General features: G+C 38.3%; 5 protein-coding genes, 1 long non-coding RNA gene and 2 pseudogenes across 18 annotated transcripts; 4 read left to right on the plus strand and 4 right to left on the minus strand.

The window, feature by feature from the left end:
• The first annotated feature begins 9890 nt into the window (after nucleotides 1–9890).
• Nucleotides 9891–13955, plus strand: LOC104597121 (LOB domain-containing protein 29-like). 2 transcript variants are annotated; one of them, XM_088897268.1, is made up of 3 exons: nucleotides 9891–10167; nucleotides 12425–12716; nucleotides 12831–13954. In XM_088897268.1, the coding sequence occupies exons 2-3, from the start codon at nucleotides 12429–12431 to the stop codon at nucleotides 13284–13286; spliced, it is 744 nt and encodes a 247-aa protein (XP_088753394.1). In that variant the 5' UTR covers nucleotides 9891–10167; nucleotides 12425–12428; the 3' UTR covers nucleotides 13287–13954. The 2 variants fall into 2 exon arrangements, with proteins under 2 accessions (XP_088753394.1, XP_010256834.1); XM_010258532.3 differs by lacking the exon at nucleotides 9891–10167 and having other exon boundaries at nucleotides 11023–12716; nucleotides 12831–13955.
• A 57-nt stretch (nucleotides 13956–14012) lies between these two features.
• LOC104597340 (putative receptor-like protein kinase At3g47110) lies at nucleotides 14013–17193 on the minus strand. 2 transcript variants are annotated; one of them, XM_088897267.1, is made up of 3 exons: nucleotides 16617–16756; nucleotides 14454–16494; nucleotides 14013–14362 (listed from the first exon to the last, which is right to left on the minus strand). In XM_088897267.1, the coding sequence occupies exons 2-3, from the start codon at nucleotides 16375–16377 to the stop codon at nucleotides 14016–14018; spliced, it is 2271 nt and encodes a 756-aa protein (XP_088753393.1). In that variant the 5' UTR covers nucleotides 16378–16494; nucleotides 16617–16756; the 3' UTR covers nucleotides 14013–14015. The 2 variants fall into 2 exon arrangements, with proteins under 2 accessions (XP_088753393.1, XP_010257114.1); XM_010258812.3 differs by having other exon boundaries at nucleotides 14454–17193.
• Nucleotides 17194–29343: 12150 nt separating this feature from the next.
• Nucleotides 29344–32891, plus strand: LOC148801938 (syntaxin-111 pseudogene; annotated as a pseudogene). Its single transcript, XR_016082614.1, has one exon. The product of XR_016082614.1 is annotated as a syntaxin-111 pseudogene (transcript).
• On the minus strand, nucleotides 31271–32830 carry LOC104597338 (protein PSK SIMULATOR 1-like). The gene has a single exon (XM_010258811.1). The coding sequence runs from the start codon at nucleotides 32828–32830 to the stop codon at nucleotides 31271–31273; it is 1560 nt and encodes a 519-aa protein (XP_010257113.1).
• Nucleotides 32892–50318: 17427 nt separating the features above from the next.
• On the plus strand, nucleotides 50319–60375 carry LOC104597120 (uncharacterized). 9 transcript variants are annotated; one of them, XM_088897274.1, is made up of 19 exons: nucleotides 50319–50524; nucleotides 50676–50765; nucleotides 50987–51109; nucleotides 51224–51391; nucleotides 51480–51566; nucleotides 51709–51848; nucleotides 53626–53673; nucleotides 53801–53857; nucleotides 54062–54637; nucleotides 54716–54838; nucleotides 54955–55197; nucleotides 55302–55442; nucleotides 55543–55743; nucleotides 55853–56846; nucleotides 57154–57227; nucleotides 57361–57477; nucleotides 58140–58185; nucleotides 58801–58950; nucleotides 59508–60375. In XM_088897274.1, the coding sequence occupies exons 1-14, from the start codon at nucleotides 50504–50506 to the stop codon at nucleotides 56610–56612; spliced, it is 2778 nt and encodes a 925-aa protein (XP_088753400.1). In that variant the 5' UTR covers nucleotides 50319–50503; the 3' UTR covers nucleotides 56613–56846; nucleotides 57154–57227; nucleotides 57361–57477; nucleotides 58140–58185; nucleotides 58801–58950; nucleotides 59508–60375. The 9 variants fall into 9 exon arrangements, with proteins under 9 accessions (XP_088753400.1, XP_088753401.1, XP_088753402.1 ...); XM_088897275.1 differs by having other exon boundaries at nucleotides 58823–58950; XM_088897276.1 differs by lacking the exon at nucleotides 58140–58185 and having other exon boundaries at nucleotides 57361–57483; nucleotides 58823–58950.
• A 5073-nt stretch (nucleotides 60376–65448) lies between these two features.
• Nucleotides 65449–68233, plus strand: PTAC16 (plastid transcriptionally active 16). The gene is made up of 5 exons (XM_010258528.3): nucleotides 65449–66219; nucleotides 66627–67082; nucleotides 67207–67275; nucleotides 67397–67455; nucleotides 67560–68233. Exons 1-5 carry the CDS (start codon nucleotides 65761–65763, stop codon nucleotides 68119–68121), a joined length of 1605 nt encoding a protein of 534 aa, XP_010256830.1. The 5' UTR covers nucleotides 65449–65760; the 3' UTR covers nucleotides 68122–68233.
• Nucleotides 66533–71730, minus strand: LOC148801939 (uncharacterized). The gene is made up of 2 exons (XR_016082223.1): nucleotides 69770–71730; nucleotides 66533–66950 (listed from the first exon to the last, which is right to left on the minus strand). It is a non-coding gene; the product is annotated as an uncharacterized LOC148801939 (long non-coding RNA).
• Nucleotides 71731–80382: 8652 nt separating this feature from the next.
• On the minus strand, nucleotides 80383–82839 carry LOC104597337 (AT-hook motif nuclear-localized protein 20 pseudogene; annotated as a pseudogene). Its single transcript, XR_016081984.1, has one exon. The product of XR_016081984.1 is annotated as an AT-hook motif nuclear-localized protein 20 pseudogene (transcript).
• Nucleotides 82840–103472: the final 20633 nt, after the last annotated feature.

Raw genomic sequence — 103472 nt, forward strand, 5'->3', positions numbered from 1 at the left:
TGTTAGAACATGAACAGATTAGGAATCCTGATAAACACTCAATGACCAATTGCATTGAGGCTTTAAAGGAAGTAGAAGGGATCAACTTGCATGATATTATTAGGGTAACCAAGTTGTTCACTGATGAGACTTGGAGAAAGCTTTTATGGCATTGCCTAAATTTGATATGAAGGATTGGTTGATTGAAACCCTTTGTGGAGATATCTTAACTTTATATGACTTGAATTCATGGAACTACTATCACTTTTGAACTATATTAGGAAGGATTAATAGAACTTCTATAGCAATTCCACCTACTATAGAACTTTTACCCGTTAATGTTAAATGATATTGATGCTTTTATAATTTTCATTGAATGTTATGCATCAAGTTTTTTCTCTCATTTGACATTATCTGGGTTTATCATAGCTGAAATTGTTTGATACTGAGTATTATAATTGGGTATGGCTCACATGAACCCATCTTCAGATGATGAAGAAATGCATGTAATGGAACTTATCAATGTGGCAGCAATTGATGAAGATGCAAGGTACATACAAAGACCTATCCGTTCATCAAGAGGTGCCCTTAAAATGGCTAACAACTTATCAATCAAGTACTATATGTTAGTTTGTGAGAAAGTGAAGAGACAAGAGGAAGAACAATAGTCCATATTTGTTAGGATTAATCAATCTGATTGAACCAACCCAAAAAGAGAGTATTTATATTAAAGAAATATGAATGGACAAATTTGTCCTTACAAAAGAATTAAATAAGTTGTACACTAATGTACATGCCTACTAAAATACAAGAAAGAAAGATAAAATTACATAACTACCACCCTCCATCTTCTCTACACTCCCCCTTAAACTGATGTTGGGGATAAGCATCAGGTTGTCTATAAGAAAATTATGTGGGGCTTTGGTCATAGCTTTGGTGAAGAGGTCTGCAAGCTGTAAGCTCGATGAGACATGTGGGAGAGAGATATGACCGATAAGGAGAAGATCACGAATGAAGTAGAAATCCACATCAATATGTTTAGTGCGCTCATGAAATACTAGGCTGGATACAATCTTGATTGCACTCTTGTTGTCAACAAACAGGGGGATGGCAGTTGAGTGATTAATGTCCAAGTCATGAAGTAGAGCTTTGAGCTAGACTATTTCACTGCATATTGAGGACATTGCTCTATACTCTACTTTTGTAGATGACTTGGAAACAGTTTGTTGTTTCTTGTATTTCCAATAAATCAAAATGACTAAGAAATATACACCAGACAGTAGTGGAATGACGAGTGTCAGGACAACCTGTCCAATCTACATCTGCATAAGCTCAAAGCTGAGTAGAGGATGAAGATGAGAAAAAAAAGCCATCATATAGGGTGCCCTTGACATAACAGATGATTCAGAGAACAACAGAGAAATGGGGCTGGCGTGGAGCAGATACAAACTAATTGACAAGCTAGACCACATAGGAAATGTCCAGTCTAGTCATAGTTAGGTAGATAAGATTACCTACAAGTTGCCAATATAGGGTAGCATCAGGGAAAAGCTCACCCTCATCCTTGCTTAGCTTACAGTTAAGCTCCAAATGTGTATCCATATGTTTAGAATCAATCAAGCGAGCAAGTGTCACCAAATCATAGGCATATTTTTGTTGGTTAACAAAATAATCTTGAAGACATCGCTGAATTTCAGGCTTAAGAAAATAGGCGATAGGCCCAAGATCCTTCATTTTGAAGGAGTTTTTGAGAAGGAGCTTCAAATTGTTAATGCCATCCACATCATCTCCAGTGATGTATATCGTCAACATATACCAAGAGAAGAGTCAACTCCTATGCTTGCTTAAGAGTGAAAAGAGAGTAATCCGAAGCACTTTGCTGAAAGCTAGCCTCTAACACCACTGTACGGAAGCGGTCAAACCAAGCTCATGGAGCTTGTTTAAGACCATATAAGGATTTCTTCAATTTACACACCATATGAGGATCACCGCAGTAGCCAAGAGGTGGTTTCATGTAAACTGTTTCTTGTACATGCCCATTGAGAAAGGCATTCTTGACATCCATCTGATGAACTATAAATTGTCTAATAGAAATAATGGCAAGAGTAAACAAACTATTGTCATTTTGGCCACTAGAGCAAAGGTCTCATCATAGTCAATTCCATATTCTTGTTTGTAGCCTTGAGTAACCAACCGAGCTTTATATCTATCTAGAGTACCATCTGATTTTAAGTTTCACTATGTAAACCCATCGGCTACCAATGATGGAGGCATCTGGAGGAGGGGTGACCAACTCCCAGGTATCATTCTCCAATAAAGCTTGAACCTCAAAGTCCAAAGCATCTTTCCAATGTTTACCTGCTACAGCCTAGTTATAAGACTTAGGAATATCTATAGATGACAAAACAGCTGAGAAGGAGCTATAGCTAGAAAAAAAGCCATAGTGGTCAAGTGGACAAGAAACACGAGATGATCGATGTAAAGGAACGGATGAAGGCAAATCAACAAGATGGGAAGAGGAACTTACAGCAGTGATGGGTGGAGAGGAATCACCAGTCACTAGTGTTGGAGGTGGAGGCATAGGCAGTGGGCGAGCTGGATGCTTCCAAAAATAAACTTGAAGTGGTAGAGATGTGGAAGCAGTATCACCTGTAGAGCCAAAATGTTGTAGAATAAAAAGGATGGTGCAGGCAATTTAATAATATGTGCAAAGAATGAAAGGTTCTCAAGAAAAATGACATTACGAGAAATGCACAGTCTTAGGACTTCGGGATCATAATAGAGAAATCCCGTGTGTTCCATACCCCATGAATGCGCACATAGTTGATTAAGTTGTTAGCTTAGTGTGTTCATGAGGGAGGAAGATGAATAAAACAGATCCACAACCAAAGACACGAAGCATGGATAGATTAGGGGGACAATGAAATAAGGATTGATGGGGGGAAGAATTTTTAAGGATAACAGTAGGAAGAATGTTTATGAGATGAATAATAGTGTGGGTCGCCTTCACATAGAAGGTAATGGGAACATGGGAGTCTTGTAACAAGGATCTCACCAAACGATTCTTGCGCTCAAATACCCCATTCTGTTGAGGTGTACCTGAGCAAGATCTCTGTGATTGAATGCCATGTTGTTTGAGGTAGGTTTGAAACTCACATTCTCTCCATCAAAGTACTCTCCCCCTGAATCTGACCTCAAAATGTTTATAGTGTTTTTAAACTAGGCCATAATCATACCATGGAAATTCTTAAAAATGGGAAAGACCTCTGATTTCTTTCGAAAGAAGTAAACCCACATATATCGAGTACACTCATCAATAAGCAATACAAAATACTTATAAAAACCCAAACATGAAATAACTGGAGACGATCACACATCACTGTGAATAAGATAAAAATGTCTATAAGCATGTTCAGTAGAAGATGGAAAAGGAAAAACATGGCTTTTACTATAGCAGCAAGTTAAACAAGATTTATCAACATTCTTAAAAGAAGTAGCAATCATAAGCAAATAACCAAAATAAAATAAATAATCCAAGCTTTTAGCATGAGTGTGATCCAAATGTTTATGCCATAAGTGCCACACATTATTACAAGAGGTAGGAGAAAAACTAGAAGTAGTAGATAGCAAACAAGAATCTGGTGAAGCTTTCTTATTCTCAAATTCTAAAGCAAACTGTCTTCCAAGCCTATGCCCCTTCCCCTTCAGTTCTACAGTGTGTTGGTCCTAGATAAAACAACCATCACAAGTAAACAAAACATTATTACCATCATCAACAAGTTGTCCAACAGAAATAAGGCTAGTAGTCAACTTAGGCACAAAAAAGGTTTTAGGAAGATGAAAGGGTGTAGACTTTGAAGTGGACAAAAATAAATCATCACTCACATATAGGAAGAGAATCACCATTAGCAGTAAAAATGTGGTTGACAGAGGCGTAAGGTTTAGAAGACTGACCAAAGGAGGCCCTGAAGTCAATGATCCACATGTGTGAAGGAGAAGAACACAAATAAATAGACTTACCAGCCAGTCCAATAGTAGAAAAAGTAGAGGAAATAGCTGAGGACATGAGCTCACGAATCTTATCTTCAGTCAAATTTCCCTGTGCATCTGGTTTGTGAGCTGACGAGGATGATGCAGTATTAGTTGGAGCTGTTTCAGTTGATAAATCTTATTTTGTCCTTTATCAGGGGACCAGACTAGGCATTCCATAATAATGTGTCCTTGCTGTTTGCAATAGGTGCAGGAATTTTTCTTCTTGTAGTGGGATGCCACATGTCCATATTCATTGCATTCATAACATTGCATCTATGAGAAATCCTTCTTCCCCTTCTGTTTGGTGGCCAAGAACAAGGTTCTAAATATCGACATGGGCCGATACGCTGGTGTATCAGCCTATGTTAGTACTTTTTTTTATGTTTTACTTTTTTTTTCCGAAATCGGTTCAGAGGGGCCGGTTTAAGGCCCGACTACCCTCTGAACTAGTGGATGACCTAATTCAACCCCTGTAGGGGCGTATCAGGAAGCCACTGGCACGATACGTGTCGATACTTTGAACCTTGGCCAAGAAGATAGTATATATTCCATGTTCCTTATTCTGATCAAGTGCAGACTGAGTGAGGATACGAGTTTCCTCTCTTAATAACTCACCAAGTATAATATCAAGATCTGGTACAGGCTCTCTACTGAGTATACTAGAGCGTAGGGTTTCATAATCAGATCTAAGATGCATAAAAAAATGCATAGTCTTTCTCTTACTAAGATGTTTCTTCATAGTTCTCACACAACAGTCCATAGAGAGATCCCCAAAGTGAGCCAATTCATATTCAGTCCAAAGGTTCACAAACCCAGCATAGTATTCTTGAATCCGCTCCTCCCCTTGAACATTAGAGAAAATATCAACTTCAATCTGATATTGCCTAGACATATTCGATTGCTGATAAACCTTTTCAAGGTATTCGAACATGTCATGGGCAAATTTGAGTCCCCTCATCGGAATACTAGCATCCATAGTAACAGAACCGAGAATCCACGAAACAACCTGTGCATTCTCAGTTTTCCACTGTTTCAGCCCTTTGATATCATCGGCATCGGGAATGGATGTGGAACCGTCAATATAACCCCACATACCCTTCCCTTCAACAAAATACTGAAAGTGAAACTTCCAAAGAGCATAATTGCTTCCATCAAACTTAACAAAAATAATCCCATTCTTTTCCAAACCCATGTCGAGTAAGGACACAAAGCAAAAAAGCAATCAAAGCAAGGAATATAAGTAGAAAACCAATTCAAGATAGTCAAAACCAAGAGAAGAAATTTCTTACAGTCGAAAGAAAGTGTCCAAGATACAACAATAGTTGAAAACTGAGAACACAAACCAAAAAAGGAAAGACGGGCTGCTGCCACCTATAAGAGATGTATAGATCTCTCTCAATACTTCTCTAATCTCGATGAAACTTTCAGGGAATGAAGAAGATGACAAGGTGACACTTCCTTTTAATTTTCACTGCAAGTGGATGTCTTCTGAGAGAAATCCAATGAAATCTCTCTTGTTGGATGCACAAAACACAGAATATTGGTCCTGGAATGATCAAAACAGTTCAGAACTCAATCAACGATGAAGATAGCTCTCAAACAGATTAGAAGAACAAGTAATGGATCAGAGAACAGCCTGCTCTGATACCATGTTAGTTTGTGAGAAAGTGAAGAGACAAGAGGAAAAACAATAGTCCAGATCTGTTAGGGTTGATCAATCTGATCGAACCAACCCAAAAAGAGAGTATCTATATTAAAGAAATATGAATGGACAAATTTGTCCTTACAAAAGAATTAAAGAATTTGTACACGCCTACTAAAATACAAGAAAGAAAGATAAAATTACATAACTACCCTCCATCTTCTCTATACTATATTATGTTGCATTATTGTTGGGTTACTTTTTTTTTTTTCTTTTGAAGGACTGCACAACGGGGGTAGCCCATCCCCCAACCCAGGTGCAGGCAGGATTCGATCCCAAGTCTCCGCTACGACCAGCAGGAGACCTTACCAACCAGCTGGTTGGCACCTTGCTTTATTGTTGGATTACTAATTTGCATAGTATTCCTATTGCTTCTTACAATGATTAATTGTAAATTAATTCTCCCCACTCCCATAGACACCACCCAAGTGAACAAGCACAAAAGAAAATAAATGAATAATAATATCCATAAGAGAGCTTATCCTTGGATAATTGTACTTTTGGAGATGAAAGAGGTACTCATAACAGAGTTTTTCCTTGGATACTTGTAATCCCCTCCCATTTTAGTTATAGTAATTCCTCAAACATTTTATATATGGTTATTTCCACCACTCTGACTAGTTTTGAGATTGCACAGTTGTTACATTTATCCGTTTCAGATCAGATATTGTTACCTAAGCACTTTCTATCAGGAGGATCAGTGAAATTTGATGCAAAAAACTAAGTACAGGGGTTGTTTGGATAGGCTTTTATGTATTTTATACCCAAAGGCCAAAGCACAACTAAATAACAGCAAGTGCTTTTTTTAAGACCTAGGAGATAAGCACAGAAGAGTAGCACAATAATGTTGTTTTTTTTTTTCCCGAAAAACTCATGACTGAACTTACATGCCTGATCATAGAACTTTGACCTGGAAGAGTTTTAAAAATTTTGTCATTGTTAATTTAAGCTGGTTTCAATGGATCAGACTAAGTTGGTTTCAGATTGAATTTGGGCTGGGTTGAAGGTTGTGGCTGCTCAGCACAAGACTACCACTTGTTAAGCAGGTTGAAATGTTGAACTTACCTTGAACATATTGGATGGACCCACTTAGGGATTCTTTGGTAAATGGCTTCTTAATGTCCTTTCAATATACATAACAAATATATTGAGGAAATCATGTCCATCCAATCAGAGGGACTTCTTTAATTATTTAGTGATGAAAATGGATTGAATTCAAATTTGATCCATTATTAATTTAATATTCAGATTTGAATTGGGATCATATCCATCAGATTCAGATTGGATTTGGACATTGTGTATTATTAATAATCAAATATTATTTTTATTAAAAGAATGACTAGAAATGAGTTTAGTATTGTAATATCATGGATGAGATAAACTTAAAAAATTAACTGCTATGAGATGATCTGCCCACGGGTTTTTGGGTGCAGCATTAGAAGATGACATTGCTAGTTGATTTGACTCTAGCAGCAAAGTTGGGTAAAAAGGAGATCATTATTGCTTCAGATTGTGAGATTTTAATTAAGTGTTTCAGTGACCAATCTATCTGTATACCTAGCGACATCTGGTCGGTCTATTCTGATATTTTGGCCGAGCAAAAGAATTTCTTAGGGATTAAATACGTCCATGTGAGGAGAGATGTCAATGACTCAATTCGGTTGCCAGTGTCCTAGCCATTAAGATGTGTCCTAAGGGAGAATGGTTTGTTAGTCCGCCTCTTTAGCCTGAAAATGTATTAAAGACTTTGTTGTAATGGCCAATGGCCCTTGAGCTTGATTAATTAAATGTCCCTTTTTTACCCACCCCCCCCCCCCCAAAAAAAAAAAGCGACAATGATGATTGCATTGGTACCTGTGGGGGCTACCCATCAAGATGAATCTGAATCATCCAATCAGGGTTAAGAAATGTTTCAAGCTATTTGATATGTCACCATTCTTGCATTCAAGAGCCCCATCCTGAAAAAACAAAAACAAACCAGATGTACGCACATTTATAAAAGTTTGTAAAGATATCCTACATATAAAGTAGTTTTGTGGACATATTTCCTCCAAAGAAAAGTACGACATGATCCAAGAATAGATTCGCACGCATGCAGTGCGAGTTCCTTTTGGTGGTTGTGTGGTGAGGTTAAAGAGTTGGATACCTCTAAACCTGCTTTTTTTAGTTGGTCCGTGCTTGCAGTCCTTTTTCAGTTCAGTTCCAGAATCTTCTGTTTTTCTTTCCTCTTCTTTTCCCCTTGTTTTTAGTAGCCCTGGCCCCAAAAATAAATAATGTTTATACACAAACGTACAGTCATGGCAACTCCTTCCTTGGCATGAGAAAGGACATTGAACCCTCAGGAAACAAATGCGTGCGGATGGAAGTATGGAACCCATCGAATTAACAACCTAAGAATTTATAAATGGTGAAGGACAAAGAGAGTAGAATTGCATCCAAACAGAATATCAGTCCCCAGTCCCCAGTCTCCACTCTCCAGTCCCACAATTCAAGAAGGTGGCTCTTGGGTGATGGGATCTGCCCCTCACAAATGGGCGCCTCACAGGCACATCCACCATGTATTGGGAATATCTTCTCCTGTAAATTATAACTAATAAGTACGGGAGATGTTCCCAATGCATGATAGGATGTGCGTGTGAGGCGCCAGGTGTGAGGAGCAGATCCGGCCCTGGCTCTTAGTGGTTCTGCAGAATGTATGTATCGACATTACCCGCGATGGGACAGTGCCATCATTTCTTGGCAAGCCCACTCACAGAACCAATTTGATACCCTACTCGTTTCTTCACACATTAATTAATGCCCCCAATCCCAAGTTGGGATTACAACTCGCCCTCAGCTGAAATTACACCACCTCCTAGTCTACTAGTAGCCCGCCTATAAACCACATCCTGTATGTGGATTTGGTATCAATCCATAATTAGGATTCAGTTTACCCCTAAAAATCTTAGTTCCACCCTAGGGGTGGACTAAACAATTAAAACCCCTTTTTAGTTCTGCCTCATCACTCAACCTTGTTGCACCATAATGACTGAATCCTTGCTGAAAATGAAGATTAATTTAAGGGATTATAGCAGTTAAGGGCAACTTTTGGCCCTTAATATCAATAAAAGTAATATATTTAAAAAAATGGTTAATTTTTTAAAAATAATATCAGTTAAGGGCAAAAATACTGTTCATCTTCTTCTTCTTGCAATCCATTCATAGGCGCCTCCTCCTATTTCCGCCCCCTCCGGCAACGTTGCCGAAGGTGGGTGGAGGCAGAGGCGGCAGCGGCGGCGCTGGTGATCATTCCTCTGCCCAATGCCGCCACCTCCGCCTTCGTCTCCGATAATGTTGCCGGAGGTGAGAGGAGACAGAGGCGGCGGCGGCAGCACTGGTGGTCATTCCTCTACCCTACGCCGCCACCTCCACCCACCAACACCACTGCCACCTTTGCCACTGCCCACCTCCGGCAACGTTGCCGAAGGTGACGGCAAGCAGCGGTTGGCAACGACGGACGGCGGCGATGAATGGATTGCAAGAAGAAGATGATGAACGGTATTTTTGCCCTTAACTGATATTATTTTTAAAAAGTTAATCCATTTGTTTAAATATATTACTTTTATTGATATTAAGTGCCAAAAGTTGCCTTTAACTGCTATAATCCCTTAATTTAATTTGCATGGGTTAAGTTGATTTTTTTTATTAATTTCTTTATTTATATGAACACCCCATTTTTCAGAAAAAAAAAGCCATCTATTTATACTCTGTTTGGTTCGATCCACATAGGTTAATGGCTAAAAAGACAAGCTTGAACAATCAATTTCCTCAAAATGCATAAGCACTTAATGCGTGCAAATGTTAATAATAAATGATCCATTACACCTTACGAGGGAGTGATGATTCAATTAACACGCTCCCATTCACTAGTTACAAGATTGAAACAAGAACAAATATGAACTTGCTTTATTTTCAGTTCAGCACTGAATGAATTACACCTAAGGGTATGAAATGAGACAGTCCGGATTTCCTATTAACTCAATTCTACAATCTTCTCTACTAACCCAATAAAACAATGCCACCTGTCTCTAAACATTTTTAGAATCCTAACTTGTGCAAATAGTTAACAGGTGTTATTGTCCTTCTGTTAGACATCTTTTCTTAAAAAATTCTTTTTTTTCCTTGTGCACAATTTCTTTGTAATTCCTCACCCTCTCCTTTCTGATGTTCCGGAATTTGTTACATTCACCGGACAACAAATTTTTGTCACCTAACGTCACAATTTTTCTCACTACAATCATCTCATTATATATATGCTAATTATGACGATCCCATCTCATATGCCTTCTGAACCTCTCAAAACCCTTCAAATATAAGTCAATCTCTTATTCAATATGTATGGAAATCCCAGCTCCAATTTATGTTGAATCTGCATCAATCTTGTTAACAACTTGTTTTTGAACAGGTTAGAAAAGGTAGGCATCCCCTTATTTTTCTTGCTTTTACTTCCATTTTCATCCTCTTTGCTTTTGCAACTCAATCGAGTATAGACACTATTGCTCTGTTTTCTGCAACTGAAACAAGGCAAAATAGTTCATTACCGGTCATCCCAAACTTCACTCCTCCTATGAATGGAAATCTACCACTGTATATGGAGGCTAGTAGACAACTAATTCCAAGCCTAGAATCCAAACCATAACAGTTCTATTATGAAACTCGTTCTGCTCACTTTCAGACCAGAACCTCCCTTAATCGATCTTTGATGGTGATTTGCCTTTCCATTGAGTAAATCTTGGAATTCCTTTGTGATTCCACTGAGCTCACAATTAGGTCAAGGACGCCCATCTTCACTTCAGTTTTATCTTTGTAGGCATTCCATGGGCCGAAGATAACATCGAGCAGAGAAGAGAGAGGCAAAATCATGCATATTATTTTAAGGAATACATGTCTAACGGAGGGGTAATAACACCGTCCATGTTATTTGCAAAGTTAAAGACTCAAAAGAGGTTTAGGTACTGGTAGCATTGTTTTATTGGGTTAGTAGAGAGGATTGTAGAATTGAGTTTGTAGGAAATACATGCGCTATTAGAGTTCAAGAAAGGACCTTTTTCTTTTTGCACTCTTGTAATATTTGAAGGAATGATGAAGAATGACATTTTCATCGTTAAACTCGAAAGGATCCCATCCTCCCAAAACTCTATATCTACATGCTTTTCAAGTCAATATAAAAGCCTTTCTGAAATGACAGAAAGAAAGAAGTCTAATTAGTGAAATGAAACTTTAAGCTTCTTGTTCACTCCTTTTCCTGTCTTCTTCTCCGTTATTCTGCAGTGAATTTATGCTCCAAAGAATTCAAGTGAATGTGCAATCCTCTGGGTACCCAGAAGCCATAAACTGTTGTTAATGGCCATGGAGAACTCTCTCCTCTTCCTTCCGGATGAATTGAATAAGCCTTCTTTTCCTGGACACAGGAGGGGGTGGGGTCCATGACCATGACCATCAACCCCATATTGTTAATTAATGTCCAACAGCTCCACCCTATTAAACTATGAGTAGAAGTGCAAAATTATGGGGATTGGACATATTCCTAGACAAATAGACATTATGAACCAAACCCTCTTCTTCCTCTATCCGATCCCTAAACTTAGAAACTTGCGCAAAGCAGTAGAAAGGTTTGTTATTTGTTAGCTAAAAGAGCAGGATTCGGCATGTTCATTTGACTTGAATAATTGCACAATAAACCAATGTTGTCATTCTGGGACCAGACAATAAACAACCATTTTGGTGACTGGGTGACAGATTAAAATGGTCCTAAGTCATCTTTCAAAGCTATTTCATGTACATCAAAGTAAGCTTGGAACAATAAATATCAGGGGGTATAACACATTAACACATACAGATGTCAGCCCCCAATTCTATCAATCTAACCATTTGGTCCAGTCCCAAGTATGACAGAATTGCAACATACGTATCAATCTAACCATTTGGTCGGTGTATGTAATATGTAAGCTCTTGTACATAATTTTTCTGTAGTACTCTATCAAACCTTCAGTTGTTGATAGTCACTTTTTTTGGAAGGGATTGTTAATTGTCATTGTATACTTAAATTCTCCAGACATTAATGAACTCATGATCTTACTTAAGGGGGAGGATGAACTTGAATCGTCTTCAAAACTCAATTAGAATAGCTTTGATTTGCTAGCTAGCTAACATTCTAATCTCTGATCATCAGCTATATGTGTTTCATACTTTTTCAATTCATTGCACTCTATATTGCTATAGGGGCATGAGCTCTGTTATAATTACCAAATAAAGGGAAAAGGAGCCCTGTACTTTCCTAGGCGATGACAATGCTGATGATTTAAGGCGTGGAGAGTTTAAAATACTAGTCCGGAGCAATAATTTCTCGTTTTGAGTACTTCTTGCTTGAATGTTGCATCCAGTTCTCTTGTTTGGTTGTGAGGAATCTCAATGAATAAAAATCCCTTTTTAGGCATGAATCAGGAAAGGTTACCTGTTTTGAGAATGACCCATGTAGGCCACCAAGGAGACCCACCGGGAGTAGAACTAACTTTTTGGCTAAAGCAGTAATATAATGCTCCTTCTTCTATAAAAAAGGAAAAGGAAATTTTAGCATTAAAATCAGGCACTTCTAGCTCTAGCCTCTAGGGATGGTATATATAAAGATACAACTCTAGTAGGCAATAAGCATTTTTCTAATCAAAGGTCCAGGACAATGGCAGGAGTTGGATCATCATCATCATCATGTGGAGCATGCAAGTTCTTGAGGAGAAAATGCAGCAGTGGATGTGTGTTCGCTCCTTACTTCTGTTACGAACAGGGAGCTAATCATTTTGCCGCGGTTCACAAGGTGTTTGGAGCGAGCAATGTCTCCAAGCTACTGTCGCACCTCCCAGTGCACAACCGAAGTGAAGCGGCCCTCACCATCTCCTATGAAGCACTAGCTCGTATGGGAGATCCTATATATGGTTGTGTTGCACATATCCTAGCGCTCCAGCAGCAGGTTATTTTGCTCTCATCTTCTTTCTTACGCTTACATTAATTACAATCAAAATGATATCTCTGGACATGTATATATACAAGCTTCATCAGTTGTTTATACTTCAATTATTTGCAGGTGGCTCATCTTAAGGAGGAGATAGAATTTCTGGGGAATCAAGTAGCATGCCTTGCTAATGATGCCACGCCTGTTAGTCGTCCAAGTTGTCAAGCTCAAACAACTACTGAAACGGCCAACTGGTTCCAAGTTTCTTCACAACGAGACACCATGGATGTACAGTATGGTCTCAACCACCAGCCTCTGTTCGATCATAATCTGTCACATGCAGTGAAAGCCAGTACTACTACTGGCACTGTAGAGATCATCAATAGTGAAATGAATGCTCAGCTTCCTCCTTTGTATATGCTAGATAACCAAAACTTGTACTGCCACACTACTACAATTTCGCCAAATGGCTTGGAGAGACTGTCGATAATGGGGGTGCAGCAAGAGATATTGCCGAGTGTGACAGTCCCACTTATGCAGAATACTAGAACTAGAGCACCGTTCAACCAACCGCCACTGGGTTCGTAGCATTGGAGATGCACTATCAGCGAGATATCTTAGTTCTTAGGAGTTGAGTATCGGAAGGATATTAAAAGAAAATAGTCTGTTGGCCTTGAGTTTACAGAGTTAATTAGTCTTGTAAATTAAATGTAAAAAGATGATCCATCGAGCATGGAGTTTGGTATGGTTCCAGAGAACCAATACTGGTGATCCTTGTGCTCCTGAGAAGTAACAATGAAATTTTAAGTTTGAATACACGAGAATCACTACAGTTACTTCTTATTGAGCAAAAAAACAAGTAACGAAAGCAAGCAAATTTACTTTCAGCTCAAAACTCGTCCTAGTACTCATTCGCTCTGGGGAGAAGAACTTGTACCGAAGAATATTGTGGATGTAACCCTGCAGTTACAGTCTGAACTTGTTGGGTCAACCCGGCGGGAACATTGAAGTCATTATGACTGTATTTCAAATTGAACTCGCTTTCTTGCATCCATCAGTTTGTTAAATTGCATATTGTCTGTATTTTTCAGTTGAGTTTTGATCATCTTACGTAAATTATCGGTTAATGATTCGTGAGTTACTTGCCGAATCACCAATGCGATGACTTCGTTGATGCATATGCAACGCAGAACATTTCCAGTAGCGCGCGGAAGAAAATCTGAAAATGACTTGCAATCCAAGGATTAATTACAAGAATTGATCTCATACTCTCGAGTCATATCTTTCTGACCCATTTGAAGAAGTGAGTTTACATAATTAAATTTTATTATTAGAATTAGTAAGCAAGTTCCTAGTTCTTTTGATCATTGCAGACACATCTCTCATGTTTGGTCGCTCTTCAGGGATTTCACTTGCACATGATAAACCAATGTTGATGACTGAAACCAAGCAGTCCTTGTTCCACAGATTACAATCTTCCACCAATTCAACGTCTAAGATTTCCACTACCTGTTCAGGAAATGCTGTCCTAACCCATTCTTGAAATTTCAGTCCCCCACTGAACATCTCGTTCGTTGGTCTCTTCCCAGTGAACAATTCAAGCAGAAGCATCCCATAACTGTAAACATCACCTTTGGTTGACACTGTTCCTCCCAAACCATACTCTGCAACTCAAGATGACAGTACGGTATGATAACCACAAGTGACCCTTGATGAATGAAAAAACAAATAAATAACTCAATTATAAACAAGTACCTGGTGCAATGTAGCCAATTGATCCTCTCAACCCAATAGTGCTGCTGCTTTGTTGATGATTTGAGGCAGTCCCATGAAGCATTTTTGCAAGTCCGAAGTCCCCAACATGAGCAGTCATGTTTTCATTCATGAGGACATTACTTGGTTTGAGATCACAATGCACCACAGGAACTTCACAATCGTGATGCAAATACTCCATTGCAGCTGCAACTTCTATGGCAATTTCCAACCTCTGTTGTATATTTAGGGACCTCCTTTCAATCCCCCACCCTCTTGTATGATGAAGCCACTCCTCCAAGCTTCCACTTGACATTAATTGCAGAACCAATGCCTTGAAGTCATTAGTTGAACATGCACTCATGATCCTTACAAGGTTGCGGTGCCTAACGTTCCGCAGAGCTTCACACTCAGCAAGAAAGCTCTTGGAGGCTCCATGCTGATCCATGTTAAAAACCTTGATAGCAACCGGAGTTCCATCACTAAGAACTCCCTTGTAAACAGACCCAAAACTCCCTTCTCCGATTAGGTTCTCTGAATCGAAATTACTGGTTGCAGCTCTGAGATCGTAATATGTATATAATCTGTGGGGATCCTCAAAAGAAATGATCTCAGCATCTGTAGACTTGAGTTCTGGCTTCCTCTTCCTGTATAACAGCAAGAAGAAACCCAAGGCCATGAGTATGAAAAGCCCCGCAGAACCCATTGCAAGTCCTACGACCAGCTTTGTTTTCCATCTATTAGAATGCATTTCAGTGACAACACAATCAGGTAGCCCTAGTATAGGAGCACCACCACAGAGCTCAGAATTTCCGGTGGTAGATATGGCAGTTGAATTCAAGAAGATACCTCTTGTGGGTACCTTTCCTTGAAGATGATTGCCAGAGAGGTTCAAGTTCTGAAGGAACTGGAGGGAAGCTAGAGACAATGGAATGGAGCCAGATAGATTATTGGATGATAGGTCCAAATACTCTATACCTTTTAAGTTGGCCATTGAATCGGGAATTGAACCTAGGAAAGAATTGTTGGACAGATCAAGATACAAGAGATTAGAACACTGCCCGATTGTAGTTGGAATTGTCCCTGATAGCTTATTCTTGGAGATGTCAATACCTTGTACCATTTTCAAATTTCCAATTTCTGAAGGCAAAGAACCAGTAAGAGAATTCCATGATAGATTAAGAAGAAACCCTAAACTTGGATATCCAAAGATCTCCTTAGGTATTTCTCCCTTTAGCTCATTGTGAGAGAGATCCAAAGTCTGAAGATGCTGGCAATTTGAAAGGCTTGAAGGGATTCTGCCTGTTAATTTGTTTCTACTCAAACCTAATTCATACAGCCCTGTCAGGTTTTGCAGAGATTCAGGTATGGGCCCCGACAAACTGTTCATCTCCAAGAAAAGTTGCTGCAGATTTTGCAAATTTCCAATTGTAGAAGGAATGTTCCCGGTTAAGGAATTCGATTCTGTAGACAACATTATGAGACTATGTAGATTCCCAATTTCTTTTGGTATATTTCCTTGAAGATGATTTTCACCCATTACTAGCAGAGAAAGCTGAGTTGAGAGATTACCTATCGAGGAGGGAATAGGACCAGTGAGTTGGTTTGTAGCAACAGAAAAAACTTGTAGAAGGGTGGAATTTTGCAATGAGGTGATGAAATCCAATCCGTTTTCACCGTTGCTTACCAAACCATTGATCTCAAGATTCAGAATTAAAAGATTTGGAAGATTCCAGAGCAGGGGAACCTGTCCTGTGAATTGGTTGGATGAGAGATCAAGTCGTTTCAGGCTTGAAGCATTGGAGAGAGATGCGGGGATTGGTCCTTGTAGCAAGTTGCCACCCACAAACAAGGTATCTAGATTGGGTAAAGTAGAGAACAAATTGGATGACAAATGACCTGAAAACCTGTTCTTGGCCAAACTCATGATTATTAAAGATGAAAGGTTGTATAGAGAGGTAGGAATCTCACCTGAGAGATTGTTATCAGCTAAGCTTAATTGTAACAAGAAACGGAGCTGACCTAATTCATTTGGAATGAATCCCTGTAGATTGTTTGAGAGAAAGATGAGGTTGTTAAGAGAGGAAAGGTTTCCAAAGGAAGAAGGGATTGAACCCGTAAGGTTATTCTTTGCAAAACTCAAATCTCGAAGGTTGGATAGCATACCTAATTCTGGTGGGATTGACCCGTGAAACTGATTATCAGACAAATCAAGAAGCCGAAGCTTAGAACAGAGGCTAAGCGAGGAGGGTATGGTTCCATGGATGACATTGGAAGCTAGGACGAGCGTCTCTAGCCGAAAGAGCTTGCCCAAGTCTGTTGGAAGGTAACCGCTGAAGCTATTGTTCTGCAAGTCGATTAGGCGGAGGAAAGAGAGATTGGTGATGAGAGGGGTGATTGTTCCGGCAAGAGTGAGATTCCCGAGGGCGAGACCAGTAACTCGTTGCTTGCTGGGATTGCATAGAACTCCTTCCCAGTTGCAGAACGAGGTGTTTGGGTTCCAGGTGTGGAGAATGCCGTAGGGATCATGAGTTATGTGGGATTTGAAAGAGAGGAGAGCATCAAAATCCGTAGAGTTGTTGAGCCGAGGTCCAGTTAGAGCTTGAGAATGGTTAAGAGAGTCATACAAGAATAGAGCAAGTAGTATGGCAATGGATGCTTTCATGGTGTTGCCACTTGCCACCTTCAGTATTCGGTATTCGTTTCTAGGTCTCTCTCTCCCTCTCTCTCAGTGATGATGTCTCTGTAGCTATAAAACCAGAAGCAATGGAAGAATTTGACTTCAACCATACTCAAAAGTCAAACATTTCATACTTTTTTTGTAAGTAGTAACCCGCCAAAGCCAAGAACAGTACTGTTACACTGTTGAGTGGTGAGGGGCCTGAAATGTTTGGTAAAGGACATATTTATAATTATGCAAAATATATTAAATTTCGATATTAATATATTATTGCTGCTTCAGCTTGTGTTCCATTTTCAACGGGTTTGGGTGGCACCGAAAGACAGAAAGAGTAAAGACCCAGCAGCGAGCGTCTCAAATCAATGGTCAAATACAGTATCTACACTCTGGTCCTTGTATGGTAAGGATGTTGATTGATGAATGAAGGTGATGCGTGAATGCCTATAAAAATCAGTCTCTACTCTCAATTATCAAACACAATTGACGGAGGAGATGGTCTTTAGTGTACACTTTAAGCATTAGGATTGGTCAATTTGGTCAATTGACAATTTGGCATTCTCCCACTCACCGCCACCTGCACCAACCCAACGCCCTATTGTCATTTGTTTATTTGTTTCCTTGTTCGTTTTTTTCAAAAGCCGCATATTATGTCTGCCTTCCAAATTTCCAATAAATATATTAAAAAAAAAAAAAGATCAGGTTAATAGGTTTATGCTTTTCTAAATTTCTACCTCCTTACCCCTTTTCCCAAATTACTGATTGTGAGATTTGTTTCCACGTTAAGATTGGAACAAACCAGCCAATACACCGGCGAGCGAGCTTAGCTGGGGGAATTCAGATCTCCACAAGAATCCTATTCACACCTACCTACCTACTCAAATATCGAAAATGTTAATAAGACATTAGTAGGTGTGGGTCAGGTCTTGTGGGTAGAAGATGAATTTTGGTTAAGGGGCTTTTTCATTGAATAACGAAATGCCCGCAATCCAATACTTGGGGGCTGTTTAGTGTTTCATAACAACTGTAAATGCTGAAACGAAAAGCTTATAGCTTCGTCAAGGATGTTTTGAGTTTCTTAATGGCTAAAACTGATGTTGGATAGATCATTATATCCTTTAATTATTTTAATAGCTAAAAGACAAAGCAATATTTCATGTTTGACAAACTATCATCTAAATTTAGACGAACATTTTGACAAACTTTTATGTTTGATAACCGTTGCCCAAAAGGTATCCATAGCCTTCGGATAACTATGTTTTCTGGCGTAAGGCCCCGTTTGGTGCATGAGTGCATCTTTTTGCACAGTCTGTCGGCCATTTATAAGTCTGGAAGACTGTGATTTGGTATTTTTCTATTTGGTTTGCGGCAGATTTAGCCGCCAATAGTCGATATGCCAAAAAGACGTGAAAAGCCCAAATCGGGCAATTTTCGGGAAGCTCCAAATGGAACTTTTGCAATTTTTTTCTATTCGTCTTTGGATGGAAAGATGCACGGAAAGACATGCCTTAAACCGAGTCTGGATCTACTGACCATGTTTGTATGACCACATAGCTGACCACCGCATGAGAAGATAACACCTGTCCATACACGCGCAAAACACTTTGACATGTGTGGGGAACTAACGGAGGGGTGTTAAGCCCCATCGTTGGCTCCCAAAGAAATTTCAAACTCAATTTCAAAAATAGTTTTCTCTCTTCTTCGTCTCTGAACCCTGTCTTTGTCTTCAAATATTGTTCATCTCTGAAATCCCAATCACCATCTCCTCATTTCTCCTTCATTCTTGTCTAAACCTCATTCTTTCTCTACGTCTATGAACTTCTCTCTCTTTATCTCTAAACACTGTTCACCGTTTAAAAATTTAAAACCCTAATCACTTCTCTGAACCTTATCTTCCCAACTTGTAATCCGATTATTTCCAACATTCACAACTACCATCGTATTGCTCTCATTGAAGCTACTATAGGTGAGTCTTTTAATGAAAAAGATTTTCTGCTCTCTAAAAAAATGTTTTATTTTAAATCACTTGGGGGTTTCGTATTGATTTCATCGAACTGCTCTCTAACTCTGCATTTTGGAATATATTCTGAACCTTATTCTCTCTCTGCATCTCTGAACTTTTCTCTCTTTATCTTTGAACACTAGTCGCCGTTTAAAAATTTGAAACCATAATCACTTCTCTAAACCTTACCTTCCCAACTTGTAATCCGATTTTCAACTTATTGGAATCCGATTATCCCCGACATTTGCAACTACCATCATTCTACTCTCGTTGGTGCTATTACATGTAAGTCTTTCAAAACTTCTCTAAGTTCTCCGTTTAATTTATACTTATACCTTATTCCCCCTATTTGTTTCTAGTTGAAAGCATAGGGTACTAGTAAGCCAATTTCCCTAAGTTTATTTTGTTGGATTTTAGACGTCTCTTGTTGTTATTTCTTTAATGGATAACACTCATTTCGCTTATTTCTTCTTTTTTAATTCTAAATGGAAATGCTAGACTGGTTAATTGGATGGCTCACAAACCGACCAACACCAATATCTGCATTGAAACATATGCCCAAGATTTACATTAATCTCAACCCAGAGAACAACAGATCCACTAGTTAGGTGTATATTTCCAATCGATTGAGAGCTCTCATACAATGACTTTATTTACCCAAGTGCTCTGAGAAACATTGCACTAGAAGAGGAGATAGGGACTTTTAATCATAGTGTTCTGAGAAACATTTACTTCCTATCCATCCAACATCATGTTCAAAAAGTTTTGTGCCAAGAAGAAAATAATGTATGAGTATATAATATAGGCAAAACTATTGTTTATTAGTTACTAGATCTGTTAGTATACCCATGGTTGCTTTATCTAATCCAACTAAAACTTGAACAAGTTGAACTAGAAATAAACAACAATGCATATGCTAGTTTGATATGTGGCATTTGTAGAAGATATTCATATTTAAAATTTAAGTTGTATCTTATTCTTTTTTATTTTGCATAACAGGTAAGAATATTTGTAAGTGGTGCTTACAAGTCAGATTTCTTCAAGTTCTGAAGCATGTGTGCTGAAATATGTGAACCATCATTGCAATTGTCCACACAAGCCAAATGTTACACCAAAGATATCCAATAAAAGTGATAATAAAAGACAAAATGTACTTCATCTATGCAAGTAGAAAATATAACTATTTTGGATGGGATATCCCTTATAATTTTGATTAGGTGTTTGAATTGGCACATGCAACAAATAGATGGATAAATGAACCCAGTATAAGAAAGTGGATTGAAGAAAGAGGTTCTAAAACAATTTGAGAAGGAAATATCAGTATTAGAGAACAACTTTATGAAAGCGGTTTGGGAAGCATATAGTTTTTGTCATAATGGTAGTGGTTTTAAAGTAGTAGATTTTCAAATATATGCTCATAAAGTATGGCAGTTAATTTATATTACCAATGTAGTTAAGGTGACTTTAGATCACTAAGTTGGAATGGAATCATATTGACTATCCATTTTGTGAGCTTTGAGTGATATTAGTTTTGATTGTTAAAGTATACTTACTTATTACAAGTTGCTTTAATTATGAAAAAACTCCAAAGGTGTGTTAGAAACAAACTACTAGCATGGTTTATTGCTCTAATGGAATGAATGTTTTGAGTGATTGTTCTTTTTCAACACTAACACTTTTACCAAGCCACCACTCCAAATTCATCCTAATATATTTTCTCAATGAGAATAGGTTTTATACCAATTTCTAGATCTAAATTGAGATCCTCATTCCTTAGGCTCCATTTGGAAGGAGTACAAATACAAATATGTAGAGTGCAAAATCTTGTATTTTGTATGATTTTTTTATGTATTTGTACGGTACATTTTTGCATTTGAACTCTTTCCAAATTGGGCCTTAGATACTATAATGGTTTCAAATTTTTAAATTAACCATTATGAGAGCACATGGAAAGTTGATTCATTCATCGCCTAGGCTAACCCACTACGTGACTAATTGTGCAAAGTAACATACCGTTTGTTCCAAAATTATGTAATTTCTCATAGAATTAATCAAGTTTCTACTTGTTCAAAATTCCAAATAAATGACTCTAATGCTACTAAAAATAATAAATCAAAGTAGGAGCTAGAACACTTCTTAACAGTAATCAATAAATTAGAATTACTGCATTACCACAATTTAAATACAAAAGTGGATCAACTAAGAGAAATAACTTTTTGTTTTGATATGTAAAGTTAGAGAGCAGTTCGATGAAATCAATATGAAACCATCAAGTGATATAAAATATTAACTTAAAAAATAGAACATTTTTTAGAGAGCATAAAATCTTTTTCATTAAAAGACTCACCTGTAGTAGCTTCAATGAGAGCAATACGATGGTAGTTGTGAATGCTGGAAATAATCGGATTACAAGTTGGGAAGATAAGGTTCAGAGAAGTGATTAGGGTTTTAAATTTTTAAACGGTGAGCAGTGCTCAAAGAAAAAGAGAGAGAAGCTCAGAGACGTAGAGAGAGAATGAGGTTCAAACAAAAATGAAGGATAAATGAGGAGATGGTGATTAAGATTTCAGAGATGAATAGTATTTGAAGACAAAGACGGGGTTCAAGGACGAAGAAGAGAGAAAACTATTTTTGAAATTGAGTTTGAAATTTTTTTGGGAGCTAACGGTGGGGCTTAACACCCCTCCGTTAGTTCCCCACACATGCCAAAGTGTTTTGCGTGTATGGACATGTGCTATCTTCTCATATGGTGGTCAGCTATGTGGTCATACAAGCGTGGTCAGCAGATCCAGACTCGCCTTAACCAAATAGGCTTTAGGCTGCTCAGATCTTAATGCAAAAGCTCAATGCATCTTTTGACTGTCAAAGCTACAAGAAGATCTTCCCAAAAAGACAAGCCGAACGACCTCTAAGTTTCGAAAATTAAGTAAAAGCACCAAAGTCAATATTCTTGACTTTGTGCTTTTTAAAAGTGTTTCACTTTGGGATTACTTGAGGATCATGTAACACCTAGAAGTGTCAATTGGACAGATTTGGTCCAACCCAATCTAGTTCAATGTGAGTCCACTCATAAATGGACTGGACCCAATCCAGTCCAAATCTAATATATACAAACCAAATCCAATCCAATCCATTAAAATGTAAATGGATTGGATTGGATCCAATCCAAACTGAATGAAATATCAAAAATTATATAAAAGCACTTTTGTAAAAGTACTTTTATAAAATCACTTTTTAAAAAGTACTTCCATAGACTTTCATAAAAGTGCCTTCGTAAATGTACTTTTATAAAAGCACTTCTAATAAAGTGTTTTCATAAAAGCACTTCTGTAAAAGTTTTTTTTGTAAAAGTGATTTCATAAAAGTGCTTTTATGTAAAAGTACGTTTGTAAAAGTGCTTTCATAAAAGTACTTCTATAAAAGTGCTTTCATAAAAGTACTTCCGTAAAAGTTTTTTTGTAAAAGTGATTTCATAAAAGTGCTTTCGTGTAAAAGTATTTTTACAAAAGTGCTTTCATAAAAGTACTTTTATAAAAATTTTATTAAAGTGATTTTGCAAAAGTGTTTTTATAAAACTACTTCTGTAAAAGTGCTTTCATAAAAGTACTTTTATAAAAATAATTTTCATAAAAGTACTTTTATAAAAGTGCTTTTATAAAATGTTTTCGTAAAAGTACTTTCATAAAAGTGATTTTATGCTATTTTCAATTTTGATCAATTTCAAATTGGACAAGGGTTTGGCCTCATGATTGGATTATTGGAAATTTGGTTTAGGTCTAATTCAAACCAATAAGAATATGCACCAATTTATTTTGGATTGGCCCAATCCAATAATTATAATAGACCGTCCAAATCCGATTTGATAAGGTTTGGATCAAATTGGATCCAAACCAAAACGATCGATTAGCACCCCTAGTAACACCCTTTTACGATTAATAGAAATATAATTAAATACTAAAATAAATCATTACAAAAACAATAAATCATTAAATTAATAGTAAATAATTAGCCAACTAATAAACTCATTAAATAATTACCAATAATAATATTAAATAAAAAATAAAGTAACATATTAGAAAATTTATTAAATAATTAATAAAATTATAAATGATAAAAAAATTATTGAAATAATTAAGAAAAATAACATATGTCATATAAAATGTTGAATTAATAGTAAAAATAATTAAACAACTAATAAAATGATTAAATAATTAAAATATCATCAAAATGTATGAAAATGCATAAATATTTAATCATTTTTTAATTAAATGTAAAAATAGTTAGCCTACTAATAAAATGATTAAATAATTAATAAAATATAACAAAACAATCGATATAAAGAAAATGATTAAATAATTAATGAAAAATTAAGGCGGCGTTTGGAAAGTCTTTCCGCACATTCTTCTAGGCTTCAACAAACTCAAAAGATCAAAACTCAGTTTTTTTCCATTTGATAATCAAAAGCTGGAAAGATAAGAAGGCGTTTGGGTAGAAAGACCCAAAAAGACCAAAAACGCCAAATTTTGTGAAGCTTGAAATGAAGATTTCTGGTCTTTTGCATGATACATAACCTCTAAACACGTTTTTAAAAGCCCAGCAAACTGAGTTGCTTACCAAATGATCTTTGTCTTTAAAGACAATACCCCAAAAGATCAATATATCTTTTGGCCATCTGGGCTGCTAGAAGATCTTTCTAAAAAGATTTACCAAACAACACCTAAATAAAATAATGAAATACTTAAATAATTAACAAAAAATATTAAATTGTTTTCTATAATAAATAAATAATTATAAAAATAATAAAATATGCCACATAGCAAAATTATGATATGATCCATGTGGCACTTTGTTCGTTTCAATACTTTAATACCATTTAAGCTTTGTTTGTTTCACTATGATAACCCTTTCTATCCATTTAAGCTTTGTTTGTTTAATGCCCCGTTTGGGGGAAAATAACCACCCTTTGTAAGTTGTATCAAAACCCTTGTGTGATGATCGTATGGAGGGAATTCCAAAATGGATGGTAAACATTATATTCATGTTTTTAGCGATTAGAATTCCAAAAAAAAAAAAAAACTTTTGTCTTTTTTTCTATCATTTATAGAATTACAACAATCTTATTTTCTCTGTCATATTATCTTCTCATCTGAGTTTGTTTTATGTTTTGTTTATTTTAGCAATCATAAAAAAATATAGAATCAAAATATATTTCTTACTAAATTTTCTTTACATAAATAAACAAATTAAAATATTATATAAAAAAGTTTAATGATCGATACAAATGGAACTTTTTTTAGGCTCTATTTGTTGGCAGTGCAAATATGAACCAGATACAAATTTTGCAATTAATTAGTTTAGTTTTATATTTGCTTTCTTGTAACTATGATTTGTGCTCCTATCTAATACAAAATGTGTTTTTTATTATTATTTTTTTGTCTCACTCGCTGAAAATATAGGTTTTGCATCTCAGAAACCGATACAAAATTTGCACCACCTTCATCCTACCTCAATTCCCTCTCATATAAAGTGGTGATCCCACCATCTTTCTTCCTACCTTATCCCCAGCAATTAACCATCCTCTTACTCCCATTCTCTTTCATATAAGGTGGGACCATGCCATTTACTTCTTATTATTTTCACAAACAAATAAGATAAAGTCAAAAGCAAAAATAAATCAAAATTTGCATTCAACCTTTTTGCACACGCATGCTTTTAAAGCGGTGAAAATGAAATGTGTCAAACAAGTTAAGCTAAGGAAAAATCTGCAAACATTGATTTACATCTAATATTATTAAAAAATAACAATGAACAAATCAGAAATAAACATTAGTATTTGAAACATGACTACAATCAGAAACATCATTTTATGTAACCTGATTTTGAGTTTAAGCGTCAATTTTCTAATAAGAATGATTTTATTAGATAGTAAACATAAATTTTATAAGAGATAATGAAGACCCATGCAGATTTTAATGAATTAATTTAAAATAAATATATACATGTGTAAGAAAGAAGAGGAGGTCTCTCTCTCTTTCTGAAAAGGAGTAAGATGGGTATGGATAAATCAGAGATCATGATTCATGAATCCACAATCTTTGCTATCGTCTATGGTTTTGAGCTTGGCGAATCAAACCCTTTCTCCCTCTCAAGCTCCATTTTTCCTTTAATCCCCATTCCTTTCCCAGTGTCATTTTGTTTATTTGTTTTAGTAATTTTTGGGTTCGAGCTACCTACGTTTTGGGTAGTTCCTCCTAGCATTACCAAAAAAAAAACTTTTAAAAAATAATGAAAGTCAAAATAGAATCATTTTCACATTTATGTAAGTTGATAACAATGATCCTATTTTGTCTATGTTCATTTTTCGATAAGTTATTTATTGAGTAAATGCAGTTACCTGGGTAATTTTTTTCTGGAAAACACTTACCTGGGTAAGTGCATTTACCCATGTTCTTTAATTTCTCATGTAAATAAGGTAATGACTATTTTAGTCATAAAAATCCATTATTAAAAGGGGCATTTTTGTCCCATTCAAGTGTTGGCAACTTCCCCCTAGGCGGGAAGGTTATTTATCCATCTAGGAGATGGGCATCACTTACTCGGGTAAGTGGTACCCATGAAAATAAAAAGAACATGGGATTCTTGGTCAATGGGAAATAAAATCCCATTGACCAACTTTCCCCCCTCTCAAAATCCAAAAAAAAACACCCCCTTCTAGAAAATTGATATATAGTTGTTCTCTATGTATTCGTTAGATATCAATTTGTATTTGGATCTATTGGATTTTGGAGTAGATTTGGATAAGCCCCAATCCAAATCCAATCTGATATATTTGCAGTCTAGTTTTATTTCTCAATATTATACTTAAAATTTAAAAAAGAAAAAATATATATTAGGAAAAATTCCACTTTATTACCCTAAACTTTGTGGATAGTGTCAAGTTAGTACCCAAACTTTAAAAAAAGTGTTAAGTTGGTCTCTATCGTTAATTGACCACCAATTATCTGTTGAAAATGTCGAAACTACCCTTCAAAAAAAGACAATATTCATGTCTTTTACTTTGAGACTGAACAGGTTATCTTCAAAGAAAATAGAGAAAAAACATAAAATATGATAGAGGGAAACAATAATCGAAAGCAAAGAACTAACTAGACAATAATATCTTTCAGATCTAAAGGTAGAAGACAATGACTTCATTAGTCTAGAATCTCAAACACCTCTATCAATCTAGTCTCAAGATAGAAGGCAATAAACAATGTAGTCTTTTGAAGGGTAGTTTTGATAATTTCAACAAATAACTAACGGTCAGTTAATGGTAAAGACCAACTTGACACTTTTTGAAAGTTTAGGTACTACAGTGACACCTTTAAAAATTTGGATACTAACTTGACACTACCCTCAAAGTTCAAGGTACTAAAGTGAAAATTTCCCTATATATTAATTGCTCTTCTTTTCTATCCATTAATTCAACTTCTTATTGTTTCTAAATATAGACATAATATAGGTATGAAATGAAATGAGACTACAAAGGGTATGCTCACATATTTGTGTATATTTTAAAGGGAAAATTCCCGATAGGTACCCTATATTTTAGGCTGAGTGCCAATTTAGTACCTGAAAATTTTAAAACCCAACAATATAGTACCCAAACTTTCATTTTGTGACAATCTAATACCTACCGTTAATGGACCACCATTTATGTATATTACGCGACTTCATATGGGATTTAAGACTTTCAAAAATATCAAAATTACCCTTAGATACTGTTCATCATCTTCTTTCTCTAAAAAACGAAAGAAATGCAAACAGCTGCTTCAAGTTCTAGCAAACCTCCAAACACCGGAAAGCAAGCAATTTCCACTGGCTTCTCTAATCCAACGTGCACCAACCCGCCAAGAACATCCAAGCAAAACCCTAGTTTCAGCGCGTTGATCGGGCATATCGGACTGATTGAAGGTGAAGGATTTTTAGTTCTCCGAACGGGACCCGTTGCAACCTTTTAAAGAAACTTTATCGCCGTCTCTCTCTAATAAATGGAATGATTACATCTGTTCTTTCGATCCAATCAAGACCCAGTTCTTACTTCTTAGTCGGTTTGCTATTTCTGGACTTGTATTTATCGGCGTACCAGGGATCGATCTCCATCCTTCACTGGTGTTGGTTCTTAACTGGGGTTTTCGATCGGAAAGTTTGTAAGCAGTTGTTGAGGCTGGAGGGTCTAACTAGTTCGTCTCTATGGGTCTTGAAGCCTGAGCTTCTACGAAAGCATGCCATAATCTTCTTCGGTTGCTTAACCTGAATCTTCAGCAGACGCAGAGGGTTCTTGATAAATTAGACGAAGTGGGTTTGGAATTGGATGAAATAGGGATTCGGGAACAATGCGAACTCTGAGGTTGGAAATTGGATATCGGAATTTAACCAAAGTTTGTAACTTTGTCTACGATGGAGGTGGAAAAATTGGAAATTGTTGGGATTATTCCATTCCAAAATGTAACAGCTTTGGATTCGACGAGGTGTGATAAGGTAACGGACTTTTGGATCTGCGATTTAATTGCAGGTTCTGGATTACCAATTGGTGCTTGGCTTCATTGGCCACATGGACTTGATCGAGAACCTGAAGGAAATCATGGATTGTGGAGTGTCACTGTTGCAGCAAATGTACTTCCAGAATTGGACTTGGTTCCGGAGTCATTGATGTAGGATCAGGAAGCGTAGTCATTGCCACTATCCGCACTTCTAGAGCTACTGGTTGTGACAGGTTATGAAAATGCAGACAATACAGCCTTTTGTGGTGTTTTAAGTCGGTCAGCTCTCAGATTTACATTTCTCAGCCAATTGATCCAAGACAATTGTTTTGAGTTACTACTGACTTGTTCTTCAGTCACAATGTAGACATGAGAATTGAGAGATGCTTCAAATCCTGTGGGTGGCTAAGATTTCAGGAATCAAGACCCACTGGAATGCAAGAGTAGCAAGAAGTTACTTCAAATCCTGTGGTTTTGAGTAACTTCTTGTTCTTCAGTCACAAGAAGTTATTTTTGAGAAAGAAGCATTGGGTTTAATAGACTTATGAACTCCTATAATATGTCCTCTCTGTTGTTTGGCAGAGAAGGGGACAATGATAAAAGGACAACAGAAGAGATTCAGAGACTCATTTGAAACAAAATCTATAAGGTGACAGACTCACAGCCAAATAGGACCTAGTTCAGAAAACCCACTACAACACTCATGGGTTGCTGAGCAAAATAACTGAAAGAACAAAGAGTGAAACCCTGTATCCAAACCAAAACCAGAAATTATCTTTCTCCTTGAAGAGATAGCATGAGAAAACTGCTCTGAAAATACAAGCTTTTTCAAATCCATAACCGAGGAAAATAATAACCCCCAAAAGAACAGCAATGAGAATACGAGAGTAAAGTGAAACCCCACTAGACTAACAAAGAATAGAGAGAGAGAAAGAGAAGCAGATAGAGTTTTCTTCTGTTTTCAGAAGAGCAGAAGAACAACAACAAAAAGGTAATGGTAAGTGAGAAGAAGCAAGCAGAAGTGCTTGGAAAGGTTTCTCCGTCGAAGAGAAGAGGCAAGACGATGAATAGGCAGCATTGTCAGTCTGGTTTTACCGGACGGTTGATAAAGAAAATTAGATGGCACTTGAAAAGTATTTTTGTCTTTTTGCATGCCACTTAACGGTTGGTTAACGCCGGATACTAAATCGTCGCAGAATGAAAGTTTAGGTACTAGATTGTCGCATTTTAAAGTTTGGGTACAATTGGCACTCAGCCAATTAGGTGTTATTCATCAAAATTCATGGGTGGATTTTGATTGATCAAAACTCTTCCCATACCATATCTTTTCCGCATCATAGATTTTCCCTTTAAAAAAATGTTCACAAAAATTATGAAAAAAAAAATAGAAAAACTATTTCAACAGTCGTATTTCAAATGAGAAATTAATTAAATTTGTCCTTTTTAAAAAAAAATTGAAGTGCGAGTTGAGAATAAAAAATAGGGTAAAATACAAAAACCTCCCCCCACGTTTTTTATAATCATAAAAACCTCTCCAATAGTTTCACTTTAGTAAAAACCTCCCCTAAATTTTTAAAGAATTCGACAAAAACCTCCCTTCCAGCAGTGACCCAAATGGAAAACGTCAGACCGGTACATCAATTTTGTTCCAAATTCCCATTTTACCCTTTTACAAATTAGTTTGCATACATTTTTACTGAAATACCCCTATCGACCTATTATCCTCTTTACCTCTCCCGTCAACCTCTTTTATCCTCTGTCCTATCCCTGAATTCTTTCGTCTAAAGAGGAGGAAAGCTACAGCTCTTTTAATCTTTCGTCCAAACCCAAACGGAGCACAGCTCTTTCCTTTTCTCCCTGAACTTTCTTTGTTGATTTCTTCCTCCTCTTTTAATCTCCCAAGAATTTGCAATTTTGTGCTCAGTTATGTTTCTCCTGTTTATTGCCCTACTTGACTTAGAAAAAAAATCTATTTATTGAAGCATAAAATTTTAATGTATTTTGGAGGTATGGACCTGTTGAATGATATAGAGTATTTTTCTTATAAAAAATCTTCAAACCAGCGATTGTTTGTGCTAATGGAATGTTGTTTACAGGACAAAATTAATTAACGCACAATTCATTGGCTTGGCCGCCTGGCATTGATAGCTCCAAGGTGATGCAAGATACTTATGGTGAGGAATAGGATGATATTGATCATCCGTATGAGGTTCCTATAGCCAACCATCCTCCATTACCAGTCAAGAAAGCTAATGGGAACGAGGGCTCATTCTCATGAGTTTTTTGTACACGGGTTTCCAAATCATAAAGCACACAGTGTGTTGTATATTTTCAGCCCCATAATTTTTATATACAGGTTTTCAAATCATTCTTTGGTATAAATGCATCACTATAAGTCATTTGTATATAGATTTCACTTCTAGGAAGGAAATTATTTCCAAAATCGGGTCCTTTAAATCAAAAAACATATCATATAGCCCTAATCTACTCTTGCAGGTGAAGCGTTCTCTCTTCCAAAGTTCTGTGATTCCAAGTTTCAACTAAGATAGATAAAACAGAGCAAGATGAACGATTTGATAACAAAACCCTTCCTCAGCTATGTGGATCTGAAGAAAGAAGTTCTGGAAACTGGCAACGTCGACCTAGAGATGGTAGTGACGATGACGCAAAATCAAATAGACCATAGGAGGCCGAGATGGTGAAAGAGATTAGTTTCACCAGAGACATCCTTGGCCAACTGCAGCAAGCCAACGAAGAAAGCAAATGCCTCCACAAGTCGGAGGCCCTAAAAGCCCTGCACACACAGACCAATGCCGACATCGTGACCGTGCTTAAAAGGTGAGAAGCATAAAGTCTCAACTTGAGGATATGGACTGCGCCAACGCTGCCAATAGGAGGCTCTCTAGATACAGAGAAGGGACGCCGGTGGACCGCACAAGGACTTTGGTCACCATCATGCTGCAAAAGAAGCTAGAGGAGTTGACGGACTTCCAGGAGTTGAGGCAGCGGATGATGGTGGAGTATAAAAAAACGGTGGGTTGTCGATATTTCACAGTAACAAGGGAGTACCTAGAGGAAGAGGTGATAGAGAAGATTATATCAAGTGGGGCAAGAACGGGAGGGGAGGAGCTACTGCAGAGGGCGGTGCAGGAGCACGGGAGGGAGGGGAAGGTTCTTGAGACGGTGTTGGAGATACAAGACAGGCATGGCGCGGTGAAGGAGATTGAGGGCAAATATGGTATATTATAAATTAATTGAATGACGCTTCAGGTTAATTTTGTAAATGTTGACATTTTTCGTTTGGTCATTGACCGAAAGGGAGACTTTTGCCGAATTCTTTAAAAATCCAGGGGAGGTTTTTGCTAAAATGAAACTATAGGGAAGATTTTTATGATTGTCAGAAACTTCAAACGAGGTTTTTATATTTTACCCTAAAAAATAAATAATGTACACTATCCTAACGAATTGAAAAAAACAGTATCGATCCTAACGAATTGTTAAGCGGTGCCTATAAAAAATCCCCAAAAAAAATGAAGAAATTAAGACAAAAAATCTACTGTATTTATTTCAACCAAACGATTGGAAAACAAAAAACCACCACTCACACTAGTTACTAGTATTACTTGTGGGGTACATTACCCGAACCCTTACCCGAACGTTCATTTTCATACCGACATATACAACTCAACCCCACCAAGACCTCCGAGATGGCTGCCTCCGTCTTCTCCCTATCTGAAAAATGCAACGTCTGCAACAACAATATGGTTGGCTTTGCGTCGAAGTTCTGCTTCTCGAAATTCCTCTCGGTTTGCCACTTGACGGTATCATGCGCCATGGGCGCAAGCCACCCCAGAATCTCCTTCAGCGCCTCCCTCCATCCCTCTGCCAGCGATTCATCTATAAACAACTTGGACGAGTTCTTCTCCCTACTCCAAGTGTTCTTCAACTTGGCCTTCACCGACATCTTTAGACTGGCCGGTAACATCTGGTACAGTTGCTCTCGCGTGTCGTTTCCTATGGAACACGGCGAGTCGACATACTTCTCTACCTGAATTATAACGTTTGCATACCGCAACGCCAGACCCGAACCACCCAGCGTCGATGGTGGCGCCACCTGTAGTAACTTATTCCTTTTCCCAACCCCTCCAAACAGATAATAATGGTTCTCCTTGAACCCAATTCCAAAACCCACACTCATACCGATTTGCATGTCTTCCTCCGGGTTCGACTCTCGACTCCAAAACCGGATCAAACCCCGCTTGGGATTGTTAGAGCCTGGTAGAGGCCCCGATTTTGAGCATGCCGATATTTCTTTTACCGATCTGTCGCGAATCGGGTACAGTGGGTAATCAAACTGGTGCGAAGTGGAACGTGAGTGACGGTTTGGAACCTGAGGTAGAACTGAAATGTAGGGCCCAAAAACGGTGCATATGCGGGCGTAGATGATGCAGATGGTTCGAGCCATCAGACCGACGCTCTTGTCGAAGGGCTGACTCCAGAGGGAGACGTCCCTGTAGTGTCGAACCTGTTGCCTCTGCCACGCCAGTTTCTGGTCGAACAAATCGGAGTTCGTTTTCTGTGCTTGTAGCTGACCGGGGTGTCTCTTCCATTGCTTTAATTTCCGTTCCGATACCTCCAACTCAGCTACAGCCTCAAGTGCGGAGTACAAAGCAGAGGTGGAGGAGATGTACTTCTCCATCTTGTCAGTGATCTTCTCTATCTCCCTGGACCCGAAATCCAGTTTCGTTAAATCGATGAGCCCGAGCTTGAGGTCGGAGTATATTTGTTCGAACCCATTCAATCCAGGGTCAAAGCATTTCCTCCCTAACCGAGCGACGACAATGGCAGCGCGATCAAGCTCCTCAATCCTCTCTGCGCAGGCGAGGTTAAGAAGGAAAGCTTCATCTGTGGAATTGAGATAAGCGACGCCTGGGGATCGCATGACCTCCTTGCGGAGCTTGAAGATCTCGTTGTCGGAGAGGGATTTGTAGAGAGAGACAATGCGAGACATGGCCTTGGCAGTCTCGAACGCGAGGATACCGAGAACGGGAGACTTGTCTTGACGGAATCCGAATGGGTGGTTATTGTTCTTCTTGGGATCAGAGGACGCAAAGGAGCGCTTAAGGCCGGTGCCGAAGCGGCTCCCCATCTCGGAGAGCCAGATCATGGTGGCAACCATGGCCGGTGGCTCTCCCTGCGTCTCTGATCCCCGTTGTTGGAAACTGCGACCAGATCGTCGTAGGTGTTGTGTGAGAAAATGTCGGGTATTTGTATGGGAAGGTTTGGAGAATAATGACAACTTCCCACCTTCTTCATGGGACGCGCTTGGACAGTTAGGTCACAGAGGAAGAAACGGAGAGGACAGACAAATCAGTTTCCATTTGGGAAAGAGAGAGAATGGCATCAACGTCATCACCATTCACCGTTCACCATTCACGCCTTCACGGGAACGAATGTCTATGTTTGGGATGACAGTTTAGTTAGTGCCACATCTCGACATTCCGGTTAAATCGGTTAGAGAGAAGAGACTCATCTTGATATGAATCTGAATGTAATATGCTTGACTCGAATGATTATTCTTCGTCCATGAGTTGGAATTTGAATTTGGTCAAGCATTCTTATGATTATCTCCGGAACGCGGTTCTGTTGCTTCCAACCATCAACCAACAAGCTTCCTATTTCCTATTCTTAGGTGCTACTTGTCTCTCTTGCTCCAATGTAATCCCGTTCACGGGTCGAACCGGTTTGCCTCTTTATTAACTAACTAAATGTCCAGGTTCTGGCCTGAGCCCGGCGGTCCTAAACTCCTTATATAAAGCACGAAACCCAATTTATACATAAAAAGTCATATTTATGGTATGATTTAATAAATTAATTCTTATAATTATAAATTTGTATTCGAAAATAATCTAATAAAATTATTAATTTACATTTTTACCACTGGGCCAGGTTACGCTGAACTTATTTGTGAACGTCCGGATCCAAACCCACAAGCCTAAAATTTTCTCCAAGCCCAGTAATAAACAGGCCAGGCCAGGCCAGCCCATCGAATTACCCGGCCACGAACAGGCCATTCATTCAACCAGTTTAACTGGTCACGTGACAACTACTTTTTGACTGGCCGGATTGTTTTGGCCGGCTTTACCATAAGGCATAACATGATTTTTTATATTTTTAAATATGACAGTTTTTATTTACTTATTTATTATTAAATAAATATTGAAGTTTCCCTAAAACTTCAATTGAAGGTGGAGACCTTCACCAGAGGAACGCTTCCTCCCGTTGCTTGTAACCCTAGATAATGTAGGGGGATCCATCACCATCAACCGCTGATTTCTGTCTTTCTGAGATTCTCGCCCAATAAGAAAAATAAAATAAAAAACAAAACAAAGACCAATAAAAGAATTGAACGCGTTATTTGATTATCATATTATATAATTGCCGGTGAAAACACTCTTTTGTTTTGTTTAATTTAAAACATTATAAAAATCATAAACAATACTTAAAGGTCGTTTGGCAAGTTTTTTTGAGAAGATCTGATAGCTCTCATACTCAATAGATGCATTAGATTTTTGTACGAAGATTTGAACAGCCCGAAATCAGTTTGACTACCGTACGTCTTTCCATGTCTTTTCGTGTGAGAATAAAACAAAAAAAAAAACGCAAAAAACTTCATTTGAAACTTTCTGAAGAGTTTTTTGCATTTTTAAGCATACTGACTTTTGGCAACTAGATCTGTTACAAATCAAATGAAAAAGACAATGAATCAACGGCACAGTCTGCCCAGCTTATAAATAACCGAAAGATCATGAAGAAAGATACGTCTAACAAGCACTTAATCTTCAATAATTGCCATTATTTTTAAAATAATGGCATATCCATCAACTGGAATCATTAATCAAGTTCGTTATAGTAATTAATAAAGGCCACATCTCCATTTTATTCAGAAACTACAGTGACCAGTATCGCAATTGAAACTCTAACAAAATGAATAAAAAAACTAAAAAAAAAAAGAAGAGATTAAGACGCTCAAGATAATACAATAACACTCCGATCCCATGCGAATGTGGGACGTTTGTTTTTTTATCTTTGATATCATTTTTAGGTTCTTTTTATCCCCAAAATGGTGGTTAGAATTTGAGCATCCATGGCCTTACGTACTGAGGTCCACTCTTATGTCTTTTATCATCATCATCCCAGTCCAAGAATGGTCCACTACTAGTTCCCCGTTCCCACTCTGACCGTATTAGGGTTTTAGTCTAAAAGCGGTCCACTCATGAAACCTTTTAATATTTTTCTTGTTTCACATTGAAAATAGTTTAGACAGTCAGACTTAATTTCATTGGTAAAGGGACTTCAATCTCTCTCTCTCTCACACTGTAATGCCCAATTGTCCATGGCAACGCTGACCAGCAATGCTACTTCCCGCGTGTCAGGTAAGGATTAAACACAGATAAGGGTCCACTAGTTAGCGTGTAGATGAGATTATCTAGAAGGCCAGAAGCCGAGAAGCACCTGAGTTGCTTCTTGCTTAGAACTATTTGGATGTTGGATCCTACACTACACTCTCTAGGGTACACACTTGACACTCCAAATACAAATACGGTGCATCGTCCCAACGCCTAACACTAACTAAATTCTCGCCATCACATCGTGGGCACCAAATCCGAATCGTATGAACACGAGACACCTGGTAAGTCATCAAGTCATTTAGGTTGGAGGGCAAGCTGGATTTGGGGGTCGGGACTCGTATAATTAGTCTACTCTTATTTAAGAACCAGGAAAAACCAATATCTAATGTAAAAACAAATGATATTACTTAATTACGGCTAATTGATAAAACTACTGAATTATTAATGCTACAAGACTTGAATGAGACTAAAAATTGGAATGCGGGTTTCAATTTTATTGGTTAATCAGGCAATTAACCCATTCGGCCGGCCTATAAAAACCTACGAAAATTGTCATTTAGTTGGGACTCAAAAAGGCTACCAATTCCCAATTTTTATGATCTGACCATCCGATCCAAGCCAATTATAGTCTTACAATATTGGTTAATTACTGCTAACAAAAACGCTGAATTATTGTTAACTATAATTAACAAATTAATTATTGTCATAGTTGGAACCCATGCACGGCATTTATTAATATAATAAATAAGGAAAATATTGAAATGGTCAAACAAAGTTATTTGAAGCTTGAATGAACATGAAGACAAAAAATAAGTCAATATAATTGACAATATTTATGGACTAATACTTATAAATTAATACTTATTAGACATTAAACTACTATTTGAGATTACACTATTTATTGACTAATTTAGTATATTTTCAATATTTACTATATTTTTATAATTATTATATTTTCACTATAAACTTATTTTCAATGATTGTGTACGTTTTTTATACATTTTTAATAATTATTGGAGATTAAACTATTGTTATTTATTAGAGATTAGACTATAAATTTAGTTAAAATTAGTAGTGTCCAATGATTGGTTCAGTTCAGTTGCAAGCTGTTTCGCCAACCAAATCGATCTAGTCAAGTCCGTAGTTTGTCACTCAAAACCGATTGACTTAAAAATTAAATTCGGTTTAGTTTGTTTGTTCAAAATATTTAAATTTAAAAATTAACTTCAAATTTCATAAATTACAATGATATTTTAGACTAAATCTATGATATAAAATATTTTAGACTAAGAAATATGAGAATTTCCTACTTTCCCGTATTAAAAAATTAAATTTAAAATTTAAAATATTAATATATATTTATTAAACCAAAGCCGATCTAAAATACTAAAAAATCGACCAACTCGGATTGAGTTTGATCAGATTGTTTATTAAAAAGTTAAAATATAAAACAATTATATACTCTTATGTATTTCTATTGTTTAACTTTCGCTTAACAAAGCCCGTGCTTCGCATGGGTCCTTGTCACCATGCCTCTCCTTGCTCCATTATCCCCACCCTGCATTCTCTTTGACTTTCTCTCATCTCCGCTTCCCAACACTCCCATTAAGCCATGTCACCCAACCACTTAAAAATATTCCTATAATCTCTTTCCTAAGGTATCTCATTTAAACCAATAGTAAAGTATCATGTTGCCCCACTCACTAATCATTTCCTACAATGCATCCCCCCAATCTATATCCACTCTCCCTCATTTAAAATATTCATATTAATTAATAAATAGTTAAATACGGTTAATATTTAATCCCACCCATATTCAAGTATTAAATAGTGTTATTACTAAAAATTGATAAATACAGTTAGTAAATTACCAAAAATTAATAAATATTGTTATCAATTAGCTCATTAACAACATTTTATAGAAATTGAAAACTCTTTAACTAATTTCTATAAAATTGAGAATTATATTTAACAATTATCAAAAAGTATAAAATTTTAGTTATTTTTATTATTATAATTAATAACCAAATACAAATGGGGGAATAAAATATTATAATGTTAGAAAATGAAATTATTAATTAATTTATATTGAAAAATAAAAAAACAAATTAGTGTAATTTTGTTAGTAACTACCAAATGAAAATATATATTTAATAACATTTAGAAAAATTACAATAAATCCCCATAGTTACACAAATGTAATAAAATTTTCAAAAATTTTCATAAAATAACAATTTTTAAATTAAAAGATATAAAGTATTTGAAAGCTTATTTAAAATGCATTAAATAAATATTGAAAATTATTAGAATATTTTGGAAATTTTAGGAAAATTTATTACATTTGATAGATTTTGGAAAACCATTGAAAAATTATGTAATTTTCATTGCAAATTATTGAAAATTATTAAAGATAAATGACAATGGGAAATGGAAAATTATAATTTGAATAAATAATTACACAAATTATTAAGATAAATTAGTATAATATTGGAAAAAGGAAATTATTAGTTAGTTTATATTAGAAATTATAAGATAAATTAGTATAGATCTATAAGTAAACCATTTAAAAATAAATTAAATTATTTAATAAAAAATAAATAAATTTTCAAAATTACACAAGTACAATAAATTTTCCAAAATTTTCATAAAATTACATTTTGAATATTAAAGACAATTTAGTGTACTTTTAGAAATTTACCATGTGGTTGATACTCAATATATCCTTTTGATTATTTCTATCATCAAATTGAATATTGGGTTGATGGGGACAATGTTTTCAAAACTGAATCAAATCATATGGTTAGACCGGGAAAATTGGGAATTGGACACAGTTTCACCTTAAAACCGCTTTTTGTCCAAAAACTGTTTATTTGGTTAACAAACCACTGACTTGGGCGGTCGAACCATCAACCCGGACATCAGTTTTTGGCCTTTTTTTATTTTTCTAGTATTTTTTTTTTGTTAGAGTAGGCCATCCATTCGGATCGAACAGTCAGAACCCTTTCCGGTCAAATTTTAAAAACCTTGGACAAGGAGTTGGTGCCTTGCCTTGAGCTTGGCTTGGTGTGCGGCATGGCCTGGCCCATGGTCCAACCCGACCCATGGAACAACACGGGCCTGTGAGGGAGGCACGGCCTGGGACGCCTCATGGGCCAACATGGCATGACTCGCACTTTGTGCAGGCCACATGTGGGTCGTGTCATGCCGACCTAGCACAACCCAATTTACACTTCTACTTGAACCTGTCCAATATTGGGGACGGGGCTAGGAAATTTGAGGATTCTCCATCCTTGATGAAGAGTGGGGTGCCTTGCCCCTGAACTCGCTCGACATTGAGGAGTGGTTACCTTGCCTTGAACCCGTGTGACATTGGGGATGGGGTGGGGATGGGGTAGAGTGTCTTGACTATGGGGCAGGGAAAGGGATGGGGTGCCCTACCCTGAACCCACCCCATTGTCATTCGTGTATAATTGTTAATTATTAGTGGAATTAATAAAAATGTTAGCTTTTATAATTATTTTTATTTATTTAAAGTTAATCAAAATTTCATTTAAAAATAATAAAAAAATTATTAAAATTACTACCAATTATTAATAAAACTAAGTTTATTAAAAAATATTTGTTCATATTCAATTAACAATAATTATTTTTATAAGTCAACATTAAATGAAAAATAAAATTATTAAATCTTTCAGATTTATCCATGCACCGCACGGGTGTATGTATGCATTATTATTATATGATGTAAATGCTTACTTTTGACTTGACTGCAATTTCAAACGACCATGTTTTAAATTTGAACAATTCCTCACCCATATACTCATAAGGGATGTTAATGTACTCCAAAAGTCTACATTGGATGACTCTATTGTCTCCAATATGGATGTTAGAATTTGAATCTGATTAATAATTTGATTAGATGTGGATTTAATTTAATTTGATTCAATTTAAATTTGGGTTAATTAAAAAATACTACTACTACTATTACTGTTATTATTATTATTATTATTATGATCATATGTATATTTTATAACTATCAATTTTAGTATTATATATTTATATACATTTATTATAGTAATTAGTTTTTTTTATATTTTTTGTCATTTTAAGCACAATAAGCCGGGTGTCGACATATCAGGTTTTGGATCCAAAGATTTGATAAATGATAACAAGGTTGATGTCTGTTTAGCTAGATATGATCCGATGAAATTCCTAACTCATATATCTCCACTCCCTCCCCTTTCTCTCTCTTTAGGGGTGCAAACAGACCGGATTATGATATGTTTTGAATTCAAATGCAATCCGATTGTGTCGTCAGATCGGTTGAAAAAGGAAAATTATTTGTTTAAATTTGAGTCAAATTTGGATCACCCCTACCTGATCCCAAAAAAATCCGACATGATATATATTTAAACATGTAATTAATTTTTATATTACATATATAAATACATGCATATATATATGTAATTTTGTTTTATTTATATACATAAAAAATGTATATACAATTTTGTAATTTAATTTTTATACATATGTTAAATATATTTTTATTGCATTTCTAATTAAAAATTTTTATTTTATTTGTGTTGTTTTTAAAAAGACATATATACCCCCATTTTGTTTAAATTATATTATGACAAAACTTTTGAAAAAAAAGCTTGTCTTTAATATATATATATATATATATATTGGCGGTCCTAATGCCGAAAGATTTCAAGGTACCGTTGCTAGACAAGTATGACTTGTCCTTTAATCCCAATGATCACGTAGACGCATTCCAGTCTCAAATGCATCTCGTCGGGGCCGACGAGGCTTGCATGTGCGTGGCTTTCTCCACCACATTCAGAGGAGTAGTTTGGACCTGGTATAGAAACCTCGCGTCGGGTTCCATCAGAAGCTGGGTGCAGTTCACAAACATGTTTACGGTCCTTTCCATCGCCAGTAAGAAGTGCCCGAAGTCACAGGAGTGCCATCTGAACGTGGTGCAAAGGGAAGGAGAGTCAATTCGAAGCTACATCAAGCGCTTCAATGAGACATGCCTGCAAATACCAGACATTGACCCAACAGTACGTCTCACCGCAGCATGAAAGGGAATCACTTACAAAGAGTTCAAGTGGCATGTCGTGGCCAACAAGCTGAAGAACATCATCGAGTTCCTCAAGTTGGCCGATCAGTTTATCAGCACTGAAGAAGAGATAAACCAGAAAACCGACAACCAATAAGGAGAGAAGAGGAAAAGAGACGAAGAAAGAACGAGCAATATGAAAAGGAAAAAAAGCAAGTCCCCGAGCTCGAGGAGTAAGTCCCCCTCACGAAGTTACAGGTCAAGTCGGCATTCTAGAACCCCACCAATGGAGAGAATCAACTATACTCCCCTTAATGCGAAGCGAGGAGAGATCTTAATGGCCATCAAAGATTCCTCCATCGTCAGATGGCCACCCAGGCTACGAGGAGACCCAGCGACCAAGAACCTGAACGTCTATTGTCACTTTCATCAGGACCATGGTCACAACACAGAAAATTGTAGAAACCTCAGTGACGAGATCGAAGAGCTAATCCGTCGTGGGTACTTAAAGAAGTACATCTTGCATGATGAAAAAGAACAGGGGGACTGACAGGGAGATCGGAAGAAAGATGCCCCATAAAGCAACAGACAAAACGAGTAGCCACCTCGCCCGCTACCAGAAGAAAGACCGATCCGCGAGGTGATTAACATGATCACTAGAGGATCTATTGTAGCGGGGTGCACAGCAGCAACTGGAAAAATGTTAGTCCAAGAACTGGAGCATGAAGTAGAGAACCCACCCAAGCGACCCCGGATCGAAGAACCCATCTATTTTACCGAGGACGATGCCTGTGGGATTCAATATCCTCTTGACGATGCCCTGGTCATGAAGATGATCATTAATGACTTCGAAATGAAACAGATCTTGGTGGATTCAAGCAGTTCGACTGATATCCACTTCAAAGGAACCTTTGATAAGTTGCAACTATAGCAGAGCGATCTAAAACCAGTAGATGCCCCACTAGTAAGGTTCAGCAAAGAGGAAGTCAAACCTATAGGTTGCGTCATAATACCAGTGGAGGTGGGCATGTGGCCAAATATTGTCCTGTTCAAGCACACATTCTTGGTGATCACGACTCCATCCCCCTACAAATCAATCATAGGTTGGCCTATTACACATGTTTTACGCGCGATAGTGTTACTATCTCGCGATGAAATTCTCGACGGATTACAAAGTAGGGGTGATACGAGGCGATCAACTTGAGTCCCATAAGTGTTATGTGGCTAACCTCAAGGGAAAGGCAAAACTGACAGAAGGCATCGAACTGGAGTGACCAACAGATTACACCGAGGAGCGAGCTGCCCCGATGGAAGAGACGACCCACATACCGATGTCTAAGATCGAACCGACCAAGACTCTCCAGATCGGTGCACTGATAAGTGAACTGCTCCAAACACAATTAGTAAGTTTCTTACTTAACAATTTAGATGTTTTCGCCTAGTCCGTGGCAGAAATGCCCGGAATTGACCCTAGTATAATAACTCATAAACTTAATGTGGACCCTTTAGTCAAGCCAGTTAGACAAAAAAAAACACAACTTCACCCGGAGCGGTGAAGGGTAGTCGATGAGGGGGTTAGGAAGCTCATCGCCACAGACTTCGCTAGGGAGGTCCATTACCCAAGCTGGGTCATCAATCTCGTGCTTGTGAAGAAAGCCAATGGCAAGTGGTGCATGTGCATCGCCTACATCGACCTAAACAGAGGTTGCCCAAAGAATTGCTTCCCCTTGCTCATAATTGACCACCTGGTAGACGTGACCTCAGGGCATGAGTTACTGAATTTCATGGACGCCTACTCCATCTATAATCAAATTACGATGGACACGGCTGACCAAGACAAAACTACTTTTGTAACTGAGCTCGGGCTATACTATTATAAAGTTATGCCCTTTGGTTTAAAAAACGTTGGAGCAACTTTCCAGCGACTTGTAAATAAGATTTTTGAACTTTTGATTGGCAATAAAGTGGAATGTTATGTTGATGACATGGTCGTGAAGATCCAATTTTCTAGATCTTTAATTGACGATTTAGATGTTGTTTTTCAAATTTTAAGGAAATACAACATGAAGATAAACCCAAATAAGTGTGTCTTCGGGGTCACGTCGGGCAAGTTCCTCGGTTACATAGTGAACCGACGTGGCATCGAAGCAAACCTTGACAAAAACAAGGCCATCTTAGAAATGCGACCACTCTCGAAAATCAAGGAGGTACAACGACTAACTGACCGGGTAGCTTCCTTAAACCGATTTATGTCTAAATCGGCAGGTCGCTGCCTTCCCTTTTTAAAGCAATTAAAAAGAATGAAACTTTCGAATGGACTAAAGAGTGTCAGCTCGCATTTGATGAGCTGAAAATGTACCTAAGTACCGCCCTGGTTTTAACCCGACCTGAGGAAGGAGATGTGTTGAAGTTGTACCTCTCCGCGAGTGACGAGGTGGTCAGCTCAGTACTAATCAGAGAGGTAGATCTGGTTCAACAACCCGTCTACTATGTAAGTAAAGTGTTGCAGGATGCAAAAACTAGATACCTCGATATCGCGAAGTTGGTGTACGTGCTAGTGGTAGTAGCTTAGAAACTATGCCCATACTTCCAAGCCCATACCATCATTGTCCTTACTGATAAGCCTCTGAGGCACATCCTACTTAAGCCCGAGGTGTCAGGAAGATTGACAAAGTTGTCCATTGAACTTAGTGAGTACGACATCCGGTTTGAGCCATGGTTAGCAATCAAAGCCCAAATCTTGGCAGACTTTGTAATAGAATGCACGTTCAACACACCAGCCCCTGAACTGACTAAGCCCGCTAAGATGATGGAGGCATCAACCATTGCAGCCCGGTCCCAGTTAGATCGGCACCAACCTGGGACGAGGAGCCATAGATCCTCCACGTAAACGGCTCATCCAATCAGCGAGGATGCGGTGCGGGATTGATATTGTACGGCCCAAGCGATGTGAAGATGGAGTATGCTCTCTGGTTTGGATTCGAGAAGTTGAACAATGAGGCGGAGTATGAAGCATTAATTGTCGGGTTGAACTTAGTGAAGGAAATGGGAACAAAACACCTTATTGTCTGCAATGATTCTCAACTGGTGGTTAACCAAGTCAATGGTGACTATGAAGCACGCAACTCGACTATGGCAGCCTACTTAACCAAAGTCAGAGAGATCCTACCATGCTTCAGCTCTTGTTTCACCAGACAAATTCCAAGGTCCAAGAATGCTGAAGCTGACGCCTTATCACAACTAGCAAGCACAAGCGACAACACTATGCAAACTGTGTACATAGAGGACTTGCCTTGGTCCAACATTCTCGGGGTGGGGGGGGGGGGGGCAGAAGAGGTCACTCCCATGTTGCAAGCGGAACCGAGCTGGATTGACCCGCTCATTGATTATCTGCTCCATGAGACCCTACCTGCAAAACGCAATGCAGCTCAGAGGGTAAAGCATCAATCAGCCCGGTACGTCCTCATAGACGAACGGCTATACAAGAGATCCTTCATGCTCCCCTACCTACGTTGCCTGCGATCCTCAGAAGTTGAGCTCGTACTTCGCGATATCCATGAAGGTTTATGTGGTGGACACTTGGAGGGCAGGGCCCTCGCCCAAAAGGCATTAAGGTAGTGCTGCTATTGGCCCACAATGAAGCAGACGCACTCGAGCTTGTCAAGAAATGTAACAAATGTCAGAGGCACACCAACATCCCTCATCAGCTTGCTGCTAATTTGAAGTATTTTATTAGGCCGTAGCCCTTCACGCAGTAGGGAATCAACATCCTCGACCCTTTTCTGCCAACAACCGAGCAGAGCAAGTTCTTAGTTGTGGCAATAGACTACTTCACGAAGTGAGTGGAAGCCGAACCATTGGTAAGCATTACAACCTGGAATGTGCAGAATTTCTTCTAGAAAAGCATCGTGTGCCAGTTTCGATTTTGGATAACGAAAAGAAATTTGAAGACATCAAATTCCAGAACTAGTGCATTGAGATGGGGATTCAGCAAAACTTCACTTTGGTAGCACATCCGCAAGCAAACGGATAGGTTGAAGTGACGAACTGGGCTATCCTCCGCGGACTGAAAGCTCGTCTTGCGCGAGTTAAAGGGTTGTGGGTGGACGAGCTGCCCAATGTCCTTTGGGCTTACTGGATGAGCTAAAGGGTTGTGGGTGGAGGCCCTTCAACCTTACATACGGGACAAAAGCTGTGATCCCGGCAAAGATTGAAGTACCAACATTGTGGCTCAAAGCCTACAACGAAGAGACAAACGACGACGAGCTCAGAACTAGTTTGGACCTCGTCGAAGAGGTACGTGATCTGACCCACATTCAAACTGTACCTTACCAACATCGAGTAGCTCGGTATTATAATGCCCAAGTCAGGAAGCGACTATTTAGAGTCGACGGCCTGGTCCTTCATAAGGTAATGGTACCTGAGCCTGGCGTGGGTAAGCTCGGTCTGAATTGGGGAGGTCCTTACCGGGTGAGACAGGTGTTCGGAGAAGGAACCTATGAACTTGAGACCATGGAAGGGAAGTAGGTACCCCGAGCTTGGAATATTGATAACCTAAGGAAATACTACATATAAACCTCAGTACAAGCAAAAACGACTAAGTCTATAAGACCACCAAACTGATCCTATGGACAGTGAACTGGAGAGAGGACCTTAAGTCACTCCCTGAAGACTAAGGGCTATGGTACCGAGCTGATAAGAGACCTCGGCACAACTTAAGATCCGGTCGCCTCTTCGGCACGGGCTCATTAAAACTCAGTCACTTTGGCATGGGTACGGCAAAGTAGCCCGGGTGCAGATAGGTCAGGCATGTACACCCTACAGTGTGCTCACCCTATCGTATAATAACGGTTATTCCTATTCAAGTTCGGGAGTAATCTCGAGTTTGGGAATAATCTATACTTACAAAAAATTTGCTCCTATATGGTCTAGCTCACGAGTAATCCACACTTAGACAAATTTTGCACATGAAAAATTTTGCAAAATGTTTGTATTCCATTGATAAAGTACTACATAGTGAAAAAAAAAAGAAAGAAAAGATTACAACTGTTTAGCCGAGCTTGAAGGCTTGGGACATCAAGTATTTACAAAAGGGGGTCCAAGAAAAGAGGCATCAGTCAGTTCGGGGTTCCTTATCCCTAGTGGAAGTGTCAACGGGTGGATCTGTCTCCATGTGGTCCTCAGCGACATCAACCCCCTCTCCTTCTCCCATTGTATCATCGTCGAGAAGGTTGTCGCCGCTCTCCTCCTCGGAGTCCGGGTCCTTTGCGGCTTCGATGGCCATCTCCTTCGTCATCTTAAATGTCGTGATGGCACTGAGTTCGAGGTGGGGAAATTTACGCCGGGTCAACCACCTTCTTAGCTTAAATCCCTTATGGTAGCTTGTTGTTCCGACCTCGACCATCTTCTCGCGGTACTCTGCCGAAGACTTATACTCCTCTACAGCCTTGGCCTTCGCGTCCTCTATAGCTTGGAGTAGATTTTCAGTCTGCTCCTTCACAAGCGCCTCGAGGTTCTTGTTCTCTCTCTTATGGGCCACCTTTGCTTCTTCTCCGCTTCGAACTCCTTCTCGGCCATCAGTAGAGTCAATAGCTCCTTCTTAGCCCGCACGCCGTTCTTCAGCTAGTTGATCTCGTAGCGAGCTAAGTTGAGCTTAGAGTAGGCATTTCGAGAGGACTCCTCGGCTTCGAGAGCTCGCTTCAAGTTCACCTTAGACTGGTAGGCCATGGCGTGGATAGAAGAGTTCACCTGCCAAAAGACGAAAGCGAGTATAAGTATGAAGAAAAATCTAAGTACAAAGCAACCTGAAGGTCAAGTACGTACCACCATACAATGTGTGGCCACTCGGGCCCCGAGCTGAGCAACCGGCAAGTTAGCCCAGCGAGCAACCTCCTCGGCGAATACCGCGTCCTTGCTCTTGAGAAGGCCAAACTTCGGAGTCAAAATGCTCAGGACTGAAGTATCGCTACCTGAAGAAGTGGCGGTCGTTGGTACGCGTCGAGGCTCTGAAAACGTGGTCTCCTTGGGCACGCGGGGTGGAGTGGCCTTGCCTGAGTCCTCTTCAACCAAGTCGATCACGGGAAGTTGTTCGGCAACGGGTGGGTGTTCGGGGGCAAAGGCGGTGACGTCAGAGGTGGTGGTCTCGGTGTGGAGGCAAGCCTTCTTGGAGGCCCTCTTATTTTTCTTCCCCTTTTGCATGCTCCCAAAGAGCTCATCGGCGGGATATTGTCCATGACAACTGCAACAAGTGATGAACTAAGTTAGATACAGCACCAAAGTAAAACAAACAGGAAAATGTACAACAGTTAGCGATCTACTAGGAGGGCTTAGACCGGCTTACATGAGCTTCTCCTCGTTCACGAAGTTTTCGAACTTCAGGCGAGCTTCGCCCAAGATCGGACCTCCTCCCTTGTCTTCAAGTCCAGTCTAACACCGGGGTCCTGGATGGCTGCCCTCTTGTGAGTTGGGAAATGCCACCCCTCGGTGTTATGGACCACGAAGTAGTGTCTCTTCCAGGTCGGGACCTTGTTAGGGAGCTCATGCAACAGCTTGTACTCGGGGTGAGGAGACATATAGTAACTTTGCTTGTGCTCATGTAGAACACTGGACGAGTTCTTTTTGATGGAAAGGATCGAAGAGAAGTTGTCGAGGTCTAGAGGTCGGTTGTAATCGTGGAAAAGGGCAATGGTACTTACGATGTTATGGATGGAGTTCGGATGTAGCTGGTCTAGGGCAATGTCAAAGAACTTAATGACTTCAATTATGAAAGGGTGGAGTGGAAGACGCAGCCCGACAATGAGTTGCTCATCGAAGACCACGATCTCGCCATGACCGTGATCCCAAGGTAGTTGCCTAAGGGAATACTGTTTGGCAGGCAACCTCGCTGTGAGCTGAAGGCCGACAAGTTGGAGGCTTCTCGCTCTCGCCGAGGTGAGTCCGTCTCAGACGAGTTGGAGTCCACATTCTATGCCAAGTGCCCACCTTGGCAAGATGAGGCTCCGCGATCTATGCCGAGGTCCCCACCTCGGCCCCAACGGACTCGCTGCTCCCATCTAGAAGGCTATTTAAGCTAAGGCTAGACATACTATCGGGAAGGACGATGGAATCGAAAGCAAAGGGAGACGAACTCACCAAAAGAAGACCGAAGAAAGCAGGACGACCTCGGACCCAAGAATAGCTGACACCGAGCTACAATACTTGAACGCAACCTTAGGGACTTTGAATTCGCAATTTTGTGGCGAAGAAAATGGGTCCTTCGGCCCCTATTTATAACCAGTATATCCAGGAATCAACGGTCGAGATCTGTACAATCCAATGACTCATATGAAAATTGGTTGCATGCTTCCCGAGGTTGAGATCAATTTAGCATGCGTTTTGACATTCGCGGAGACTATAATCGGCTTGATGTCCGCGCGTACCTGATACATGATCTGGGTCACTTCTTGGTTGAGCCGAACGGTCGAACAGGTCTGACCAACGGTCTGCCCTCCATATCACCTAGACTTCGTGTCAAATCCACCTGGGCTCTCCATGAACTCCTCGCACCGGGTCAGGACCTCTGGCACGAGGAGTGGGGGCAATTGATGAGGGGTAATTTGGCACGACCTAGTAAGTAAAGGTTACGTGGATGCAATATTTCCGTAGGATGACAACTCAGCAAGAGGAGCCTAGTCAGTAGTTTTTAGAGCTCAGGTTTTCTGTCACCTCGGTACAAAGCCACCTCGACACAAAGCCACTTCGGCATAAAGTCACCTTGGCATAAAGCCTGTTCGGAGCCCAGGAATTAAAGTGACATGTAGTCGACTCCAGAAGCTTCCCAACGGACTCTGAACCTCACGGGATCACGCCCCGTAACGACAGGCCTTATCCTCTCCCTGCCCAGATCGGACGATAACGATAGGTTTCATTGACTGATACGTTACTCCCCGACTAAAGCGGGAACGAATCTCATCTACTCAGGCTAAAGATCCCGGAACCGTTTCGTGAGACCCACGACAACTCAGTTATATGAGGGCAACAACCCCTCCGGGGGCCAGGTACGCGCGATTACCTACATTCAAGCTCTCTAGCACTCAAACTTTAGCTCACAACCACAACGATAATACTGACTTAAGCATCGGAGTGACCTTGTTGGGTCATCCACCCCGGTCTCTTTGATCCCTGTTTTGTAGTTTGATCTAGCTCGCCACATGAACACACCTAAGCAACTTTCCAGCCAGGAGCTTCCAGATCACACATTATATATATAGTTTTTGCTTTCATCTGTTTTTGAAGTCACCACATCCCAAAAAAAAAAGTTTTTGAACTATTTGCTTTGAAAGGCAAAATAAGGTTGGTTTGTTTTAAAAAACAATACATATATGTTTTTTGAACCATTAAAATAATGTTTTTTTAAACCAAAACAAATTTTATAGTGAAGAAATTATAGGATGTATGGAGCATGATATTGAATAATTAGATGACGTCATGGTTTTGAAACCAAAAAATTCAAGAATGCGTTTTTTATTTGTGTTAGTTTTGAAAACTAAAAACACCCAAGAACATGTTTTTTTGTTTTGAGAAACAATTTGTTTCTACACAGATTATTTTGATTTGTATTTTTGAACTGACAGGAGAGAAAAACAATTCATGTTGTAGAATGAGTCAAGATCTCCTACACTTCGAATGGTGTGAATGGTGTGTGCCAAGGTGCACACCCATTCATTTGATAACACGTCAGCTGCCATACGAGGGTTTGGATAACTTGTGCAATAAGTTCACTAAACGCCTTCCGTTAATGTCCTAATTTTTATATTTTAAATAAAAAACTAAAAAATAAATAAAGATAGTATGGATTGTTCAGTTGATAGAATAAAAAACAATTGTGTGGAAAGCATACCAAAGAGGCAAAGAGAATTTAAGATTATAAGAATTTTGAAACAGAAAATTTGATTGATAAATAGTTTGGCATGAAAAAGTGTAAAATCTTCTTCTTCTCACTTTTTTTTTTTTTTTTTAAATTTTATGTTTACAATTTCTAAGAACAAAAAATGGTGTGCGGTAGTTTGGAATGAACGGAGGATTGGTTTGGGATGAAAAAAAATTGGTATGTTTATACTTTCTCAAACGATTATTATACGCGATAGATATTAACGCGCGCGTGCAAAAAATAAATAAAGATAGAGAGAGAGAGAAACAGCATCAACCCTAACAATGAGTTTGTAATTATTCATTAATGGAAGTGGGTTTCAACAGGAGAAAAGTTAAGTCTATCTGCAGATGACTCCCATTTTTTATTGAAAATTTGAGTAGAAGAAAAACCGATATTTCTTTGCAAAACTTTCTTTCTAAACTTGCAATCATTAATGGCTTCCACTCCTAATTAAAGCTTGAGAGACGTTTGGAATTTTTGCTGCTCTCTTTGCCGGTTGGAAATGAAACCATTGGCTACCGTTTGTGATTTCCCCTCTCAGCAAAGCTTGCCACCGTTTCCGATAACTGGTTTCAGCAGCACCGTGAGAGACGTTTGGAATTTTTGCTGCTCTCTTCGCCGGTTGGAAACGAAACCATTGGCTACCGTTTTCGATTTCCCCTCTCTCGACAAAGCTTACTACCATTTTCGATGACTGGTTTCAGCCGGAAGTTGCAGCAACACCGTTTCTGCTTCATCTCAATCCACTTCTTTACCTTTGCCGATGACTGCCTCTCAACTGGTTTGGCTGGGCCGATTCCACCAGCGACACAGATGGCATCGCTTACAAGGGGTTTGGGCGCATGATGCCATCGATGATTGCCCGCCAACTGGTTTCGGCCAGGCCGGTTCCACCGACGACACATGTGCCATTGCTTGCAGGGGGTTTGGGCACATGATGTGTCTGATGCAACTGCGGAAGATGAAAAATTGCATCATGCAAGCAACAGAAAACTTTTGCACATGTGAACCGAGGTGCTATTGTAAACTGTGTGATGTCCGACACACACCATTCAGACTACATGAGATCCGGACTCTTGTAAAACACCCCCTAAATATCACATATCATATCCAACATCTTAGCAAATCGAATTCGAATTAATATTTGTAAGATCCATCGGATCATTGAATCGGTTATAGAATCTACATTATCGAAACAGATTCGGATATATTCGAATCGGGTTTAATCCGATCCATTTGCATTCCTGTATCTCTCCATATCTTTGCACGTGCCACTCAACCAGTTGTAGATAATACGAGTCGCTTCGTTTGCAGCCCTTTCCTCTTCACAAACCTTGGCTTGAATATGGCGCAACGCCGATAAAGCGCGAAGCTATAATCCCTCGCTTCCCCGCTCCCCAATTCATCCTCAAATTCTAATAATTCTTTCTGCTGAAAGCTTGCTGGTGGCTACCAAATCCTTAGAAGATGTCGGGCGGATTCTTCCGGGTAATATCTCTTTTGTATTTCAATTAAGAAAATGAGATTGTATGCATTTGTAGGTTTAGGATCCGAACTCATCGATCTTATGCGTCTCTGTAAGATTCTGCATTCGAAGTATTTGATTCCTGTTGAACTTGTATCGACATTGATTTGCTAGGGCACTTCTGCCGATCAAGACACTCGGTTCTCGAATAAACAAGCGAAACTATTGAAAACCCAGAAGTTCTCGCCTGAATTGGATCATCTGGTTCGTAGTTGTCATTTGTTTTTTACTTTGATTTTTCAGTTTCAAGAAAACTATCAGAAGGAAGAATATTCAGTTTCGGTAATTATTTATAGTACCTGAAAGCTAGGGTTTAGTAGGATCCAACAAGTTTTAATTGGGGTTAGTTCATTAGTACTAAAGTAACGATTGATAAGTATAACAACTAATTGGTAACTTAATTATCATCAAAATTATGCATATAGGTGGACATGACGAAGGTGAAGATGGATGTTATTAGGCCTTGGATTGCTAATAGGGTGACCGAGCTTCTTGGATTCGAGGATGAAGTTCTAATCAACTTCATATATGGACTTCTTGATGGAAAGGTAAGCAGTAAGCTTATTTCCTTCACTCCGAACCTCTTTGGATGTTGTTTTGAAGATTAATGGTTTTTGTTGATCAGTAATGAGCGTCGATTATCCTTTCCTTTTTTCTTGTAGGACGTGAATGGGAAAGAGGTTCAGATCCAGCTCACTGGGTTCATGGAGAAAAATACTGGAAAGTTCATGAAGGAGCTTTGGACTCTTCTGCTCAGCGCCCAGAAAAATGCGAGTGGTGTCCCTCAACAGTTCTTGGATGCCAAGGAAGAGGAAACTAGGAAGAAAAAGGTTTATATTCATATGAATTGTTGCTTTACTTCTCATTGTTGAAGCTCTGGTGTTGGTTTTCTCCTAATTCTGTTTATGGTCATCATAGGCTGAGGCAGATCGGATTACACATGAAATCCAGAAAAAGAAAGAAAAAGAGTTAAGAGAGCTGGAGCGAGAGAAGATGAAGAAGATGGTAACTTATTCATTCTATGCCAGAGATAGCTTTTCTCGAACTGGGGTTTCTGGTTTTAACTTCCGTTTATATCTTTTCTTGCACTCAGCTTGCTTCTGCAATTATTTGGGTTCATATCATTCTTTACCTCAAACTACTGTAGGACGGCGAGATTGATGTCTTGAGGACCACTAATTCTGCATCTGACCCAATCTCAAGGCGTTCACAGTCAAGAGCATCCAGTGTTCATCCTGATGAAGAAAAAGAAGCTGATGGGATAAATGGGTCTAGGGGAAATAACAGGTTAGAACTGATACCATCCACTTCTTTTTCATTTGCAGGATTTGCTTTCTGTCATATTGTCTCTTTCTTTGGCTGTTTTGGCATTTTCGGTTTGTTGCCTAAAAAGTCTTTAAGGAGGCACATGAAGCTTATGCACAAAGGGCATGCCTCAATGTATAAGAGTCACATTTCACATCTTGAGGTGCCTTTTGTGAGGGATTGCACCTCATGGATTATTGAAATAGGCTTTCTTATAATAAGTCCGTAAAGAAGTCAACACCAGTTGTCCCTAGTGTTTATTTATTTTTGTTGGAACAAACTTTTCAAATGTTGATATCCTCTCAGAATAGCAAGCAGTTGTAACTAGGCTTGAATACAATGCACTATGTCCAGTTGGCCTGTTTTTTATCAGCTATGTCCAGTTGGACTGTCGGATTGTGTTCTTGCTATTGAATTTAAGTCTGTTCTGTAGCCAGTCACATATTACCATGGTGAAAAAACACTGTATTTTTTAATATGTATAATTGTCCTTGTGACTGGTGCTGTTAAAGTGCATTGTGATTGCCTATAAAAAATTGTAGTGTTAAAGTGTTCAATCCAGTGCTACCATCATTTATTTATGATTTTATGAATTTCGCATTCCTAGTTTCCCTTGAAATGAAATGCTGACTTAATTATGTTTATGAACACTTAACATCTTGCCTTTGATGTTATTCATGAGGTGCTTGTAGACAAAACTGCCACAGCTGTATAAATGAATGGGCGACATGTAAGCATAACCTTGCCAAAACTAGAGTTGTATAAAATTGCTTTGTTTTATAAGCTAGGTTCCAAAACTAGAGTTGCTTCTGTTTTGCTTGGATCCATTTGGCTGTCGTTGATGGTAACTCATCCAAAGGCCAGTGTAGGAAAATTGGGAAAATGGATGGCATGACGCCATAATGGTGTTAGTTCACCTCGTAACCTTGCCAGTCTAGCAAGACTGGTCTCAGTAACAATGTACCTTGTTCTGGGATTTCTGTGCAACTTAATGTTTACATAAGAACTAAAATTGTTCTTGTCCAAATATTCACTGTTCAGTTAAATTAATAATACTACAATGAACTAGACAAATAAAAAAAGGGCCTCCACTTTGTATATCTTGGAATGATACTTCTATTTACCTGATCAATTTAATCTTGGATTTGTTGTTATATACAATAATTAGGATCAACTATGTTCTTAAGCAGTATATTGCCTACTTGTTTATTCCTGTTTGTTGCTAGTTGCACTTTCTTTCTCAAGTTATCTATGTTTTCTTCCTCCTCTTTATTACATGCCTCTACTAATGCTAAGTGGATAACTTTTCTAATTATTTTTCTTACTCTTCATTCTTATCTATATCTTGATACATTGGCATGACAGATTGACATCCTATGTCCTGGTTTGATGGGTTGTATAGGGTTGGTTATCTAATATGTGAGATGTTACCATTTTTTAGTCTAATTATGATTTTTTTTTAATGTCTAGCAAGCAATGTATAGTTCCCGGTTTTGTTTTAGTCTCTATCACTTTATGCAAATTGTTTTAGTCTAGCAAGCAATGTATAGTTCCCAGTTTTGGTCTCTATCACTCCAACTTTTTTAATCTCCTTCTTTGCATTGTGAAGTAAGTGGTGATTGGTCTCTTGGGTGGTTACAACTTACAAGTTCAGATGGCTGTAGTTATCCACTTATCCTACTAGAATATATAGAGCTGTTTCTTTTAGCATGTATTTGAAGCTCTGAACTTATAAATGACATTCTTTTCTTCTTTACAGGGTCTCTAGATCACCGCACTTAGTTGATCACTCCCCTTCATCTCATCGGTATTTATTCTTCTCTTGCATTTAATATAATTCTCTTTTCCCCACTTGGGTTACATTTGGAAAACATGTTTATAATATATGTATACATACATGTGTGTGTACATACTCTCATTGGTTTCTTTTCCAGAAGCACACATTCCAGGTCTATCAGTAGGTCATTTTCCAATTCAAGGAGCTACTCAGGGTATGTTTCTTATATTATAGCAATAAGATTTCTTGGATTTGTTAGCGTTGAATAACCTCTTGTCTATCTTTTTTTGGGAATTTATAAGAAATCTAATTTTCCTGTCCCAAGGCATGACATGATGTATTGGGGAGCCTTAACACCTACCCCTCTTTTTTTTTCTAACTTTCATTGTTTTAACTGACCCATATGTACCTATCTTAGTGATGGACACAAATCAAGAAGCATATCTGGATCACCTCAACCACGAAGACGCTCTAATTCTCCTGAAAGGGAGTATCGATCGCCACGAAGACGATCTATTTCTCCACATCGCAGGCATTCACCAAGAAGATCTCGGTCTCCTTTAAGGCGGAGGTCACCTCATTCACGACACAAATCACCTTCTCTTGTGCGGCGTAGGCTCCCTTCTCCTTTGCGACGCAGATCTCCATCTATTATTCGGCGTAGGTCACCATCTCCCGTTCGGCGTAGGTCACCATCTCCCGTTCGACGTAGGTCACCATCTCCTATTCGACGTAGATCACCATCTCTTGTGAGGCGTCGATCCCCACCTCCTTTGCGTCGAAGGTCTCCATCACCTCCAAGGCATAGGTCTCCTGTGAGACGGAGGCCCCCCATTCGTAGGCGGTCACGAACACCTTCACGGCATAGGTCTCCATCTCCTCTTGGGCAGTCACTATCTCCACCTCGGCGTCGGTCTCTATCACCAGGGAGGCGGCGGTCACCTCTTCCTAGGTCCCCAAGATATAGAAGAAGATCGCCTAGACAAAGAAACAGGTATTATAACATTTGATATGCTTTAATATTATCTTTTATTATGAGGTTATATCTTTTGATGGAATCATGTATTTACAGGAGTGGTAGTCCTTATAGAAGTCACAGTCCTGCATACCGGAGCCGAAGGAGCTTGAGTAGGGATCGTGATCTCCGTAGTAATGGAGTAGACAACAGAAGATACCGTTATGATGCCTCTGAAAGGTATATATTGTTACAGTAACTCAAATAGGTTATCCTTTTCAACCTAGATCCTTTGGTAACCTTATAGTTGTACCATGTTTTACCATCTGATGCAGCTCTTCATATTGATCCTGTAGGAAAATGTCTCCTGTGCGTAAGACCCCTGAGAGAGAGGAGGTTGATCGGTCTATTCATGCACGCAAGGAGCCAGTCTCTGTTTCTCGCCGACCACCAATTTCTTTGAGGTCACCACAACGGGATCCAGATGATCAAAGAAAGGCCCGCCAAAAGATGCCCACTATTTCACCATCACCAGAAATGTCTCGAAGTCCATCAGTAAATTCACCACGTGAACGGAGAATGAGTCCTAGTGAAGATAGGTCTGTATCATGGTATACCTGTTTGAAAATGTCATAATCTTTATGTTGCACATTTCTAGAATTGGTGTTCTCACATTTTTCTGTACTTTTAAATGTACGTACAGTCTGTCTGAGAGCTCTGTAAGGCAAACAAGGGAACGATTATACCATCGTGACAGTCCATCTCCTGCTAGGCAACCAAGAAAACATGTTTCACGTCATGACAACTCAGTAACAAGTGAGGAAGAGGAAACTAGTCATGCCAGGTCAAATTGATATTCAACTGTTCTTTCAGTTTCCAATTGAAATTTTGGGTTCCATTTGTTTATATTATTTTTTCATTGATGCTGGACTTATTTATTTTAGGGATGGTGGTGATAATAGAACTGATTCTTCACGGAAAAGAGCTAAGCATTCACCGCCAATTGATAGTCGGAAAAGATCTCCTTCAAGGAACTTACGGCAGGAAAGGTGCTCTCTTGAAAAATTAGATCACCGTGGGTCTGGTGAAGATTGGAGTCATCTGAATGACACATTATTAAGGAAGAAAGACGGGGAAAAAAAGAGGTATGGAGTTATCTTGGTTGTTTGTTTTATTCTTGTTCATCTGGAGATATCTGTAGAAAAACCTACATTGCAAGTCCTGGAGGTATAATTATACCAAGCTCTTCTGCAGTGAGAAAGCTTCAGCAAGGACTGATCCTCCTCGAAGTCCTACTAAACAAAAATCACCAATGCTGGAAGAAATTGAATACGGGCCAGGGAGACCAGAGGGGGAAAGCTATTCATTGGATCGTGTTAGGGATGAAAAAAGGGATTCTCCAATTGAAGAATTACAAAGATCACACCCTAGAGATGGCCAAAAATCTGATGAAAAGAAGCATTCTCGTTCAAGCCACTCTGAAGGCACAGATCGGGTTCATAAAATGGAAGCTGTTAACAAATCAATGAAAAAGGTTGATAGGAAAAACCGGGCCATTGCTACCGGTTCTGAATCTGAGGAAAATGATAAGTACAGGTTGGAATACATGGAGAAGAGAAAACATAAGAGAATGGATAGACATGAAATGAATTCGGAAGATGATGAGTGTCATGATTCTGAAATTGACGAAAGGAAGGAAGCAAAAAGAAGAAGGAAAGAAGAAAAGAGATTACGTAAAGAAGAGAAACGCCGACGACGTGAAGAACGGCACCGTAGAAAGGAAGAAAAGCGTGCAGCCAAGCTGAAAGCCAAGTCAATGGATACTGTGACTCCGCCTTCAGATTTCGAGAAAAACCGAAATGATGGCAATGATTCAGATGACGAGGCTGACTTGAGGAGGGAATCTCATCCATGTGGCGCTGATGACACAGAGTCTGAGCAGAAAAAGCTTGAAATTGAGCTGCGAAAGAAGGCTCTTGAATCACTAAGAGCAAAGAAGGGCATCAATAACTAAATATGTTTTTGTTGTTTTGGATACATTGAACTATTTCTTCTTTTCTGTTGAAGAGTAACTTTTAGCGTTTTAGCAATCTTATGTTTTGATAAAGTGGGAATGTTATTGTTATATAGCATAGTTGTTTTAATGTAGTCTGTGTTTACTGCTGGCAGCTGAACTGGATAAATGAGGATTTCCTGAGCTATTCTCTTGATGTGCAACTTTGTGCAGACCTTGCTGCTAGATTTTCTGGTAATATTTGCTTTCCCTTTGTTGGGAATTTAGTTTATTGTTTTGTAGGAGTTCTTAACTGGGTGGATATGAGACCATCTCATCATTTGATTGATGTTTATGAAGTGGATTTAAAAGACTTTCTGTAACACTAAATTATATACTCTGATGTGGGTTTTTGTACTGTTCCTGGTAAAATAACAATTACGCTTAACAAGGTCAATCGAATAAATATTATTGCTTAATAAGTTGTAAAATAAAGCCTAAAGGTCTTGACACTTTTGTAAGATGAAGTTCGTACTAAATCGGCTTTGTGGTTGATTGATAGATGAGAATACTGTCAACTAGATGACTTGGTTGAGCAGGACCTTGTGCAGAACCACTTATTGAACATCAACTCAGGTGAAATGTCATACATGCTTTACAGGATTTTTAGATGGAAAGACTCCAGTCTCTCTTGACTAAAACCTCTTTGTATATAAATACTTGAGATCTTTTATATTGTATTTTGGTTTGACCTTTGAATACTTGGCAGTTTGACAGTTGTTCCGGGGACTTTGTTTTTAATATTCACCAAGGTGATATAGGCTCCTGAACCATCCTGTCTTGATGTTGATGTCAGCTGTTAAGTTTCTCTGGACGGCATCTCCATGTATGTGTAAGCAATAACAAATTATGCAAATGCTTATGCACTTTCACTCTTTACTTGCATTTTGGAGTTTGATGATATTGTTTTATGAATTGGTTGTTTTGGTTAGTAATATATGGGATTCTGATAAGCATTTTCTCCTCAGAATCCAAGCTGGGGAAGCTATATGATGTAATATTTGTTGCATCATTGAAATTTCAGTCGGGGAATGTGTTTTTTGGTGATTCATGTTTTTTTCTTTCCATTGTAATTTTTTCCTCTTCAAATATTTTATATCATAATTTATATTCTATTAGAAGCATGACATGGTACCTGGGGCAATAAATTATTAGAGTGGTTGCTTGGCCGAAGGGTTGTCTTCCCCCCAACAGGTTTGCTTTGTGATGATGGCATGTGGTAGGATAAAGTTTTGAACCCAAACATGGCCATATTTTTGGCACCTTGGGGAAACATTTAGGGATGTCTTACATGCCTCATCAGCATTGGAATTTGAACGGTTACATGTCTAACATGTATGAGTAAACTTAAAGGGAGTACAGTTTCATTGTTTCTTGTTTCTTTAAATAACATGTAATAGTTTTGAAAAAAATAGTTTGAATGTCTAGAAAAGGGACCGTTCTTAAGTGTCAATGGAATAACTTACCGGAATTTTCTTTCTTTCCAAGTCGAGGATATCTTGGATGTGGATCTCTTTTTTATTTTGGCAAAAAGGTAACCCTCTATCCCATTTATCTTTACTTTAGTGAGTATTTTTTTGGGTAGATTGATGTTTGAGGCACAAAATCTGGGTCTGGTTCTTGATTTTAGGGTGGATAGGAAGGCCATGATGGTAAACTTAAAGATGATTTACAGGCTTATGGGTAGGGCCTTTGTGTTGAAATTCAATTTGAACTGGAGTAGGATTGCTGGCCTAAATGTTGATACAGAGAGTTGGAGTTTGGTGTTAGTGCTTCATTTATGTTTCAGCGGCGGAGGCTTGGCTTCTTAGGTATCTTGGTCTTCCTTTAGGTTCTGATCCCAAGTCTGTGGAGTTCTGGTAACCTGTTGAAAATATAGGGAAGTATTGGTGGTCTGGAAAGGAAAGTTATCCCCAGGCAGTGAATTACTTAAATTCATGTTGACTGATTTCCTATATGTACTGCATCACTTTGTTCAGAGCTCATGTAGTGGTGGAACAGTTTTGCATTTAGAGAGGTTTCCTTTAGGACTTGGGGTGTTTCAAGGGAAGATGTTGGCGGGTCTGGAAATGAAGTTATCCCCAGGCAGATAATTAGTTAAGTCAAATTCATGTTGACTAATTTCTGTACTGCGTCCATCTTTGTTCAGAGCTCATGTGGTGGTGGAACAGTTTTGCATTTAGGGAGGTTTCTTTTAGGACTACTTTGGCTGGGATGCTGGGGTATCGTCGAGGGCTACTTTGGCTTCTCCTTGGAAATCTATTTGTGGAGTGCTTCCTCAGTTCCTAAGCCAAATCAGGTATGATGTTTGCTTTCGATATAAGGTTCTTTTTTGGGAGGACCTTTGAATTGGTAATTCAACCCTTAAAGATCTGTTCCCCTCTTTGTTTTCTCTTTCTTTGTTTAAAAAGTAACTTGTCTCTCACTTTGTTTCCCTTTCTGAGTTGACTGGGTTAAGCTGGAACTTAGGGTTAAGTAGAAATTTAAGGGACCTTGAATCAGAAAGGGCGACCTTGTTGTTACAAATTCTTGATTTTGTTGCCCTGGATTTCTCTAAATCAGATGGCCGGATTTGGATTCCACACCCCAAAGGTCGTTTTTCTTGTGCCTCCTTTTTCTCTTTCTTGTGTTCAGACCCAAACTCTCTTCCTTGCACTGCTGATGAAATTTGGTTTAAACCTATTCCTCCCAAGGTTGGGGCTTTGTGCTGGGAAGTTTCCATAAGAAAATAAACATTTTGGATGTTTTGCAAAAAAGAAGACCCTTTATGTGCCTGTCCCCTAACTTGTGTACCTTGTGTAAAGCAAGTGGAGAAAACTGCTACCATCTTCTGATATCCTTTCCTTTTGTTGCTAGTCTCAGGGAAAAGATTTTTGAGCTTCTTGGTCACAGGTGGAGCTTGCCTACTCAGATTAGAAGTCTCTTTGAACCAACGACCTTCAGTTGGCCAAAGAGGGGGTAAAATTCTGTGGAGATGTATCAGGGCTGCATTGATTTGGACGGTGTGGGAGGAAAGGAGTGGCAGAGTGTTCAATGATAAAGAAAGAAAGAAGCAGTTCTGGATTGCATGATTGCATCTTATATAGATCTTTAATGTGGACCAAGTCTCTAAACTTATTTTCTTCTTCAAGGAGTAAACCTGTTGTGGGCTGGAAACCACCGGTTGAAGGATTTATCAAACTGAACTTTGATGGCAGCAGCCTAGGGAACCCAGGCCCGGCTGGTATAGAGGGAGTTTTTAGAAACTATGAAGGTCATGTTATTACTGTGTTCTCAGCTCCAGTTGGAGTAGGGGACTCCGTTTTTGCAGAGTTCCAAGCTGTCCTGCAAGGAGTAAAGCTTGCTAGAGATTTAAATTATTATAGATTGTTAATTGAAGGTGACTCTAAACTGGTAATAGGATGGTTGAAGGAACCTGAAACTGTAAATTGGAAATACAAAAAAATACATGAAAAAATTTAAGTGGCTGGTCAGAGATGACAATTTCAGTCCAATGGGAAAGGAGGTCAGCAAATGGGATGGCTGATTTCTTTGCAAAACAGGGGTGCATAAGTCTGAATTATTCTGGGCTCAGTTGTAATCTGGCTATATGGCTGGGGCTGCATCTCGCACTTCCTCTGGTTGTACTCTGTAATCTTGTGATACTTAACTATGTTCTAATAAAGTTTATATCATTTATAAAAAAAAGGTTTCCTTTACGACTAGTATCAATGGATCATCTTCACATTTGGCATCATTTTTAAAGCTAATGGTAGTTGATGATTGACCATGCTGAATTAGTTGGGTTTTATTTGGGGAATTGGTTATGGAGGTTAGTTGGAGAGCATTATAGTTTGGGGTTTCAAACAAGTATGGGATGCATCCTAGCATTTCGGACTGTGATAACCTACCCTTTCTAGCTTTTGGAAGTTTGGTTGTGGTGTCTGCCTTGTCCTTTCCCCCATTTATCATGTCTTGTGTTGGTAAATGGAGTATCTTTGAGGGGTGAAGTCTTGTCTTGTGGTCTGAGAGATTTTCTTTTTTGCCACAACAAAATGGAATCCTGATTGTGTGCGATTTCTGTGAATTGACTTATCACGGGTTTTTGGTTTCATGAATTTTGGGGTTCTTTTTGCTAATTGAATGTCTGAATGAGGTTTCCTTGGATACAAAATATACTCCTAAATGGATAGAGTGTCTGTGTCAGACACTCTGGACCAAGATTCTGTAGGATCCTGAGGGACGCGTAACATCTCTCTCTCTCTCTCTCTCTCTCTCTCTCTCTCTCTTATATGACAGGAAGAATAGCAAATGTAGATGATAAATGCCGTCTTTCCCATTGAACACATCAAAAGTTAAAAAGATAAATACATTTTTTTTTCTATAGGTATAGGATGTCAAAATTAGTTTCGTCAGACTTGGACCAGACAGGACTGTAGGACCATCAGAACCAGGTACAGGCGGGCAAAACAGTTTATGGATGTATGGTTCTTGAAAATGTTGACGTAGTCAAATTTACTCCATATGTCTTAATAGTTAATACCCTCTAAAATTTATTGTTTTAATCTTATTTACTCTATATGTCTTAATAGTTAATATTTCTTTTTATTTTAACATTGTTTTATTTTCTTATTTTTTACTTTTTATTTGATTTAGTCAAACAATTGAACCTGACCAATTAATTGTTCGACCTGTGACCCAGTTACTGATAGAATCGAATGTCCAGTCCGAGTCTGACAACATTGGTTAGAGTTTAAAATATGTGAAGTATTTTAATAGCACACTGTATTTAGAAATTTAGATGTGTTCCTGGTCTTTTTCCGTCATCCTGAATCAGACTCCTGGTCGCATAGGATTCTGATTCTCATGTCCATGTTCACGGGCCACCACGGGAAACCATGGATCCTTGTCTCTAGTGTCTCTTTCTTCAACATCCTTCTCTTGCACCAACTTCTCTATGATTCTGATAAAATCTTCTTATCTTAAGGGGCTTCCATGGGAGGTGGCTCATAAAAAGTTACCGACGAGGCTATGTCATATATTAGAGGAGGCATACATTGTAAACAATGATACCCCTTCTCGTGTCATGTGCATGGCAAATGGGGAATTGGCAAACCATTTATTCACCGTTGCTCTACTTCAGCTGTTTGTCATTTCCTCTGTTTTTTTGTCGGCATAATTAGGGGTGCAACTAGGGTCGGGTTTGGGTGGAGCATTTTGTTTAGCCTGAGCTAAAATCCGAACCTCATGTAATTGAAATCCTTCAGTTCGGGAAAATTTTGATTTACATCCTTAATGTGGTGCATACATTGACCGATTGTTGTCTTATGGAAGTGGCAAGTAGTTAATAAACGGATAAACTTTATTCAGATTTGTTATTACATTTTTGGGGTGTCGGGAGGAACCGCACAAATTTCAAGTCATGCTTTTACTGCATTCAGATCAGTCTGATCAGAACATGACTCTTGGTAACTCTAATTGTCTTTAACCTTGAGGTGTTCAAACTTCAAAAGGAATTTCTTATTGACTTGGTTATCATAGGTGTGGTTGGTATTTACAAGTTTTCTCTATCTCATCATCTGCAAGTATCAATGTAGATTGGGGTTTGGATATTTGTATTCGTAGAAAGAACAAAATTAAAATGTGTTTTATGGGTGTTGAATCTGCAATTTTAGTTGAAAAGATCCAATCCAGGCATGCTAGTTTTGTGCGTATCTTAAATTCTTAAACGTAGAAAACTGCATGTTCTTGAACGGTATCGTGGGAGATCTGAATTCGATTTGATTACAAAGCACAAGTTACGTCTCAAATCTGGTATGATTATGAATGATTTTGTATTTCTTTTCCATTGGATGTGTTCAAACTCTAATCTATTGGAATCCTTAATTGACTTGTTCGGGAGAACGGAGAAATGGTCTTGTTCTTGTGGGGTTGTGTAGCATTCATGTTTTGCATGTTCAGGTCGTGGCCATTCGAAGGGCTCTCATGCTTTTGTATTCTCTCTTTTCCTTTTGTAACAACCTTCTTAGTTATCAATATAAAATTTCTATATGGATGAATGGCGTGTGGAGAAAAAGATGGAAGGAAAGTGAACATGTTTTTTTATGGGAGAAACTTGAACAAGTTTACTCATGTGGAATGTGTTGCTTTGATGACAACTTGTGGCTTTATTTGGAATTGGGGATATCAAGATAGATTTGATGGTCGAGGGTCTAACAAAAGATATTGATATTGTCCATGATAGATAAGGGAGGAAGTTTCTGTCAATCCATCTTCAGTTGGGGCCCACAAAACAGGCGGGGTCCATTTATGGGCTTGATGAGCTGGGACTGGATGTGACCGAGGCATGTTAGGTCATAGGTGGAGCTTCAAAACAGGGATTTCTTACCGTCTGAATATACAAAGTTTGCAACTATAGATGCCTAAAGAGATAAATATATCTAGTATCTTTCCAGAAGAGGTGGTTCAACGGAAAAGTGAGAGGAAGCACTGATCTACGCTCCCCCCCCCCCCAAAAAAAAAGAAAAAAAAAAGAAAAAAATAAAATAAAAAGAGGAATCAATGAAAAATAAGGTCAGAGTTAGAACGCTCCATCTATCCATATCCAAGTATAATAGATGTTCCCAACTCTCAATCTCACATCTCTTATTCTCAACTCTCAAACTCTGAACATGGATAAGATCTCTGCAAAGATCGGAGTCCTCTGACCATTAGGACAAGGACGGGTACACAGGAATCATCAATGTTTTCATAACCGGATTGGAAGGGATAGTTGGACCGGAAAAACTGGGTATCGGTCACTTGATTGGTTCCATTTTACCCGAAAGCAGTTATTTGGCAAAAAATCATTGATTTGGTCAATGAACCGCTGATCCAGGTGATTGAATGGGAGTAGTTTTTGGCTGTTTTTTGGATATTTTAAAATTTTTATTATTTTATTTTATTTTTTGTTAGAGGGGGCTGTCTGTTTTGTTCGGATTGAATGGTTGAACTGTTTGACCCGAAAACTGGACCCAGAACAGTTCCCTGCTTGTTCCGGTTTTTAAAACCTTGGGAATCATACCTTCGTGATGTTTAGGGGCTCCCCCAATTACTGAACATTGCAGAGCCACCCAAAACAAGTAAAAGAAAGGTAAGTTGCTGAAACCTCTCCTGAAGTGTGGTAACCTCTTTGAATTTTTGACATAGTTGCAATTAGACCCCCTATGTTAGAACCCTCTAAAAAAATGCATGAAAATGTCTAAAATACCTAAGGAGTTATTTCTGACCAAAATGTTTATTTATTTTTTTAATTTTTTCTTCATATGAATTGTTACTGAAAAGTCAAAGCCTTTTCAATCTCTTTCCTGAAATTGATTTATTTTTCAAATTTGTCCTTTATATCAATCCTTCAATGGTAAAACTACAACTTTAAATTCTCTTTTTTTTATTGTTCATAAATTTTGTATTGTTTTTTCACAGAAGCCATCATCCAATGTTTTCAAAGCCGGATTGGACCAGAAAAACTAGGAACTGGTCACCTGATTGGTTCCGTTTCACCCTAGAACTGCTTTTTGGCCAAAAATCGTTGATTTGGTCGGTGAACCGCTGACCTGGGCAGTTGAACCATTCGAACTGTCGACCCAAACAACGTTTTTCAAATTTTTTGTCAAATGGGCCATCCGTTTGGTTTGAATGGCCAGATCATTTGACCTGGGAATTGGACCCCTGGATGGTTTGTTGTCCGGTTCAATTTTAAAAAGCTTGCCAGCATCAAATAGTAATTGCATGGGTATTTTAATGCCTCTTTTCAGAGTATTTTATCAGAGGAGATTTATTTGCAAATGTGTTAGTTTAGAGGAGGTGATTGCAATTATCTAATTTTAGGGGAGGTTTTAGCAATGATCTAAAACTTCAAGGGTGTACAATTATTTTTTATTTTAGTTTTAATTTTTATTATAAAAATTAAGATTTAAGACTAAAGAGGCAATTTTTTTTAGAAAAAACGGTATTGGGCATTTTTTTTTTGTGAATTTCAATTTTAGGGATATGATAAAATCGACCAGGGCCTATCACGTTGAACCACTCCGGTCTGATTTTTTAAACAGTGGTGCATAGCTTTTCCTGTTACCAAGGTTGTGTCCTCTTTTGATGTGATTTACCTTACTGAAGTTAGATTATTTGGAAACTGAGCATTTCCTTTGGGTGCAAATAGATCTGGCAAAAAGTTGACCCAACCTGCTAACCCAACCCGGAAAATAGGGTTAGGGTCTTATATTTAACTACCCGAATGTGAAAATGAACCAACCCAACCCAGTTTTTTTTGGGTTGGGTTGGGTTGGGTCATGGGTCAACACGTTGACCCAATTGTCAAGTCTAATTGGGATTATTTATGCATTGGTAGAAGTTTCCGCTCTTTAATTTTTTCTATTTAGTCTTTACTTTTTATTGTTTACTTTTTAAATTGTTAAATGTTTAAGTTTCTTATTTTTTATTTGGAATTCTAAGGTTAATTCTTTTAATTTTGACATTTTTATATATTTTTTCTTTATTTTTTAAATTTCAATTATTTTTTTGGGACGACCTGAATTGACCCATAGGTCAACCCTAACCCGAACATTTAAGATTAGAGTTTAGTATTTGACAACCCAACCCGAAATCAACCCGAAGTACCTTAACCCAACCCCACCCAACCCAACCCAATTGCCAGGTGTAGGTGCAAATGAAAGAGTTGCATAGCTTGAGTAATTGTTTGAACTTTGCATTGGGTTGTCTGTTGCCAGACAATTCGGTTATTATTATTATTATTATTATTATTATTATTATTATTATTATTACCAACACCCTACCAAGAATCAAGATAAAACGCATGACGTCTGGTATCCAAGAATTTGGATGGATTCGAATAGAATTAGTTCGTACAAATGGATACATTTGGCAGCCCCACATGGAAACGTCTGGTGTCCAATTTTTTTCATGAAGATAAACGCATGTGACCTGGCAAAGCCCCATAGGCTAGCTCCTTAACCTCACCCATCCAGATAAACAACCCTCTGTGCACACACAGCCTTTCTCCTGTTCAAACAAAAATTTGGGATTAAACCCAGACCAGATTCTATCAAACTCTCTCACACGCTCTCTCTGATGAGTGATGGCTCCTACGCTCACCTCTAACTCATTTCTTCTCACCACGACACCTAGTTCAAGAGTCGCTGTGAAGAACCCAAGGTTAACCATATTCGCTGCTAAAAGAGCTGGTGCATTTCCCTCGTTCGGTCCCGGAAGGCAAGAAGATAGCGAGAACGAGAGTGGGTCTCCGGCAGGCGAACGCCAGACAGAAGGGCCGAACAAAGCCAATTCTTTCAAGTTCGACCTGGGAAAGATTCCAGATGTAAGGTCTCTGATTCCGGTTGTCAGTCAGCCATCTTCAGCTCTGTCGCTGGGGAACCCGAGACGCAAGGATCCTGGGACGGTTTTTGTCACGGGTGCAACTGGGCAAACGGGCATCCGCATTGCGCAGACGCTCCTGCGCGAAGGCTTCTCCGTTAGGGCTGGTGTGCCGGATCTTGGTGCCGCCCAAGACCTTGCTCGTATCGCTGCCAACTACAAGGTTAGCCCCATCCGCTTCTAATCTAATTTGGCCGTCTCTGATTTGTTGAATTTCTCTCCTCAATTGAATCGACGGTGATGCGGCCGTGATGATCTTGATGGTTGATGGCCCCTTTTACATACATCCAGATCAAGTAGAGATGTGATAATCTTTCACTCTCAAAATCTTGTTCTTTCGGGTGGGGTGGGACCCATTTCCTGGATTAGATATCGTTGGTTAAGACTTAAAGATAAATAGCTAGCTAGCCTCGAATCGATTGGATAATTACTATTACCTTATCTAATCTAATATGATCCTTTTATTATTATTATTAATTATTTATTTTCTGAAAGAATATTTAAACTATATATATCTGATCTACTGAAATGTCCTACTCCGTGGGGATCAATGGTCCATGGAGACCGCAGATTATCTCTACTGAAGAATCAAAACGCCTAAATGCGGTAGAATCAACTTTCCAAGACCCAGAGTCCATCGCTAAAGCGATCGGCAATGCTAGCAAAGTCGTCGTCACGATCGGTCCCGCCGAGAACGGGCCCAGAAACGAGGTCACCACATCCGATGCAGTGAAAGTCATCCAAGCTGCTCAGTTAGCGAGTGTTGGACACGTGGCAATAATATACGATGGGAAATCGATTTCGCCCCCGTCCATGTACAACGTCCTGGATGGCATCTCGTCGTTTTTCAACAACCTCTTCTCCCGATCGCAACCGTTAACGGTGACGGAGTTCCTGCAGAAGGTGGTGGAGACGGACGTCAGTTACACCCTGATAAAGACGAGCTTGACGGAGGATTTCTCGCCGGAGAGCTCCTACAATGTCGTCGTATCGGCCGAAGGGAGTGCCGGCCCAAACGACTACAAAGTAATGCACTAATGTATGCGTTTTATTCCATTTTATAATCATTTTTTTTTTGTCTTAATTAATACAGTAGATTGCTTTTAATTTGAATATCTCTGTTAATAACTCTCTTTCTTCTGTGGTGAAGGTATCGAAGTCGCAGATAGCATCGGTTGTGGCAGATGTATTCTCCAATACGGCAGTGACAGAAAATAAGGTTGGTGTTGTGTTAGAGCATACTATTCAAATTTTCAAAGTCGGTCCGTGAATGGAAAAATTCCTTGTTTATTGATTTTAGCTGGTGATTAACTAAACACTGTGATCATTCTGTTGTTCAGGTTGTCGAAGTGTCAACGGATCCGTCGTCTCCTTCGAAGCCCATAGACGAACTGTTCAGGTAAATAAATGAAACTTATTATTAGAGTAAATGGAGCGCCTTCCGAGTTCCAATCTTTTCTGAGCTGTAGCCTGTATATTTGTTTGGGGTTGTCTGTTGTTTAGCGTCATTCCTGAAGATGGGAGGAGGAAAGCCTACACAGAAGCACTGGCAAAGGCCAAGGCAGAAGAGGAAGCGATAATAGCGAGTGAGAGAGCACGAGAAGCGGCGGAAGCAGCTAAGAAGCTGGAAGAAGAGGTGAAAAAGTTGTCAGAGCAAGAAGCTCGGGCCGCCAGTCTAGCGGAAGAAGCGCGCAAGAAGGCAGAGGCCGCGGGAACATCAACGGAGAGCCTGATCAATAGAGCAAAAAGCATCGGTTCAGGGTTCTCTTGGGAGAAGTTGAATACCCAAATGGCAACGGCCGTTCAAAAGCTGCCCGATGAGGAGGAGAGACCGAAAGTGCAGATTGCTACTATCAGGGGTGAGGCCAAGGCTCGGAAGTTGCCGGCTCAGAAGGCGGTTGTCAAACAACCCACCCCGAAACTTGCTACTTTGAAGCCGAGGGAGGAGGCCGAGCGCACTCCAAAACCGAAACCCAAACCCAAAGCAGCGGAGGTGAAACCAGAGGTCAGGAACGTATTTGGGGGACTGTTTAAACAGGAGACTATCTACGTAGACGATGACTGAGAAAGAGAAAGAGAGGGAGAGGTTGAGGGCAAGATTGTAGTTAAGTCGTATTTGTTAAGACTGAGGCTTTTTCATTTTTATGGAAATTTAGACATATGTCATTTTATGAGAAGTTGTTAAAGCATACAACCACAACCCACTGTCATGGTACAGCCCCCACCATTCAAACACATGGTTATTCATAGAAAATGCAAAAATGATTATCCAAAACCACTTCTACTTATATTTTATCAATCTTAGTTGATCATTAACCCTCTATATATCATATAACAAAATAAAAATATCCGTATTCTAATAATTATTAAAAAACTAATTTTTGAAATAAACGTTTCTTAAAATTTTAATAATTATTTAAAATATTAATAAATATAAATTTAACATTATTGATTCCCTGTCGAAACTAGTTTATATATAAAGAGTCTCAGCGAAGACGATAAGCTTTTGGTACCCCAATTTCCCTCAATTGTATCACGTGATGAATATGTAATTTAAATTTTTGAAAATGTCAAAATTACCTTTTAAAAAGGGTAAAATACAAAAACCTCCCTGAAGTTTCTGATAATCATAAAAACCTTTCCTATAGTTTTATTTTAACAAATACCTTTCCTAAACTTTTGATAAACTCAACAAAAACCTCATTTTTGTTATTTTCCCAGACAGAAAACATTAGACTGATACACCAGTTTTTTCTAAATATCCATTCTACCATTTTATAAATTATTTTACATACAAAATTATTGAAATAACTTTGTTTTAATTTGACAAAAACCTCCTTTAACGGTCATCTTTTAACGTTTTTGTCGAATTAAAATAGGGTCATCAATCTACATTTTCCATTGGGAAGGTAATGGAAGGAAGGTTTTTGTCGAAAATGAAACTATAAAAGAGGTTTTTATGATTATCAGAAACTTTTGGGGAGGTTTTTGTATTTTACCTTCTAAAATAGGGAGAATGATGAGGGGGATGAATCCTGAGAGTTGATGCCAAATTCACGGATAGGATATCCCTCCACGTATGTTCACTTCTTAGCTGAATGCTATGGAGTCGCCACCCATCAAGAGTTATTAATGGGGAGTGACGGGTCTCCCAGATTTAAATTTTACGAAATCACTTAGAATTAAGAATGACTACCTGTACCAATCAGCCAGGACAAGGCCGTTCCGGGTAAGTTGAGAAAGAGAGAGGGAAGGGGTTAGGCATCCCTCTCTCTAGTCAATGCGAATACCATAATCTCTTTTTTGCTTGAGATGGGTTTAGGAATCAGGTTCTCTAGCGACTCGAAGGAGCTTGGTGTTTCTTTCTTCTCCACCAATCCCCTTTTGGATGTAGGGGCCTGAGAAAAAGGATGAGGTATTCCTCACCCCTTTTCTATTAGAACCCCACCTTCGGACTCAATAAACTGGTCTGAAGAGTGAAGAAACACACCAGCCTCTCGGTCGCAGGAGAACACTCCGATTGCAGAACCGAACCAACAAGAAACAATCACCGTAGCAAGCAAGTCGATAATAAAGAAGCAGTGAAAATAAAAACAGATAGAAAGATAAACACTATGCGAACTGTTTAAACACCTCAGGCAAAAAAATAAAGACTAAACTACATTCAAACTGCTAAAACCCCTCAAGCAAGAGGACGAGGTAATGAGTTTTACCTCTTGTGGCTTTAACGTTGATGATACTGCAGGATTCGTGCGAAGGGCTTCAGGATAAAATTGGGTTTTGGTGGCGCCGAAAACCCTACCTCGAGATGGAAACGGGTGTATCAGAGATGGTTGACACTGATTCAGAAGAAGAAGCAATAATCGGCAGTGACAATAGAGGTTTCTCCCTTTTCTTTTCTGTCCACTCTTTCTCAGCTATTTCGCTTTCTCACTCTTTCTTCTATGTTGCCCTCAGACAAGCTCCTCTCTCACAATCTTCTCTCTTTTCTCAAAATCTTCGCCCAACCCTCTCTATTTTCTTCTCTCCCTCCCATCTCTCTTTCTTTCTCACAGATCCTGTTGATTTTCTATTCTCAGAACTCTCTTTCTCAACCCCCCATTCGGCAGCAAAAATAGCAAGAGAACGAGACCCCCCTTTCCCAACGTTTCCTTCGACTTCCCCATTGGGAATAGTGCCTCCCTATTTATAATTGGGAGGAAGGGGGTTTCAACAAAACTGAGGAAAAAAGGGGGTTTATGGTAGGTAAGCCGGGGTTTTGGGGGATAATTTGACAATTTGGTAATTTTGAAGGAATTTTGGTGATTTGGGGTTTGAAGGGGCAGGTTGAGAGGTATTTGGGTAATTTGAGGAATGAAGGCCATTTTGGTAATTTTAGGTCTAAAGGGTATTTTGGTAATTTTGGGAAGAGCATTTTTGGGAATTTGGACCAGGGGTAATTTGGGAATTGGTCAAAAGGGTAATTCGGATAATTTTGGTCAAGGGTATTTTGGTAATTTTGGAAGGAGGGGTATTTTTGAGAATTAGGTCTAGGGTAATTTGGGAATTGGTCAAAGGGGTAATTCGGGTAATTTTGGTCAATGATATTTTGGGTAATATGGTTAGGGATAATTTGGGAATTGGTCAAAAGGGTAATTCGGGTAATTTTGGTAGTTTTTGGATGGAGGGATATTTTGGTAATTTTAGGGGAGATGGTATTTTGGGAATTGGTCAAAGAGGTTTTTGTATGTTCTGGGTTGATTGGTGGAGTCAAATTGGCTTAGTCGGGCCCGGATTGGGCAAATCTAGAAAAGTTTGATACGGCTAATATGGAGCTTCGAAACAAAATTTTTGTGTGATCGAAGGGCAAACAAAGGTATTCTGGGTTGAGATTTCACAAGTGGGTATTTGGGGGTGTTTGGGAACTGATGGTTGTATCTGATCTGATGGTTGAGGTGTAAGTGGTGGTGGGGTCAATCAGAGCGATCGGATAGGTATCGGGCAAGTTCAACGGTGGATTTGAGGGTTATGGGGATGAAATTTGAGATTTTAGGGTTTTGGGTGTTTTGGAAGTATTGGAATGGTCTGATCGGGTGTTTGGGGTAAATTGGAGGTTCAAGTGGTGGACTGAGCAAAAATCGAGTGTTGATAATTGGGTTGCAGAGTACTTAACCCTTTAAAATAAGACACTATTCATCATCTTCTTCCTTGAGAATCAAAGCAATGGTGAACACCTCAAACCCACCACCCAATTCAAAGAAATTTGGGCATTTGGGTAACTGATAAAAAATTAGATGACACCTGAAGGATATACAATCACTTAGTAGCGGTTAAAGATTTTGGACTAAATTGGAACGTTTTAGAAATTCAGGTATTGGATTGGCAAGTTTTGAAATTTGGATATCCAAAGTGAAACTACGCCCAAAGTCCAAGGTAGGGGTGATCATGGGCCAAGCTCGGGCCATGCTTTGCACTTATGATCATGGTTCAAAGTATTGATACGGAACGCCCCGTATCAGACGTATCGTATCGTATCTTTTGAAAACGATACGCTCCGAAACGCCTGTTTTCAGGTGTTTCGGAACCCCAACTTTTTTAATAAAAAAGCCTATTTTTAACTTCCCAAAACACTAAAATTTGAAAAAAAAACTAAAGAAAAAGAGTTTCAAGCGTTTCTAAGTACTGATACGATACTGCCGATACGCGTATCGTATCGATACTTTGAACCTTGCTTATGATAAAGGCTATAACTTAAGCCTAGGCCTAAAACATAAGCCCTAGCCCAGGTCTATATGGACCCGAGCCGAGCCTGATTCTGGGCTAATATCTTTCATATATAAAACAATACATATCATTTTATATTAAATGACATAACATGCATGTAAACTTATTTTATACATTATATAATACAAATTATGTTATAATATTTATATATAATATATAATATAATGTAAAATAACATGTATACATATATAATTATACACAATGTGTAAGTTTAAATATATACGGACCGAGCTAGGCCCAGATCGAACTTGAAGTATTAAGCCCAAGCTCGATCCTAAAATTTGTGAACCTGATGTGGATCTAAACTGGGCCGGGCTGGGCTGAAATGATCACCCCTAGTCCAGGGGTACTAATTTGCAATTTACCCTTATATTTTTGATTTTTTTTTTCAGGCCCGTGGGCTAGTATGCATACCAAGTAATTAGAGACACCATCAAATAAATCAAACGGGATTTCCTACCCACTCTCTACCTGCCGTGAATTGCAGCCACACGTTTCTAGCGATTCGTAAGAATCCCCGAACCAGTTTTATTTAGTTTTATTTTGTAAATAAGCAAATGAACAACCAGCACTGGGATTTAACATATTAATTCCCCAAGAACTTCCTCTAGACTAAAAACTGAAAACCAAATCTCATACAACAGTAGTAGGATCAAGCCAATTGGCATCTATTAAATCATCTTCTCTGTCCATAATGATTAATGAGCTTGGTCTCACGCCTCACCTACCATCGTGTGATGACTGATGAGGGTTACTGACCATTCCATTGTTCAATATTATTGAATATATAATATGGCAAACACTAGGGCTCTTAGTTGGCCATTTTGCCCTTTCAAAAAGTATATGCTGCCTAATTTTCATCACCGCTCAATCCCATGGTCAAGCTCAACAACCTCATACACCTTACCGCCCATGTCTATCCTTGCTACTTATTTGGTGACTACGGTTAGCTCCTGGGCCCAAGATCACATGAGCACCAAGAGAAAGTACGAACTTAGTTTTTAGGATACTTGCATCTGTATAAAATTAATCAAAAATAACAAAATTAATCATGAGAGTTCAGTTGTAAACAGTCAAATACACGGTCAGATAGGATAGGTCCAGGATACCCAAATTTTCCCATAGAATGCCAAAGAACTCTCTCAAAATTGGTACCTGTGCGCCCACAGGACCACTTCATAGTTCATAATTTGTAAATTTAGATCTTTGGAACAACAAAACCATATCTACTGTTAATGTCTAGGGTGAGTCATAAATAATAAATTGGGTCACTTTGCTATTTGTATTATGTTCTGATTACAAATAGGGCTGCAATAAATGATAAATCCCCCCCCCCCCCCATGTTTTCATGAGTTTTCATGAGTTTTCATCCACCAAAGGCAGAATCAAGATCAAAAAGAAAATGCTCTGCAGTTTGGGGGATAAACATCTTGATGAGTAGCTTCATCATTGCCCCCAAAACTCTCTCTCTCTCTCTCTCTCTCCCCTGTTTTCATGAGTTTTCACTTGCCAAATATACAAGACACAAGGAAATGCACAAAAAAATCCAAAAGAGCATCGATACTTTGAAATTCATCTCTCCCTGTCATCTTTTGGTTCCTAGAACGCTTTGAACCATGTCCTAGAGGTCTGAACATCTTGACAAGGCAATAAGATTAGCAACTTGTACTCTTTAACACATAACAAATGGTTTTGGATCTCAAATAAGATTGCTCTACACTTGTGTTTGTAGAGTAAGCATTTAGGGCTTCAGCACATATTTCTTAATGCAACTCTCCAGTCTTTTGTAGATTTTTGTTCACTGTGTAGGGTAGAATTGTCTTTAAGGATCCATCATGCAATAAACCATCTCCTGATATGACCAGGGTTGGATATCCAGGATTCTCCATTCATTCATTTTTTTTTTTTCTTTCTGGGAGGAGAGAAGTATAAACTTTAAAATGATTATGAGAGTGCCCCTGTATTAGGATGGGTGTGGGTCACACCTCCTATATACAAGGCTACGACCCCCAATGCTTACAAAGGGGAACCATGCCCCCTATCTCTGACCTTGGATATGTCCAAGAATGATGAGAATCTAGACACTGTTGTTATCCATCAAGACAATCGTCAAGATCTAGGTAGTACCATGTATCTCCTAGCAATTGCATTGTATTGAAGGGCATTGACTAAACCATATATATGCAATGGCGACTAGAGAAGAAAGGAGCTAGACAACTGAAATTCCTATCCACATGTTCATATTCAAAACCCCAAAACTGTACTGTGTGATGGGGGCTAAAGAGAGTTATAATGACAATCATGCACAGTTGCAAATGCTCTGGATCTGCCATGTCTTTGCTCCAAAAGTACATATCATCCTTTACAGCACACTGGATTGAAGTAATGTCTGAATTATATATATTAGCCATCTCAACTTTTGATTTTTTTTTTGTTTGTTTCAAAAGAAATGACTACAAAAAAAGTTCTAATTTTTTTTTTTTTCTGATTCATGGTAAAGACTTTTGGCCTTCCTCATAGTGCTCAACTAAGGGGGTATTCGGCAAGACTGTTGGTTTTGTTTTTGAAAACATTAAATAACTGCCATGCTGCCATGTCAGCAAAAACCAACTGCCACATCAGCAAAATTATAAAAACTTGTTTTTCTGACATGGAAGTTATTGTTTTATGTTTTCAAAAACAAACCCAACCATGTTGTTGAATAACCCCTAAATTATTATAAATATTGTTTTCTAGATGGTCTTAGAGCATTAAATATCTTGTTGGAATTGTCATCCATCTATTGAACTACATCACCAAGGGGCGATGGATTCCAATTCTGTTGCCTGAAATGAATCAATTGGTACTCCATGGAAGGATAATTAAGCACAACTATTTCTGAAGAGGTCTCTAACACAAAATTAACCAACCCCACTATATTCTACAAAATATGGCAATGCCTCAAGGATGCATGCTCTCAATCCCTAATTGTCAAAACCCTGCAAGTTTGAACTTTGGAATCTTCTTTAATTTCAATTGCAACTATGCAGTAAAAGGTGTAAATCGACTTTCAAACTCCAGGAAGAAAACTAAATGATGACAAATAATGATCCAAGGAACTACTATCTTCCATCTAATCCATCACTCTCAGTATGCATTTCAGATGCATAAATTGAGAACACTATCACTGTCCAACAATGGTCAAAGTTTCAAATATGATGCCAAGCAAAGACACTCTCATGGGGGCCTTATTCTTTAAAAGCCTGCAAACCAAGATAGTTGTGTCATCGCTCAAGAACATGGTCATCAAAACTAACTAATGACACAGTGCATGTCCTGTAGATTTTCTTGTCACTGCCCCTCAAGAATTCAATTGGTAGTTGCACACAGGTATATGTCAGATGACGGAAGGAACTAGGGAATCTTTGAAACTTAAATTTGATGTGATATGAACTTTATTAGTTACTACTAGCATTCCACTCATAAAATTTCATATCACGAGTCCTCAAATATTTTCTTATGACAACCAATGCCTCTTTTGGCTATCTTGTCCTTTTCGAGTTCAACATGCACCAGAATCATTCTTTTTCACCTATGCAGCCAATGGTCTTTCTCACACAAGCCCAACCATTCCATTTACTTTTCTATCATGTTTTCACGTATTGAGATTATCTATACATTCCCATGAATACACTCATTTATGATTTCATCCTTTTGGAACTTCTACTCATCCATCTCAACCTCTGAATCTTAGCTTCATTCTATAGTCTGAAATTGATAAAGACATGTATATAGTTTGATCATTCAATGGAGGATAACTAATTGTTCCTATTTCATGCATCTTTAGCTTCTCCTGGGTGGTTTTCCTATGAGTCAAATCCTTCAAACCAAGTTATCCATTATAAACTAGTATAGGTGGTTTCCTGTGATAAGCAGGTTATACATGACACAACATGACATGAATGTTGGTGTGGTATATGAGTTGAACCCCAAGGGGCAACAATAGTTGGCCCCACAACTAAGTTTGCCCTATTTCAAAAAAAATTAAATCTCCCCTGCGTCTTCTTCACTTTTTGGCTAGATAGATTGAGACTTTATGGGTGGTGGGAATCTCGACAGCACCGTTTGGTGGTAGGCTTAGCAGGGCTGAACCTACAATATTAGATTTATGGGTATTATGTTTCAACCAATTAATCAATAACCCCCCATAGAGATCAACATGTAACCAAAACCTGAAGCCAGTTCAAAGGTCAAGTTGAGCCTCTACTCCACTGCCAGATTTGTCATCAAATGATCAAGTTATCATGCTATTTATGGAGAAAACTGCTTTGGATCCATTTTCTTCTATATTATGGAGGGTCATCTGCATTAAAAATCCAGAACTTCATTACTCATCTCAATAGACCTCTGAGATAGTACTTCTGATGTTCATCATGATCCCTTGAGCAAATTCACAAGCAGAAAATCATTTCTCATACCTAAAGCTGGAAGTGCCAACATTAAGCACAAAATACAAGAATTTAAAAATTTCTGAAACCATAATCTTGATGCCACTAGGAAAGAAGAACATGCACCCTACACATTCCATCAATCACTTCGTTGGCTCTATGTATCAGAGGGTCATTCTTCTTTCTCCCTTGATTCACAATCTCAGTTAGAATGATTCCCTTAATTCTCATCTCTTGATAATCTGAGGAAGGCTGTATAGGGAATTACACCAAAACTTGACAATGTTGAGCATTGTGCAGGGTTGCCCCTATGCATTATTTTCATAAAGTTCTACTTGGGGTTTTGTTCAATATACTCCAAATAAGAATTTTATGAGAAGTCTTTAGATTGCCAAAACCAAGCTCAAGCCAATGTGATAATTGAACATCTGAAGGTAAGGAAAAAGGATATTAATTATCAACTACCTGCACTTTAATTAGCTCAGTTTTCAAGTGTATCATATGTAATATTGTCCATATTAACACATGTCAAAGGTTGAATTATATTTCAATTGTATAAAAAAATTCATTTTCTATGGTAATCACAAAGAAACTTTCATATAAAGCTGGACTAAGCAATGAACTCCTAATTGTTTCACAGTTGATTCATTTCAACAAGGCCAATCCTACACTATCTATTCATAATGATCATTTATTTTAAATAGTAATAGTTAATGATAGCATCAAGTGATGATGGCAATCTTTTTCTGATTTTGTTAATAAGTTTGTGCTGGATGATTTATGATGAAGGATTTTGATCTCTTCTACTAGTTTCCCGGCCATGTAACAGTTACACCATGTTCCAGTAGAACCATTTAATGACAAATAAATACATCGATCAAGTGCAATCTGTTTCAATCTCTACTGTTATGAGAAACAAAAGGCACTGTTGCATTTCCAGTCTTTTTACATATAATTAGAGTTATTTTATACATGTCTACACATTTTACATTTATACCTGAATTACTCATAATTAACTTTGTTTTTCAGTGCCTTCACTCCATAGTCCATATCCTTGCCATTTCGAAATTTATGAAGTGTAAAAGTCTGTAAAGGGTGAATGAAATCACCATTCTCCAACACAAATTTGGGTGGTTCCTAGATACAAGTTATCAACTAATGGATTATGCTTACTTTGAATCCCAATGCATCTTATGATCACTAAGAAGCAACTGATAGTTATTCAAACAAGAAAAACACTATAATTGTGAATTATGTTGTCAATCACATTTGAACTCACTGAAATTCATATTTCTTTGTGAAATTGATGTACCCTTGAAAAATCCATTCTTTCCAACCTTTCCACATGTCTGCATTTTTCAAGACAAAGTGGGAAAGCAGTGCTACAATCAAATGCATAAGCAGAATTCCAATACATGATCATATGTAAACAATCACCTAGTTATCTATACCTCTTTAGAAAAAAAAAAATTATTGCACATCCTTGCATTGATGGAACAAGTTTATTCTTTTTAAACAGAAAACCTAAAAAATGTTAAGCTGCTAATTAACCTCATGAAAGGAAAGTCTTTCCTGATCTACACTTGAGGACTGGGTGTTCATGTTCCTTCACTACCTAGTCTGAGGGTGTGAAACAAGGATGAGAAATACCTAGATTGATGGAATACAAATTCCAAAATCCAACAATCATGGTAGAATCTAAAGAAGTAAGAATAATATTAAAAGATGTTATACACTCAACCCCTATAACTGTAAAGTAACTCATATATACTGCTCAAATTTGAATAAAATTATCCCTATTCCTAAATTTGACACCTTAATGTATTTTATAATGGGTTAGCCCATTATCCACCCTAAATTTGACACTTTATCCACCAACTGCATATTCATATGGAACCTGTGTTAGGTCAAGAATTACATAGTTCAACTGTGTATAAAGAGCAAGTTTTCAATCTTTACTACAGCTTCTGAATTCTGATGGTCACATTACCAAAAAACTTGATATAAATCAGTTTAAGATTCCAACACATTGAGGCCCCAAAATCATGCATAAGCATGGGGGTTTTTGTTTGACATACTGTTGCACATAGTGCTAATAGGTTGTTTGGGTTTACCAACTTGGTATGCATTCTTTTTATGAGGAGACATGATCTTATAATAATGTTTGTTGATGACAAGATAATCACAAATACTATGCCATGACATTCAAGTATCAATGAGGATGATGACAGAAGACCATGAATCCATACATGAATTCCGAAGAAGTTGCCTAAGTTATATATCATGCATGGAGCATATAAATTTTCAATTATAATATGATCATATAAAAACTGCAATCAGAAAACAAAATAATAAAGAAAAAAAATATATAATGACTGTAACTGAATACACATAATGTCATGATTGAGAATTCTATATTATTGGGAAGTCAGTTGGATTTGACCTGTGACATTGTGGGGTTGCAATGCAATGCATTGATCACTTAACAGTAAACTCAATCTTAAAATGAATGACAAATTAAATGGATTTGACCTGTGACATTGTGGGGTTGCAATGCAATGCATTGATCACTTAACAGTAAACTCAATCTTAAAATGAATGACAAATTAAATATTTTGATTTAGTTAATAATAATAATAATAATAATAATAATAATAATAATAATAATAATAATAATAATAATAATAATAATAATAATAATACTAATAATAATAATAATAGTAATAATAATATTATTATTATTACTATTACTAGTACTATTATTATTATTATTATTATTATGTGTTTGGGTTCTTATTAAGAGTCCTAGGTAAATATTTGTTGAGTGAAACTAAGAATATTTGTTCATTTATTTAAGTGTGCAGACTAATAAGGTGAGTGTCTAATTAAGAAAAAATGTTCATCAAATCAACTTATCAAGAGCAGGTAACATCTACAAAAGCAAAAAAGATAATATAAAGAGTAGAAATGGAAATGGATGGCCATGAAAATAGCGCGAGGTCAGCATTTATACTTGCTTTTTTCTTGGGTAAAAGTTAATTTCTATACTTTTTTTTTGGTAAAAATAAGTGTTCATACTTGCTTGAGCATCTAAGAAAAATGTTTCCATCAAGAGAGAGAGAGAGAGAGAGAGAGAGAGCGGGGCTTTATCCAGCTAGCTAGGTTCAACCCTTCAAGAAGGAAGAGACGAGACGTTACCATTGACAGGAGTCGTGTGTGGTTTTTTCCAAAATAGAGCCTATCAAAGTCTTAACGGCAGGTTGAAAGCATACTTTGATGTGAAAGCATGTACTCTAAGGACCCAACAAAGTCTAAAAGACCCCAAACCAACTTGTATGGAAATGACCCATTTGTGGAACCATCCAGATGTACGCAGGTCACATTGATCACTTACAAACACTCCCCTCCGCCCGGCCCCCCCGCCCCCCCCTTCTGCTTCTCGCAGTCAGCTACCCCCAATAAACCAAGATTATTCAAAGAATTAAAGCACCCGGAACCATTCTCCAGTAGAAGGTTCCAGATAAACTATTAGTATTAGTTTCATTTCGTTTCGTGTTTGTTAGATTAGATGTTTAAGTACTGTTCATTGTTCAAGCCTTCGAGGTCCTACGTCTATCTTGTGCATTTATTCAATCGATTCGATAACACAAAGATAAAAATAACATTAATAACTTAAGCCGGTCAAAACTCGGGAATGTCAAATCGGTGCTACAGCTGCTTTGCCTTAACTTCTCTAACGAAAACCAATGACGATCTCTCCCTCCCGAAAGTCCACAGTCTCCAATTAAACTTAAAATCTCCAGAGTCTTAACTAAGCTTTCTCAGCTCTGGCCTCTCAGGGTCAGGGACCTCCCTCCCACCATTAAGAGTTAAGACAATAAATAAGTAAATGTATTGTTTAAATTTATATAATAATGTTCGGTTTACTCACCAGACCAGACCAGACTTGACTCTTCGAGGTTGAGAAGAAGAGGTTCCTTTGTCTTTGCAAAGGAAAACCCAAATGGATTTAGAGGCTCCAATGTCATTTCTTGACCTCTTTTTTTTTATTTTTTTTATTTTTCTACAAAATTGAATCAATTCTTTCCATCATCTGAGAAGATTAGAGAACAGAAACAAAGCAACCCAGAAAAGTGCACAGGAGAATAAGCCTACTCAGAACATATCAAATTCACAGAAAAAAAAAGGAAGAACTAAGAAAAAATTGTCGACCTTGCTTGCTATGATACAAGGACACTAAAATAACAACGCTAACAAAACCATTCAGAAAACACAAATGAAAAAGAAGAGACAGAAAATTAATACGAAGATGATGATAAAGAAGAAGAGGAGCTCTCTCACTCTCTGCTTGCTAGCTTTCTCGCCTTTTCCACTTCCAATTTTGTTACGTTATCAGTGCTTCTGGTTTTAATAGGATGGAGGTGGACGAGGAGCCCAGAACACATCATGCGGCATCTGACCGTTGGGGAGCAGATTTGGCGGGAGATTATAGATGGGCATGGAAGACGAATCGGGTAGAGTATGAGGCTGAGATGCAGAAATACCAGTACTTCCCGAATTAACCCCTGACGATTGCTGTAATTGAATTCCCTCTCCTGCTGGTTCGTCTTCGATTGGCAGCCGCTCGTACGTCGCATTCGTGAACGTCGCTGCAATCACCATCACCGGTCCAGACGCCACGAGCGCACCCACGACACTACCACCCACCACCTGCCCTTGCCCGCCAGACAAGTAGACGGTCAGCCCGGTCGCACCGGGCGGTGACGGTGCGGGCAGAAAGGCCCCGGAGAGCGAGAGTATCTCGAAGCGTCCATGAAGGGAGACAACTGCGCCCGGTGCTGCAGGTTGACGGAGAGTAACATTGGTGACGATACCGCTGCCGCTTAGAACACAGACCCCACGCTGCCGGCGCCGAGCGAATGTGGCGATGCTCTCAGCAACGTCGCTACCGCTACTGATCTCCAGAACGTGGCTCCGCAGTGCATTCGGGCTCTCTCGAGTTATGATTATAGGGGGTTTGGGCTTGTTCTTCGATCCCGCTGGGCGGCCACGAGGTCTGCGGCCAGTACCAGCTTCGATAACCTCATGGCCGACGTTCTGGTCTTCTGCGTCTCTGTCGTTGTCCTTGCTGTCATCCTCATCGGCGTTGTGGTTGGAAGCGTTAGGATTGACATTACTGTTGCTGCCGCTGCTATTGGTGGTAGTAGTGGGGTCCATAAGCTCCTGCTCTCTCCTAGGACCTAGTCGCCCTAATCCACCATGCTCATCGTCTGTGTTTCGGAGGTGAAGGGAAGGGGTCGATGACACAGGATCGACCCCTCCCAACGCCACATTTCCTGCCCACCACCGATTTGCCAGGGCTACTTCTTGGAAGAAACACTTGCAGCCTGATAGGAGGAAATAATGCCGTGAAATACACGAAGAAGGGGGAAAGAAATCTTGGAGAAGACAATAAACCCTCTCCTCCTAGTCCTGGACTTTGGTTGGCTTTTTTTTTTTTTTTTGTCGATTGGATGTTTAATGCACCAAAACTGAGTCTCAACCCTGTCGTGGATTGAGACCAACTGGGAGATCCAGCTACCCAACTCAGAATATGGAGAGTCTGTTAATTTGTTCTATTTCTTGTTTTGATGCGAGAACTTGATGATGAAGAAAAACCAAGCTCTCCCTCTCCTCTCCCACTGCAGCAGATAAAGTCCAAAGACCTTATCTCTTGTCTGGCACCAAAGCTAATTTTCTTCCAACAGCTCTACCAAGCGGCAAACCATGATATTGAAGGAATCTGAACCTCTTTTACCCACATGCGTCTTCTTTTATTTTTTACTTTTGCATGAAACCCTAACCGATAGATTTCCAATTGGAGGCTGATGAGATCCAAAGAAAAGGATCGAAAAAGATAAAAATATAGAGCCACTCCAGGCCAGCTCCTGAAAATCCAAAGAAATGCAACTATCTCACATCATACCACCTGAAATCGTAGGAATCAGTTAAGGTTTGCTTGCACTTCATTCACCCCAACTTAAAAGCCTGAAGCCCAAGCCCCACTGTTGCACCTGCTTTACTGAAATAGATCTCTGTCCCAGTGTCCCCCCTCCCCCCTCGCCCCTCTTCTCTCTCTAGGCGTGTATAAAATATATATGGTAACGACTTTTGCTGCTGCTGTTGTTGTGGTATGTATGTTTGTACTGAGACCACTTTCTCTCCCTTTTTCTTTTGTATCTAAACTGAACAGAAAAGAGGAGGCTTTGCTTGCCTGAACAGATACGGCAAGTACACAAGAGGATGGAGAGATGGGTTTTTCAGCGTTTCTGGCTCAGAGAGTACGATAACTAATCGAGCACTACCTGGCGTACGATGCAAAATCGATCTCCGTGTATATGTTTGAGGAACAAGAACCTGCAAATCATCAGCAGATCAGTGATGGGAGGAGACAGTTATCATCGTCATAGCTCCATCACCCCTCTCTCTCTCTCTCTAGCATCTTATCTTTCTATTATGAGTATTATATCTAGCGATCTATCTATCCATATATCTACCTGTCTTCTTAGTCTTTGAATAGATAAAGCGGTGGGTGGTGACTGGGTGTGCTTGTGATAGCTCAGAATTCAGATTGGCGGTTTTGGCGTGTCTGGTTTTGTTGGATTCCTGGTTTCTGTTCTTCTGTCCCTCCCTCTCTTTCTTACTTGTCCGTGAAAGACAACTCTAATAAATTACAGTAAGGAAATGTGAGTACATTATTATGTATTGTATCGCAGTATTGGAGACGTAGTGTGGGGTAACGTGCGCGTGAGAAAGTGAGGAAGTGGGAACACGTCACTGTCCCGAGTCCCGACATGGTATCGAATGCCAAAGTCGGAGAAGATAATATAATATTACTAATAACTAGCTCTCTCTGACCCCACCGGAGCCAACCCTTCCCTGTTCATTTCCTTGTTCTCTCTCTCTCTTCCTCCCGGGGACCTGGTTGATTACCATTAATGCGTTTACTTAAGTAGTAGTACTAAGTACTAACATGGGATGGTTTTGTTTTGTAAGAACCTCTGGGTTGACCCGGAAATCGCTCTGAACCCACTCATTGTGACTGATCAGATTTCAGATCGGCCAAGAAAGAATTGGCATCTCAGATTTATTATGCAGTATGGTCTCAACTGATCACAAGGCCTTGTGCTATGACAACTGGGTCGGCTTGCCGCTTATCGCTTTTTCCACACTCAAAGCCATTTAAGCAAATTTGGAAGCTAAAACTTGAGTAGATTTTCATGAATGAATGACAATTGACACATACATATATAATTTAATGACTGAATAGCAGCAGATGTATACACCCACCCTTCTCATCAAAAGCTTTATTTAGTTGTTCGATTGAAATAGGTTTCATTTTTTTATTCTGTTTAAACTTTAAACTATCCTTTTCTTTTCTGTCTTTTTTTGGGGGATCGAGAATGTGTTCTATTGGTCTTCTGTATATGTGATTGACCGGGCAGAGCCAGAGATCAAATTGTGGCCAAAAATCTTATCACCTAACTAAAACAAAACATATATAGACCCATCCTATTGTTCTTTCTCCCCGTGTATTTCTTTGTCTGATTTCTTTGAGACAAACATTTTGATCTTCGTTATTATATTTAGAATTTTTATTTGATGTTGAATAGTTTATTAACAAATAGAGATTTTTGTTTGGTGTATATAGATTTTAGAGTCAATTCAATCGTTTTTCATTATCATTGCACCCAATTATCAACTTTTTATGTGTGCAAGTTCTAATTTCTCTCTTTCTGTATCAGAGAGAAACAGAGAGACCCACACTTAGGAGTCGATGATCCCACCACTCCCTAGCTAGAAACCCATTTTATCTTGGGAAAATAAACGAAGAGAATTCTAAAACAGAGAGGACTAAAAATAGAACGCATCCAAGGTTCTACACAAGCAAGCAACATCCAGAATATTGTTTGAGTGATACATTTTTAATGATTGATTGGGGGTGGCTTTTAAGAGTGCAAACCGAAAGGGAGAGGTTCCATGTGAATAGGGCTTAAGAGAGATTCCATTTTTAGGCCACTAAGTTGTGCGTGCAAGCGGTGGTGCGACTGGTGCAGTACCCAAATTGGACAATTCTAGGTTCTACGACCAAAATCATTCTCATATATAGATCCTTCATCCAACGAGTACTACCCCTTTTTTCCTTGAAAAAAAAAAAAAACATTTGTTTCGAAGAATTTTAACTCACAAATCAGAACAATCAAGTAAAAAGCTCCAGAGAAATTATTTTCAGGGTAGCTTCATGAGACATCCCTTCTGGGACCTGGGCCCTATTACTTCTTCAAAAGCACCCTCTGAATTCTGGTGTGGACTTTGGATCGTTGTTTGTCGGTAAAGTTCCATGTATATGCATTCGCACAAGTTAAACATTTTTCTCTTCTAATTAAACAAAAGCAGCACAGGTATCATGTGTGCTTCCGCATCTTTAGCTGATATATTTTTCACAGCTACAGCTTTACTGTATTCACTGTTCAAATTCCGTAGTTTGAACAGCTTGCTGAGTGTTCCTTTCTTCTTTCAAACTCAACCTGGGTCCTGGGGGAGAGAAGTAGACAGAAAGTTATCCCCTATTCGGTATTCCTCATCCAGCAGAACTATCTGTGGTGTGGTGACTATAAAAAGTTCCTCGATCAATCGGTATTTTGAAATCCGCAAAAAATAATAATAATACAAAAGGCTCTAAAATGAAATCGGCTAGTTTGGCGAACATTCTCTCACAATTTGGGAACTTCAATAATTAGCTAGCTATTCTCTCAATTGTCAACTCAATTTCCACCGTAATCTAATTATATCCCCGAAGAAATCCTTATCAAAACTTAGTAAAACTACTTTATTTTAAATTGTCCATATTGTTCTCTCCGGAGATTTAGAGTACTTGGTGTGACACCCAATTCACAGGTTTTGAAGTTTTGTGCAATTTTGGCATTGGTTCTTTGATGAGGAGCGATTTGGCCATTGTGCCACGTGGTGGTCCTGAATTGTTGCTTAACATCTCGAATCCTCGATGCCACGTAAGTAAGGCTGGTCTGTAGGCACCTCGGTCCAGGATTAGGTTGGCCATCACAGGATCAGATCGGCCAGTACTTGATCAGGTTGGCCATCTCAGGACTAGGTCGACCATCATAGAATGAATTCGGTCAGTACAGGATCAAGTCAACCATCTTAGGGTTGGCCATCTTAGGATCAAGCTAAAGACCTTGGCATCGGGGGCAACCTCTCGCTGTCGACCTAGCTGAAGCGCAGATAACGACTTGCATGACGTGGTGGCCGATCCCATCATGAGTGGACTATCGTCTTCAAACCCTTCAGGATCACATTGCCCCATTGATGGAGCTGACTCCCACCCCGCCTACTTCGGAGGCAACCGGATAAGTTCTATCATTTTATGCCGAATCTGACTCCGGGTGTAAAACCACCTCCGAACGAGATGGGCTAGTGATCTCGAATGTGCTACATGAGGCCCACGCAACCTTCGCACCTCATTGAACAGAGAAGGTATGTGCGATTTAACATTCACACTTTCTAGCTTTTAAATTCTCTTCACTAACTTAAACATCAGAGAGCACTAGATCACACAACATCAACTCTTTCTAATAATGCAGGTTTCTTCCTTTAATGCCATTAATCTGACTTCCAATTTTTGATGTATCTAACAGTAAATTTAATCGAGCAACAGTTTTTTTTTTTTGTTCTTTGATTGATTTGCATTTCTACTTATCTTCTCAGCATGAAGAATGTATCACCTCAGTCTTGACTTGTATCCACTTACATAAATGTAGAGACGTAGTAGGTCGTAACTGCAGTCGAAATTTGGCCAGTTTCTCCCATTAATACTCAAAACCAGCAGCCTGACATCAGCTGGCTTAATTAGTGGCTTAGTAGATATCTACTCATTCATGTTATTTGTTATTTTTGAATTTTTAGTTGTGTGATCCAATAAGAGATTGAGTAAACCATGAGCACTCCTTAATGTTTATCAATCATTGGACCTCTCTGAATTTTGAAGCCAGTGAGTGGCAACACGCCAGTGTGAATGGTTTACTGAATGAGAGGGTGTTCATAGGATCACCATTCACTATCAACGGTAGAGGTGGGATGGTGGGTTATCTGATTAGCTTAATCCCTTGAATGGTTACAATTGATGTCTGCCAGCAAACGCAACAGCCAACGATAAAAAAGCTAAAGCAAAGTAGTCATGCTTCCAAAGCTTAATCCACCGCAAAATTATGTATTATCAAATGTCTTTTGTTCCAAAGCCCAAACACTACTGGTGGAAGCTTAAGTGGAGGCCCCAAACACCATTTAACATGTTTATCCCCTTTTGCCTTTGTTTATTTGGCGCACTTATTTATATATTGAGCCCCCCCGCCCTCTCTCTCTCAATACCATCATGCTGCCAGGTGACTAGCTTTAGACGGTTTGTTGCAGATAAGAGTGGTGGAAAATTTTTTACCTCTATCTCTTTTGGTGCAAGATGATCTGTTGACTAATCGGACGCTAGCTCTACTGGTTGCCACGTGTCTTATTCTAAGAGGATCAAGGCCCATCATTCAGTGGGTAGCAAGTTGCACTGGTAGGGCCAAATACATGCTTAATTACTGTTTTAATAGTTGGATATTTAAATGAAATGAGTTTAGTGAGCAAGAGACATATTGCAGCTGAAGCAGAGATTAATGGTCAAAACCTAATCTTTTGAATCTGAGTTTTGACATGGGGGCAATGTCTTTGCGGGCTTGGGTCCAATTTATAAAACAAAGAGAGCAATGGGAGCTGTGAGCCCAGCAAGCAAGACACTAGACACTTATGAGAGTGAGAGTGAAGCATGATGGATTGGACATTCACTTCATAAGTGCCAATTGGCCCAAGTTCGATCTAAACGAAGCAAATTAAGCATATCCCATCATCGCTTATGTCCATTCATAGTCGTAGACTCGTAGGTAAAGGAAAAGAAAGAAGAGGGAGAGAGTATTAGTGTATATAGCCCATCCACATGGTGGGTGGTTAATGTAGCGTAGCGGTCCATGGGCCATATGATAAATAACAATACTACCACCTTTGAACATATCAAAGCACATGGGTTGTTGACATAGGAATTAGGAAGAGGGGATCTACATTTTAATACGCACATGGGATCGTTTTGGCCTTTGGGTCCGATTTCTGAATCCGTGGTATGGTCCGCAACCAAATTACTGGTGGAATTTATGAGACACGTGGCAAGATGGAGGGGCCCTAAACTTTTCTACCAGTCTCGGAATCCCCCATACTACCCAAGTTTTATGGTAGTTCTTTGTTCTTCTCTTTCTAGCTAGCTAGTTTCTCTCTTGCTTTGTGTCTCATCATATGTATGATGTATCCCGACCCATTCATAGACATAGACATAGACATAAAGGAGCATATATTATATTTATATTATTATTAAAAAAAGTAGAGACTATAGAGTGTATTATTATGCTTCGCTGTACAAGCTTTTGCTCATGCATCCAATTGATAACTTACAATCTTAATTAACCTTGTTTGGCAACAAGAGTCCACCCTCTCAAGGGCTGTTACGAGGACTAATAAAGTTGATTGTTCGCCAACCAATCAGTTGACTTTTTTATTTTTTCCTTTATTTATTTTTAGGACAGGGTTTGGTTTGGTGTGGAGTGTGGACCACTGGGCACTGCTACCTATAAAACTCAAGAAGACAAAGCAATGCATCAGTCGTTATTTGAATTATTGGATTGGAATCTCTTATATTGATTCATAGGATTTGTACAAACCCACTGGCCGCTGAGGGTGGAACTGGAAATTAAATAACCCAAATGCTCATCAAGTAAATATATATATAAGTCTATTTTTGAATTTATGAAATAATCTCATTATCATCATCATCATCGTCAACATTTGCCTTCAGGTCTATCCAAAATAATCTGTTAGCAGTTAATAGGTCACAGTAGCTGCTAGGTCCCGAATCCTCATCTTCTGGGCGGTGGGCATAAGACAACAGCACAGCACAAAATAACAAATAACGGGGCCCAAACATCAACTCTAATTAAAAACGCAAGAGAAGCAACAACATCTCGTCTGTTATTTCACAATACAATGTCCAAAAGTTTGGTCAAATGAGACTTGTACGCGTCTGTCTATCTGTCTCTCTCTCTCTGCTCTGAGCTAAAAAGAGAAAAGAAGAATAGTAAGTTTGACGGTAGAAATTAAAGCCATGTTGGTACGCCATTACTTCATTTAAATTAAAATTCAACAAGGGCTACTCTACTCTTCTTCATTCATGTGGAACCAACTATATTCGAGTCCATTTGTTTATTATCTTTTATTTTGGGTTGGTACTTGGTAGCAGAAATATTACTTAACTCAGGAATTGTAGCCCTGTAGGTGTGGATAAACAAATATGGGGGGCCGGGTGGGCCAATTTATGGAACATAGCCTTAAAATTAGATCAACTGACTCATCTAACTGCCTCTGTAAGGTCACAGCAGCTCGCATGCATGGTTGCAAGAACTAGTCTAACTATGGCCTGCCTCCGCCCTGTCCAACTGGTAAATCCTCATCCATTGTTACCAAAAATGGAAAATAACCATCTTCCTTTCTCAAATTTGAACTGCTCCAATTTCTCATATCTCTCTCTCTCTCGAGTGTGCAAGTGCATTCTCGTCAACCACTCGAAAATGGTCGATGTCGAGTACAGGATTTTTAGGGGCGGTTTGATAACAACTGAATTCAATTGAATTGCCAATTGGTTTGTCTTCTAGTGAATAAGCAATTAATTAGAAAGCAAGCTCTTTAATTGCTCAATGATATGTCAGGACGAATATTTTACCTCTAAATAATATATACGTCTTTACGTTACAATACACTAAGGCACCGTTTGGGAAGAGGGTGAAACCCGGTTCGATGGAAATATGCACCCCGGGTCAATTTTTCTGCCATTTAGTAAAGCTGTAAATAAACCTTGAAAATCGAGGGAAATATGTAATCTTGTCACTCAAGTTTGGGGTGTAAATGCACATCAACAAAAACAAAGTAAATTTGTGTTCTAATAGAACACTGATTTTCTCTCTTAATCACATCTTCTTGTCGAGGAACACCACAGCAACAGTTACTTTTCAACGTCTACCTATCATCGTCTCAACCTCCGACAACGGAAACGGAGAACTGCTGTTCGAGCTCCCACGGACTTGACATCGACATACGGTGTCGGCTATTCTGAAGACCTTAGAACATCTCAGGTATGTTCTATGTCCTCCCCATGGAGATTCACCGGTGATGGAAAGACCAAAGACATCATATCGTCACCGTATTTCATAGTATTTGAAAGGGATTTTTTTTGTTTTGTTTTACAGGCAATAGGATTCGACATAGTTCTCATTCATTCTTCCACCTACTAAACAGTTGATTCTTGATACTCGAAGATACATAGCCTCTGACTCTTGCATGTTCTCCATATGTTGGTTTCATATGTTCTTCTATTATATGATTTAAAATAAATGTAGCCTTTGATTGTCACATGAAGATATTTTTTTTTTTGGTGGATGACAATATTATGAAAAATTCATGTTTTTTTATCCCATTACACTTCCTTTGGTTTAGTTCCACGCTTACTCCATTTTTTTTTTTTTGTTTTCAATCATTTTTTACTATAATGGGTTGTTCCATGCTTACTCCATGTTTAGTTCCATGCTTACTCCACGTCACATGAAGATTTCAATCATTTTTTTGAATCCATTATTTCTATAATGAACCTGATTTTGATATTCCCTTTTCTGAGTATATGTAATTAGACATCATGCTTTCTTTCTTTTTTTTTTTTTTTTTTGCTTCAACTTGCCAAAAGTGTTTTATTTCTTTTTTTTTTTTGTGAGCCTTCAACTCATTATTGAGAATTGTTTAAAATATAATTGCATATAAGATGAAAAAAAAAATTATGTGGTCTTGAAAGAATGAAAGCCGAGGGTGTATGAATCATGGCTAGAGTGTCAGGCACAGATATGTGGCTATAAGAGCAATTCTTATTGCTCATACTCTAGCTGGTCAGAAGCAGAGCAAATGTATCGTCGGTACTGTACTGATGCATCAATTGATAATAATAAGGGAGATGAGGTGGTGAGTAAACCATTGCATTCATCTTTGCTACACTTAACTATCTTAATTTTGCTCTCCAAGTACAAGTATGAGATGACATTATGAACATGACGACATTATCCTTTTTCTAGTTTAACAAGGATACAATTATTGCCAATGTGGGGTTGAATCCACATGTAGGTCACTTTAAACTAGGATACCAATAATTCAAATTCATTGAGGTTTTATTCAGATCCATTGGCTTAGACATAATAGAATGATGGGCTTGATTATATCAGTGAATATATAGAAATGATAGAAATATGATTGTTCATACGGTGAAACAACTGTTACTTGGCAGGTGTTTTTATTGGATCAACACTTGGGAGGGATTATATTGTGAAGAGCAGGTTAGATAAGTGCCAACCAGTAGGATATATAAATGATTTGTTAATAGGTTTCTAGCAGGTATATATGTGTGGATTTTAGTAGGTGTTCAAAAGGGTGTATAGAATTGTATATGTGCATGTTAAATAGGTAAGAGAACAGCTTTAGTGGCGGGCTAATAGCAGGTTGTTAACATACTATTAACATGCTAGCATGTTGAACAGCTATACAACTACACAATAGCAAGGTATTATCATTCAACACTTTTTCTCGTGGGAACACTTTGCCTACTTAAATTGGAATTCTGGTGCAAAGATTAATACTTACCATGTATTACAGTTCAAACACTATGTCAAGTCTAGTTCAAACGGTTGACCACATATCCTAGCTAAGATGGTTCGTTTATGGGAATACAACCAAATATACATAATGTTGGGACTTCAACGGTCCAATATAGGGGGAAACGGTTAATAATTAAAAACAAAAAACAAAAAAAAAGCCATCGTATGATGGTGGGACCCATTCTCTAAATTTGCAATGCAAAAATCTCCCAAACACCAGCAAATTTGCATTGTCAGATTGTTTTCTTCCAACCAAACAACCATGGGTGCAAATGACCATAAAACCAGCCTAACTTTTGCATTTACCCTCTTCCCAAACAGAGCCTAAAAGACAAACCAATAAGAGCTTGTAGAGGAAATGTGAGCTTTAAAATTTAAATTCCAAGTAGAGATATTAAAATAAATGACAGAGGTCAGCTTGGGTAAGCAATGGTTAGAGAACTGGACCTTGGATGAATCGCTTTTTCTTCTGTGCCGCGGGTTAGTCCTTGAAGCCCCCACCAATGCAGGCGGGCTCAACATATATAATTATACTATATATAATGCATATGTATTTTTTTTATACTGAAAATTAAGATTTGAAGCCCCAAAAGGTGTTTTTGGCAAAAATAATAGGGTAAGGCACGTTGAAATGCATAGATTACAAAATATTGCCCAATATATAAAAAAAAAAAATAGATCACTCTAATAAGACAATCAAATGCAAAATTATGGCCTTCATAAGTTTGCATATTAGAAAAATAAATGCAAAAATAAAGATATTCTGAAACTGGGATCAATTCATCGGTTCTCCAATATTATATCAGCTGGTTGGTTAGTTTTGATCTGTTTTTATTATCCTGGTTTTTTATTAGGGGTGCAAGTCAGGAGGATTGGGCTGAGTTTATGGTCAATTTAGGCCCAGCCTAAGATTTGGGCCTAAAGCCTAAGACCAAACAAAGCCTAAGGTCAAGCCCAATCTTCCTAATCTGAGCCGAGCCCACATTGGAATTTGATGCAATGGGTTGGGCTCGGGCCCGATTTGGGTTTGGGTTGTTCAATGAACCCGCTCTATAACTGTACATGTATATATGTATTTATGCAAATATATAGACATATATGTATATCTATATATAAATACATATCTATATATGCATGTATGTATATAGTCAAGCTCAGGCCGTGTTCAGGCTACCTAAAGGCTGGGCCAGAGCCCAACCTGAAAAAATAGAAAGTATTACGTAGGCTTATAAGGACGGGAATTGCTAAAATTTGCTTATTGAAAGAAGCTATTTTTACAAAGCAGGATTTTATCCTCAAAATGCCCGAACTCTCTCTCTCTCTCTCACACATGTTCTCTCTTTTTTTTTATGTTTTTGAAATGCTTTAGAAGTAGCAGAGCAAATGGGTTTAAATTGAATACAAGAAAGTCTTTATCTTAAACAAGAGTTTTCCTGGAATTGCAGGCTTGGAATGGTAACTTGGCATCTTTCCAAAAAGAGAGGTGCAAGGTGAAATTCATGTAACTGCAAGCATAATATTAATATTGTCAAGAACAGGCTTAGATATCTTATTTAATTATAATGAAGGTGACAAAGCTAGAACACTAGACCATTTCATCAAATGAATTAGGTGTTTCTAAATAGATGTAATGCAAATAAATATGGGTTTGCAAATGGATTTATGACCATTGGTGGAAGGCTGGTTTTTATTAAATTCTTTTCAATTTTTTAAATCAAAATCAAACTATAGACAACCATATTAAAGCATGCATGAATGGAAAGACAGGATACCTGCTTCCGTATATAAAAGATGTCCCCACAGACATGACCTTATGAGCACCAGAAAGAAATTCTGTGACTCAAAGTAAATAAATTATAAGATATACATTAAGGACCCGTTGGGCAAGGTGTATTGAACTTTTGCATAAAGATTTGAGCAGCCCAAAGCTAGGTTGGCAGATACTTTCCATGTCTTTTTGCACGAGAATAAAACATGAAAGATGCAAAAAAGTGGTATTTGGAATTTTCCGAAATCAGCCCAAAATGAGTTTTTTACATCTTTTCGGCACTCTAGCTTTTGACGGTTAGATCTTCCACGAACCAAACAGGAATAGACCGAAAACCGGTCTTCCCGGTTTATAAACAGCCGAAAGACCATACAAAAAGACACGCCAAATGAGTCCTAAATTATTTCAATAAAGCTTACCAAACTTGAATCCACTGCTTTTCACCTTTAACATGTTTTATACCTATGTGGAAAGCAACGAGATCTGCTCCTCAAAAATGGGTGCCTCACAGGCACATCCACCATGCATTGGGAACATCTCCCATGAATAATAACAATAAATACGAAAGATGTTCCCAATACATGATAGGATGTGCATATGAAGCACTAGATGTGAGGAGTAGATCCGGTCTCGTGTGAAAACTGGAAAGAATCCTCAACCCAACTACTGAAGATTCTTAACGATGCCTTACCAACTAAAGTTTTCTCTTTTTGGTGATGAACAGCGTGCAAACATTTCACATCAAAACATAGAAATTACAGAAAGAGATGATATTGATAACTAAAAACTTGGAAGCAAAATAAACCGCTATTTTCAATTTCATGAATACATATTATATGCAAGTAAAATGGAGAAAGAATGGGACAAGGCAAAGTTGGATATAATCAACCATTTGGTATGAATTTGACCAACTGCCATTTTCGGAGATAATCTCTATAAAACAAAAACGATTTCATGTTTTTCTAAGAAAGCAAAATAAAGAAGAAAAAAATAAAAATAAAAATTGTTAGGCTTAGAACTGAGATGCTATTGGACGTGACAAAGACTGAAGACTACGGACTTTCTACAGCTTAATAGTAAAGGCTCTGTTGTCAACCCTAAAATTGTCTCTACTTTTAAACGTTGAAACATCATCCGAAAAAATTCACCTAGGCCAAGTTTCAAAAGTTGCTGGAACTTAAAAAAAGGATAGTACTGAAAATTTATCTCGAGCTCACTGTCATGGCAAGGATGATGCAGCCTAGGCTGCACGGGGTCAATCAATATCAGCCATCTCTCTCATGTGTTGAATACATGTCAAATTATAGTAATTTATGGAGGTATTTGGCAAGTCTTTAATTTTATGTAATTTTTTTGGATTTTTCAAAGCTTGAAAAGACCAAATTTTGGTATTTGCAAATGAAAGATAAAGAAGCCAGAAAGAAATATGCTCTAAGAATTTCATGAAAACCTATAGGCTGCGTTTTGAAAGAATGCAAATAGAGTGTAATGTTTGGCAACATTACATTTATGCATTGATAAATGATAGACCAATGCATATTTACATTGATAATAAGATGTAAAAGTACATCAATAAAAAAAGAAGTAAATTTGCATTCAAGTGGGCTTTTGATAAAAAAAAAAAAATGCATATGCTTTATTAGAATTCATGCTTGCGTCCATTATAGCTAGGGGTGGATTCGAGCCGAGCTGAATACTATCAGGCTTGAGCTCGAGCTCGATTCGAGCTAGAACCTTGAGCTCGAACTCGGCTTGAGTAAAAAATTCATAAGTTCGAGCTCAATTTTGAGAAAAATGTTTTATAAAAATAAAAAAAAAAATTATATATAAAAATATTGTTTATTTGATATTTAAAAAATTAAGAATTATAATATTTTTATTATATATATTATTTTTTATAATAATTAATAATCAACTTGTGAGCCTCACAAGTCGAGTTCTAGTAGGCTCAAGCTTGGCTCGTTTAATAATTGAGCCAATGAATTGGAAACCGACCCGAGCTCGAGCAGCTCGTGAAAAGTTCGACTCATCGCCACCCCTAATTACAGATAAAAGTCAGTCTGGTAAGAAGGTAAAATTTTCAGTGCAAAACTAACCCAACTTTGCAATTTATATGAACCGTTTTACACTCTACATATATATTTGCATTCACACTTATTTGCATTGTTTCCAAGCGTAGCCAAAATGATAAAAAATTTGAAATCTTCAAACTGTCTGTTTGCACCTAAAAAAATCTTTTATTTAACAACTCTATAGAACATGGTAGAATAGGATAATTACCCAAGGGTTTAGATCTTTGAAGGCAAGACCCAAAAGGTGTTACATTTTTTGACCATCTAGGATCTTTAAAGGCAAGATTCAAAAGCTTGTTACATTTTTTTCACCATCTATCCTGTCAGACAATTATAATGTCGTTTGTCAAGTCTTTTTTGAAAGATCTTTTGGTAGACCTAATAGCCAAAAAACAATGTGAGTTTTTGCATTAAGATCTTAGCATCCTAAAGACCATTTGGTTAAGACGCATCTTGCTACACGTCTTTCCCAAACAATGTTAGACAATTATAATGTAGTTTGACAAGTCTTTTTTGAAAGATCTTTTGACGGATCTATCAACCAAAAAACGATGTGAGCTTTTGCATTAAGATCTTCAAGGTGCATCTTCCCACACGTCTTTCCGCATGAAGATATGATGAAAAATGTCCAAAAGCTCCATTTGGAGCTTCTCAAAAATAGCCCAAAATGAACTTCGTGTGTCTTTTCAGGATGGCATCTTTTGGCAACTAGGGGGCGTTTGGCAAGTCTTTTTGGGAAGATCTTTTGGTAGCTTTGATAGTTAAGGGATGTATTGAACTTTTGCATTAAGATTTGAGCAGCCTGAAGTCCGTTTGGTTAAGGCATGTCTTTCCGCTTAAAGACAAATAGAAAAAAAATGCAAAAGCTCCATTTGGTGCTTCCTGAAAATCATCCATTTTGGTCTTTTCGGTTTTTTGGCATATTGGCTCTTGGCGTTTAGATCTATTGCGAACCAAATAGGGAAAGACTGAATTGCGGTCTATCGAACTTGTAAATAATCAGAAAACCACACGAAAAGATGCACCAAATAGAATCTAAATCTTTTTTCAATCAAATAAAAAAAGACCAAAACATGAGTTACCAAACTTCTAAACAGCCAATAACCTATATTGAAAGATACACCAAATAGAGCCTAGATGTTTTTTCAATCAAATAAGAAAAAACCAAAATATGAACTACCAAACTTTTAAAAACAGCCAATAACCCATATGGAAGACGCACCAAATAAGACTTAGGGCTTGGATGATCTTTTGCCCTGACCCTGGCTGTGGAAAAGGCAAAGTGATAAACCCGACTTGACCTAACCCTATTGCTCGGGTTAGATCAGTCTGAATTGGGTTTTGTATTGGGTTTTTGAATGTCGATTTGGGTTGAGTTGACCTGTACTAAACTCGATGTATTGAATAATGACAAGAAGTATAATATTACTATTTGTGGGACATTGGATTTATTCGGTGTATTGAATAATGTGATGAAATAGTATCCTATTTCATTTACTCGGTTCAGGCCAGATTAAAGGTGGAGTAATTTCAGGTCAGATTCAGGCTCGGCACGAACTGTATCGGATCCAATCCATTCACATCCCTAGTCATAGTCATGCGGGTGTTTTCTTCAATTATACGACTACGACATACATGTACACATTTATGAACTTTTTGGTGAGACTGAGACCGTGAGAGTATGGCTGTCAATCGACTCCAAAGTCTGGACCCCGATATCACATCTGATCAGACTAAAAATTGTTATTTTATATATAAATTAATTATATATAAATATATATATATATATATAATTATTAATTATATAAGTTTATAATTAATAAATTTAATATTTTAATTTTATATAAATTTATATAAATTCAGATCCAGTCCCATCATCTAACACTGTACATCTCAGCGAAACGGGATTTAATCTTCACAAGTCACAAGGCTGTGTTCATGCTGTTCGATAGTCCCTTTCAGTATTGCATTGGGAATATTTCCCTATGAAAAAATCATACAAATGTAAAAATATTTTTAATAGACGGCTGTAAAACGCTGTATAAACTGTGTGAATACGATCTTATAATGAGTGTTGAAGTCGATCTCCATCTCACCATGAGACAGACCTACCATAAAAGTAACACCCCTTATTTGGTGTAAGATCATGTTAGTAGGGGTTAGAAACGTGTTTTATTGGTTGGAGATCCAAATTCATTACAGCCGTATATTAGAAATATCTCCCTTATTTTCATAGAGATGTATATAACGTATGACTGCAATGGTTTGTTGGGACCGTGAGTTGAGATTCGATTCAGTATTCCATACAAATCACAACAATTAAATCTAAATACCATTTATTACTTACTAGCATTTGACAGTCAGAGCCACATTACATCTATTCTTCGTTTGCCAATTTTTTGTTATTACTTATTAGCATTTTCTGCTTTATTAAAAAAAAAAAAAAACTAAGCCCAATTCCGGCCAAGTATAAATCAACCTGTTGGGCCCATGCAATGCCAAATGGGTGGGGCAAGCACGAGCCGGGCTCTAGACTGCTTTAGGGGTTTTGACACCCAAACCCAAACCATTGCCCATAATCTAAGTGGAGAATGCGAGGCTGGTCCCAACATATGCCAATCACAACGTGTCTCCTCCTGCTTTGGCCGACTCAATGGCCAATGGTAGGGACTGGGCCTCAACTAAAATGATCATTCCGAAGACTCTGGATCGATCTGATAAATATTGCATTTTTATTTTAATTAAACAAGGAGAATACTTTTTAACTGAAAGTCTGAAACCGATCCAGCTGGCCCGGGAACAACAGTTTTTGGCCAGTCCCAGTCCCTACAATGTTAGTCCCAGCCCAGTCAAACATGTTTGGGGAGCCGTGTTTGCGGCGTGTGAAATTGTGAATCCCAAAACATATATTACTTAGATGGTTTTTAAATGCCAGTAACCCACCCTTCCCCCAAACAAAAAGCAAACAGAGACTAATGTTTTTGAAGTGGTCGTCTTGACGTGAGGCCAGACCAAATATCGACGTTATAATGATATATTAATTACAATGTTATGTTCCACATTACACGAGAAATTAAATTTGGTTCTAATATTATGTTATGTGACCGTGACAGTGACTGCGAGGGGGTTCCAATTTCCAAGAAAGAATCGGGCACTGGAAATTGGAAAACGATTTACTTGGCCACCGGGCCCACCACCACCAGGTTTGTTAGGGGAGTAGGAACACGGTGATTCAATGGAGACAAAAGGCATCTACCAAGAAATACAGACGTCAGAGACCAACAAATTCTGGTTTGGAGTATCTTGTAATTCGTGACGCTTTCGGCTTTCAGTTAACTAATGAATAAAGAGGGAAACAAATATGCACAATTTAAATACATATAAAATATGAAGTTTTACACTTTAAAATACATATTCTATATTGTTTTTTTTTTTTTTTCGGATAATAATATAGTTGGGAGTTGGAACAAGGCCACAAGGCTGAGATGATGATATATTTAATATTTTTTGTATGTAAAGTCAAGCACAAGTCCGGGCCTAGACTATTAGTCCTACAATACCATAGGGCCCCGGGCCAAGCCCAGCGGCCCCAGCCCGGCCAAGATAACCCCCCAAGTCATGGCGGAACTTTCTAACCGGCTGGGCTGAAAAGTGGATTCGGATTTGTATGGAGTAGCTTACCTTATATTATATATCAATTATGAAGGTGGGATTTGGCTATTAACTTGTTGAAAAGGCATTCTCCTATCAGAACTCAACTATGTAATTGCATAGTTGCAAGCATCCCTTGTCAAATTTCCTATTCCAAGTCTACAATTGCAATTGCAAAGTATGACTTGTGATACTATTTCAACTTAATATCTTCTGCTTATTTCTCCACTCAAAACTCAAAAGAGACACAAAAAAAAAAAGAAAGAAAGAATTATGAAATAGCTATTTTGGAATTGCTTTTTAGCATTCTGCTTGTATGTGTGTTTTATATTATATTATGTATATAAACATTTTATATATTTCATATGATATAAAATATTATGTATATTATAAAATTTAATTTGATATTTAGGCCCAAAATTCGGCCTAGAATGACCCAGGCCTGGGATTATATTTCAGGCTTGGGTCCGGTCAGGCCTAGCCGCCTAAGACCCAGACTAGAACCCTTAACATAGGTGCTAAGCCCAGCTAGCACTCACCCAAACTCCCTCACCCCTCTAACCCTCCTGATTTACGGTTTGTCCATTTACATCACTGCAAATGAAATTTAGCAAACAAATTGAAATCTTTGGGAACAATGTAAATAGCAACTTGTTTAGAGATGTGTTGTTACTTGTTACCACTTCCTTTACATGCATGATCAATGTAAGATGGCGTAATTACCAAACCACCCCACTGTAAAAAGACACAGGTGCCCTTGACATGAATTCGTGTCAAAAGGCGGGGCAACATCTGCCATCATTAACGAAGGAGAAAAGATCGATCTTTGTTTTACATCAAAGCATTTTTGACTTTTTGTTGTCTAGCTACTCTGATAAAACAAGGTAGGTGGTCTTCACTGAAAATGCTATGGATGGTCATTAGACCATTCACTAACACTAACAGATGTCTTTTGGGCCTTAACAGTTGACACTCATCCTTAATTTGCAATTTGTTTTAATTTTGGGTGGTCCGGTCCCTTTTGCACAAAATCAATCTTGAATGAATCACCGGACTGTGCACTCAAAGTTAGACTTGTAATAGCAATCTTTTTAGGAAACGTAAATGTTGTAAAAAGCATGACAATTCACCCCCCAAAAGCGGCCCAGCTCGATCAGCCTTTGTACAAAGTCGCTAAGGATGATTAATTTATCTTAGTAAGAATCGGATCTAAGGGCAAGAGACCAAAATTAATATGGGTAAGGGCTATCTAAATTTGCGCTCTCATTGTTTGCAGTGCAAATTTTATTTGCATGGGAGTGCAATTAGGATGACAGAAATGTAATCCTCATCTTTTTATGAAAGAGAATGGAGGTAGGAGGAGGATTGTTTATTTGGGAGCTTGTATCAGTTTAAGGGATACAAAATTTGCACCACCAGTGAGTGCAAATGGGATAGAAAGTACAAATTTTATTTTAAGTAGGGGTACAAATTAACAGATGCAAAACTAAATTTGGTGCACATTTGTTTTCAGTCAAATTAACAGATGCAAAATTAAATTTTGTATTATTTTGTATGTATTGTACTGTACATATTTGCATTTATGTTCTTTCCAAACTGAGCATAAGCGATGAATGGGAGTGGGACATGACCACCATGTCCATTTTCTTGTTTTCCAAATTGACAAACCTTCCTCTTCATGCTCTGCTCTCACCGGCCGCTTTTTTTTTTTTATCTCCCTCTCCCTTAAATGTACTAGAAACAGTGATTATTTTGTTAAGCTAACTTAGGCTCAGTTTAGAAAGATTACAAATGCAAATATGTACAGTGTAAATACATATAAAAATAATACAAAATATAAGGTTTTACACTCTACATATTTACATTTGTATTCCTTCCAAAACTCAGCGTTAGTGGGTGTTTGGCAAGTATTCTTATAGAGTCTTTTGGGCTTTTCAAAGTTTGGAAGACCGATTTTTTTTTTTTGACAATTAAAATCGACGTAACAAAAGATCAAAAGGCTTCAAATGAAGCTTTTGGTCCTTTTTGTACTTCAAATAGCCTTCTCTAATCTGTTTCTAACAGCTCAGTAACCAAGATACTTATCAAATAGTCTTGACTTTGAAAGACAAGACCCCAAAAATGTTTTAATATATCTTTTTTGGTCCGTTGGAATGTCAAAAAATCTATTTAAAAAGATTTGCCAAACAATCCCTTAAAAAAATGATTAATGTCATAGAATAAGGTGTAATTTGACAACTTGAGATGGTCTGCCAAATGGCAAATAAAACATGCCAAATAACTCCTCTATACCTTTCATTCATGTATATCTTAATATATTTAAAATGTCTCTAGGCAACACTTGCTTTTGCAAATGATCAAAATGCCACTAACCTGGTTTCAGTGTTGAGGTAGTATTTTTCCTTTTCTGCTTTTTCTGTCCTGTTGTTTGTTTCCTAGTGTTGGCTGTTGGGTTTCTCTGTTTGTTTTTGAGTCTTGAGTCTGTTGGTCTTGTGGTTGTGGTCTTGCTGTGTTCTCCTGTTAGTTCTTTTAGGTGTTCGATGTTTCTCTGGTTAAAGTTTAATGAAAAAAAAAAACAAAGACCCAGTTGAACTAATAAAATAAAGGGACAGTCCTGATTTTGACATACCAATAGACAGCCAAATTAGTGTGCTCCTTGTTATGATATATCACTTTTGAATAAATTGATCGTTAAAAAAAAAAAAAAGATAAAATGGGCCCACTCCATTACCATAAGGATGGCTTGAGGTGGTGGGCCTAATTTAAGATGGCTTGGCCCAAGCTGCTAAAATACCCATTTCCCTTGTATTTCGTCGGAGTGATGGTTACATTTGTTGTTTTTTTTTTCTCATATTAGTTTTGGTGTACATTTGGACGCCTAACCATGATCTAAATCAATTGATGAACTCCATCCTAACTAGTGGGGGGTGGGGGTTGACTAATTAATCCAATGCTACTTCATTTGTATTGTATGTATGTGGTCCATAATTGTATTCCTCCTCAACTTCACTGTTTCATGAATGAAGATTGAAAGCGCATATCTGGGTGATGAATTCCGGGCTTAGAAATAGAAAATATGGCTTCTCAGTTCTCACTCAAGGCCTGTGAGTAATTGATTAGAAGGCTTCAGTGCTCTTTATGGGTATCTATTCTTATGTCATGTTCTAATCAAATATGAGAGTGGAAGGAGAGAAGGCAGGGTTCCATTTTGGTCAATATCATACATGGATAATTGCGTCATTGCTAGCTGAGATGATAGAGAGATGATGATGATGATGGGCTATCCTGTGTAAGGTGAATGACTTCCCCATCCTTTTCATTGTTTTTTTTTTTATTTATTTATTATTTAATTGAAAAATGCCAACAATCCTCTGCGCTTCATCTATTGAGAAAGGGTATCACTATGAAGAGCGAGAAGAATCTTGAGGCTGCTATTGCCCTGCTTAAGCTTTGATTGAGTTGCATTGAAGGACCTTCCAAACAAAGTTCCAATGGAGAGCCCGTGGCTTAACATGAAACTGACTCTCTGGAAATTTTTTTTTTTTGACCAAAAATATTGCTTTTAAGCATTTTTTTAGGTAGGTTGAACCTCATAACTTAAAGGCCCAAATAACCCACTCTAGATCTACTACCCACAAGTTGTTCCCACATCCATACTCACAGAACACCACCACTGTGTGTTGGGAACATCTCCCCATGAATGATGAGGGAGATATTCCCAATTCACAGCTGTAATTGCTGTAATTACTGGTGGGGAGGGATGTGGAACAACTCAGAAAATAATGTAAAACCTATATTCAATACCAACATGGAGAATGATTAAACAAACCACCCTTTTGTTTAAGTGGCAAGTAAATAGTTCAACCATCCATGTCAAATGAATTAACCAATGTTTTCATAGTTAAATAATATAAGTATAAATATAAAAAAATTAGATATATATCTAATATTATCTATTTATCATATTAAACAACAATAATCATGCTAAACAAAAGTATTTTTTATTTAATGAACATGAAATACAAGATTTAAAATTGACCCAAAAACAAAACCATTTTCCTATTCAAGTGGTGGGTCAATGGTTCAACATTTTAGGTCAAATGGATTAACCCATGATATAATAAATAAATTCTAAAAATTTTAAAAATGATAGAGACACAAAAGTTATTAAAAGCATAGTAATTTTGTTAAAAAACATTTGGGTGCATCTCTAATATCATGTAGGGCCAATTTGTTAAACTACCCTTATGGTTTAGCTAATCGACTAACTCTACTCTTATTGTTTATATATTATCTTAGAGTATCCCCTAAGTTTCCTTACAATTGTCTAAAACTTCCCTTGCCGCTAACTTTCCATCACATGTGACATCACATGACCAATACTTTTTTCAAAAATTTTGAAAATACCCTTCTACCTCTATTCGGATGATTGTCTTCAGTATAACAAAATTCTGAAAAATAGAAAGGGATGTGCATCAACAATCTGGCTCTCCCCCATCTTCCCTCTCCTAACATCAACAACAAAGCTAAGAATTGGAGGCATGTTAATGGAATGACCACTCAACGGGGCAGTTGCTACATTCCTCATCCGTGATGGACTGGGCATTCCCCTGAATAGAAGAAGAGGTTGAATTTGTCATAAGCTTACTAGGGAATGAAGGCCTAATTTGCCACTGAAAAGGTGATGACAATGCCCTGCTACTGCCACTTGTGATTGTTCAAGGAGATGATATGGGACTATCACTTACTGGTTTCTTAGATGGAATGAGTTTGGGAGGGGTCTTTGTCCTTGAGTCAGTATTTGTCAACAATGGCGAACTGGGGTCTTGCAAATGACACAATCATCTATTTGTCTCCTGCCAAAACCTCGCAAGGATATTGATTCCACGAGGCCCAATCTGACCTCGAGA

This window comes from Nelumbo nucifera, chromosome 2 (assembly GCF_055504915.1).
Source record: "Nelumbo nucifera cultivar China Antique chromosome 2, China Antique-T2T, whole genome shotgun sequence".
Classification (NCBI taxonomy): domain Eukaryota; kingdom Viridiplantae; phylum Streptophyta; class Magnoliopsida; order Proteales; family Nelumbonaceae; genus Nelumbo; species Nelumbo nucifera.

What these genes read in the sequence shown, in the direction of transcription:
- PTAC16 (XM_010258528.3), top strand. Translation starts at nt 65,761, where the DNA reads ATGGCTCCTACGCTCACCTCTAACTCATTTCTTCTCACCACGACACCT. An exon ending in CCGGCCCAAACGACTACAAA is followed by an intron (nt 67,083 to 67,206) that starts GTAATGCACTAA and finishes TCTGTGGTGAAG; the next exon opens with GTATCGAAGTCGCAGATAGC. An exon ending in CCCATAGACGAACTGTTCAG is followed by an intron (nt 67,456 to 67,559) that starts GTAAATAAATGA and finishes TCTGTTGTTTAG; the next exon opens with CGTCATTCCTGAAGATGGGA.
- LOC104597121 (XM_088897268.1), top strand. Translation starts at nt 12,429, where the DNA reads ATGGCAGGAGTTGGATCATCATCATCATCATGTGGAGCATGCAAGTTC. An exon ending in TCCTAGCGCTCCAGCAGCAG is followed by an intron (nt 12,717 to 12,830) that starts GTTATTTTGCTC and finishes AATTATTTGCAG; the next exon opens with GTGGCTCATCTTAAGGAGGA.
- LOC104597338 (XM_010258811.1), bottom strand. Translation starts at nt 32,830, where the DNA reads ATGGTTGCCACCATGATCTGGCTCTCCGAGATGGGGAGCCGCTTCGGC.
- LOC104597120 (XM_088897276.1), top strand. Translation starts at nt 50,504, where the DNA reads ATGTCGGGCGGATTCTTCCGG. An exon ending in AATTCAAGGAGCTACTCAGG is followed by an intron (nt 53,858 to 54,061) that starts GTATGTTTCTTA and finishes TACCTATCTTAG; the next exon opens with TGATGGACACAAATCAAGAA. An exon ending in TCGCCTAGACAAAGAAACAG is followed by an intron (nt 54,638 to 54,715) that starts GTATTATAACAT and finishes ATGTATTTACAG; the next exon opens with GAGTGGTAGTCCTTATAGAA.
- LOC104597340 (XM_010258812.3), bottom strand. Translation starts at nt 17,115, where the DNA reads ATGAAAGCATCCATTGCCATACTACTTGCTCTATTCTTGTATGACTCT. An exon ending in AATTGGCTACATTGCACCAG is followed by an intron (nt 14,363 to 14,453) that starts GTACTTGTTTAT and finishes CTTGAGTTGCAG; the next exon opens with AGTATGGTTTGGGAGGAACA.